Source organism: Pseudogymnoascus destructans (genome assembly GCF_001641265.1).
Source record: "Pseudogymnoascus destructans isolate 20631-21 unplaced genomic scaffold scaffold_24, whole genome shotgun sequence".
Classification (NCBI taxonomy): Eukaryota; Fungi; Ascomycota; class Leotiomycetes; order Thelebolales; family Thelebolaceae; genus Pseudogymnoascus; species Pseudogymnoascus destructans.
This window is the reverse complement of record NW_020167543.1, coordinates 359,451-496,106: the sequence shown is the minus strand read 5'-3', so window position 1 is coordinate 496,106 and position 136,656 is coordinate 359,451. Positions and strand designations below refer to the sequence as shown.

Sequence of the window (136,656 nt, the reverse complement as noted above, 5' to 3'; positions counted from 1 at the left end):
GCGGCTCAATTCTCCTAGCAGGGTAGTTCGACTTAATGGTTGCGGCATTGAGCGGTATGAAATTTTGCGTCATGCGCAACGTCCCAGAAGATTTCTGCACAAAGCGGCAACGTGCCGCCCACGGCGACTCACAAGGCTGTATTATGCCTGCTTCAAGGAGTTTCGGAAATTCTGATTTCTGCCAACGAATTTCAGCGTCTGAGTAGATTTTCAAATTTGCTTTCCTTGGCTGGATGTGAGCGTGTGTTGGGATGCGATGTACCACGAGTGTGGTTTTTGGCAAGTCGCGGACATCTGTCACAAATAAGTCACGCCAGGTATACAGCACCTGTCCAAGAAGCTGCTTGTCGGCTGGAGATGACACAAGATCCCCAAACAACTGTGTGTTTTGTTCAACCCATGCTAACAACTCAGCCGTCGACACTACGGCTAGTCTTCGATGGTACTGTGCCGGCCTTTCTGTAGTTGGAAAAGAGTACTTGTCTTCATGAGCGAATGCCGCTTGCTCTTTGGCTTCCGTGACAGGGATCTTTTGTGCTGCATGACACGATTGATCCTTGGAGTTTGAACTTCTTTCCTGATAACTGCTCGGCTTTTCCAAATTAAGAGGCTGGGAAATTCCACATTTCTGGTTCTGAGAACTATCGTGGGGATCCTCCTCTTGGACCTCTTTTTCAGGGGCCCAAGGTATCAACGCCGTGGCCTCACCCGCAAGGGCATGATACAAAATATGTTTCGCCACTTCAGCTCGCGGTCCCAACATTCCATGTCGCCGCTCAAGTAATGATACCTGGTGTGCATGCACAGGTACTCCTGCAGTATGTGCAATCGCTGGTCGCCACCTTGTTTTCTCAGGTTTGATTTGAGTTGCTGACGCTTTCCCCGCAGCGGAGACAGCATGCATGCTTTGATTCTTTTCTGCGTTGCTATAAAAATACCCGCCCTGTGTGTAAGGACACAGGACACCCAGCTCACAGTAATAGCATATGAGAGTGCGAGTCGGAGGCTAAACGGATGCTATCCTATAGGTCTACTACGAAGGATACAAAAAAGATGAAGGGGGAACCCCGTTGAGTCTGTTTCCTTAACTCCCGAAACGGGCCCGACTCGGTTATCCCAACCCTAGCCCTGAACCTTCCACCGCAACAGGTCTACATCGGCCCTTAACCCTATACACTTACCGTCCCCCACTATAGTGTAACTCGCTATATGATCCTCTACTGGTTCGAAACCCCACCGAGTCGGATTCCATGCTTGTAGTGACCGTAACAGTTCTGAGACAGGTTCTTCGAGTATCTAGGTACGGAGGCATACTTACTCTACCCCCCGTCGTAAGAGAGTGCTTTGTCCGCAAAGCACGCCGCCCGCCTATGGTCCGGAACCCATCTGGGTAGCATCAGTGACTTGGGCGTTCTTTGTCGCAGGGTTTGCGCGCATGGCCGCATTAGTGACAACCGCATTGGTCTGATGTGCTGGGAGATGGAAAAAAATAATCCTGGAGCAGTACTACCGTATCAGCTCCATCTGCTATGCGACTACTTTTTGTTTTCTTTGTTCAATCTCTAGCTTAGTGGTGATGGTCCGAATGAGCACTGGGAGGTATCCGCTACAGGTACGCGTTGAAAGTTCCCCATCGCGCAAGGAGGGTAGCTGCGCTAACCCGATTCGGGTGTCATTGTTGTAAGCCAAATCTGAGTTCAGAGCTTCGCCCACTTTCTCGTTTTTTATTGCTTCACAACAACAACGCCCACAAACTGACCTCCGAGACCAGTAAGTGGCCACTCCCCGTCCGTTTCTTGATCGTCTACTAACTGATTGTATAGGATATCCACAATCTGAACGAACGAGTAGGTGATGGGAGCGCGTTGGCGCGCTGGTGATAACTTGGGCTTGGCTAACGGAATCGCAGATTCCATTCAAATCCAAAGAATCGAAGATGCCGGTTCCGACCCCCTCCGGGGCCCTTACGGTTGCCTTCCGTGTGCTCTGTTTGCGCTGCCTTCAGGCCAAAGCCCGTGGGATCCAGTCCCACGACTGCATCTGGTCCTCGACCAGTTCGAAGTGTGGGTACTGCACCGCGCAGCACTCGCCTTGCGTCCCGGTAGGTTTTCTTCTGGGGTTCGGTGTTTGGTTTGGTTGGCCGTTGCTGACCTTGGTGGAAGCTGCCCTGGTTCCTCGGGGAAGAGTTTGCGACCCTCCTGGCCGCCGAAGAGGCCACCCCCCTCATCCCCGCCGAAGTCGTCGCCGCCGCCACCGAGGCCAATCGGGTGGCCCTCCTGGCCGCCCAGAGCGTGCCAAAGTTCCGCTCTGAGGCGGAGCGTGACCTCTACGAGGAGGCACGCACCACTCGGGCTGCCCTCGAGTTGGGGCTGGCCGTGAGTATCCCCCCTTCCCCTTGTGACTCAGTATGGTTTCGATGCTGACTCTGGGCAGCAAATTCAGTCGTCGCTGCGCCGTCTTCGGACGGAACAGGAGAGCGTTCCTGCTCTCTTGGGGGAGTTGGTGGCTGCTGTGAGCAAACTGCCCACCGCTGCCGCTCCCGTGGTCGCTCCGACTCGGGGTGATGGAAGGAGGGAGGGGGAGGATGGGGAAGTTGGGGCGGCCTACGGGGCCTAGGTGGGGGAAGACCTTGTGTCGGAGGGGACTCGGGCCTGGCCCTTCGCGTGGGGTCACTTCGACCCTTCGTCTCTCATGGTGGTAGCCGCTTGTTGCGACGCCGGTGAGACGTTTGGGAAGGGTGGCTCCCGCAAGGGTTACGGTGGTGAGTGCGCCCTGGCTCGGAGGGTATATTTAGTTAGAGTCGCAGACAGCAATGACTCTGTTTCTTCCGCTTTGTCTTTCCCTCCGTGATCGTAGTTTTGTTCCTTTCCCATCTCCCCTGCCGTAACACCTCCTAGTAGTTCGTGAGGTGGACCTAGTAAGTCTGGGTATTCCGTATGAAACTCTCTGAGTTTCTGGGGAGAGTTCATGAAGTTTGACGCTGGGTACCACTCCGGGTCCGGATCGTATCCGACCCAACTAACCCGGTATTGTAGTTGCTTCCAGTGGACCCTTACGGCGAGGATCTTTTCCACTTCCCATTCCTCTACGCCATCTATCACTTCGCTGCTAGGCTCAGGCGGATCCTGACCAGGTAGGGGATTGTTCGGATCCTTCATAAGTACGTCTGGTGAGAACACATTGTGTATTTGAGAACCGCTAGGTAGTTCCAATCGAAATGCGTGCCCAATCCGTTCCACCACCGTATATGGTCCGACCCATTGTTGGCCCAGCTTGCGGCTAGGACGAGAGTTTTTCAAATTTTTGGTCGATAGGTACACTCTATCTCCTACGTCCCAGTCGATGGCCCTTCAGCGTCGATTCGCGTGCTTAGACATTTCCTCTTGTGCCTTTGCCATGTTTTCCTTTGCGTGGACCCATGCGGTATGCATTCGGTCTGCCACCGCCTTGGCTTCCTCTCGGTTTAGGGTCTCCCAGGGGTTGGTGCTTTTCAGAGTGTTCCAATCCCAACTCGTACGCGGATCGGTTCCATACTTGAGTCGGTAGGGGGTCATGCCAATGGATGCGTGGGGGAGTGTCATTTGCACGCGGTCCATTATGGGGATGAGCTCACTCCAGTTATCCTGATAATAGGATACGAAGGGCCTCAGTCTCTGATCGATGTATCGGTTCATGATTTCCGTCTGCCCGTCGGTCTGTATGATAGGCCGTTGACAGCTTAACCTTAACGCCGATAATTCGACAGAACTCTTGCCAAAAGGATGATACGAATTGGGGTCCGCGGTCGCTTACAATCGACTCCGGAGTGTGTCCGAATCGGTATATCCATTCGATAAACAATTGCGCCATCTGGCGGGCAGTTATGGTCTTGTAGCAAGGTATTGTCACTGAACTCTTTCCGAGTCGGTCCATAAACACTAAGATGCTATCGTATCCATGCTTGTCCCTTGGGAACTCCTTGAAGTCCATGGTGAGGTGTTGCATAGGGTACTCGGGTACGGGTAGTGGGTGTAGAAATCCTTGTTGCTTAGTGACATTGGTGTGAGAAAGCCGGCATTTCACGCAGTTTCGTACATACCGCAAACAGTCCGCTTCCATCCCGACCCAATGATACTTTGGGGCGAGCAATTGGTAGGTTTTCCTGCCACTTGGGTGTGCTGACGACACTTGATCGTGCGCTTCCCGGATCAGTTTCGTACATAGGTCAGTGTGGCGATTCACACATAGGCGGCCTTTGTATAGGAGGAGCTGGTCGTTCATCGCGAATCCGTCCGGTAGGGGTTGTTTCGCGCGAGTCTCAGTGAATGACTTCCGATTGTCCGCACATAGCGCTTCTATTAAATTGAAGGGCACCTGGGGCTTGGCGGTGTCCATCGAATTAATGGATGCTATGTAGCTCTCGGCGAGTTCGGTGCTGATTCGGGGGTGTAGGCGGCTTGGACCTAACAATACCCTCGCCCTACTATCAAGTTTGACTTTCTGCTGCGTTACCAGGTCTTGGTCTCTTCGGCTCAGAATATCAGCCTTCTGATTATTCTTGCCTGCGGTGTACGTGATGCAGAAATTGAAGTCGGAGAGTAGCTCCATCCACCGAACCTGTTTCGCTGTGAGAATCTTGGTAGACATGAAATATTCCAACGAACGGTGATCAGTGTAGACGTCAACTCGGTGGCGTACCGAAGCCAACTCGGGCCTCCATTTTCCAAAGGCTTTCACGATTGCGAATAGTTCCTTGTCGTGGATCTCCCAGTTGATCTCATGTCCGGATAGGACATGACTGTAGAAGCTTACTGGGTACCATCACTTGTCAGGGTGTTCTTGAGACAGGACACCAGCTACCACTCCATCAGAGGAGTCGGTCTCCAGCTTCGTAGGCAATTCGGGGTTGAAGTGGTGAAGTGCCTGTACCGCTAAAAGTTGTTGTCGCAATTCCTCGAACGCATCCTCACATTCGTCTGTCCACCGGAACGGCTCCGAGGGACTAGTGATGGTGGTGAGGGGCTTTGCTATTTTGCTGAAATTACGAATGAATTGTCTATAGAAGCCACAGAATCCTAGGTAGGACTTCACACCCGTAACAGTGGTCGGTCGGATCCAGTTACGAAGGGGTTCGATTTTGTCAGGGTCCGCTTCGACACCGGAGGTAGTGAGAACATAACCCAAGTATTTTGTCCCGGTGACATTGAACTCGCATTTGTTCAAATCAGCTTGGAGTCCAGCTTCTCGGAGACGCTGTAGGACCTTATGCACATGGTCTATGTGTTCCGTAGGGTCCTCTGAATAGATTAGGATGTCGTCTAAGTACGCGGTACAGAAGTCGTCTAAGTATTGCATCAGGACGTCATTCATATACCGCTGATAGGTTGCGGGACCGTTCGTCAGTCCAAATGGCAGCACTTTGCACTTATAGGATCCATAGCGAGTCCGAAAGGTCGTGTACTCTTCTGAGTCGGGGTGCATCCGTATACGATGGAAGGCTTGTCTGATATCTAGCTTCGTGAAGATTTTTGCTTTTGACACCCGTCCTAGTAGTTCATCGATACGCGGGATGGGGTAGGGATTGTTCCGGGTGAGACCATTTAACTTCCGGTAATCAATGCAAAATCTTAATTTGCCATCCGATTTCTTTACGAATAGGATAGGGGATGCAAAGGGGCTGTTGCTGTTGACGATGAATCCCTTTTCCAGGTTTTCCAGCAGGTATTGCTTGGTAGCCTTAAGCTCTTCAGTGCCCTGTCGATATAACGGGGAGAAAGCATTTGGTAAAGGGGCTTCGAGCTGTAACTTGTGGTCATATATGCGGTGGGGGGGGATTCAATCCGATTCCAACTTCGAAAAGACATCGGTGTACCTCCGGTGCATATGCGGAAGCTTCTGCTGGATGAGGCGGAGCGTTTCTTCGTCCTCTACCAACTCCTTTTCATGAATGATCTGATCGATTTCATAGATGCTAGTTTGAAAAAACTCGGAGTCGTTTCGCATCATCTCGTGGTGGAAAGCATTTGCACTGATTTCGCATATATGCATGGGCGTAAACCTATGTATTAGGGTTTTCTGCAGTGGGGGAGAAACCTCCTGGTTTCGTGGTGGGTTCGATGGCGTATCGGTGATCTCTTCGTAGTCGGAAGTTATCACTTTCATTTCCATTGAACGTCCGCCTGCGCGGCGTCTGTCTTCGCGGTGGATTGCGAAATCCCGGCGATTCGCATCCGAGTGGTATGCAGGATGTTTAATGGACGTTTCGCGTGAGTGGTAGGGCAAGGTGATCTCCTTGCTCCAGCTAGGAGTCGGCGGGTACTCCTTTGGCCATACTAACCGGCTCTTTGCAGAGTCGAGTAGTATTCGGAAGCGGCTGAAAAGCTTCTTCCCAATTATCACATCTTGTGCTCCGAGGTCCAGGAGTACAAAGGGGCAGTTATATATTCAGCGTCCTTCGACTGTTAAGTGTAACCGAATATACTCCGATACATGGCCTTGGATTTTGCGCTGAAATCCACGTATGGGTACAGAGTAGGGTAGTTTCCGTATAGGGCTCTGAAGCGCTTTCGACAGTCATATTGCGAAAGGCTTGTTAATGACGAGGTAGCTGTTTGCTCCTGTGTCTGCTAGGGACTTTGTTTGCACACCGAGTCCATTCATACTCAGGGTCGTGTCGACTAAGAACTGGGTGCCTCCCAGGAGTTCTCGTAAGTCTAGTCCTCGCAGGTCACATTTGCGTAGACCTAGGAAGGAGCCTTCTCCTAGGCCTCGTCGTTTTCCTCGAGGGACGCATCCGATTGAAGTTCCACGGCTTCTTCCCATTGTTCTGCTGCCTCGGGGCCGTTACGGTCCATTTCCTTGATAGTAGCGTTAAGGGGGCATTTGTCCTGGAAATGGCCGGGTTTGCCACACTTGAAACAGTTTCCTGAGGGCGCAGGGACTGCAGTTCTCGGACGTTCCGGTATGGCTGGCTTGGGGAGGAACGCAGTTCGGGTGAACAGAGTGGATGTGGCTCGAGTCGGCTTCGACGCTGATGACGCCTTTGCCGTATCCGTGGTACGTGTGGACGTCCTTGCGAGAGCGGGTAGCGGATTCAATTCGTTGTTCCGGCGCCGTTCCTGGTCGAAGGCGGTAAGTTCTCGTACCATGGTCTGGTATTCTCCCTTCCATTGGTTTTTGATGATCGCAACGCGGCTGCGGAATTGAGGAGTCAACTTGTTCCACATGTACCGAAACCATTCCGACTCGGAGACTTGTCCTGTGATAGCTGCACTTTGGAAACGAGCCTTGAACTCTGGGAAGGTTTCGCTAGCATGCCCTTTCTCTCCCATTTGCAGGTCGTCGAAGAGGTTCCTGGCCTGTTCCGTCTCGTTGCCTGTGAGGTAGTATGAACCTAGTAGATCCATCATCTCGTCAGCACTGCGGAACCCATGCGTAGCGGACAGGTATTGGGGCTCTAGGTAGGTCTTCGCCAGGCCGGTCGTAGTTCCCCATATCAACGCTCTTCTCGAGACGTCAGTAAGATAGTGATCCTCATTAACTACGAGTCGGTCCCGAATCGAAGCGCTCCATTGTAAGAAGGTATGTTCTACCCCATCGCTGAGAGGAAGGATTTTTTCAGAGATGGTTGATTTCTTATAGCGATTCGGAGGGTTCTCGGTGTGCATTCGTGATGACCCTGGAATCGAGGGAGAACGAGTGTTCCGAAGAGGCGGCAATTGAACCGTCTCGGGTGTGTTTCGTGTACGAGGCGTTCGTTGCTCCGTAACTTCGACTGTGGGTATGGGGCCGTCCACCGGCGGTGTGGACGGGATTCTGGTCTGGGATGCCGACAGGATAACTAGTAGATCCTTGACCTCCTGTATCTGTGCTTCTAGGTGGGCCATTCGATTCGGGATGTCTTCGGATGGCACAGACGTCGTAGCTGCAGCGGTGGTTTGTCTGGTAGTCATTCTGGGCAGTTGACCGTCGTTGTCTTGGGGTATGTTTGATGTCGGCTTTCTTGACATATTGCCTCAGGTGTGTATCAGTACCATTACGAAAGAGCTTGACTTCCGGTAGCTCGTAGCTATCAACGCTCTTGTCCACAATTTCCTCTGTGCTATGAGGGGGTTCTTAAGGATCTCGTATCCTATTTGGCGCCAACGCGTCGGCGACTTTACCAGCTTGTTCTGAAGAATCAAACCCTGATCCACTGGCTGTCCGTGAGATCTCTGGAATCACGGCTATTTGAAGTCGTCAGGTCTCTACTCCGAAACATCACCGAGTCGCAGTCGATGGTGCAACAGTAGTTCTCCTGAGTCGTTCCGTTGTGGGATATTATTTAAGTACGGCCGTCCCCGGCAGGCGTGATCTTTTTTGTATAATGTAAGGACACAGGGCACCCAGCTCACAGTAATAGCATATGAGAGTGCGAGTCGGAGGCTAAACGGATGCTATCCTATAGGTCTACTACGAAGGATACAAAAAAGATGAAGGGGGAACCCCGTTGAGTCTGTTTCCTTAACTCCCGAAACGGGCCCGACTCAGTTATCCCAGCCCTAGCCCTGAACCTTCCACCGCAACAGGTCTACATCGGCCCTGAACCCTATACACTTACCGTCCCCCACTATAGTGTAACTCGCTATATGATCCTCTACTGGTTCGAAACCCCACCGAGTCGGATTCCATGCTTGTAGTGACCGTAACAGTTCTGAGACAGGTTCTTCGAGTATCTAGGTACGGAGGCATCCTTACACTGTGTATGAGGGTCCTGAAGCTGCTCTTCCTCTCGTTGGTAAGCCTGCAATGTCTGGCGATGAAAATGTTCTCCAGCACTCATACGAGCTTGCACTCACCGACGATGTAATTTCACGCCCTTCTTATCCACTGGCCATACCTCCGAAAATCCTTCCCCATCTTCACCCCTGATCTCCCCCACTTCCCCCGCTCGGTCCCGGCATCGCGACATGCGCGCACATCCATCACCATGGCCCATATTATGCCCATTCCGGATGTGTTTTAGATGGGAACCAGGTTCTCCGGGTACCTGTCCCCGTCCCCATTTCCCGACTGCTTGAGCGCAGCGAGAAATTGTGCAATGCGCGGATCTTCCTGTTCGTACTCAGGATGAGTGGATTCTAACAATGCAGTTTTCGCAAATCGTTCTGCGAGTTCTGTCATCCGTGCATCGTCGTCCTCATCATCACTGTCAAGTGAAGCAGGTTGTAGAAGGGTTGGCGCCGTGGTGAATGCTTCGAGAGGAATGGAAGCATCTAGTGGGTACTTGAGCGAGTGTTCAGGTTCTCCTCCCGAGTTTCGGTAATGACCCAAGTGTTGATCATCAAGGTGAACTCGAAGTGACACTGGCAGTTGAACGTCGACAACTTTAGGAACTTTGCGGGGGCGTTTGGCAGAGTCAAAAATGTAGTAGTCGTTGGTGGAATAGTCACCTATGGCTCCTACTTGGTGAAGCCAGCCTCTGCCGAGGAGCATGTTGTAACTCGTGGTGCCATAAACAATGAAGAATTTGAGAATCCATTCAATGCCAGCAACCTTAACAGGAAGTAAAACGTATTGCGTTAATGCATGTACAGCTCCATCTGCTGTTCGCATGCGCAAACCCGTGGTGTCCTGATGCCATGGTGAATCTAGCTGCTCTGCAACTTTGGCGTTGATAAGTTCAATGGAAGATCCGCCATCTAACAACACTTGTGAAATTTCGAAGTCTTCGTTGTCTTGTTCAATGGAACGGACTCGGCAGGCTGTATAAAAACATGGAGGAGGAGGTCCTTGATCAAATCGCAACCAGTTGGCATTCTGGCGAGGTTGATCGCGCGCCTTGATTTCACTCGCACTGTGCACAAGAACACCATCTTGGATGCGACGCGCACGCATCTTCGCGAGAGGTCTCTCGAGACCATCCACTTCATCAGACACAGTTGGAGGTGGTGGCCGACCGTCCCCTCGTTGTGTCTGTGACTGCTCTTCAACTGTTGCATGGTCGTGCCATATGCGATCTGAGCACGAATCGTTGAGGACACATTTATGAGCTGGGGGTATGATATATCGGGTTGTGGCCTGCGCTCGTGGAGATCCTTCCACACATTGTACGGTGGTTCTTCACCAATCGCCCGGATTGGTCGAGCACCTACAAGAGTTTCGATTCCTGTTCCTTTCTTAGATCGGGGCTTCCATTGAACGCCTGGCACAAGAGGAACTTGCGCAGATTCAGGACGTCGGGCATCATGAGGAGCGCGCGGGGCCTTGCGCTTTTCTGCCATAGCAACTTCGGCAGGGGCAGCATTCGCCTCATGTTGATTCTCTGATTCGCGAAACACATGCACACTTCCTGAAAACGACAGCTGTCCGGGCCCAGAGAAGTCACTTTCTTGGCCATACCAGCTTGGGTCATAATCACGATCATCCCACCGATTGCCCATGAGAGATACCCCGTTGACATTGCGGGTGTCATAATCCTCCCATGTAAGGGCGGATACTGGGGCGACGTTTCCAGCTGTTCGACCTCCGTATGGGGGAGCATCCATAGGTCTTGGCTGCATATTGTTTGCGCGGTATCCGTCAGAGCTGCCCGGAGTTGGAGCTGGGCGCGCGGTGGATGCTTGATCTCTTGCAGATTGCCGTTCCTCAAACGTGGCACGAGCATATGTACAATCAGTGGAATAATGGCCGTACCTAGCACAATTGAAACACTGAATTGAAGACTTGGTATTTGACTGTGGCTGTGACTGTGGTGCTCCTTGATATCCCCCTTGACGAGATCGCGGCCATTGCTCTGGGCCCTGCGGATGGTGCGAAGCATTCTGGTTCCGACCTGAGGAAGAGGCGCCTCTCGGTTGGTGATTTCCTCGAGCAGAATTATTCATTCCAGTGGACTGCCCTTGTGTTTCGTAGTGAACAACTTGAAACTGTGATTGAGACAATTGAGTGGGCGGAAACTCTGGCTGGGGCTGACGCACACGGCCATATGGTTGGTGCTCCTGATACTCGGTTTGGGGAGGCTGGTATCCACCACGCGGTGCGGACCTATTGCGACCTCCTCGGGAAGGGGATCTCTGAAACGGTTGGCCGTAGGAAGACTGTCCATAAGAGTTCGAAGACCCTGTGGCATTTCTTTCAACTGCACTCGCAAGGCTGCGTAGCAATCGGTTGGCATTGCGCGAGTCTTCAGCCGTATCCTCATGTGCTGGCTTTGTTTCGACATATCGAGGACCCTTCATATTGATAGCCATATCAATAACTTGGAGGAAATCCATCTCCTCCTGGGAGTACCAGCCACGGAGCATGTCAGCGAATCCTTCGTCAGCAAGGTTGTTAATGAAGTTATCGATGAGAATGGTTTCTTGCTCAGGAGTGACACGTAAATGCAAGTCTTTGGCGTATGCGATGTACTCGCCCAAACTCCGATTTCCTTGACGAAGGCCATTCAACTCATTTGCTACTCTGTGTCGCAAATTCTTCTTCTGACGAGCCTCATCTTTGCCGTACCGTGCCACCAACATGGTCGTGACTTTCTTGTAATTGATCTTGGCATCCTTCGTCAATGTTGCCCACCAGCGCGCAGGCTCACCGTCCAGCTTCTGGTATAGATACAACAGAAGCATCTCATCCAACTCGTTCTGGCTGTCTGTGTACATGTTGTCCCACTCAGCTCTGGTGATCCCATGCTTCCATGAGATGGAATCGACAAACGCCTGGATGTCTTGGGCGGGGGCATTTGTAAACTTTTCCACCGTTAGGTCTCGTCTGTTAATCCTTCGAGCTTCCTCAAGGAAAGCTTGACGATCGCCTGGTGCCCTTGTGGCAGGTCCTCCGCTTGGGTACGCGGACATGTTGAAGAATTCCGGAAACGCTTCTGGGAATGACAGTTGACTGATTTCCGGCTCAGGATTAAACTCTGAAACTGACTCCGGAGACGGGGATCTTTCTCGGTAATGTGTAAACTGATGGGTGTTTCTGGCACTGGGACTTGAGGTGCCGTTGGTTCACTGTCCATTAAGGTGCTTGTGTCGCTTTCGCCAGACTCCGAGAGAGCTCTAATGTCTGAGGCTGGTACAAACTCTCTTGTCTCTGGCCGCTTGCTACACTTGCACTGAATTACTTGCTGGCTCTGAAGACTAGCCACAAGCAGTTGAATTCCTCTCTCGACAACTTGCAGTACTCTCGGAATCATGCACTCAATGATTCTTTCGACTGCTTGATTGTGTTTTGTAACTTTTCTTCCTGAAGACTTGCCGTAACGTTTGGTTTGTTTGCCTATCTTCTGAAAGCTTGCATCTGACTCTGATGATGATCTTGTTAAGTCTTCTCGAGTAAACACGCTTCCTTTTTCCGTTGGCTGCTCCAACATCAGGTGGTGCCTTCTCAGTCTGGTTCTGCTGACAATTCTCAAGTCTCGATTGGCTCGCTTGTACCAACCACCAATCACCATTCTCCGAATTGGCTCACTCTGCCCTTTTCGGACGCCTTGAGGTAAGCGCTCCTGACTGCTTGGAGCACTTGCCATACTGGTTGGCACCTCGCAATCAATATGTGAATGATGGACAATTGGCGTGCATGAATGCATAGTCCGCAACGCTGCTCTGTCTCTGGCTCAATGTCTTTTCCCTTGCTGGTTCTTGCTTCCTGCACCGTTTTTGACTTGATCTTCTACCGCTCACTGCGATTGCTGACCCTGTGACTGCTGTTTCTCACTGCTTTCTGATGCACACTGCACCGTTCCTCACACTGCACTTCTCTGGCGCCGATTCTGCTCAACTCTTCTGCCTCGTAACTTTTGCGCCTGCCTTGGTCTCGGGCAAGACCCCCAAATTGTCACGATTATTGCAAGGGGCTGTTATTCATGAGGCGATTATGATGATATTGTGATTCTATGTGTCCCGAAGACCGGCCATAAGAATGGCCTCTCCTAGCACGTGATGTGCTGACTAATGCTAAGTATGAAATTGCCTCACAACGTTGTTGAGTAAATAAATGGCTATACGCGCGCACGGGTGTGGATTCACATTTTTAGTGTTGCGGTATAGTCCAGACTTGCGGCGGACCTCACAACGTTACTGCTTGGCTCGTGAGCTAACCAAGGAGCTAGACAATCTCCCGGAGAAAACCTGTCATCTTGGGCGTAAAAGCCCACCGTAATCCACAGGGATGTCCGTTTTCTCCAACACTAGCCCCGTAACCATGACGTCACGTTAGTAACACCAACCAACCTTCCACTTCGACCAACTGAACCACCTCGCACTCCTCAAAACTAAACTAATATTACTACTCTGGATCTCTCAATATTCCGAAGTTCTCCTCTAGATGGAACTGAAGTAAGGCTTGCAAATTCAGTATTTAATTTAAATATGGCAACCAGTGGCTCTCCTGCTTCACCAACTCGACGTTATGCCAAGAGAATGACTAGGCTGGTTGAAGGTCAGAATGCTGAACTTAGCATCCTTCGGAAGGAGGTGAAAGAGTACAAGGAGATACTTGAGACACGGAAGAAAAGAACTACTGGCAAGAGAATTAAGTTGTAAGGCAAATTTGTATTCAGTACTGAGGAAGTGTTGAAAATTGTCCGAGAGGCAGAGTTGAAGCCAACTGAGAAAAGACCACGTAGAAGGCCATGCAAACGACCAATTGAAGAAGTCGAAGAGGAAGTTGAAGAGGAAGAGGTAGAGAACGATTCAAGCGACTCAGAATTGGAATTGTAGGAGTGTGTGGCACGTAGAACTAGGTCAACTAGAGTAGAATAAACTTTTTGTCAACTACCCCATACAATAATTACGTTATACCTTTACTCGGATATTGGGGGTATTTTCTCAAGCCACTACCTTACCTGGGGAAGCACAAGCAGTCCAAGCCCCTAAAGCTCGCGTCCTCTACTGTGGGGCAATTAGTGACGGGAAACACCGCAGATCGACTGTGCATGATGAAGCTGAGCACCTTAATATTGGGGCAAAAGATCTATATACCCTACACCACCCCTGTAAAGATTCATATACCCTGAGCTTTAATAAAAGATTTATATACCCTGCTGCCGCCTTCGGTTTCCTCCGTGACTCCATTGACCCTGATGTCCCATTTGACACCGCTGCTCCACTGACCTTGCTCCCACCATACTCGTGAAAGCGCCCTACTCATGCAGGCACCAGCAGCTTCTCATATTGTGGCCCTGCTCCCCACAAGTAGAGCAGCGCCCAACACCAGAAGCTCCCTCTCCCCCCCAACTCTCCTCCGTGGGTCCTCCTTCTAGAACCTTTCCTTTTTTGGCCTCCGCTGTGGGACCTATAGGTGGGAAACATGGTTGGCTACAGTGAGGCATGGGGCCAGCGATGCTGACTAAATGCGGCAGAATCTATTGATAGTTAGCGTTGGATATATAGATCTTTCCAGGGGTGGTGCAGGGTATATAGATCTTTTGCCCTTATCATTGGCAATGGGCCGCGTTGAGACGCTTTTAAAATGAGCGATTGGCTCAAGTCTCACAAGCGGGAGATGAAGATCTAGGTGGGCCACCGCAAGAGACAGGCTGTTGTCTCACATTGGGCAACGAGGCAAGAGATGGGCACAGGACCTGTACATATAAAGCCCGCCCCGTGGGACATTTGTCGCGGAGCTCTTCTTGGGCAGTTGAAGATTTCCCTGTCTATTGCATACCACCGCCTTTATATCATCTCACCGTCTCACAATGGGGATTCTCAAAGTCGCTGCTGTTGCTCTTGCTCTGTGCTCGGCTGTTAGCCAGGCTTCGGTTTTGCCTCGTGCACCAGGCATTATCGAGACTGACTTCGATGTGTTGATTGTTGGCGGGGGGGCTTCGGGCCTGAGTGCTCTGAGTGGTGTCTCTCGTGTGCGGAGGACTGCGCTCCTCCTCGATGGAGGCGAATATAGAAACGGCGAGACTCGCCATATGCACGATATTATTGGCAACGATGGTATGTGCCCCTCATTGCCCTAGTGGAGTATCAAGTCTAATTTAATGCACAGGCACTGCTCCGGAACAATTCAGGGGGTTAGCCCGTGAGCAGATATCTAGATATGATACTGCCCATATTAAGTTCACGACCGCTATCTCAATCGTCTCCCAGAACAATGGCTCGTCCTTCCTCACTACCGACAACTTGGGGCAGACCTACACTAGCCGGAAAATCATCCTCGCAACTGGCCTCCGAGACATTCTCCCTGAAACCCCGGGCATTAAGGAGGCTTGGTCACGCGGCATTTTTTGGTGCCCCTGGTGCGATGGTAAGTGCTCTTCATTACCCCAATGGCATATCAAGTCTAATTTACTGTTTCCACTTACTAGGCTACGAACATCGAGACCAGCCCTTTGGTATCCTTGGATCTATCCTCGATGTGCTTGGAAGTGTCCTGGAAGTTGCGACATTAAACAGCGATTTAATTGCGTTCGTCAATGGCAGTTTTACGGAAGCAAACGTAAAGACGCTCGATGAGAGGCGCCCGGGATGGCAGCAACAGCTCAAGGGATACGGTGTCAAGCTCGACAACCGCACCATCACTAGCATTGAGAGGCTGCAGGATGGTGCTATTGTTCAGGATGTCTCAGAGCGTAAAGAGTACGATGAGTTCCGTGTCCATTTTGCGGACGGCTGCTCTCTCAACCGCTCCGCATTAATCACAAACTTCTCATACGTCCAGCGCTCTTACATTGGAAAACCGCTAGGCGTCAAGTACTACGGCGAGAAGGTTAACGTCAACGCCGGAAGCATGAGGACTGATGTCCCAGGGGTTTTCTGTGTCGGGGACGCCAATTCTGACAACGCCACAAACATCCCCCACGCCATGTTCTCGGGCAAGAAGGCCGCAGTTTATGTCCATGGTAAGTCAAAATTAGCCTTGTATGTGTGTGTGTAGTGACTATACTGACGCTTAGACAGTCGAGCTTGAGCGCGAGAAGGCTGCTACATTTGTCACAAAGCGTGATGAGGATGAGATTATGGATGTTATAGGCCGTGATGTGGAGAACTTATGGGCTGAGTTGACAGCCAGCAAGTAAAGGGGGTGAAGGTATATTTAATCGGATAAGGTTTGGAGTTTACTTGGTGGGTATTATAATCTACTGGGACTGAAGTTGGGAGAATAATATGAGAACAAAATAATTACACAAAAATAATTAGGGAAAATGAATTAAGTAACCCTGTTTTGAAAGTATATGAATAAAATGACCCTGCCCGCCCCACACCCTGTGACAACCAACCATCACCGCCACCACCCACACGTCACTGTCGCTAGTAATGTGTGTAATCCACCACACACTACCAATACCGGGCATCGCGAGGGGCTAGGATTGGGCAAGGGGAAATGGCCGTACGACGGCAACAGGTACATTGCAGCACCTGTCGTGAGCCTGGGCATTATAGCAGAAGCTGTCGGCGGGCTCACAATTGAAGCTCATCGCCTGAGTCGATGAGCTTTATCTACACATTTCACGGAAGGATGGGCGATCAGACGGGCGGGCGTCAGCAGGGTGGGGGTGTGGGGCGGGCAGGGTCATTTTATTCATATACTTTCAAAACAGGGTTACTTAATTCATTTTTCCAAATAATTAATATTATGAGAAGCATCAGTTTGAATAATGGTTTCCATGTAAATAGAGCAACCAATTCAACGAACGCCTAGTTAATCATAATCATGAATATTCATGATTATGAATAATCATGCTTACGTAATATTTGACTATTTGAATAGTCATGATTATTATGATTATTTGTGCTAACCCTGATTATCCTGAAGATCCGGATATAACCCGTATCTATCCGTCAGACCTTAGACGGATCATAATCTTACCCGTGAGGGCTCAGGATCAGATCTGGATACGATCCGCCGAACACTGGGATATACTCTAATTCTAATTAATTAACAAAACAAAGTATTTATTTATAGGGCAAAAGATCTAACATGGTTTATCAGTACGTCGGACATATCAGTACCTCGGACACTTTTCATTGGCATTCTACTTTGAATATCAATAAATCAACCATAACATATTAAATTAACTATAACTAAGCGGAATCAGATGAACTAGACATATCTATAGCTTCTTGACAAGTTCGCGCATTATGACCAGCTTTTCCACAGATCCCACAGCATCGCCTAGACGGTTGCCCCTCCTTGCGACTACCCCCAACTGCACGTACGTCGCGTCGTACCTGCTCATCCACATCCTTCTGTGCGATAATAGCCTGTGCATCCTCTACTATAAGTGCACCTCCTTCACGGACACGAGCCTTTTTAGCCCTGCGGCGTTTGCTAAGGGCTTCGTTGTCTGCTCGAAGGGTATTGTAACGCTGACTTCTTGCGTAAAGGTTTACTTATCAGAGGAGGCAGGGGATCAGACACAAAGGCTTCAAGTAACACGTTACTAGTATATAACAAATACTGTATTGAGTTGAGCACGAAGCTCCTATCTAAGGAAATACTATCTACTTATATAGTGGCGTCGTGCCTAGTGGACTCTTGGGAACTCACTCGAGTCCTCGGAGTCCTGGACTCTTAGGACTCTTCTCATCATCCTGCGAGTCCATCACGTGCCTAGTGGACTCCTGGGAACTCACTCGAGTCCTCGGAGTCCTGGACTCTTAGGACTCTTCTCATCATCCTGCGAGTCCGTCACGTGATACTTTCGGAACTACTATTCCCCGCTGCCCCTCCAGGTACCAGGGCCGGTCTCATGCGACCTCCCTCCTTCCTGTCCTGTAGTTGGCCAGCCTTCTTGTTCCGTCGTAACAGGTATGTACCTCAGCAGACAGAAGGGTGTTCTCATGTGCTAGTTGCTCCGTACCCTTTGCCAATGCAATAACTGTCCCGAAGAGTGGAGTTGGCGAGCTTCCTTGGTGACGGGCAATTCGATTTCGAACGAGGGTTGTTTGTGAAAGAGCTTCAGTTGGGTTGGAAGGGGTCTGGGAGACCCAAGGGTTGGTGTTGGCAGTAGAGGGTCTAGAGGGAGTTGGAGTCTGTAACCTCACGTCAAGCTTTGAAAGCACTACTTGCGGGTCGAAAGGCACTAAGCCAGCTCCGCGGAACCCGGACTGGGCGTTTTGGGCTGTCATGGATTCCAGATATGCTGCTCTAAAGGCGAGAAAGAACTCGACCTTGGTAATGTGGTTGATATGAGCCTTAATGAAGGTCTCAATCTGCCGACCATATGCCCGCTTCAACACACTAAAGCACCCGACATCAAGTGGCTGAGTTAAATGAGACGAGTGGGGAGGTAGTCCAAGAGTTATAATGTTGTGTGCCTTGCAGTACTCTTGGAACTCGGCCGATTCATGACTCTCGTGCCCGTCTAACACCAGCATTCGATATGGACCCCTTGCACGAACAGCAGTATGTTTGTCAAAGTGTTTCAACCATTCTAGACCCGTCTCATTGTTTGTCCATCCATTGCTTGTCGGTTTAACAACCCAGTTGTGTGGAAGGCCGCCGTATGTATACCAATTTGCAAGATGATTCTTGCCTTTAACTACCAAAAATGGAGGAATACTCCAGCCGTCACTGTTGATACAAGCAATCGCTGTAGCCCATTCCCGATTCCCTGGCTGAACTGCCTTACCTCTGCCAAGTCGATCTGCATGGGTAACAACCATTGCAGGGCAAATCACACCCATCATAAACCCAGTTTCGTCAAAGTTATAGAAGTCGCAGTCCAAAACACCATATTTTGCCCTCATATTTTCCACTAGTCGAAACCACGCGCCAATTAGTTCAGGATCTTCGCACAAGGCCCTTTGGAAGTCGTAAACGCGATTAAAACACGTCTTTAATTCTGGACGTCGTTGTACAAATCGGTGGGCCCAGAGCTTCCCGACGCGCCTCCCTCCACGCGATTCGAGTATAAAATTTGCCATATCTTCTACACCAGCAAGCCGGGGTGCAAATCCTCTTGAATCCATATCAAGTATATTCCGAATAACCACCTCCTCTTCTAGTATAGTTAATTTCATCATTGCAGGCCGGTGTTCGTAGACAGTAGTTCGGCCGTTCATTCTGTCGCAGAGTGTAGAATGAGGTACTTCATAGAGCTTAAGCAGCCTTCCGACGACTTAGATTTTTTGATGTTCGGATAGCCTCGATAGCTAGAATGATTTTTGCTTCTTGGGTAATCACTGACATAATAAAAGGTGGAAAAAACGCGTTGTGAAGTTAGAGGGTAGGAAATTCGGGAAAGGTGTCCGAGGTACTGATATGTCCGACGTACTGATAAACCACGTTATATACCCTGCAAAAGCCCTGTAAAGAATGATATACCAGACGCTAACTATTAATAGATTTCCTCCGCCAAGCCCGCTCACCGCCTCGACCTCGCTGTCGCACCTTATCCACGACCCCGTAAGAAGTCGATGCTCGACTTGCGGGGAGCCTGGCCACAACTCTCGGCGTTGCCGTCGTCCCCATCAATAGGGGCTACGGCAGTACGGGGTTTACGGGGGTTTACGGGGGTTGCGGGGGTTGCGGGTGAATAGGGGGTAGGATAGGGCGTTGGATAGGGGGTCGGTGGAGGAGTTGGTGACGGCGAGGTGGCGACGGCGAGGTCGCATCGGGGGGTTTGGGGGCTACGGGTATCACGGCAATAGGGTATATAGATCTTATTTTAATTTACAGGGTATATCAATCTTTACAGGGCTTTTGCAGGGTATATAGATCTTTTGCCCTTATTTATAACCTAACTATACATCATATCTACATATACTACTTCTAAGTAGATCGGGTATCATGCTTCTCGTCTCGAATCAAACTATCTAATGCGTCCCTCGTTATCGTCATAGGCAAATTCACGATTCCGCGTCGACATCCTCGTCGGCGCTCCCATTACCGCTCCCGAAGTAGGCCTGATCGACCTTGAAAATCCAGTCGACCTTCTCGCGTTCGCTCCTCGCTGCGAAGAGCCATGTGTTATCGGTGCCGTAGATCGCGAATACCATCTCCTTCCTGTCCCTCCCCTTGCCGTCCTGGCGTAGAAGCTTCGCGATTTGCGGCTGGTGGTCTACGCGACTGTTGCGCAAGTTCACGATGCCCATTTCCTCTCCCTCGGGTATGGAGTGGATGTGGAGATATGGCCTCCGCAGTTCCACAAAGCGTCGTACCCATTTGCTGCTGTCAAGCGATGGCACGAGTAGGTATCCCCCTTTGAGAATCTGAGCCGATCTCTGAATTAGAGCCACGCTCGCCGTCAAACGGATGGCACTGTCGGGATTTGGTTCAACAGGTCCATCAGTTGGAGGTTCGATGTTTGCGTTTCGCAATAGGTTCTCGATCGGTCCAGTCGAGATCGTCCAGAGACTCAAAACCTTGCGAATGAGCTCCTCGTTCGGCGGGGCTCCCTCCTCCTCGTCGGCCTTCTTCTCAACCTTCAACTCCTCAGCGCTATAAAACGCCTTTGCTGCTTCGATCTCAGCTGAGCGCTCTCGCCGTCTCTTCGAATTTATGAAGTCGTGGACAAGGGATACTCCTCTCGGTGTCCAGCCAGTGAGGTTCTCCTCGCCCTTGACATAGTCGTGCTGGGTGTTCATTCGCCACAGATCTCCAACCTTCTTAACCGGCATAGGCCGTATGCATATCGAGAAAATGGCAGATGTCGAATGGACAATGCGAGCGCACTGCCACAAGGCAGCAAACATGGACTGGTTGCGGACGTATGAGCGCGATAAAACTTGTGAGGCGACGTTCAACGAAAATGTCATCGGCTCCCCAAGGCTGTCGGACGTCACATCCCAAAGAATCTTCATCTGCACCTTGTATTTGTCGGCCGTCATTCGGTCAAGGAGTAGTGAGTTGTGCAGGCTCGAGTCCCATTGCCCAACCAGAGCGACGCTCATGGTTCCGTTGGAATTCGCCCTCATAATTGGATCCATGACAACTTTTAATTCAATCTCTGGCGTCGACGAGTTCATATCAATAACCTTTCCGAGGTGGTCGAGTAATTGGATGCCACCAATGCGAAGTCTGGAGCTGTCTTTCCATGGAAGAGACGATCCACAGCTGTGTGTTAAATTCACAACAATCCGTCGCTGTAGTCCCTGATGTAATTGAAACGTCCCCTTATCCATATCGTTAGCTTGTAAGACCTCGACCGGGAGATAGTCGCCATTTTCCGATAATTCGAGCAATTGAACCCGAGCAAACACGTCGTGTTTTTCTTCTGCATAAAAATGGCTTTCAGCAATCCGAGCCGTTCGCTGTTGCTGCTGGGTTGAAACGTGGTCTCGGAGATCATCCCAGCTGAGTAGCTTGTCAAGATGCATCGATGATACCTTTGAGAATATGGAAACGCTCAAGGATATAGTCTTGGGGCCGAACAGAGGAATGCCCATGCTGTGAACACTGTCAAACCTGACTGACCCCTCTTCGAAGCCATTAATCATCGCGGTGGTTGTGGCGCCACCCTCTTCGGATATTCCAGGGATAAACAACTGAGCATGTACTTCTGTGCCCTCGTCTTCCGGGAATCCAATCAATTCATGCATGACGACGTTGAACTTTAAAGCATTCGTAGGAACCCTGGCTGACGAGGGTTCAAGGGAAAGCTTGACCAGACCAATGGAGTCTGACGTATAAGGCGACCTGACGTCGAGGGTAAAGTCCTGGACGCGGCTTTCAAAGACTGCTGCCAACGGAACGCTAACGTCGCCGACAAGTGTGTATCGAGGCATGCAGGTCTCGACAAACGGGTTTTCGAGCTTGAAATGCTGCATATACTCTGGCCTGTCCATATATTGGTGGAGTTGTCGCATGACTTTGACTCTCTCCTTTAGCTTCTCCAGGCTCCAGTGGTGGGCGACGCCAGATTTATAATCGAGAACTCTCACCGCCACGCATGGCCTTTGTGCGTCCTCGAGGGCAGAATCATCACCTTCCCCAGGGATTCCGATCAGAACCATGTCGTACGATGAGCAGAGAGCATGGCCGGTATCCAGAATCACAAACTGAAAGACGACACTCTCGTCCATCTCCTGGCTCAGCGCCTGCGCCTCTTTCAAAATCGCAGCAGATTGAAGAATAAATTCGGCCATCCGGATATATCGTCGCTTTCGCCAGTGCTCCGTTGCCTTCCGAGCAATTTCAATCTCCTCCTCGTTCAGATCATCAAACGTATCCGCCTCTGGCAATGCCGGCGAAAGCTCTTGGATGCGTTGTTCAAACTCTTGTCTCTGGACTACAAGCTGCTTCATCATCTCCTCCTTAACCTCCCTGAGGCTTTCTTCCATCCTTTCCTTCTCCTTCTTTATCTCCTCGACCTCGACATTGTCAGCCTGGGCGGCCTTCAATTGCTCTTGGTAGTCTGCCTTTTGCTTTTCAAGCTGACCTTGCATCTCCTCGCGCAGGACTTGTAGTTTGTCTTCTACTTCGCCTTGTCTCGGGGTGGACGGCATGGTTATGGCAGTGTCGAGAGAGAAGTTATCGATGGTGCCATTGGACAGGTACTTTTCTCTAATTGGGTACGATGTTGTCGACTCCAGGTCGTCGTCGGCGTCGCGGTTCTGGCGCTCTGCGCGAGCACGCTGCACATCCTCAAACAAAACATTAAGCTCCTCGTCCGTCAAGCCTGCGATTTTCTGGTCGGGCCCAAGTATAGCTCCCGCAGCCTCCCTCCGCGCAAACGACCAGTCAGAATCTCGGCCCCACAGAGGCATGGGAGAATCAGGCCTGCTGCCATCCCAATCAAGGTCCGAGTCAGCCTTGCTATAATTCCGCTGGTGTTCGGGTCTTGGACTCGGAGATGACGAGAAGTTCTCAATGCCCTGAAGCTGGCTGACCGTTACAGAGTGTCTCAGCAAGCTCTTCTCTGTTCGCTCTGCCCTCTCCGCTCTCGCCTCCATGGGATGATTGAATCGGAAAATATGAAAGTCGCCAAGAATAATTCGATAACCACTTCTCAGCCTTTGTGGCTCGGTGATTCGCTTTCCGTTCACCATGACTGCCGCACCCTCTCTCGGCACGATTGTGACAATTCCGTCGACATTCTCGAACGCACAATGCTCATGCATGATTCTGCTTCCATTCAATCGGATTTCAGAAGTCGTTGGAGCATTTGTTGCCACATTTCCTACGGTAGTCATTCCCGGCTTGAGGTTATAAATTAGGCACTCTGTGAGTAGAGGGTCGTCCGAGAGATTAACGATATGAGGCATCTTCTTTGGTGTATGCAGCCCAACAAATCCTTTCTCGATGCTGATTCCCAATTCTTCGAGCGCAGCTTCTCTCTCTTTGTGGATCTCCTCTGTTTTCTGCAGTTTCTCTTCCCAAGTCTGGTTGAGGTCCGAGTAGAGCTTCTCGCTCTGGCTCAGCTGTTCAGTAATCTCCGCCTTTGAAACTCTCTTTATAGTACCATCTGGCTGTATGATGCTGACAATTTGTTTTTCCAATGGAGTTCCCTCGGCGTACTGGTCTTCACTGGGCACGCCCGATCCTCCACCAACAAGCTTGCCCCTTAGTGTAGCAAGCTCTTCTCTCAGTTCTCGGATCATCCTGGCATTCGCATCCTCGTTCACAACCGCGTGGTTCTTGATCCTCTTGGCGCTATCGGCATATCTCAGCGTACTGAGAGTCTCATCAAAATTGATATCTGCCGGACTGATCGCAGCAATCATGGCCGTCATGCTATTACCTCCCAGCGAGTCTTTTAACAGCCACGTCAAGACACTGTCTCTGTACGGAACTTGAGAGGAAGCCGGGCCCTTCTTCTTCTTGCCGCTGGACAAGTCTGCGAGAGCAGAGATAACTCTTCCCAGGGTGGAAAGGGACCTGTTGATCTCCGCACCTTCCTTCAGTCTCGCGCCTGTTGCTCCCGTGGAGTTTGCGCGCTCGGAGCCAGCTAGATCTACCAAGCTGATCTTGGCTGCCTTTTCCGTCGACATTTTCATCCCAACGTCATGTCGCTTTTGAGTGAGGGTCAACGTGAAAACAGCGTGACTTCGACTACTCGTCTCGTTCATGTTCGTCGCGGCGACGGTTCTGGCCTTATTGCCCTCGTCCATGAGATTCTCAATTTCGCTGAAGCTAGATACGACGAGCTTTGCCAAATCCTCCACGTACGGCCCAGTTGATGGATGCTCACGGACCTTGAGGTTTCCTTTCGTGGACGGGTTGAGCAGGTCGCGGACCCGTTCATTGTAGATTTCGAGGTACGAGACTTCGACTGTGCATTTCACATTTGGGTCGTTCTTCTGCACAACGTCTATCCGCTCAAACATGTCGGCGCAAATCTTGGGTATCACTCCAGCTTCCTTCCCATATCCCATCATGGAGTATGACTTTCCGGATCCAGTCTGGCCATAGGCGAAAATACAATTGTTGTAGCCCTGGAGAGCATTGTCGAGCAATGGTCGGCCAAGATCATCGTGAAGGTTATCCTGTCCCGCATAGTTCGAGTCCGACTTGTCGAATGACCAGTACGATTTATCGAAGGCAAACGTCTTCTGGTTCGCCTCTTTAGCCCCTTTCCCGGCCGCACGCTTGTCGTCAGCGTCAGGTTGAACAAGGATCGTCTGATTCCCTTTCATCTGCACGATACATCGTGCGTTCCTGTCGATTTCTATGCGCGGTGAAAGTCAGCAAAGGAACGTCCATGCCAATCCGACTGTTGAACCAGCAGCCACACCCCAGCGGGTTATGGCTTGGAGAAGATGAAAACTTACCTCTTCCATTGAAAGGCCTCACTCGAACCACGACTTTAATATTCCCGCCTCCACCTCCGCCTCCAGCAGTCGCCATCGTGAGGTTCGTTCTTCGCGCAGTAGACCGGTTGCTATGTGGCCGTTGCGGCTCTCTCTGCGTTTGACGTCACCAGGAACACCTGTATACTGGAGCGTTAGAATCGATATATGACACGAGTATCGCAGAATCATTTGATATGGTCCGTGCTCCAGAATACTGTGATTCAAGGCGACGTCGTCGTCTTGAGGGGCGGTGTTGGGATAAATGTCAGTTGTTTGCCCCACTGATGGAACATCAGATAACCACTCCGAAGAAGACGCGGCGAACGATTTCTGTTTGCAGAGTAACTCGGGGCGACGTCGAGCAATGGTTTTGAGGTTATGTTTTTGTTGATGGCAGCAAGGTGCGCCTTATTCTAATTTAGTCGCGTCCCGTGAATGATTAATGTCAGGATTTTAATATTATTCTAAACTGGAATTCATGCACGTAGAGGCCATGAGAACAAGGAGGGGAATCGAGTTGCCCCGTACCTTTCCAGGGTGCAGCAGAACGTAGGTGGCCCGACCTTTCCCCCAACCTCAGGTGACCCGCTCCACAACCGCCAAAACCTCGGCTGACCCCCCCACAAATAAATCTTCAACTTCCGACCTTCGACCTTCCGTCAACAACAGCACCAACTCCACCACCTCCGCCACCACGATGGCGCCCATCAAGCTTGACGATAATGCATTAGCAATGAATTACTACTGTTGTTGCTGAGCTAACCCCTGATGGTCTGCTCACCTGTGTACTCCATATTTCACAAGCGAGTCGCCATCCTAAGCGAGTCGCCAACTCTATTTTACACCTAAAATTATGAATTTTGTAACTAAATATCTCAACAACTGTTTATTAGTAAATTATAAAAATGTATATTTAGCCTTTTATAGGTATTTAAAGCATCTTGTCTAAGTTTTAAAGCAATTAATCTTGTAGTTATTAAGATACTAAGGTTTAGGGGAACACTAAAAATGTGAATCAATACCCGTGTGCGCATATGGCCCTTTATTTGTTCGACAGTGCCTAGAAAAATCATGCCATACTGATTTTTTTAGGTTAGAACTATCATTTTCAAGTTTAATACTTACTTGGAACTAGCCCCCCCCCTAACTCACTAAAATAGCGCTACCAAACGTTAAAATTATGGTCTCATTCTTGAATAGTGTATAAATAGTCTACCTGCATCCCTAGTAGTGCTTATGACCCCATGTTGTGGCTTCCGCGATTTTCTATGTTCCTACCACAAGTTTAGATGCTATTGCACCACAATTATCATTCTCTGACCTTTGCCTTTCACAGCATACATTTACGGTGTTATACTTCGAAATGGATATTATTCCTCGCATATTTGAGCGTCTTGGATGGCGTCTATCCAAAACGGAGCCAGCTGTCCCCATAGCTCGACCGAACGCACTGGGATCATCGCCTTTCCGGGAGCTCCCACTAGAACTCATTTGCCACATAGCAAGCTCTCTACCGCTCGAATCAGTAGGAAGTTTAAGTCTATCGTGTCTTCATCTTTATTCATGCCTTAAGATGAAGTATTTACAGCCTCTTAAAGAAGCTGAATACTCTGTTATGAACAGATTCCTCTGTTTACTAGAACGAGATTTACCAGCTTATATCGTCTGCCCGGAATGTAATAAGCTACATTATATGCCCTTTGCCGAACGTCACCTAGCGTCCGAATTATATTCGTCCCCTAGCGGGGATTCGTTGAAGTGTCGAATTGCGGATTCAAAAGGCCATTACGTTGGCGGAATTCCAGGCGGATTCTCTTCGACCATCTTCCGTATGGCTATGAAATCCCACAGACAAGGCAAAGACACTACCACTCTTCTACGCCTACTGTCCTATAGAAATATGGATAAATATCAGATAGGCTTTGTGGAACTCCATACGGCTGAAGCGCGGATTTGCGACGGCTCGATTTGCGACGGCTCGCTTTTCGTTCGTGAGCAGAAGGTGTTCATGATTCCACCTTCAGAGAAAACTCCTCTCCCATGGAGTGGTGGTTTTGGAATCTGTCGTCATATAGCCCTTACGGAGATGTCAGACCTATACTGGTGGGGGATTCGGGTCCCGCAAGCTGACGAAATTGACGGATATGAGAACAAGCAAGGTATCATATATTGCCAGCATTGTCACACCGAGTTTAGAGTTGATTTTAAGAGCTATGGGGAGGCAGGAAACGCGCTGTTTATCACGCAATGGATGGACTTAGGACAGGGACGAGATGCAAATGACTTTAAGCGGAGAATTCGACTCAATGGTTCTGAACGGCGGAAAAAAGTCACGTATCAGCGAGGTTCCATCTGTGCCGCCTTTGAGCAGAACACCGAATTTAAGTTTGATTCCCTCCTGACCGAGAAGGATAAGAAGGAGTTACGCATGCTGAGCCATTGGTCATGGCCCATTAATGTTACCGTATTAGGTAAAGAAGTTAAAATAGGTTATGTGGTTAGAAACGGCAGGCTCGTCCCTAAATTCTAAGTGAGGAAGCCACGATGCTATGAGTTATGCTTTCTACAACTAATGCACATTATCATCTCTCCATTGCTCTTTCCTAAAATGCTATGCCATCGTGCCATATATATCCCCGTTTTGTTTTGGATCTCCCTTTTCCCTTTTCCCTTCTCTTCTCCTCTTCGCGCACGTTAGTTTACAACACGCTCGCTTCTCATCCACACACCCTCGCTCGTAATGTGGCCCGTTCGGGACATAGTTGACACCACCACCGCCGCCGTCGCCCTGGTCCTCGGATTTTTTGCGACACCCCACGTTCTTTTCCAAACCTGGGCGCTCTTTCGGCCTAACGGTGAGACGGCCAAAGCACTTCGCCCTACGACAATCGTTCAGACAACTGTTACCCGTGATCCCTCCAAGCCCACCGCCAGGCAGGTAAAAAAGGACCGGACGCAACGGTTGATAGCGAAGGACCTCCACCGACTTGTTCTCCAGGGACGAGGCCGTGCCGAAGTGGATGATCGGATGGTCGAATTACTGGAGACACTCGTCATGGAACAGCGCGCCCGCGCTCCACGGAATTTCAGCGCCGCTGCAACCTTTAATTTCGACTATTAGAGAATGGGCTAATATTATTATAGGGGTCTTGGGGGCGGAATTTAAACGCCCCTGGCCTTGAGGACGGAATCTTCCCGAGAGGTCGGCCGGCAAAACCTGTCCGTGGTGCCGGCTACGAACCTTCAGCATTGTCTGGAGAGCCGACGGGAGTCGCACACGAACGGATGCTGCGCGGCGGCGTCCGTTTGAAAATACGCTCTTGAGGGATTCTGGTCCTCGGGAAAGATGGGCTGGGAAGATTGGTTCGGTAAACCGTATGGGTTTCTGACGTGCCTTACGGCGGACAAGAGCAAATTGGGTTAGCTAAGCAGCGCTATATATTGGTTGCGCCAATTTTATACACCTTCCCGAATATAACCCCAGAATCATTCACCACCACCCTCCCATCTCTCCTCCAAGGCCTTCCTCACCCCCTGAACCCCCACCTCACCCTTCCCCACTCCCCTACGAACCCACAACACATCCTCCACCGCCTTCCTCACCAACACCTTCTCCACCTCCCTCTCCTCCTGCCCAACCCCCAATAACCCTCCATAAACCCTCACAGCAACTTCCAACTTCCTCACACTCCCGCTCTTAAAATGCGCTCGCTGCGTCGCTAAAAACAATCCCCTCAATCCTCTATGCCCCCCCTCCAAAATCCCCGCATCAAATAGAAACGCAACAACAGACATCGTAGGTAGCAGCACCCTCTCGTCCCCAGCGTCATGGAGGCGCTTCACTGACCCGACTAGCGCGTTGCAGACTATTCACGGTTGGCGGGGGCAGTGAAGCAGAAGTCATTTAGGGCGGCACGGGAGGCGCGGATGAGGCCTTCTGCGCCAGAGTCGGCTGCACTGGCGTAGCCGTCGAAGAGGTGGGAGGTCCAGCGCTGGTGAGGGTGGAGGGGGCTGGTGGAGAGCCATGAGGTGGATGAGAGGAGTTGGAGGTCGAGGAGGTGACGGAAGTAGATGCGGGTTGCGTGCTGGGCGGAAGTGAAAGCGGCGTGTTGGCTATGAGGGGTTAGTTTCAAGTTTGCGGTTAAGAGGGGAACGGGGAAACATACATGGGGTCCTGGATTAGGATGACCAGCGCAGTTTGTGCTTCGCCACGGACTTTGTCAAGTTTCTCTGCTGCGAGGCGCAGCGTGCGACTGTAGAGGGGGCCGAAGAGGTCCTCATCGGCAAACCAGCCTTCATTGCCATCCAGTACCACAGTATCACACGGAATCGTAGCAAAAGCCTTACTCGTCGCCTTCAGCGCTTCAATGCGCGCAAGGGACCCGATATCCCCACGGGCATCGGTCGTATAGTCGTCCAGCCCCTCAGAAATCAATGGGATGAAGCGCGCAGTGTGGGAATCCAATATCTGCGCGCGGTTGAGGCACTGCAAGATGGAGACATGGTCCACGATGTTCGTTGCCTGTTGCCACTGACTCAGGATGAGAGCACAGATCGCGTCTTGCGACTGGGTGTGGGTGAAGACGCTGGCGAGAACAAAGAGGTAGCCTGGGTGGCGGGTACGACTTGAATGGTCTGTGACGGCGACGGCCCAGGAGTGGACGAGAGATTCGCTGGCGGTGGTGGGGATGATAAGAGTTAGGCTTGTTGCGGCGGCAACAGCGGCTTCGATAGTGTCACGGTCGGTGAGGCGGAGGGAGGCGTCAATGAGGGATCCCGAGGCTTCGACGATCTCTCGAACCTCGATTGAGTCGAACGAGTCGTCTGGGGTATATATTGGGGCGGCTTCGTTGCGTAGAATCTTCTCCAAGCTACTGTATCTATAGCAGCATCAGAGCGGCGCTTCATGGGGTCAAGCACCCTTTCCATTCTAATAATCGGGCACGCAGCCACAATCAGCCTGCATGTAGCCTCAAGGCCAAGTTCAGGTCTCCGAGATGTCGCTGCCATAGCACTCTTCAGTGTCGATAAAACCACTCGTAAAATCGCCTTTACCGCATCCAGTAAATCCTCCCAATCTTTCGCAGAATCGGCGCCCAAAAGCGCAGGAAGCGTCATAGCAGCTGAAGCCATCACCATCACCAACCCATGCTTCTCATCTATAGCCCTGGCCTTCAGATTCCCCAACTGTCTGTCGAAACCAACCCCCGAACTCTCCGCCACGGCTTCTCTTTCCCACTCCCACCGAACAACTTCACCAGTTCCCCTACACCCCCGGCCACCGTCCTTCTCGACTTTGCATCCCCACTCCCTACCCCGCGCCACCCAAACAACGCCCTCATAAGCGCCTGAGCATAACAATCCCCCAGCCGAGCCGCTGCAGGTGCAACCTCGAGGATAGCCCTCGACCGTAACGCAACAGCGTGGTAATCCACTACCTGTACGACCGCAATGCCCTCCGTGACAAGATCCGGGTGTCGTCCAATCAACTCCTGTAGTGCGGCTGATGCACCGCGAATCATAGGAGGCGGCGATGACAAGCTCGGTGGCCAGGATCTGGATTATTGATTTTTCTCCGGTGTGAGCTGTGGCAGCGCCAACCTCGGCGGTAACGACATCCTGTAGTTCGCGGGTAGTGTAGCGGCGCGCGAGGGCCCAGATGCCGAAGCAGGCTGCGTCACGGACGTTAGTGCCGACTGAGCTGCCAGAGGTGGAGCGACGCTCGAAGGTGAGACCGGTGAGGAGGGCGTGGAGGATGAGGGCGAGGGAGTCGGGGGGTGGGGATTTTCGGTAGAGAAGGTGGGAGAGGGTTAGGATGAGTCCCTGCCATTCCTGGGGGTTGACAGCGGTGAGGTCCTGGGTCTTTGTACCGTCGGGGAGGGTGGCCCAGAGAATGTTGGTAGTGAGTGAGTCGAGGACGGTGGCGACGACTTGGGAAGCCAAGTCAGGGGCGAGCTTGAGTGTTATGACTGAGAGGGCTTTACTGGCTGCCAGGCGAACCGGGGTGTCGTTGTCGGCCAGGGCGTCCAGGAGATAGCCAACTGTTGACTCGACGATCTCGTTCGTGATCACCTCGTTCCCCTTGGATGAGTATTCCCTCCTAAGTGCCAAGACGGCAATGGTTCGAAGAACCTTGATGACAGTCTTCCTCGAATTCGCAGATGCATGGACAGTCTTGAATGCAACATTCTCCTCATCCGAGATATTCTGCACCGTGCAGAAGACCTTAAGGAGGTATGAATCCATATCCGCCGTGCTGAGCGACGAGATCAAGATCCCGGCTAGATAAGAAAGCACTCCAATGTAGTAGTATGATGAGTTCGACGCCAACGTTGTTGATGACTTCAGACACGCCATCGCCCACTGTACAAGCGCATCTAATAGCCCTAGCGCTTGCATATCCCGCCTCATAGAAATTCGCACCAGTAGCGCCTTCGCCGCGTCCCTCTCTTTCCCTGCCGCTCCCAGATACTTGATCGCCAGCGGGATGGCCCGCTCTGCCACGCTTGGAAGCTTCTCCGGCCTCTTCACGTCCCCTGTGCCCGCTGACGAAATGGTTGATAAATCAAATGGCGCCAACAGTAGATGCGACAGCCACAGCAAGCAAATGTACCTTTCCTCCCACGTCCACTCTTTCTCTCTTTCTCTCCCTCCCCTGCATCCTTGGCCCCCTCAGCCTTCTCAACAGCATTAAGCAGCAACTCCAGATTCTTCGTCTCTGCCCCAATGAACCTTACCACGACCTTCTCTCCCCGGATCTTACAAAACGTATACAGCAGCCTGCAAATCGCCTGAGAAACGTCACGAGCTGTGGACGCTTCGCGCCCTTCTTCCGCAGCGGTGCGCGCAAGTATACCAGTAGTGCGTCCGCTAGCACGGGCAGGAAGCGGCCCAGGTGCAGGTCAAGCAGCTGGGGGAGCTCTTGGAAGGGCTCAAGCTAGATACAAGAGTCAGCTAGCTGGGGATAGCTTGGTGGGTGAAGGGGGGTTACCAGGCCGGCGAGGCGGTCAGCTTCGCGCGCGCGCACGTTGCGGCGGACCTTTGGGGTGCCATCTGCCGTGGTGCGGTAGAGAAAGGGGTGAAGAAAGAGTTCGAAGTCGGCGATGAAGGTGGAGCTTAGCTTTTGGAGCTTAATATCTCTGTCGTCCTCTGCGGCATCCATTTTTGGGAACTGGATGGGCTCCGGCGGATATAGCTAGGGGTTTCTTGAAGCTATCTTGTTGTCATAGTGCTGGGGAGTGTTGGTGGGGTCGAGGTTGGTGGGGTTGAGGTTGGAGGCCTTGTGCCAAACCTTAAATCGACGGGTCAATTAATTTAGATTTTAGTGGGGTAATCGTCGGGACCGACCCTATGCAATAGGGTCGGGGTAAGCAAAGAGCGTTCGCGGAAGCAAACGCCGTTCGCAACCACAAAAATTTGTAGGTACCATTACATAGTAATTTATATAAAAAGATAACTTACTTCAATTGAACAACTACTCGTAATTCTCATATCCATGCCACTCAAATTCGCTCCCACTCCCACTCCACTCCCACTCCCACTCTCACTTTCGCTCTCTGCCTCTGGATCCGGAATTGGGTCTTGGTTCTCTACAGGAATTGGCTTGCCAGCTTTTTGACAGGCTTTTACCCTCTTCTTCCGGAGGCGTTCTTGCTTCCGGGCTTCAACTCCTGCCCTATAGAGCTGCTTGCGGGCCTGGTTAGTAGCCTAACGGGCTATCCAGGCTTCTTTAGAAGCCTCTTTCTCCGCTGCTCGCTCTGCCTTTTTAGAATTGAGACGTTAAGCACTTGAAGTTGTCCGTGAGCTAATACTACTTCTGTGCGAACAACCTCGTGCATCCATATTTTTTATCACTTCTCTCGTCACTTCTGCGTCTGCCATCAATTCTCTGCAAAGCTGGATGGGATCATCGTGTACAAAGTACTGCCCAGTATACACCGCAGAGGACAGCCAGCACGAGTTATAGCCTACGAACACGGCGATACGGCTCATCGCGGTTTCATGGTTTGATGTGGTGCACACCTACAGGATAATCAGTGATAGTTGGCTCCACTGGTCAACTGCCCCCCTTTTGATTATCTCCCAAGCGCTTTTCATAAGTACATCATTCGCTCCTATGCGGCGCTCTTTCCCTATCTATAACTCCCTCTCACCCCCTCGGCTCCCTTCCCATATACACCTTTTAAATACTCCCTCCTCTCTTCCCCTCTACCCCCTATACAACCCCTTCCTCCCAATAACATCCTCCACCCCCTCCGTAACAACCCCGCCACCGTCTCCCCCGCCTTCACCCTCCTCCTAACCTCACTCGAACTTACCTCCCCCCCGCTAGCTTCCACCACCTCCATCCCCCCACCCATTCCCTCCTCCCCCCATTCCTCTCCATCTCCCCCACCTCCCAGACTCTCAATCCACCTCCTCTGCTCCCCCTCTTCCTCCTCCCCCCCAGCGCGCAAATGCACCCTCACGCCCCCCTCAAACAGTGGCCCTAACCCCGATAAACTAGGGGGATCGTAGTACCGCACCTCCAGCAGCCGTTTGAGCGTGTCGAAACCGAGGATGAAGACTTTCTTCGCACCCTCATACGTCGGTTCTTCTGCGATAAGGCGCGCTTTGTCAATGAAGAGGGCGTGGGGCGTGAGGGCGATGTTGACACCCTCCCCCTTCCTTTCCTCCCTCGCGCCCTGGTTCCCAACCACATCCCCAGCCAACACTCGCATCATCGTCACCCTATCCTCCCGCCCCGCTTCGACATTGGGTTTATCTGCGTTCGTCGTCGCTAGCAAGAGTAACTCGCGCCGTGGATGTGGGTACCTCCCCTCATCCTGTGAGAAATTGCTGAGCGCACGAGATGCAGGTGCGCAGTTGTTGGGGGGTTGAAAGAGGAGTCAAGGATGAAGAGGGTTTTTGGCTTTTTAGATGGTGGGGGAGGGGGTGTGAGGATTTGAAGCGGGGGAGGGAGAGGGGCATTGTTTGTTGTATATATATTGTATTGCAAAAAGCAGAGGGGGTAAGATATGAGGTGGTGAGAATGCGGGTGTGAAGACTGGGGAAGCTGCGCTGTGATACTCGAGACGCCATGTGCTCTAACCAGTGATGTTTCTCGCCCCATCAAGGCCAGAAATTGTTGTAAGCTCGGCCCCCACGAGCACGTGACGGCCAGAAACGCCGTGGCTGTTGGAGAAAGATGCCGGAGCCTGGGGAATACGGGCACTTTAGGCCCAGGAAATTGGGATTTTCCCAGGCTACCCGTCGGATTCTCCATTTGGGACTCGGGGTGGATTGGCATCGGGGTGATCGTAATACTATCCCCCCCCCTGAATGATTGTAACGACCCCCTATTTTGAAGTTTGTGGAAACCCACTTATAGCGATCGGTTTAGGTAAAAAGGCGTAAATAAGATGAGATCACTGGCAGAGGCCTTTTGACAAAATAGTAGATGGTGACAATCATTCAGGGGGGGGGATAGTAGAGCGCTTTAGCAGTAACCCTGTTTAGTGCTTACTGTAGTCCACTGTAAGGCCTAAATAGGCAATATAGAATGAGTTGGAATCGAGGCTTTGAAAAGTTGTGATCTTCGTGATTTTCGTGAGTTCACCTATGACATGACAAGGGAAATTACGAAACCAGGAGGTTTCTCCCCCACCGCAGAAAACCCTAGTACATAGGTTTACGCCCATGCATATATGCAAATCAGTGCAAATGCTTTCCACCACGAGATTATGCGAAGCGACTCCGAGTTTTTTCAGACTAGCATCTACGAAATCGATCAGATCATTCATGAAAAGGAATTGGATGAGGATGCAGAAACACTTCACCTCATCCAACAGAAACTCCCGCATATGCACCGAAGCTCTGCCGATGTCTTTTCAAAGTCGGAATCAGACCGGATCCCTCTGCACCGCATATATGACCATAAGATACAGCTCGAAGCTCCTTTACCAAACGCCTTCTCCCCGCTATACCGACAAGGCACCGAAGAGCTTAAGGCTACCAAGCAATACCTGCTGGAAAACCTGGAAAAGGGATTCATCGTCAACAGCAACAGCCCCTTCGCGTCCCCTATCTTATTCGTAAAGAAAGCGGATGGCAAATTAAGATTTTGCATCGATTACCGGAAGTTAAATGGCCTCACCCGGAATGATCCCTACCCCATCCCGTGTATCAACGAACTACTAGGACGGCTGTCGAAAGCCAAAATCTTCACGAAGCTAGATATTAGACAAGCCTTCCATCGTATACGGATGCACCCCGACTCAGAAGAGTACACTACCTTTCAGACTCGCTATGGAACTTACAAATGCAAAGTGTTGCCGTTTGGCCTGACGAATGGTCCCGCAACCTATCAGCGGTATATGAATGACGTCCTGATGCAATATTTAGATGATTTCTGTACCGCATACTTAGACGACATCCTAATCTATTCAGAGGACCCTACGGAACACATAGAGCATGTGCATAAGGTCCTACAGCGTCTACAAGAAGCTGGACTCCAGGCAGATATACAAAAATGCGAGTTTAACGTTACTAGGACCAAGTACTTAGGATACATCCTGACTACTTCCGGTGTCGAAGCAGACCCTGACAAAATTGAACCACTTCATAACTGGATCCGACCGACCACGGTTACGGGTGTGAAATCCTACCTAGGATTCTGTGGGTTCTACCGACAATTCATTCGGGATTTCAGCAAGATAGCCAATGTTACGATATCAAGTGCGCCTTGCAGCTCGAGTGGGGGTTCAGGGGTGTGGGGAGCTTTCCGGGGTTGGAGCGAAGTTTTCAGTTGTGGAGTGAATTCTCAGAACTGGTCTCGCTAAAGAGAATTCACTCCACAACAACATAGCTGTATATAGATCGAGCCACTGCTCGAGTGCTCCTCTTCTCTTTCCTTTCTTCTCTAGATTGAGTTTAATTCATAATACCCAACTGGCGCCCTATGCCTTGGTGAACCGTGACAGCCAAGCCCCTCACTACTATCACTAGTCCTTCGGAGCCGTTCCTGTGGACAGCTGAATGCGAGGCTGCTTTCAAAGAGTTGCGGTGATAACTCCTAACTGTACAGGCACTTCACCACTTCAACCCCGAATTGCCTACGAAGCTGGAAACAGACTCCTGCGATGGGGTCGTAGCCAGTGTCCTGTCCCAAGAACACCCTGACAAGTGATGGTACCCCGTAAGCTTCTACAGTCACGTCTATCCGGACATGAGATCAACTGGGAGATCCACGACAAGGAACTATTCGCAATTGTGAAGCCTTCGCAAAATGGAGGCCCGAGTTGGCCTCGGTACAACACCAAGTCGATGTCTACACTGATCACCGCTCGCTGGAATACTTCATGTCAACTAAAGTTCTCACCGTGAAGCAGGTTCAGTGGATGGAACTACTCTCCAACTTCAACTTCTGCATTACGTACACCGCGGGCAAGAATAACCAGAAGGCAGATATTCTAAGTGTCATACTGACATTCGTTGCACTCAGTTTGCTTCAAACTCAAGAGCAAACTTGGAAATCTCCTCCTCAAACCTACAAGTCACTATACATATTTTGGCTTATCACACCAACAACAAGAGCAATACTACTCAACGATTGCTACAACCATCTATGATTCATTACACGTCATCGCTCCTTAGTTACTGGGCCGATATTACCACATAGCATATCTCTACAACCCTCTATGATTCATTACATGACATCACTCATACTACCACATGACATATCTCTACCAACTAGAGGCCTAGGAGCATGAACGATAGCTACGAACCTCTATGATTCATTACATGTCATCGCTCTTTAGTTACCCACAAGATTGGTTAAGTTATGACATAATTTGTCTATGACATAATTTGTCTATGACATAATTTGTCTATGACATAATTTGTCTATAGGGGTACTCTGACCTTGGACCTCCTTTTACTTCCTATAGGCTACGAACCTAAGAGATGGTTCTATGGGATTCTCTTACGTCGACTACAGTTACAAAGCCTGGTAAGTCATGGAAAGTCTTGGAATATGAGAGAACTACACTCCTTTAGCATAAATAGGATTGCCCTTTCCTTAAGAAAGGGCAAGCAGACAATACAGTAAATCGACTATCACATACTTCCATGTCTTTTCCAAGCTTCCAAGCATTCATCTTGTTACTCCTTGTTTCTGAAAAGTCAGTGAGGTGTTAACCTCTGACTTACCCCTGAGTTCCCAGACTCAACATTTGTTGCAACTTGTCTGAACCACTTCACTACATCACACACCTGATTGCTGCGTTGTGGAATAGTCTAAGCTACGACCCTTTGGCTCTGTTTTCTAAGACAGTGTGTTGTCTTAGTAAATTCATGCCTTCCTTGGGTGGCTAGATTCTCACATCTGGTGCACCCACCATTACACTAAGCTGAAGAGACCAAGACTTGGTAACGCAGCAGAAAGTCAAGCTTGATGTAGGGTGAGGGTATTGTTAGGTCCAAGCCGTCTGCACCCCCACATAAGCACCGAACTTGCTGAGAGCTACATAGCATCCATTAATTCGATGGCACCTCCAAGCCCCAGATGCCTTTCAATTTAATAGAGGTGCTATGTGCAGACAATCAAAAGTCGTTTACCGAGACTCGTGCGAAACAACCCCTACCGGATGGATTCACGATGAACGACCAGCTCCTCCTGTACAAAGGCCGCCTATGTGTGAATCGCCACACTGACCTATTTACGAAACTGATCCGAGAAGCGCATGACCAAGTGTCGTCAGCACATCCAAGTGGAAGGAAAACCTAACAATTGCTCGCTCCAAAGTATCATTGGGTCGGGATGGAAGCGGACTGTTTACGGTATGTATGAAACTGTGTAACATGCCGGCTTTCTCACACCAATGTCACTAAGCAACAAGGATTCCTACACCCGCTGCCCGTACCCGAATATCCTATGCAACACCTCACCATGGACTTCAAGGAGTTCCCAAGGGACAAGCATGGATACGACAGCATCTTGGTGTTTATGGACCGACTCGGAAAGAGTTTGGTAACCATACCTTGCTACAAAATCACAACTGCCCGGAAAATGGCACAATTGTTCATCGAATGGATATACCGATTCGGACACACTCCGGAGTCAATTGTAAGTGACCGCGGACCCAAATTTGTATCATCCTTTTGGCAGGCCAAAGAAAAAGCCAAGATGGCTGACCGAAACCCAGAAGACTATGAGTCTATAAATGAGAAAACAACCTTGGCAGATGAGTCTGAGAAGAGAGATGAACTTCAAGATGACTTCCTCGAAGCCCAAGAAGATTTCAAGAGGATGGGCAAAACAGCTCAAGAAAGACACCAGTCTATACTATCAAATGGCCACCAGATGAGGAATTGGAATGTCAACACCTACACTGAATTCCAAAAGCTGTCACCTAGCAGCCAAGAGTACGCCTGGTCAATGTTGAAAGCCATTATGAAGGACTACCTCATCATCGGTCAAGCTTCTGATGCTACTATTGCAGAGCGAAATGATGCTATTCTACAGCTCCAAGAAGAAATCAAGACAAGGATGAAAAGATTACTGAACTGCAAGGCATTCAAAAATATCTTGAGAATACAGCTCCTATTCGCAATGCAGCACCTCGCCAGTCTGCTCGCATTCCGGATCCTCCTATTCTTACGGATGGGATTGAACCAGCTTTTGAAGACTGGGTTGTGAAGATCCGACTCAAGCTGGAAGCCAACATCGACCACTTCCCAAATGACAAGATGCAGATGAGTTATCTCCAAAGCAGACTAGTAGGACTCGCAGTTCATCATGTGAACCCAAGGCTTCGCATTACCTCACCAAACATGCTTCAGTCAGCAGAAGAAATCCTCCAACTCCTCGAGAAAGTGTTTAGCGACCCCGATAGGAGACACACTGCACAAACTGAGTAATACCAAGGCAAGAATACCTTCACAACATTCTGGGCTGAATTCCAGAGACTCACTGCAGAGCTGGACTACTTAGAAGAGACCTTGCTTGACGATCTCTGATTTAAAATCAACCAAGGCATGCAGAAAGCCCTTGTTGCAGAAGTGGGAGCTACCACCCTAGATGAATTCGCGAAGAAATGCATGCTTGTGGACCAAAACCTATAGAGAATTCAAGAAAAGGAGAAGAGAATGAAGCCACAGCCGTTCGCCTACCAGAAGCAGAGTGGCCAGAGCCCTACTGCTAGTACTGCTGTTGAAATAGTGGCACCACAGAAGAAGATCTACCGCTCTCCCCACCAAGATCCTGAGAAAGAATCACTCATGAAGCTTGGCAAATGCTTCCATTGCCACGAAAGCGGCCATCATGCTCATGACTGCCCTCAGAGACAGAAAGGCAGACTCAATGAGATCTCTGATACTGAGGATCCTACCCAGTATGAGCCGGGAAAAGAATAGCCTCTAGAAAAGACGTCGCTAGAGGTTCTACAGCAAGAATTGCCTCCTCTGCCTCGTCATTATCCCATTTCGACTATGACACTCCATTCTTAGCTACCTGCAGAATAGTAAGGAATCAAATTGTCATGCAAGCCTTAATGGATAGCGGTGCAACAGGTGGAAGCTTTGTGAATGCTGTTGACGCAAAACGAATTTGTGAAATTGAGAACATCTCTCCTATCCAACTTATAAAACCAAAGAACATCGAAGGATTTAATGCAGTTGCAGCACCTACAGTTATGCATGCTATATACCCTCGACTACAAATTGGAGATCACGTTGAAACTCTATGCCCTCTATTCATTACTACTCTTGGGAAACATTCTATCATTCTTGGGAAAGCTTGGATGAAGCAGCATGGAGTCATACTCAATATGGTAAATGACCAAGTCATCTTTACAAAGGGTCACTGCCAGCACACTACACCAACAGACACTTTAAGAAAACTACAAGTCCCCAAGTTGAGAAGGAAATGCAAGATAAAGAAGCTCCGAAGCCAGCCCTCCAACCTCATTATAAGAACAAGAACAAATGCACTGTTACAATGATTGGAGCTGCACCATTCAATATGCTTCGGAAGCAGAAAGAAGCTAAGGTTTTTGCAGTATCATTTAAAGATATACTCGCTGAACAAGCAAAGGAGGAATCGAAAGAAATCGACCCAAAACTGATCCTACCAAAGGAGTTCCATAAATATCTCGATGTGTTCTCAAAACAGGCTGCAGACAAGCTCCCGCCTTACAGATATGCAGACCATCACATTGTGTTAGAAGGGACCTCGAAACTAGGGCATGCACCACTCTATAACATGTCTCGATAAGAGCTTGATCTTGTGAAGAAATACATGGAGGACAATCTTACCAAAGGATTCATCGAAGCTAGCAAAGCACCATTTGCCTCACCTGTGTTATTTGTACGCAAACCAGGAGGTGGACTTCGATTTTGCATAGACTACCGTAAACTAAATGCGATCACAAGGAAAGACTCATACCCACTTCCCCTCATTGATGAAACATTGGCTCAAATCACGGGTGCCAAATATCTTACAAAGATTGATATTAGACATGCCTTTATTCCAACGATATATGAATGAAACATTAATGGAATACATAAACAAATTCGTCACTGCATACATGGATGATCTTCTTGTCTATAGCACAAGTAAGGAGGAACATGTTAAGCATGTCAAAATGGTTCTACAAAAGCTTCGAGAAGCAGGACTACAAGCAGATATAGCAAAATGCGAATTCTTCGTTCAAGAGACAAAATTCTTAGGACTCATCATTGGAGTTAATGGAATTCGCATGGATCCTGGAAAGGTGAACACTATACTCGATTGGAAAGCACCAAAAACATTACGGACACGCAAGCTTTTATCGGATTCTGTTGTAATAGTCACATGATCTCACGTGATCTCCGTACGGATTATCGGTAAAGCCAAGTATAGGTTACATAGTCAGGAATACATACATTTATTACTCAACAGTTATGAGCCCGGAGCACATCGAGGTCGCATTTTGAACGTCTTCGAACATCGTACAGCCCTCAAACCCCTCCTAGGAGTCGATCACCATCATAATGGCAACCCTACAGAAGGTGGGGGTGGTCCTCACCAACCAAAAAGACTGGGATGAGTGGCTAGAGACGATTAAGACAGCTTCAATGAAGACAGGAGTGTGGGGTTATATTAATCCAGAATTAGATGACCCCCCTATCCTTGTACCACCTGTTAGGCCAGTTCCTAACTTTCGTACAGACTGCAGCTCAGGCCGGTAGTGGTGTGGTCCCTCAGACTACTCCACGGGTGTCAACAAGAGCAACATCAAGTCAGACAGCCCAACCATCAATCAAAGCCTCTCAACCAATCGTACCAATTACGTACGGATATCTCACAGACGACCAGAAGGAAGAGCTTCGAAACCTACAAGCGGACTTCCAATATGATCGAAAAATATGGGAGAAACAGGAGGAAGCAATTCAGGGGCTACGGTCTAAGATCCAAGAAACTATTAGACGGGACTTCCTACCATACACATACAATTGGTGATACTCCATACGAAATGCTAGTAAGGCTTAAGGAGCGGTTTGCACCAACTACACGAGCTAGGCTTGAGGAATGGAGGAGTGAGTGGGCAAAAGCATCCAAAATACAAAGAGGAGTAGGCCTTGAAGAGTGGCTCCTAAAATGGGAGACCCTCTACACACAAGGCAGTACGCTCCAAGCACCAGAGGTTATTGACCCTCACGATGCGATATATTACTTCCTCAAAGCAATAGGACCCTGCGAATTTTGAGGCCCATGGACATTCAAACTCAACAAAGGGACAAAGGAATATGAGTTTGAGGAGGTCGTATGGACTTATCGAATCAACCAGAGACAGGTAAAATATGACCAGAAGTCTCGGGGGGAACATGGAGTTTTCGCAACACAAGAAGGCAATAATGAGACATCTGCTACCCTTCAGAACCGTATGAACAACCTACAACAAGGACAACAGGGTTGGAATAACGGGAAGAAGAACAAGGAGCCCCGAACAGATTGCCCTTGTGGCTCTATCCATAAGTGGAGGGACTGCTTATATGTCATGAAGTCGAAGCGTACGAAGTCATGGAAGCCAAACCGAGACATTGAAGCTAAAGTTGATGCCTACATAAGTGAAAAGCCAGGCTTTCAATACTGCATTCAAAGGGCAATAGACCAGGACAAGGTGAACGGAGGACAAACCCGTATGAACCAGGATCTACCTGTTTCCTTTGCAACAGCCTTCCAAGTCACTCAAGGTCTTACCCTCTCAACCTATGAGCTTGCAAGGAGCACAATCCTTGATTCTGGAGCTACAATTCATGTCTGTAATGACCGTACGAGGTTCTACAACCTAAAGGAATGTGAGGATGGAAACTACCTCTTAGCTGGAGACCAGAGAGTAAGGATTGAAGGGTTCAGGTCCGTGGACATCAAAGTCCAGGTTGGAAAGGACACAAAGTCTGTACGAACCATAACACTCCAAGAAACAGCCCTCGTTTCCTCATTCCACACCTCTGTTGCATCCTTAAAATGATTCATCCAAAAGGGAGTCCATTGGAATACAGCTACAGAAGGACTCACGTACGAAGGAAAGCCATTCTGCAACACTCCAGTTATCCATGGACAATGGGTCCTTGAATATATTAAGAATGACAATACAAAAGTCCTTCAAAACACAGCCCTATCAACGACTCAAGTGCACCAAGATGCTATTCTATCCTTGTACAGACCTCACAAAGACCTAACAGGCACTGCAAAGGAGTGGCATAATCGAATGGGCCACCTTAATCAAAACGCAATAAGGAAGCTCCAAGAGAAGACCCAAGGGGTTATTATCACAGACATGGATTCATATGACACTAACTGCAAAGTCTGCCGCCTTACCCATGCTACAAAAAGGATCTCCCGAAGATCTACACCACGGTCACAGATCCCTTATGAGAAGGTGCACCTAGACCTTATCAAAGATAAGGCAGGGAAGACTGTCCGCAAGCGAGTTCCTATTGCATTGAACTGGACCACGGAGCATGCGCTCATCTTCAAGGCGTTGAAAGATGCTGTGTGTCAGACATGTGTGATCGCTGGTAATGAAGATCTCCAATATCATTTGGCGACTGATGCCAGTAAGACCGGTTTAGGCGGGGTGCTCTATCAAATTGTCGACTCCAAGGAGTGTGTAGTAATGTTTCTCTCATACCAACTCACTGAGGCCCAGTCACGCTGGCACACAACAGAACGCGAGGGTTTCGCGGTATTCAAATGCGTTGAGGAAGCGAGCTGGCTTTTGCAAGGTTCCAAATTCCCGATCCGTGTTTACACTGATCATTCCGCGCTCCTAACTGTCTTGAAATCTGATGATCCGCACGGGAGAATTGCGCGGTGGCAGTTCTTTCTGTCGAGGTTCGACATTGAATATGTCCATGTTCCCGGTCGCGAGATGGCAGTGGCCGATGGCCTGAGCAGATACAACAAAGTCGCCATGTCCCCCAGGGAATCTGTCAACAGTCGCTTATCATTCTTTGATGTTGAATATGGGTCTGACGAGGAAGTTGATCTCCCTGTACTGGCTGCGGAAGTCCGACCACAACCGAAGTGGCTGCCCCAATATGCCCCCCTTGATCCCACCACGTTGGGCGCTCAGGACATTCTTAAAGGCTGGGAAGCCTGGGTTGATGATCCTTGGTATGGAGATGTGGTGAAGTACAAGGCTTTGAATGCATTCCCTCTTTATTGCGAGCTGAATCCATCTCAGCGGCGCCACCTCCGAAGACTTGCCATAAGGTTCATCCTTTGGGACTCTCCCGAGGGACCTCGCCTCATCTATGTTGAGAAGAATGGCGCGAAGTCCAGGTGCATTCAAGAGAACGGCATAGAAACTGAACTCCGAGTTCTCCACAACGTACATGGGCATTTTGCTTCTGGTATCCTTCGCAAAGAAGTTGTCGGCAAAGCCTACTGGCCGACCCGCATGCACGACATTGAACAATATTGTTGCTCTTGTCCAATGTGTCAAATGGTGGGCCCTCTGAGGCCGTCTGAGGGAATTACCCCGATCTTCGAGCTTATGCCGTGGGATATGCTCGGTATGGACTACATTGGTCCCATTTTCCCAGTCTCTAGGAATGGTAACCGGTACATAATCATTGGTGTGGACTATCAGTCCAGGTACGCGCTGGGAGACCCGACCGCAGCAGCTGACTCCGCGTCCACCATACGTTTTCTTGACCGACGCATTGTGACCCCGTTTGGTTCTCCACTTACACTCTACACGGATAATGGATCCCATTTTACGTCGCCCGCTGTGCGCCAGTACTGTGACAGCGAGGGCATTCGGATGGTGCATGCCCCTCGGTCCCATCCCGCATCAGTAGGACTCTCGGAGCAATTTGTTCAGTTAATCTTGTCCGTGTTCCGGAAAATTTTACAGACTCAACCAAGCCTACTCGAGCAATGGGACGAGCTGTTACCGCACGTCTTTAACGTCCTAAATACCAAGCAAGTGTCTGTTCATGGATTTTCTCCCGCAGAATTGCTCTTTGGTTTCCAGCCTCGCTTCACGCCAGAAGACATTGCTGTTGATCAAGCTATCCAGAGAGAGGTCATTTCTCGACCTGATTTTGTCCCTCGTTTCGATGAAACTCCAAATGTGTCTGCCGTTGCTATCCGTTTAGCCAAGATTGATGAGATGCGAGACACTGCCAATGCTATTCGATTGCGCCGTCAACTGCAACAAGGGGAGGCTTCGAAATCCGAACTTGAGCGCAAGCTCAAAATGAAGAAGGGCGATCTCGTCCTTCTCCGCCGCCTTGCTCAGGACAACAATCACTCTCACAAGATCGAACCAAGATGGCTCGGACCTTTCAGGATCTCCAAGCTGACACCCGAAAATAAGTCGGCATTTATTCAGGAAATACATTCTGGAATAATCAAGGGGAAATTCCATGTGAATGACTTGAAACCGTTTGTTATTCGCGAACAACATGGGACCCGGGATGAGCCTTGGCAAGACATAATGGCACGGAATGAGGACAATCGGCTCCGAGTCCAACGCAAACAGAAATTAGCAGATCAGGAGATTCGTCGACGTGCTGCCATCCAACGGGAAATGGGAATTCCATTCCACGACCCTGTTGAGGCCCCAGAGGAATACCAGCCACAGCATGATCCACCGTGGTGGGGAGAGTTCGTCCATTATCCTGCCGACACTGCTATGGAGGATGATCCCAACTACTGGCAGGGCCGGCAGTTGGACTTGAAACATTTGTGAGCACCACATGGTGCAGTGTGCCCTGGGATTCGGTGAGGAATCATGGGAATGTATAGGAGAAGTGTCGGGTGAGGAAATGTCGAAGGAGTAGCTGCAGTGCAGTTTGTGGGGAATGATGTGTATGTGAGCAGGTCTCAAATGTGTATATTATTATCACCTGTATTTAACAAAAGAAGCGTGTGCCATGTGCGCAAGTGCGGAAGACGAGCCATAGGGCGTTTAGGCAGTGAAGGCACTTCGGTGCCTCATTGGTGTATGTATTTCTTTCTTTTCTTTTTGTCGCAGAGTATTGTTGTCAAAGATATGATAGCGGATGATATCCGCTGGTTTGGTGGGAGTGTCGGGTGAGTGGTGTATGTAGAAGAATCAGAGTAACATCCATCGTGATGTTGAGAATAGTGAGAAGGACGAGAGGGTGATGGAGGAGTGTCAGTCGGGTGATAGCAGACAAGTGTCAGAGAAGAAAGGAAAAGATGAAGGAATCAGTAATCTTGAGAAGTGTGCAACGGATGTGAGGGAATCGAAATTGTCGAGTCTCAGATCAAGTTGAAGCGCACCAGACAACCCCAATCCACCACCAACAACAACAAACACAGGCTCACGACACAACCTCAGTGCTGCAGTTCCAGCGACTGGTAAAGTGACCATTGTTCGATGCAGTTTGCGTTTTGACCTGCCAATCACCTACATCATCAAAGTTTCAACGGATTCACAACAACACGGATTGGAACACTCGGATCTGCTGGTTACAACCTCGGTTGAAGCCAGGGTTTCTTACACGGTGCACAACCTCATCCTTGCAACTGTTCTCTTGCAACAACCTCGCTCGCATTTTGCTCGCAACCTCGCTGGTACGACTTCACACGGAGAGTCTTCCACCGACTGTTTCATTTCGACAACGTCACTGCTACAGTCACGATGGATGCTGCCGATCTCAGCCAGGAACACGAGTCTACAGTGACAACCAACGATCCCACCACGCGGTCCAAAATTAAGCACCACGCGAAAAGAATGCTCATGGTGCTAAACAACCTGTCGTCCACATGGGCGAAGATCACTACAATGACCTGCGCCGAGAGAAAGGCATTCACTTCAATTAGCATCGAAGCTGAAACTCCGGGCACATCTACGATGGATTCCTTTGTGCAGCAGTGTCAAATCATGAGGGTTTGGATGGGAATACTCGAGAATCGGTTGCAATTAGCCGCCCATCTTCAGGGAAATCTTTCACAGGAAATGCATTCTGATGACCAGGAAGATGCCGACTACGTGCAAGAACTTCAACACCATTGGAAGAATGGTCTCCAACAAGAGAGGTTTAAGGAGATCTTTGGCCGCTGCGACATGACACCACAGGTGCGCTCATTGGCAGCACTCAGGGAGAAAGTTTGGAAGACCATGGTCAAGGCATCTGGGCGATCACTAGAAGTGGAACATGGCGATGCAGCGCAGTCTACCCAGTGTTACGGCTAGTAACATGATGTCATGGTTACAGGGCCAGGGCCTAGTAACGTGACGTGTGAGTCACATAACGTGACGTGTGAGTCACAGTGGGAAGCGGGGTAGGCTGCCATGTGACGGGGCTAATGGATAGTTGCAGAAACTAGTGGATATTGGATAGTTGAGCTATCCACGAACTATCCTGAATATCTAGCTATCCGCCAACTATCCAGATTACCCATGAGGCACGATGCCACTATATAAGTAGATAGTATTTCCTTAGATAGGAGCTTCGTGCTCAACTCAATACAGTATTTGTTATATACTAGTAACGTGTTACTTGGAAAGCCTTTGTGTCTAATCCCCTGCCTCCTCTGTCAAGTCAACCTTACGCAAGAAACCTCTGTGTCTTCTATCATTTAGAAGTCAGCGTTACACCAGCTGGGAGCGGTCGGCGTGAGCACAGAGAACCAGGAGATCGGTCCAGGTTCAGGGGAAAGTAGGGGTGAAGTCAGCACAGCACCGAAGTCACTCAGCATGGCGAACAAGTCACTTTCATCAACTCTAGCCGAGAGGACGTGGACATTTCAGAAAACATTGGAGACTGACGCGGGACCGGTATCAGTGCGGGCACGCATGGGAAAACGGAAATGGCCTGATATCGTCGAGGTTGACAAACCTGCCCAAGACATCAGAGCAGTAAAAAAACAGATGACGCGACCAGTTGTGCCGGACAATCAAGGAAAATCCCACGTTGCTGCTCTAGACGATGAAAATTCAAATTTTATCGCTGCAGGACCAAAGAAACCGAAGGACCAAAGGAAGAATCTGCACAAACCTGCACCATCGCAAGCAGAGAAAGAACTCATATTTCCTGCAATCGACCCGTCTATAATTCCGGAGAACGAGAGACTTGATGTCTTGGAAGTACTCCAACTCGGGAACAAGTTCATGCGAGCACCACCAAAGCAGAAAGGTGTAGTTCACGGAGTGACTGCGGGATACCTGCGCCACCAAGCAGCTCCGTACGCATACAGTTATCGAGGAAAGCTCAAAGCCGCATACTGGCCCTACCGGAAGGCGTGCAACAAGGATGGACAACAGATCTTGTCAGACGCCAGGATTCGACAGCTATGCTCAGGTCTCAATAAAGACCACGAACTACTCCCATCACGTATAACTCAAAAGGACGTGTCTACCAACGGGCACAGAAGGAGTACCTGGAGTCCCGGGATGCAGCATCAGGCAAATTCACAGTGAGAAAGACGACAGACGCTCCGGTTTTAAACCAATTTTCACAAGTGCAAGGACTAGCGGCCGCGATTCTCGACGAAAGAAACGAGTTTGCCCTCAAGAAGTTGACCGGAAAAGAAATTGGGACAATGAAGCTGAGCGCCGCAAGAAAAAATGTGGTGGCTCGAGAAGCACAAGCTCTTGAGGAACAAGCGCGCGGAATGCGAGCTCAGCAGCAAGTAACAGCCCTAGTGCGAAAGAATTTGAAACGCGAAGTTGCCCACGCGACGGAGAGGAAGGATCAACGGATTGAGGAATTGGAGTCAAGTCTCCAAGAAGTGGTTCACCATGCGCAGCAAGAGATCTCTGACGAAGTCATCAAGCGCGAGGCCGCCATGACTGAATTGGCTGAAGAAAATGCACTTTTACGATTGATGCTCGGCATGGGGGAATGACGGGCTGGAGTTATGGCTAGTGTTCCGAAGGATGGGGACAGAGTGATACAGGAGGGATGAGAGCATGGTTATTCAGCATGGATTTCGGTGATAGACAGTTTGAGAGGCATTGATTGTGGTCAGTTGAAGCTATTCGGAAGATTCAGATGGTGATTCGGGACCCAGTGGGGGTGAGTGTGAGGCAATTTCATACTTAGCATTAGTCAGCACATCACGTGCTAGGAGAGGCCATTCTTATGGCCGGTCTTCGGGACACATAGAATCACAATATCATCATAATCGCCTCATGAATAACAGCCCCTTGCAATAATCGTGACAACGTAAGTCGTGGCGTACTGGCGGTGTAAAAGGTTTAGCTTAGTCAGCAGAATTAGCTCGGGAGAATGGCCTCATTACGGCTGGTGCTCGGAAGTAGAACTTAGAAATATTATCACCATCAGCCCACAAATACAACAGCCCCTACCTAGTATCGTGACAATCTTGGGGTCTTGCCCGAGACTATGATAGGTAGGGGCTTTCGGGTGATGGATCACGATCTACTTGAAGCGATTCCGGAGTTAACCAGCAAGAATTAAAGCTTTTCAGAGGCCCTAGTAAGGGCAGAACACTGGCCGCAGCAGCAAGCACGTTACGGGAAGCAGTGAACACCAGTATTCGGGCGGAGCAGAATGCTGAGCCTGCGAATACGGACCACAAGGAAGCCGGGAGTATCGGAGATGTCAGAATTGTGAAACGGCAGAATCTTTGGGAAAATCAATCGAAAATCGGGGGCACAAAATCAGTTTGTGTGTGTTTGTCACAGAAATCCATTTCAAAGCTTCAATTGTTAGAAGGAGCGACACGAGATGGACTGCTGGATCGGGAGGCGGTGTAGACAGGAGTCTCTGTCTCGAACCAATCACGAGTGGCGAATGGTCAGGCGACCACAGTTGGGAAGGCACTATTTAGCGAAGCGAAGTGCTCAAAGGTCGAGTGTCGCGCACTTTTCTTCTTCATCTTCATCATCATCAGAATCAGAGAGAAGTTTTCGGAGTTTTCAGCATTACGGCCAGTGTTCACATCAGAGAAGCTGCAGAAGGCTCACTGAAGATCGAAGGTTCAAAAGTGTCATACTGACATTCGTTGCACTCAGTTTGCTATCAAACTCAAGAGCAAACTTAGAAATCTCCTCCTCAAACCTACAAGTCACTATACATATTTTGGCTTATCACACCAACAACAAGAGCAATACTACTCAACGATTGCTACAAGCCTCTATGATTCATTACACGTCATCGCTCCTTAGTTACCCACAAGATTGGTTAAGTTATGACATAATCTGTCTATGGGGGTACTCTGACCTTGGACCTCCTTTCACTTCCTATAGGCTAGGAACCTAGGAGATGGTTCTATGGGATTCTCTTACATCGACTACAGTTACCAAGCCTGGTTAGTCATGGAAAGTCTTGGAAAATGAGAGAACTACACTCCTTTAGCATAAATAGGATTGCCCTTTCCTTAAGAAAGGGCAAGCAGATAATACAGTAAATCGACTACCACATACTTCCACGTCTTTTCCAAGCTTCCAAGCATTGATCTTGTTACTCCTTGTTTCTGAAAAGTCAGTGAGGTGCTAACCTCTGACTTATCCCTGAGTTCTCGGACTCAACATTTGTACAACTTGTCTAAACCACTCCACTACATCATACACTTGATTGCTGCGTTGTGGAATAGTCTAAGCTACAACCCACCATTACAAAAAGGAAGAGAGTGAGAAGTTGATTCAGAGTGGGATCACTGCCAACCAGTTGGTTGTAGTGATTGAAGAATTGTTAGATTTGGTGAGAGTTGTGAGACAGAGTCTTGAAGGACATCAGAAAGTGCACAGCAGGTGTTCAACAGCAACATCAGGAGGTGCACAGTGTGCGGCAGAAGGAGAAGTTCATGGAAAAGGATTCAGCAAGCCAAGCAGCTTGTTGGGATTCTACTGGGTACCGTGAGCACGAGAGGTCGTTTACGTCTGATTCACATAAGGAACGAGAATGTTACGGCTAAGTGCTAGTGCTATGGCTAGCGCTTACGGCTGCAACCTCACGTGATGGATAACATTGGATATCATGGATATTATGTTATCCATGTTATCCATGGGGATTCACGGAAAGTCATGTGATGGATATCATGGATATTATGTTATCCATGTTATCCATGGGGATTCACGGAATGTCATGTGATGGATAACATTGGATATCTTGGATATTATGTTATTCATGTTATCCACGGGGATCCACAGAATATCAGGTGATGGATAACATTGGATATCATGGATATTATATAAGTAGATAGTATTTCCTTAGATAGGAGCTTCGTGCTCAACTCAATATAGTATTCTTTACAATACTGTAACGTGTTACTTGGAAAGCCTTTGTGTCTAATCCCCTGCCTCCTCTGTCAAGTCAACCTTACGCAAGAAACATCTGTGTCTTCTATCGTTTAGAAGTCAGCGTTACAGAGAACTTGAAGATCTGAGTTGTTTGTCTCTAGATCAGATCAATATGGCTGGAATCAGTGGAACACCAGCGGCTGTGTTCCCAGCAGGTGATGCCCAGGCATTTATTGCAGAGGCGAAATGCATCAATTGAGCTGATCTGAAGGTCCTAAGTTTGCGAATGGCCCAGCTCAAGATGTTCAAGCCTTCGTGGAGGCAGTCTCGTGGAAACACAGGATTACTCGAGCACAATTTGAGAAGATGTCGGTTGATGAAAAAACGGAGTTGGATGAGTTCCTTGTCTTGTACCTATTCAGCAAGCTAGATGGAGAACCCGCCCAGTGGTGGGCAAATTTGTCCAAGGACCAGAAGGTTAATTTCAAGAAGGTTTCAGAGTTATTGCTCGCTCGATATGGATGGGACGAAGTCTGTCAGAAGAGATCCCAATGGCAAGGAGTGGCAGCTGAGCTGAACAACCTGCACCAACGTGGTCAAAATTTGGCGGATTATGTGGCCGAGCCAAGGACATCCATACCAGGATTACGACCGACCAGAAGCAGACATTGAGTGATAATTTCGTTAATAATTTGACAGATCCCGGATTTGCGAATGTGTTACGGGCTCTTATGTCTCGCGAGGACATGAGCTTTCTACAGATCTTAGATACTGTAATCGACATGCAGGGACCGACTTATGTTGAGAAGAAACCTGATCATGAGGAGACGGTGGAGGAATCCAAAAGTGTCAGCAAACTCATGAAAACCATGGCATATGCAATGGAAAGGTCCCAAGGTTTCCAGAGTCGTGGGAACTCTCGCAACAATTCGCGCCTGCAGGATCAAGGAAGCTTCTTGCCTCCTCATATGTCTCAACCTCAGCGTCAAGAGCTGGAATACCAGCCATACTCAGGAAGACCTCAGGGACAGGGTTCCTTAAGTCAATTCCAGGTCCAGCATTATGAACAATGTGAGACGTCTGAAAAGGCTTTGCAACAGTCTTATGCTCCCCCTCCACAGTACCAAGCATTGCATCAGGTTCAGCAGCAACGTCAGGCACAATGGGGCTCATCTGCACCACAATTCCAAGGACGTACCAGGGCACAGGATGGACAGGGATACCGTGGTGGAAATGCAAAGACCCAACTGCAGTGCTTCAAGTGTGCCCAGTTTGGGCATTACGCCCTGGACTGTATGAATGCACCTGCATCAGAGAGTGCGCAACAAGCTGCTCATGACCTTGCAAATCAAAGATGTGAGGCCCTTGATTTTCACCAAATCGAGGGCGAGCATCCATTCTCCCTTGCGAGGGTCGTGATTGAAAGTGAAGAGACTAGCACGTTGTAACGTCTACTAGCCCATTATGTTAAGAGCCCTTAGCATTTAATATCATATATGAACCCAATGCGATGTAATGTCAGTGGCAGCCGCCATCACCATCCAACTCCTGCGTCACATCAGCCAAAGCGTGCCGGGAAGCTGGATTCTGCACATTTGTAGGCACATCAATCGCTGGATTACAAGAAAAGAAATCCGCTGGCTTCAACAGGAGGCGTATCTTCTCCGTCGGCATGACAGGAAATTCTTCCACTCGAGGAATATGCGTCATCCCCATAGTCACCCAGACTACCAGATCCTCATTCCCGCACGCCCTCACCCCTCGTCACATAGCTAGAGACCCCATCAGTCTCCTCATACGAATTCGTAGTCCATTTCCCTCCAGCCCAGAGATCGCCATCGCGGTACTTGGAGACCCAGAGGTGGTGCTGAGCAAACTTGGCCCTCTTCGCCGCCACGGACGATGGATGGGTGAGAAGCAGCTGCGGAGGGGGCGCGACTACCTTATATCCCACGGGATTCCCAGATATTCCGTTGATTTTGCCCTCATTTACGATTTTGAACGTCCGGTTTCGCAGAGGATCTGCGTCTTCGAACCCAGACTTCTCTACATGCCTTTTCCGCACCGCCCATGCGTTTCCGTAGGTGTTGACTTCATCGTCAAGGGGTAATAGAACCGCCTCCTCCACCTGCATATAGTTCTGGTGCCCGTCGATAGCTGGATCGACTCGCACGCACATCATATGCTGGTGATTCTGGGCCAGGACTCGAGGGGAGACAACAGTGCCCCATCGCGATGATGACCCAGGATCCATGAGACTAGTGGACAGGATTCCTGTTGCACTGATCTCATATGTTAGCCCGGCAGCCTGATCGAATCTTCAAGCCATGATATAATCGTAGTTTCCCAGACTCATAGTAGTCTGTATAACTAAGACGCGGGATCGAGCAGCCACGACGGCCCCGGTCATACCCTTTGTATGCTTCCACAAGACCCCGCCGTCCTCTTCGTGGAGACATGGCATTGGGCATCGTAATTGCCTTCCCCTCCATATTATTAACAATCCCATCGAAATAGTAGATGCGTGTTTTTGCGTAAGGAAAAGGGGGAGGAAGTCCAACTTAAATGAACAATATCTCAACCATACACTCCTAGTTAATGGACCAAAAAAATGCACACTATCATCAGCATTAAATAATATTTACCGACGGACCAGTAGTACAGCCAACGCTACACAGTCTCATGTAGGTAGTGCAAGTAGGTTCAGAGGCGAGCTGAATATGCATATCTTTGCCTCTCCCCTAGCGCGTCCCGCCCTTCTTTTCCAGTCCAATGAAGGACGACGGCATAAGTGGAAGTTATCTGTTCTCGTTAGTTTCGTGTATCCCAAACTAGACCTCGGATCAGCATCGTAGCTACCACCGGATGTAACAGTAGGACTACGGCCCTAGCACGCACATCAACTTTGAGTATACTGAAGGCCATTCTCGCCATGATATCGTCTCATGAGGCTGGTGTTAATATGAGAAGATAGGGGGTATCAAGGGCGGAGATCTCTTCAGTTCACTTGAAGGAAGCCATAGGCGGCCAGTGGCAAAGTCTCAGATAATGGCAACGTTCGGGTTATGTTGATAAAATTCAAATTTAAATTCAAATCAATATTAACACTGAAGCTGTAACATGAACTGGGAAGATAGTTGAAATATAGTTCGCACTTGCTGGTGAGTTCGAGGTGAACTCAGTACAAGCAAGTTACCAAAGGTAGTTAGTCTGCCAATCTATATCAACGTCACGTGCCGAGCTCCACTCGAGCTCCAGTGACGCGCCGCCCATTAAGAGCTGGTCGCGACGAAATGCACGGCGTCATCCATTGCCCCCACCACCAACCTCCAAACTGGACCTCTTGACCACTTCCAACAACGCAATCCACCATTCAATCGACCCCAGCGCGCACCTCACCGCGATCTACAAGACCAAAACAACACACCACCAAACCAATTGACCACAATAACCGCACACACCTCACCTGACAAGCAACCGCGCGCACCACCCCACAACCGCCACCATGCCATCCACCGGCATCAGCACACCCGCCTCTGAAGGCGGCACCCCGCACTACAACGAGACCGAAGCGCACAACACCACTCTCGTGACCCTTGCGGACCTCAGCGCCAAAGGCACAAGCCACTACGCGCAGCGCCAGTACGGCGAGGCCGCAGACCTATTCGCGCGCGCCGCAGAGCTGCAGGCCGAGCTGAATGGCGAGATGGACCCAGCGAACGCGGAGGTGCTGTTCCTGTACGGACGCAGCTTGTTCAGGGTCGGGCAGAGCAAGAGCGATGTGCTTGGCGGCAGGGCGGGGGGAGAGAAGAAGAAGAAGGATGTGAAGCCGAAGAAGCAGGAGGGCGGTGCGGGGTTGGCGGTTATTGCTGAGGGAGCGGAGAAGGCGGAGGAGAAAGCGGAGGAGGGGGTGGACAACAAACCGCTGTTCCAGTTTACAGGTGATGAGAACTTTGAGGACTCGGATGAGGATGAGGATGCTGAGGCGGAGGAGGAGGAGGAAGAGGATGACGAGCTCGCTACTGCGTTTGAGGTTCTCGATCTGGCGCGCGTGCTGTTTACGCGTCGTCTTGAGGAACTTGCTGCTGCCCCTGCCGAAGACGCGGGGAAGGGCAAGGAAGCAGATACGGGCGATAACTCGCTTACGCGACACGTCAAGGAGCGCATCGCTGATACGCACGATCTGCTCGCTGAGATCGCGCTGGAGAGCGAGCGCTTCCCGAGCGCCGTGGCGGACTTTAAGGCTGCGCTGGGTTTGAAGAAGGAGCTGTATGAGAAGGCATCCGAGGTGATCGCTGAGGCGCATTATAAGCTCAGTTTGGCGCTGGAGTTTGCTAGTATGACGACTACTGGGGAGGAGGGAGAGGAGGCTGCGGATGCGGCTAAGGAGGGAGTGGTGGATGAAGAGATGAGGGGAGAGGCCGCCGATGAGATGCAGAGCGCGATTGAGAGCACGAAACTCAAGCTGGCAGCGAGAGAGTCCGAGGAGGAGCAGACGGATGAGACAGCGAGACAGATCAAGGATGTCAAGGAGATCGTGGCGGAGATGGAGCAGAGGGTATGTTTTCCCGTTTCCTAGTACAGCTATCTAGACACCAGCTAACCCCCGCAGCTTACGGACCTCCGCGCACCCCCCATCGACATCAGCGCCGCCCTCAACGGCCCCCCCGGCGCCGGCTCCTCTGGCCTAATCGGTTCGATGCTCGGCGAGACGGCGGCACAAACTGCGCAGCGCGTTGAGGAGGCCAAGAAGGGCGCGACCGATCTGTCGGGGATGGTGAGGAGGAAAGAGAAGAAGGAGGTGAACGGGAATGGGAAGAGGAGCGCTGAGGAGGCGGGTGAGGGAAACGAGGAGGGTGGGAAGAAGACTAAGGTTGCGTAAATTGGCGACCTGGGTAGGGGAAGTAGGAGTATTGTTAGAATATGGGCGTTTGATGGGGGGGATATTTTCGATTTTCATGGGATATCAATGCAATGAGATGAGGGAGACGAAAAGTCAAGGCTGCGAATGGGCCATATCGACGTTGCTAGCTACTCCATCTAGCTATCTACCACGACACAATGCGAACTGTGAGTTAAGTCAAACAGTTCGCCTCTCCTATCGGCGAGCTGGATTTATCAGCGTGCTCTGCCTCGGCGTGGCTCGTGATGCAGCTTTCAGACACACACCACCACGGTCTGGAGAATTCAGCCTTGCCAATCGTCCAGCTTATCTCGTGCATTGGGCCAATCCCCAATTCACGGCACTGCGTTGTATCACCCGTGGTCCTAGGCGGCAGTCGGTAGTGAGCCCCCGGTCTGACCGGTGCAGGCCGTGCCGTTTCCAGCTGGCCGGTCGATGGGTGTGAATGGTCCTATATTGGACGAGCGGTAGGAGGAGATATTTCGGTATAGTGTATAGTGTAATATAATATATTATATTACGTGAACTTATACGATAGATGGGGTTTGTTGGGATGCACAGTACGGTAAAGTATGAGGGCGACCAGAAGCGGTGAGAAAGGTGGTTGTGTGCTGTACTATCGTGCACACCTACTCCCAGAAATGAAGTTAACCGCGCCATCCCACAACCCACCATCTCACCATCTCACCATCTTACCATCTCACCATCTCACCATCTCACCATCTCACCATCTCACCCATGAGGCTCTTTCAATACGCCCTCATCATCGCCGAAACATACGTGGATGTGATTTATCGTACTGGGTATATACATTCATGCAGATGAAAGGCAGTCATACACACAGAAGATAGACAGACATGCACAGAGGCAGCCAGACGTATACACATATATACACATACATACATGCGTTCATGCATACTCGAACTGGGTTCTTGACGCACAATACTCGACTCTCGAGTCGATTCTTCACACCTGAGACTTGACCGACCCTCAATACACCACGCGCAAGGCTGCGTCAAGGCCAAGCTAGAACTGCCAGTGCTACCCATTGATCGCTGATCGTTGATTCTCCACACCGGATCGCCACAGACAGGTGCGTCATCAGCCCTGCGACAGAAAGACTCTACAGTACTACTAAGTTAACTATGCAGACCGGGTGGCTGGTGATAGGCCGATTGGGTGATTGGGTGAGTTGAGGTTTCCTTGAGTGGATAGAGGAGAACTGACCAAGAGCGCCCAGGCATCGAGTACGACCAGTACATGGGCTCTTCCCGGTTCCCTGGAGGGGCCAGCTGATGACTTGCACCGCATCGGCTGTGGATGTGGACTCTCCATTGTTTGGATGGATTGATTATTCACCCGAGCACACTGCGCAGGGCAGTGGAGTACTACTACTGGTGCTGACGGCGGCGTTTTGTTTCGTCGTCCATACTCTCCCTCTGTCATTCATACATATCTTCATCTTCACCTCCAGCTCCAGCTCGTCTTCACCATCCGCATTGCTGTGAACGAAGACGGCGGTGCCGTTGTGCCTTACGTTGCTTCACCCACTGCCTTGCTGACATCTTCTTCGGTCTACTATCTCACTGCATCACTGTTCCAGCCCTCTCCGAATCAAGTCTCACAGCTCCTCGCCAAATCGCCACATCCTTGTCTATCTCTCACTACACCCCGCCATTCCTTCCCACACCAAAAGAAAGGCGAGGACAGAGGACCAAGGACGGACAGACAGAGACCCAGCCAAGTCTATCCGACCAGGTAAAATCCTTCCTTTTCTCGGCCTCCCTCCTCCTCCCCGAATAAATAAATATACACACATCTGTCAGCAAAGCCCCGCTATCTTTGCCTCTTTTCCTTCTTCCACGGTTCCAGAATCCCCACACAGGGGCTGAGCAGGCATTCCAGGCTCCACTTAAATATCCTTGCGGGAATTCCACCCCACCATCATCACCGTCATCTCTCATTCCCTCCTCTTCACATTCTCACGTCTTCATCTCCTCATCTTCTCACAACACCGACATCTCACACTCACACCCACCACAGCCATGCCTGAGATTGTGCGCACGCGCTCGCGCTACCGCGACGACGACTACTCCGACGACGAGCGCTCCTACAAGACAACCGTGCATCGCTATCGCGTCGCACGCTCTCCCTCCCCGCAATCCGACTACGAGCGCCCGCGCATCGAAGTCACCCACGACACGCGCGTCGAGCGCTTCGAGTACGCACCGCGCTCCCATGACTACGAGCGCGAGCGCGAATCCAACCACGGGCGGAACGAGCCGGCGCGTAGCCGGACACTGGTGTATGAGCGCGAGCGGGAGCGGGAACGTGAACAGCCCCTCCGACTGTGGGAGCGCGAACAGACCTGGGAGAGAGAGGAGGATGTGCGCATCATTGAGCGCAGCGGTGGGCCGGGCTACGATCTCGTCACCCGCGAAACCGAGTACTACGGACGACCCGATCCTGTGGCAGCTCCACTGGTGATTAGACACAAGCGGCCCGAGGCCCCTCCCGCACCGCAGCCAGTCGTGGTCCACCGCGAGCGCGAGCGCGAACCGCGCAGAGAGGAAGACGTCTACTATCGCCGGCACGAGGTCCGTGACACCGGCCGTCCAGAAGAAGACTACGTCTCCGAGCGCAAGGTGATCCGCCGCCGCGGCTCCGACAGCTCCGGCGAGTGGAGCAACGAAGAGAAAGTCGTCCGCCGCACCACCCGCCGCTCCCGCTCCCGTTCCCACAGCCCGCACCATAAGCTGCGCCTCGCTGAGGGCGCCGCTGCTGGCGCCGCTGCCGCAGCACTCATCTCGCGCCGGCGATCCAAATCCGGCGTCCGCCAGAACAAAGGCGCGAACCTCGCTTCCGGCGCTGCCCTCGGCGCTATCGGTGCCCAGCTCGCAACACGCGCGTACAGCCACTACGGACACCGCCGGCAGTCGCGCTCATACTCGCGCCATCGCCGCTCGCCCAGCCCAGAGCACTCGAAACTTAAAATGGGCCTCGGTGCCGCAGCGCTAAGCGTCGCTGCCCTCGCGGCAGGTAAATACCTCAAAGACCGCCACGATACCACGCGCGCAGAGGAAGGCCGCGGCCGCAGCCGCACGCGCAGCCGCAGCCGCGCAGGCCGCGCAGCGAGCGAGGGCCGTCACTCCGATCCGAAGAATCGGCGGCAGAGCATTGCGAAGGCCGGAGCGGCGGGGGCAGCAGCGCTAGCGATCGTGCAGGCTGTGCGCGCGCGCTCTAAATCCCGCAAGGGCGAGCGGACGAGGAGTAAATCCCGGGTCCGGACGGGAGCGGAGCTCGCGGCTGCGGGACTGGCGACAGCAGCAGCCGCGGGGTTGTATGAGCGCCGCAAGGCGAAGCAGGAGGGCGAGAGAGGCGTATCGAGCCTGAGCCGTAGTAAGAGTCGTAGCCGCAGCCGCGGCGGTAGGAGGTATGATGATGATTACGAGCGCCCCGGGTTGGTGGAGTACGGCGCGCAGCCGCTGCACAGCCGCGGGCTAGAGAGAGGGTACGCGGATCCCGGTCTCCTTACTGGTCGTCGTGAAGAAGAATATCATCCCAGTCCCGTTCTCGGGATTGCCGCGCCCGTGCCAAGGGTGCGGGGGAGGGATTTTGGGAGAAGATCTGAGTTTGATGCTAATACCCGTAGCAGGGGTTTGAGTCGAAGCCTGAGCCGAAGCAGGAGTCGAAGCAGGAGTAAGAGTCGCACGAGGGATGTCTTGGGTGGGGCGGCGGCGGCGACGGCTGCGGCGGTGGGGGTGAGGAAGTATAAGGCGAGGAGGAAGAGGAGGGAGGAGGAGGCTGCGAGGGAGAGACGTGCGTATACCCCTGACATAACACATTCTTTTATTCATCTACCTACCCCGCCTAACTCCCCGTCTACCCCTTTCATCCACGCACACCAACTAACACCCCCTAGGTTACTCATCGGGCTCCTACCCCTCCTCCCACCGCTCAGCCGACTACTCCCCCTCCCCCCCCCACGCCTCCGGCGGCGCCTACTACCCCAACCACTCCACCCAACCTCCCTCCCACCCCTACCCCGACGCGCACCCATACCCAGACGCAAACCACGGCGCACACCCCGACCCCAACGCCCCAACCGCCTTCCCACCACCTCCTGTCCCGCCATCGGGCGCGTACCATGCCCCGCCGATGGGGGGGTATGAGGCGCATTCAGCGCATTCAGGGCCGGCGCCGGGGGGGCCGGCGGGGCCGGGTCATGTGAATCCGGATTATTATGGGGAGACGGCGGGGGATGCGGGGGAGAGGGTTGAGAGGGTTTAAGATTTTATGATCTGAAATACCTTTAAGGGGAGAAGAAGGGGGGTTGCAATGGACGCTTTTTTCTTTTTGATTGGAGGTGTTTACGTGGGGGTTTCGTATTTATGGGAGGTTTTTCTGATTTTCTGATGATGATTATATGGATATGCATAATAGACTTATTATTCCCGATGCACATGAGTGTATATCGGTGCGTACGCAGCACACATACCCGTCATCTCACGTTACCAGTTCGCCGCCCCCCTCCCACCCCCCGCTACACACAGCCATCCAAACCTAAAACCACCCTCTTATCCAACCAGGCCGTCCTCACTAACCAACCCCTAGTGCGCTCCAAAAAAAAGACGGACAAAGATGAACACAAGTGAGCTGAATATATCTAAACCCGATGGTTTTCTAATTAGTAACAGGGGATCGATGGAATTAGAGTACGTACGTGCTGTCTTTTTCCGCCATGAACTCCGTAAGCCCCTCGAAGACTTTAACCCCTAGAGACATTGGTGTCTTTCCAAAAACAGCTGGCTCAACTTGTCATATTTCTCATCACTCTTAAGTTTCGCCTTACGGAGCTCGTCGCGTTCTTCATATGCTCTATCTCGTTGCTTGCGAGCATTACCTCGTTCCCCTAGAGCTCGATCTCGTTCCAATTCAGTACAAAGTGATCTGTATTAATACTGTCTCGTTGCCTCCAATATTTATCGCGTTCGTCCCAATACTTTTTTCGATCGTTGAGTGCCCTGTCCCGTTCCTTGCGAAGTTTTAAAGATATGTCTCGCTGTTCGTCATGCTTAAGCTTCAGCTCCGTCACATAAGATACCCCCCCTGAATACCCGAAGCACGCTCTCCACTGTGCTTTACTATGTGCCAGAATAAATTGGCTAGGATTCCTGTCAAAGGTGATAATAATTGCGTCCCTTGTGCCATTGTCCATGGACAGTACTGTAAAGGCTGCGTATAGTTCGACCGTCCTGTCCACCTTTTCTTAATTTCGTATGGCTCTTTATTGTGGTTTCGGATACTAGATAATAAAGATGGTGTGTTGAAAACTAAAGCATATAACGCAGTGCCCGGCGAATCACCTCCCGAATACAATTCGGCGATTCGGTGATTCATTCATATTTTTGAGGTATTCGCCGAATCATGACTCATCTAATTCGAGTCATGATTCGAATCTTTGAGAATATTGAAAAATATGGAAATATTTAACTATTAACCTATATCTTCACTTGCATCTTCGACATCCTCATCGTCGACAATTATCCCCCAATCCCGTAGACATAGTAAATATCTAATTGTTGAAGGCAATAGTCTATTCCTTTTCTTTGTGACAATGTCAGCTCCTTGAAGACCCGTTCTGATGCTGCTGATGTTGCTGGAATAGCTAAATAGTCTCGAGCTATTTGTGCATTATTGGATACTGATACTGCTTTGCTTGCTAATATTTAAGGATATTAGTCTCAGGCTTATCAACTCCTGGCTCATTAAGCCACCGTCTCCATTCAACCTCTTGAAGTATACGCTTTCGATGCTTAAACATCTCATCCTCAGAGTCCACTTCTTGAGGTATATCCTCATCCTCGTTATCAAGCATAGCATCCATTTCCTCTGCTCGAATATCATTGTCCCGTGCTTTATACTTGTTATAACAAGCTGCAAACTGTGCTCTTGCTCGTTCTTTGCTTGTGTTATAAAAGCTTTCAGGCAAATAGAAGTCAAATATACTAAAATTAAACCGAGGATCACATACTGTTGCAACTGTTGAATGGCTTGACCGTTGGCTTGTTGCAAGTGAGAAATAGTCGTCTAATTTGTTGAATGCAGCAGTACAAGCTTCGTTGATACATGTATGCCTAACAGTCTTCTTGATCATTTTATCTATTAGTCGTAGATAATATGGAACACAGTAGTTAAGTGTTGGATACCCATCTGCTTGCATCTTTTCTGAGATACGCTTAAAAATCTCAAAGAACTCTGGAAGAGCATGAAGTAATTCCCATTCTTTCGAAGAAATCTAGATATCACGCATGCTTATATCAAGAGTCTGTGATGCACAAAGCGCTGTGATTGTTGGTGTTATGACATCAAGTGCGCCTTGCAGCTTGAGTAGGGGTTCAGGGGTGTGGGGAGCTTTCCGGGGTTGGAGCGAAGTTTTCAGTTGTGGAGTGAATTCTCAGAACTGGTCTCGCTAAAGAGAATTCACTCCACAACAACATAGCTGTATATAGATTGAGCCACTGCTCGAGTGCTCCTCTTCTCTTTCCTTCCTTCTCTAGATACCCAACTGGCGCCCTATGCCTTGGTGAACCGTGACAATTGGTGCCTCCATTGACAATGCATTTTGAAGCATATGATATGTTAAGTTCCATCGTACTGGCATATCAATTGTAAGAGTAACAGGCTTGATTCCAGCAGCTATAGCGTGAGAATGAAGACTATCCTTCACCCTCGACGATTCCTAAACACATAGATGTGCTTGCGGAGCTTTGTTAAAGCATCAACAACTTCTTCTTTTTTGGAATAGATAGCATTAATCCGAGTATAAGCTAAACCCTCTTGAACTCGAGTAAGAGCTGCTTGAACAGCTAGATTTATAATATGTGCCATACATCGTACATCGCCATCTTTAACAGTAAAGCTCCATGGCTGATTTGTTGTTGTTAGAACATCTGCTGCTCTTGATTCATATTGGTTTAGCACTGCTGTATTATTTGATGCATTGTCTCTTGTGATAGTAAAGACTCCATGTGTAATTTTGAAATCATCTGTAACTGAGAGTAATTGCTAAGCTAGGTATTCACCAGAATGAATAGTTCAAGATTTATTGTTACGATATCAAGTGCGCCTTGCAGCTTGAGTGAGGGTTCAGGGGTGTGGGGAGCTTTCCGGAGTTGGAGTGAAGTTTTCAGTTGTGGAGTGAATTCTCAGAACTGGTCTCGCTAAAGAGAATTCACTCCACAACAACATAACTGTATATAGATCGAGCCACTGCTCGAGTGCTCCTCTTGTCTTTCCTTTCTTCTTTAGATTGAGTTTAATTCATAATACCCAACTGGCGCCCTATGCCTTGGTGAATCGTGACATTTATCACATCTAGGATTCTTGAATGTTAGACCCAATCTTTTGATATCCAGTGTACGGTAACAGCAGCATGATCTGTTTTATAGCAGTCTAAGCATTAGTCGTAAGTGATAATCACCCACCTGCTGTAATATGATTCTGCAGTTCCAGTTGTAATTGTAAGGATGCTTGTCCCTCAGTGACAGAAAAGAGTTAAGGCAGGTTAGCCGAGTCGGACCCGTTTTGGGTACTTAAGGGGATTGACCCAACGGGGTCCCTCTCCCTCAATGACGAAAGGTATCTGAGTCAGACAAGTTACGGTCACGTGGTGAGAGTGAAGGCAGGTTAGCTGAGTCGGACCCGTTTCGGGTACTTAAGGAGATTGACCCAACGGGGGTTCCTCTCTTTATCTTTTTTGTATCCTTCATAGTAGACCTATAGGATAGCATCCATTTAGCCTCTGACTCGCACTCTCATATGCTATTACTGTGAGCTGGGTGCCCTGTGTCCTTACAGTAATTGCCCTCAATGATAACAAAATTGCCTATGTAGGTCCCTTTCAAAGACGTTGAAGAAATACTCAAGACTGAAGGATTGAGGTAATGTACTAGCTGCTAGAATGAGAATTTATCTACTAATCTCATAGGTAGATTATTTATAATGATGAATGCAAGTAACAATTCTCAGAATTTGGTGCCTGACACTAGAGTTGTACCATGAGGATTTGGCTTGAAGAGTCTAGACAAAGATGCATGGTTCTAAGGGCGGATATTGTCTTTATTCTGAAGTTTTCGAGTAGATTTTGAAGATTCTTCAAAGATAGTTGGATGCTTTAGCTCAATATGTCTCTATAAATTGCTTGTTGTATTTTGCGATACTGGTTTAGCTTTAGGCATATATGAACAGCCTTCTTATGTACAAGCATATTGCATCTTATTAGGAGAGCCTCTTAGTACGAGAATATAGATTCTTTGTAAAAAGAGCAGAATGAGTGACTGGTAGCTGTTTGCGGTACTGGTTTGTGGTAATGATAGCGAGGCGATGAGAATACACCATCATTACTGTTATCTTCATAAATAACATGATCATCAAGATCCTCAGGGGCATTAGAGAACTCAGAATCACTCATAATGATGATAATTTAATGATTGAATGTATTAAATGTCAATCTAAAAAGCTATATATTAAGGACGACAGTAAGTCCTTACTGCTAGATGCTTGGACATCCTAGACATCTTGGCAAGTATTCGGATCATTCGAATACTTGCTGAATCATGATTCAAACCATCAAGAAATAGCTCAAATCAGATCATGAATCGAATCTGATTTGGGGTGAATCATGCTGAATCACGATTTGCTACACACTGATATAACATATACAGTTGAAGTGATCACCTAGGGCGAAGTGATCACTGAACTTCCCACCTAAAATTGAGAAATTTACAAGATAATAACTCAACAACAACTTCATAATATATATTAAAAATGTATTTCTAGCATTTCCTATTTAGTTGAATTTGTACCGAATCATTTAGGAATAATCTATTTAGTAGTCCTTAAGATATTAGTTTAGCACTGAAATTTAGACTAGGTCTTTATATTTCAATATCTACTAACGTACATGTATAGCGAAAGCGCCAAACAAGCGAAAGCGCCAAAATTATCTACCCTCACGACAAACATTGCGATAAATCTACCACAACATTAGAAATCAATTGAAACTACTCGGAGTCCTCTTCCTCAGAGGTGTCTATTACAATCTGACACGTGCGCGCATTGTGCCCAGTCTCACCACACTTGCCACAGCGACGGGCACGGGTTTCTTCCCTTGGCTTCCGACCACGGCTTGCCCTTATTTCCTGCTCTACCTGCTGCACAACATCCCTCTCATCCTGTAGCTCTTGCGCCCCTTGTTGACTAAGTGATCCTCCTTGCTGTAGTCGTGTTTTCCTAGCTCTCCGGCGCTTGCTTAGTACTTCATTTGCCTGTCGTAGGTTTTGGTTCTCTCCCTTTAGCAGTGCTAATTGATGCATTATTTGCGATGCACCCTTTGTAAACTGGTCAACAGCTGCATAGATTGAGGTTGGAGAGCTATTTTGATGGCGTGAAATCCGAGTTTTAATAAATGTAGACTGTGACATAGCTTCAATTGGGTTGTTTGGTGTCTGAGAAACCCAAGGTTGAGCAGTACCTGGGCGGGAGCTTGGAGGCGTTGGTGTCCTTAACTTAAGATCAAGTGTAGATATCACTCTCTCAGGGTCAAATGGAAGAAGCCCTGCCCCTCGGAACCCGCCTCAAATGTTACTTTCCGTCATTGTAGTGTTAAATGCAGCGTGGAAGGCAGGAAAGAAGTCATCCTTTGTAATATGAGAAATATGAGCCTGCATCATATCTTCAATTTGCCGACCATAGGCCTGCTTTAACGGGCCGAAACAGCCAACATCAAGTGGCTGGAGTAGATGAGAAGAGTGAGCAGGCATACAAAGCGTAATAATGTTGTGTTCCTTGCAGTACTCCTCAAACTCATCTGAGTGGTGGCTCTCATGACCATCAAGGACTAACAAGCGATAACCACCAACACTCCGGGCCTTTGTATGCTTCTCAAAGTGCTGAATCCAATCCATGCCTCTCTCGTTTGTAGTCCAGCCATTTTCAGTAACAGAAATCACCCAATCGCTTGAAAATCCACTATTCTCATACCAAGATGTAAGGTGGTTTTTGCCTGCAACAATGATAAATGGTGGTACTGCCCAACCTTGAGAACTAACGCCTTGGATTACTGTAACCCATTCCCGATTACCAGGCTGTACCTTCTTTGCTTTTGCCCGCCCGTCTGAGCTTGTTACAACCATAGCAGTTGAGATAACGCCCATCATAAACCCAGTCTCATCAAAGTTGTAGATATCTGCTTCATCGATACCATATTTCGCAATTGTGTTACGCACAAGCTCAAACCAGCCATTAATAACTTCTGGATCTTCGCACTTAGCCCTCTGGTAGTCGTATTTGCGCTGAAAGCGTGTCTGGAGCTCTACACGCCGCTTAACAAAGTTTGAAGCCCAACGCGACCCAACGCGTGACGCGTCGCGTGTTGCAAGTAGTCGACTTGCCATATCTTCAACAACAGACAGCCGAGGAGGAAACCCTTTGGCAGCTAGGTCGAGTATATACTGAACAAGGACGGACTCCTCTAGGTTAGTTAATTTCCGTGAGTTGGCTTGGATATCGCGTCGTGAAGGTACACCTTCTAGACGACGACCTAGCTTGCGGTGGTCCACAGAATAGATCCTAGCAGCAACTCGAAGGCGTAACTTTGGGTCGCTTTGCATAGCCTGGATAGCTAGCACTAATTGGCTTTCATCGTTTTTATGGGGCATGTTTTGTTGTTGAGGAATTTAACATTTAGTTGGGGGGTTTGGTCACCGCATCATTTTGGCGCTTTCGCTTGTTTGGCGCTTTCGCTATACATGTACGTTATGTTAGCTAATTACTATAAATATTACTATAATGCTGCTCACCAATAATCTAGTTCTTGTAATGCAAGAACAGAGCATTCTAATTGGCTAGTTTCGGATACATAGTGTGCGATTATGCCTAGAATTACAAGGGCTTTTGAGAGAGCTGATTGTACATTACGTTTGATTTGTTTCTTTTGAGCCTCGTATGTATGTAACATCCAGGTCTGTATTGTTAGAATAGAGTTTAGTAGCTAGTTATCAATCTCTAGATTAAGGTAGTAGAGTAATGCCCTAAATTCTAATAGTGTTGCTATATAGAAAGGGACTCTACAAGTTGTAATCCATCGTACATATAGCTGCTTAACAACAGTAGGGTCTAGTTGTAATAGTAGAGAGACAGTAGCGTTTATAATTCGCATCCTTAGCTTTATCAAAAGCATTAGCGATGCTGCTTTAAATTAAGGTAGTTCGAGCTTCCTAAGTAGAGGATATATCGATGTCATGTTCTTTTACGTGCCTTGTAATAATCTTCGTTCCGCTAGACTCAAGATACTCCTTTAGACAGTATCTACAACGCCATATTAATCTGCCCTAGTGGTTACGAATGATATGCAGCGGCTAACAGTGTGTATTTAGCGTCTTGTCTGTCAATGGGCGCGAGAAGAGAAGTTATGGCGGGTAGGGAGTGAGTAAGGGCGTATGTGGAGGGCACGTGGTTAATACGGCCCGTATACGGCCAGTATACGGGCTCCGTATCGTATTAACCAGTGCTAGTGCGTCGTATCGTATACTCACTGGTTACAAAAAAGTATAATACTATCTAATACACTGTCTGTTAAAGATTGCCCCATAAGAATATAGAGAGTCTATTCGTACAACTTAACTTAAAACTATCTTTTGACTGCTATGTATCCTCTGCATCTCCCTTTGCGTACGAACTCTTTTCCCTAAGCTTCGCACCATATCGCCAGAAAATAAGTGGTGCGGGGGCCAATATCACCGCGATACAACCTAGGAAAGTCAATGTCCAATGCACGCCAATCCCTTCATACATGGGACGTGCTGCTATGACCATACCACCTGCAATCAAGTAGCGCACCATAGTAATGCTCGCAAGAGCTATCGCTGAATGGTTGCCATAGCTATCAATAATGTACTCATAGGTACTGACATAGATTGCTATGATCACCACGCCAAATACGAAGCAAGCCGCGAGACCACACCAGATCGATATGGTCGGGTTACTGGCCCAGCCGAGCCAAAAAAGAGAAATGGGAAGCAACGGCGCGGTCAAGATCGCGGGCCACAGTCTAAACTCGGGTTTTATGGAGGATCTGTGGACATATTCCGTCTTCCTACGCGCCCAGCTATATAACCCAGGTGCGCAGAGTGTAAAAGCTGTTGAGCCAGCTGCAATGGCGGCAAAGCATGCACCGGTGAGACTCGTAGACAATTGATAGGTTTGTTTAAAGATGTAGTCGAAACCCGAAAGAAAAGTGAACAGGAGGGTGTAAAGAAGAACAAGGTATCCTCCAAATACGGCAACAACTGGTTCCGTCCTAAAGAATGTAACAGGAAGTCTGATGATGTGTTTCATTCTATTGACATACGAGGCTGACTCAGAGTGCTCCGAAACGTATCGTGAATCTCCAGTCACACGGCGAAGGTGCTTTGCTTTCCAGTCGAGAAGAATTGGAAGATAGGTTTCCGGTAAAAACAAGAGCGCAATAAGGAACGCTCCGCTGGAGATGATTAATGTTACCCACTCGGTCCAACGCCAACCCAGCTGGTTGTTTGATAATATCCAGCCACCTACGATAGGTGATATAACAGGAGCTATAGCCAGAACAAATGTTAGTGAAGCCAAAGAAAAAGCGCGACAGATGACCAGTACCTGCAACGTTAGCCCAGGCAATAACCGGGAATACGAAGGCTCTTTTAACAGGACGAAACTGATCTCTTACGCTCGAGCCATTGATGGCCAATGTTGCGCTAGAGAAGAGACCAACACAATAGCGGCAGAAGACTTGCCCACCAAATGTGGGAGTCAAGGCCGACCCAAGGACAAACAAGAGGTATACAAATGTTGCCACAAGATACGTTGGATTTCTTCCAACCGTTTCTGCCAGGGGGCCCACAAAGAGCGAGCCAGAGCCGATACCAAAAAGATACATGGCAGTTGATAGGTTCTCTGCGACTTTTCCAACATGGAACTCCTGGCTGGCTGCTGTATTCGCTATAGACCCGGCAGCGCCAGCCCATGCCTGGACAAAGATCAAGAGGGACAAGATGGCAATGTTCTTGCATCTTGACAGTAGTGACCAATTGCGCGGGTCAAGAGGGTCGTCTTCTCCAGAGATGCGCACCGTGATCTTGTTGCTTGACTTTTTCCTTCTATCGTGCTGTTCTCGATTGGCCGAGGACCTACCGCCCTCTAACGGCAATGCAGAAAGGCCACCGGATAACGGTGCCCTCCCTCTTGCGACGGCCAAAAGGTCTTCCACGGCGTGACTACTGTGGTCGCTAGCCATGCGAGACGTCTTCCTTATTTCCTCCGTGGCATGTTTCCCAATCCTTCGATATTGAACGTACGACCACATAGTGGCACCCACAGCGCAAGATGTCGATGAAACTGGGACAACTCTGCGAGACAAAGACTACAACTTTGGACGAAGCCATATAGGACAGAGCTTTTAGAACAGATAAGGGAAGAAACGGAACCCTGAATGATGATGAATGAGCTTGCAGTGTAGTGTCCAACTGGTCGCGTGGCTGTATACAAGATCCAGGATCTGTTTGTCCTGACATCATAACTGTAGCTGGACTAGCGTCTTGTGCAATATTTAGGCTGTAGTTTTGGTTGGTAGGTATTTTATTTGTATTGGGAATAGGTAAAGCAACCCGCCTGGCTCCATTGTAAGGCTCTCACCCCTGACCGATGGTATCGATGACCTCTCCCCACCAAGTGGTCCGATGAAACCTTTACCAGATATCACTGGGCCAACATTTCAGTCAGGTTTGATTGCAGAAACCCTCCGACTACTACGATCGACCATCAGATAAGAGACTGTACCGTAGAAGCACGGTACCGTAGTAGGCACGGCAACGTAGAAGGCACGGTAGGTGTCAGGATATGGCTCATAATAGAGAGGATGATAGATGATAGCTATAGTTGAGGAAAGTGAGAACTGGCGATGTGGACGGAATTAAGATGATCAGCCCGAGCATCGCGCCACTCACTCACTACTAGGTAGTAGGTACTAGGTACTTTATCTAAAAATTGTGGACCGCCTATCATCTAGGAGGGATAATCGGGAACAGCCGATGGACCATCATCCCTCTAGGTAATCGTCGGTGTTCGCACCGACCACCCTACAGGTGGTCGGCGAAAGCGAGTTGAAGCCTGAAAGCGAGTTGAAGCCTGAAAGCGAGTTGAAGCCTGAAAGCGAGTTGAAGCCTGAAAGCGAGTTGAAGCCTGAAAGCGAGTTGAAGCCTGAAAGCGAGTTGAAGCCTGAAAGCGAGTTGAAGCCTGAAAGCGAGTTGAAGCCTGAAAGCGAGTTGAAGCCTGAAAGCGAGTTGAAGCCTACCAGATATCATAACTATGTAGAATCTAATACAACCACTATCTAAACAACTATACCAGCAATTGAGTGATTGAATCATATGATAAAATTAAAGCTATTCCCAAATTTAAAACAACCCTGGGTCTAAATTTTCGTCCTCCCTGTCCGCAAATAGGTCTGTATCCAATCCACTGAATCTTATAAATCCCGTCTCGTCGTCGTCGTCAGCCTGTGATTCGTACCCCATCGTTGAAATTAATTGAGTATTGGCTTCTTCTTGAAGCTCTGATTCCTGCGCAATTTTTTCTGGATCTGGAATTGGAATAAGTAAATCAGAAGGCACCTCCTCCTTCGCCTTTAACATCTGGCTAACTTGCCGCTTTCTTGAAAGCTCTGCTCTACGGGCCTCAACTCCACAAATATGAAGCTCCTTTTTGACTTTATTAAGCACTACTCGTGCTTTGTATTTCGCCCTTCGCTCTTGAATTTCCTTGTCTTTTCTAGCCTTGTCATTAATCTTTTTCTATGCATCCTTAGCAGTTAATGGACCAGTATTTGCTTGAGCGACAGAGCGGCTTTTGAGCTTCGCCTTCTGTTGATTAGCTACTTTTGTAGATAATAAATCATACTGTAGAATAGCCAGTTCTCCTTGAACAAGTACATTTTCTGTACCACGTGCCCAAGAATCCCATTCTCGTGCTGAAGGACTAGACAAAAGACATGGTATTTTACTTTGCCAGTGCCGTAATTTGAGCTCAGAATGCACAAATTTTGTTGGAGTCTGTGGAATTTGTGGAGGATCAAGAGTGCGCTCACAAATCGTATAAACTTTCATTTTCTTGAGAGCTTCTTTAGAATTGATTGGCCACATTCCAGCTTCACGAAAGGACCTAATGATTGTTCCTTTCTTGAACGTCTGCTGGCGGATTTCGTTCAAATCCTGAAAGAATGAAGCTATATTATAATCAATATCAAGATTACGCATAGCATATTGAATTGCCTTCTTGTGCCAGTGTTTATAAGGTTGAAAAGCACCAACATCAAGTGGCTGCATAATGTGCGTAAGATGCGAAGGAAGCGGATATGGATGGATATTCATTGAAGTTGCCCGTATATCCAACTCTGGTGTTGTATAACTGATATGGCTGTCCATAAGGAGGACCTTTAGAGGTTTATCAGGCCCAGCTCCTGTATGAATAATAAAATGCTCCAAATATAGCATTGCGAGCTCGCTATTGGTATATCCTGAGTCTGAAAGTAATACAAGCTCATCGCCAGTCAATTTCTCATTATACCAAGATGCCATATGTTGTCGTCCTTGTACAATGATAATTGGTGGAAGCACTTGTCCAACAGCACAGATTGACTCAATCACGGTAATAGATTTGCGGTTTTCGGCCATTGGAACATACATCTTTAATAGTGTCAGTTTAATTGTATTAAGTTACAAGTACTGAATTATACATACTTCTGTAATAGATACAGGAACTATTACATCCTCCCCTGGTGCTACTCCAACACGAAAACCAGTCTCGTCAAAGTTATAAATATCCTGTGGCTGGATATTGTGTTGAGTACACCATGCCAAATACACTCCAAACCAGTCTTGTACCGCAGAAATATCATGGGTCGTAACTCGGACTCGTGCAATTGGCTTCGTTTTGACAACTCGAAAGAGGATCGAAGAGCTCTTTATAAATCTCTGAAACCAGCGCCATGAAGGTGCTGGTTTAGGCGGTATTTCCGCTGCCCGCAAGTGGCCAATTGCTGTAAAAACCATCGCTTTTGACGGCCCATAGCCCGCAAAATATGAATCCTCTACATTATTGTATATAGCCTTGATTTGTGCCTCTGAAAGTATCTTATTCTGGCCTCCGTAAATAGGGTTTGGTGCCTGGGCTTTGAGTTTCGCTCGTCGGAGGTTCGTATTGAGGGTCTTCACATTTATATTGAATATTCGTGCAGCAGTTATAGGCTTTTCTGAAGGGTTGTCATGGAGGAATTGGAGGGCATCATCCATTGTATTAGATTTCAAGTACGACGACGAAGCAGTTTTGTCACAAGTGTATAGATGAAAGGGAGAAACGTATATAATTTGTGTGTAAATCTCTTCTTCGGCTATGTACAAGACCCCTGGCGGGCTTCATCTCGCTTTCGGGCTTCAACTCGCTTTCGCCGACCACCGACGATTAGGCTGCGCACTACTCGCTCAATACTATCTACTTATATAGGTTGTAGCTTAGACTATTCCACAACGTAGCAATCAGGTGTATGATGTAGTGAAGTGGTCTAGACAAGTTGTAACAAATGTTGAGCCTGAGAACTCAGGGGTAAGTCTGTAAGGATGCCTCCTTACCTAGATACTCGAAGAACCTGCCTCAGAGCTGTTACGGTCACTACAAGCATGAAATCCGACTCGGTGTGGTTTCGAACCAGTAGAGGAGCACATAGCGAGTTACACTATAGTGGGGGACGGTAAGGGTGTAGGGTTCAGGGTTGATGCAGACCTGCTGCGTTGGAAGGTTCAGGGCTAGGGTTGGGATAACCGAGTCGGGCCCGTTTCGGGTATTTAAGGAAACAGACTCAACGGGGTTCCCCCTTCATCTTTTTTGTATCCTTCATAGTAGACCTATAGGATAGCATCCGTTTAGCCTCCGACTCGCACTCTCAGATGCTATTACTGTGAGCTGGGTGCCCTCTGTCCTTACATTGACTTGAGTTGCTCTGCTCGCAGAAGCATATGGCATGTCAAATCCCATCAAGTTGATACATCTTGAATAAGTCAAAGAAGTCTCTGAGATGGTTGACCCTGGTTCATGTTTGCCTTTTGCAAAGTCATAAACCTATTCCTTTAATTGAATTAACAAAGATAGTGAGCTTCTAGAGCTATGAGATATTAGAAAAAGCTACTAGAAGATTACTAGAACTAACAAGAGAATATATACCTTTCCAAGTTTAAATCTGATACCCTTGTCTTTTTGTAACTTTGCAAGGCCATCCATCTAGTTCTCTTCTTCCTAGTTCATTAAGATCTCTTGATTTGTTGGCGTAATCCAAATTCAGCCAAGGAGAGCACTAAGGGCAAGTTGAATAACGTGAGCTAGGCAGGGTATGTGTTGTACCTTTCCTCTAATAAAATGCTTGTTGTCCGCAATACTATCAAGCATTATTTCCACATCTCTCATCATCGAAGTGTTGTTTGACACATTATCAGTCGTAATAATTCGTCCTTCTAAATGCTGCCTTGTGATAACTTTTTCAAGTATTCCACATAACTCAGCACCAGTATGCTCTGTATATATAGGTTCAAAGCCAATCAAGACCTCTTGTATTTTCTAATGACGGTCGATAAACGATGCAATAACACCCATAAACGAAAGTCGAGTAACACTTGACCAACAGTCGAGCGATAATGCAATCTTTGAACCAGGAACAACATGTTACGGCTACAGTAACATGACATCATGGTTACAGGGCCAGGGCCTAGTAACGTGACGTGTGAGTCACAGGGGGCAAGCAGGGTAGGCTGCCATGTGACGGGGCTAATGGATAGTTGCAGAAACTAGTGGATATTGTATATTGAGCTATCCACGAACTATCCTGAATATCTAGCTACCCGCCAACTATCCAGATTATCCATGAGGCACGACGCCACTATATAAGTAGATAGTATTTCCTTAGATAGGAGCTTCGTGCTCAACTCAATATAGTATTCTTTACAATACTGTAACGTGTTACTTGGAAAGCCTTTGTGTCTAATCCCCTGCCTCCTCTGTCAAGTCAACCTTACGCAAGAAACCTCTGTGTCTTCTATCGTTTAGAAGTCAGCGTTACACAACATCTTGTAGCATCTCTTCTTAGATTTGTGTGAGCTTTGTTGTTAAGAGGTTTCGAATAGTTGTTGCTGAGGGTAGTGGATAGTGAGGATTCTGTAAGATAGCAAGCCTTTTCCATTCAGGATCCTTGACTGAGCGGAACGAGCTATGAGTCGAGATAACTGTGTATAGAACTTGTTCATAAAATGTCTCTTGTGTGAGAATATGATCATACCTACATGATTCTGGTAATAATCTTGTAATCCTTACTTGTTGAGGTCGCATTTGTAAACAACCAAGAGTTAGATAATGACGTAGTAGGGCTACCACCAAGTCAAAGCGATGGTGATTATCAATTACCTTCACTTACAAGGCCTTCTTCTATTGCAAAGAGGCCACAGAACAATAATGGGGCTTAAATTCTTTAAAAAGAAGTAGTCCTATTAATTGAATCAAGCTAATTCCATAACACATCATGGTTAGGTCGCGAAATTCGGGAGTTATGGCGTAATGTAACGTGGTTTACCACCAAACGGAACATCCCACCAAATGAAACACTTTCCGATAGCATCGCAACCTCAAACCCAATTACTCCACCACACCACAACAAAAAGATGCCTCAGAAAGCTAATGAAGGCCAAGTTTTACTAGCCATTCAAGCTACCAAATCACCCCACAAACTGTCCATCCGACGTGCTGCGCAGCTATATGAGGTCCCACATGTAACACTTACCCGTCGCATACACGGAAGCCAACCACGAGCTGGTAGACGCGACAAACAACGTCCATTGACCCCAATTGAGGAAGAGGAGCTCATACGATACGTACTTGACCTAGATTCGCGAGGATTTCCACCTCGAATTGAGGATGTACGAGATATAGCGAATCTCCTCCGTGCGACGCGTCGCGAACCCCCAGTTGGAAAAAACTGGCCCTACCGCTTTGTACACAATGAACCAAAGCTTAAGACGCGTCTCTCTCGTGCGTACGACCTCCAGCGAGCCCTCTGCGAAGATCCTGATTGTATAAGAAAGTGGTTTGAGCTGGTAAAGAACATGCAGGCGAAGTACAGCATCCAGGATGCTGACTTCTACAACTTTGATGAGACGGGCTTTATGATGGGTGTTATCTGTGGGAATATGGTTGTTACGAGCTCAGATCGAAAAGGCCGAGCAAAGCAGCTTCAGTCTGGTAATCGGGAATGGGCAACAGCGATTGAATGTGTGAGTGCAGACGGCTTTGTAGTGCCTGCATACTTGATTGTACAAGGCAAGCATCACCTTGCGCCTTGGTACACAGAGTGCGGCCTTCCACCTACTTGGGCCATCAAGACCTCACCAAATGGCTGGACCGACAATGATACAGGTCTAGACTGGATAAAACACTTTAACCAGCATACACGTGTACGAACACAAGGGGTCTGGCGGATGATTGTCCTAGATGGCCATGAGAGCCACCTATCTGCCCAGTTTGATATGTACTGCAAGGAGAACAACATTATTACGCTCTGTCTCCCTGCGCACTCCTCACATCTTACCCAGCCTCTTGATGTTGGGTGTTTTAGTGTACTAAAGCGAATGTATGGTCGAGAACTTGAGGTCTTCATTAAGGCCTCTATTACCCATATCACTAAGATTGAGTTCTTTATTGCATTCAAGGCTGCCCACGACCATACAATGACAACTGAAAATATCCTAGCTGGCTTTCGAGGTACTGGCCTAGTCCCGTACAACCCAGAAGCAGTTCTCTCAAAGCTTGATATCAAGTTACGGATGCCAACACCAACTGGATCCCCCCTACTAGAGGCTGACCCTTGGGTCCCTCAAACGCCACAAACCCCAGCTGATGCAATTTTGCAGTCTAAGTTTGTACAGAATAGAATTGGAATTCATCAAGGAAGCTCCCCAACAACAATTTTTTCAGCTGTAAAGCAGCTGGTGAAGGGTACAGACCGCATTGCGCACCAAATGACCCTTATACAAGAGGAGGTCCGTACCCTTCGAAAGGCCAACACAGCACTTTCAAAGCGTCGGAAAGCCAAGCGTACACGTGTCCAAGATGGAGGGTCACTTACTATAGAAGATGCTCAAAAACTGATCGCTGAAAAAGGGGATAAAGGGTTGAAACGACAGAAAAGGTCAAATGAGGAGGGTGCTGTAGAGGCTGGTCCATCGACTTCGCGTCGCTGTGGGAGGTGCGGCAAGACTGGGCATAATGTACGAACCTGTCAAGAGGTTGAAGAGATATTAGGAGAAGAGAATTCAATTGAGTGTAGTTAATTTTAATGTGTTAGGGTGGAGTAATTGGGTTTGAGGTTGCGATGCTATCGGAAAGTGTTTCATTTGGTGGGATGTTCCGTTTGGTGGTAAACCACGTTAGATATAGTAACAATTATAGTAATTTGCCAACTACCAACTTATCTGTCTAAATTACTTGTAAAATATCCACTTAAAATGTCAAGGCGCAAATACCCCCACACGTGATTTATAGGCATGCTAAACCCCGTGACCGGGTCTGCCAAGAAACCGGTGGGGGACCGTAGGGTTGGAGGCTTCAGACCAGACCAGACCGCGGTCTGAGAATTTGGGACCAGATGGTCCGGTCTGATCTAGGGGAACCGGTGGTCTAGGTTCCCCATGACGCACCCTACGGAGAGTCATGATCGGTTTGCCAAGTCGGAGTTTGTACCAGCTAGCTGCTTCCCGTCCAATTTCCTGCGATCCCGTCGGAACCACAGATAGTGGGATGCCATGTCTTAGTCGGCCCCCTACCCCGTACATCACACAGGCACCCGTTGGTATCGGGAATCTTCTGTGCCATCCCACTCCTACTCCCATCGCGGGTAGTAGTAAGGTGTCTACCATCCTGCTTTTCATTGTGCATTTTGGGTTCCAGCCGTACCGTGGTATGCTTAACCCCTTACCAGCAAGCAGGTAAAGGAGTTTCACGCGAAGCAGGTGTGCGGTGGGAGAATCCCGAGACAGGGCGGTGCGGTGGTGGAAGGGAAGCCTGGTGGTAGGGGGGGATATAAGAGGTGTGTACTCCCCAAGTTCTGGGGGGAGTTTAAAGGTCGTTGGGGGGCTGTGTAACGGGCTTCATATGCAGCGGGTGATTTGGCTAATTTAATATCTGGGCACCTACACCGTACGAAAGCATCGCAGAATCATTGCTCCATACTTCTCAATGGCGTCGTCTGATTCTTCTTCTGATCCCTCCTCGGGCCCGTCCTCGGCTTCGTCGTCAAGTCTATTCTCAACTCTTGCCTCTGTTCCGTCGTGGGGACCTGCTTCGTTTCTCTCCTCAGCTGTACCATTTGGCCGCTCGTCTGGTTCTTCGACGCTTTACCCTACTCCCACCTCAAAGACAAATCCAGACGCCTCGTCAGTTCCTTCTTCGGCTTCTCCCTCAACTCCTACCTCAGATCCCACCGCGGACTGCCTCTCTGAACCCCCCACAGCTCCTTCCTCGGCTTCCCCCTCAGCTCTCCTCTCAAATACCACCACAGACTGCTCCCCCTCTAGGCCCTCAGCGCCCTCCATTGCTCCCGCTGCCCTCGCCACTCCTGCTCCTTTGGATCCCTCCTCAGCCCCAACTACATCCCCAGACCCTCCCACCGACCTCCCCCTCACCCGTGCCAACGCCCACCTCTTCGACGCCCTCGAATCCCACACCTCCCAACAACTCCTCCTAACCGCCGTGCAAGTCCTCTGCAGCGACGCCGCAGTGCTAGTACGCACCAGTCCCGCGCGTGGAGAACAGTACCTCGCCATCGCAACGGAGCTCGTGACTGCCTTTTTCGCGGCGGAGGGGGAGGAAATCAGCGAGCCGCATGAGGCGGCGAATAAGATTTTGAAGCTGGCGAGGAGGGAGATGGATAGGGTGGTTGTGGAAATGGGGAGGACGGAGGAGGAGAGGAAAGCTGAGAGGGCGGCGGAAGAAGAGAGGAGAGAGGAGGAGAGGAAAGTGGAGAAGGAGAGGAAGAAGGAGGAGAGGAGGATGTATGAGGTTGCTATGAGGGAGTTTAGGGAGGAGAAGAGGGTGGAGGAGAAGAGGGTGGAGGAGAAGAGGGTGGAGGAGAAGAGGGTGGAGGAGAAGAGGGTGGAGGAGAAGAGGGTGGATGGAGACAATAGGATGGAGGAGGAAAAGAAGATGGCACTTAGGGAGGCAAGGCTTGCGTATGTGACAGACACGCAGAAGAGGAAGATGGCGAAGAAGAAGGCGGAGAAGGAGAAGAGGGAGAAGGAGGAGGAGAGGAGGATGAGGCTCCTGGAGGGGACGGGTGGGTGAGTGGGTACGTTAGTTCCCATTATCAGGATAACTGGAGCGAACTCATCCCCATAATGGACCGCGTGCAAATGACACTCCCCCCACGCATCCATTGGCATGACCCCCTACCGACTCAAGTACGGAACCGATCCGCGTACGAGTTGGGATTGGAACACTCCGAAAGGCACCAACCCCCGGGAGACCCTAAACCGAGAGGAAGCCAAGGCGGTGGCAAATGGAAATATAATGACCTTCTTAAGGCCGCGTATGTAGAAATAGTAATCACAAACAATGAGAAACAAAAGCAACGCCAAGCCAAGCCAGCGTGTCAAGTTACTCTACTCCGATCAGCGACCTCGCCGTTTCGACGACGCGACGGTGTTTATCACCAAATGACATCGCGACGGTAGCAATACACTGTTGGAACACGGCGTGGCATTCGTGATCCTGCCCTCTGTAACGTAATCTAACTACTTATGTGCTGTGTTTATATAGAGTTCACCATTTCCGCTGCCGTTTTGTGATTTTATTCTCTTTTGTTGCAGAGCCTGCCTGCTTGATTGATTAATTGCTTGCTTGCTTGCTTGCTTGCTTGGTATCGATTGCCAATTCTCGCCGGCGGTGACAACGGATTAATCGCAAGCGGCAGTGACTGACCGAACTCGACGACATGGCACATCATCATGAGTCTCAACAGGAGAATGAGCCTCTCCTCCCTGGAACTAGGCAGCTAAAGCCACCTATATCTCACTTGCCAACGCTACACGACCATCGCCTCATCATTGCCCCTCCTCACGGGTGTGATGTTTCTCATCAACTTCGGCGCCTACATGATGACTATGCCTCAATCTCGCATCTATGAGGACATCATCTGCCACCACTACTACGACGGCCTCGAGGGCACATCCCATCCCTCCCTCGACACCCCGATCGATGAGTCGCTCTGCAAAGTTGGCCCTATCCATTTTTGGTGGTTATTCCTCACCTCCTCCATTCCCAGCCTCCTAGTCTCCATTCCGTATGGCATCCTCGCGGACCGCATCGGCCGCAAACCGTCTTCATCCTTTCCGTGATAGAGCTCGGTGAGCTCTTAAACCTCGCCATCTGTTGGTGGTGGCGCGTGTTTCCCCTTCGCCTCGTCTGGGCCATGCCCCTTTGCAGGTCATCGGCGCTGCCGCCGCCGTGACTTCCGCTATGCTCTTCGCTACCGTCGCCGGCGTTGCTCCTGCAGAGAGCCGCACCCAGACTTTTCTAATAGTAATGAGTGGTAGCCTGGCAGCTCAGATCTTCGGACCCATACTCTCAGGCAAACTCATGAGCTGGTCGCCGTATCCACCAATGCTTCTAGGCATAGTCATAATAGCCGTGGGCGCCCTCATCCACCTCTCCACCTCGCCAGCCAGATAGCCTCCTCGCCTCCATCAAGGAGCACCTCCGCACAACCATAGACTCAACATCAATGTTCAACTCCACCCCCGCCGTGCTCATCCTCTCCAGTTTTTTCCTCGTCGTCCCGTTCAGATGGTCCAGATCGCCCTCCGCGACGTCTCAGCCCGCTTCCACTGGTCCCTCGCCCAGGGAGGCTACCTTAGCCTTCTTTCCAAGATTGACATCGTTGGTAACTTCGTGAGGGGCATACGTACGATAAACAGGACTATAAGCATTATAATATCTAACCCCTACCTGCGCATATTAGCATATTTTCATTTATTTAACAAATTTTGCCCTTAAATCGAGTAAAGGAGAATTGGACAGTGTTGTCCAGAGTTACCGTATCAGGCTAGTTGCCGATGCGGGCATTGCCGTCGACATTTTGGGTTATCCATGGCCGCGATAGCTGCAAAACTACTTTTCCATCAGCTGCTCAATTGCGACGACAACAATGGTTCCGTGGGTTATACCCGTCTTACTATCATTACCTGGATCATACTGATCCATGTAGCCTTTTTCCCACTTGTACCATATAATCTCCCCTCAAAATGCGCTCGCACCTAACGCGCACCGTCTTCCGGCGCCTCCTGCGCAACGAAGGCTTCAACTTCCGCTGCCCCCATCGCCCAGCCCTGCGGAGCCTACGATGCGGCGTGGTATCTGCCTTGCAACCATCCGCCCGACGTTATGTCTCCGTCCTTGGCTTCTCACCTAAGCCCGAACGCGGCATCAAAGATCCGGACATGGACCCTGGCTTCTCGACGCTACTCGACTTGGGCCTGATGGACACGTTGCGCGCGCGCTCGCCCCCCGCCGACGACCTCGCGAAGGCGTTCCGACAGTTTGCGGCGCACAAGGCGGGGCTGAAGGAGCCGATCAATACACTACAGGCGTCGTATGTGCTGCGAACGTTCCAGCATCTGCGGGACACAAATAGTGCGGAGCCGGAGTTCGGGCTGAAGACGTTCGATTTGAAGCGCGCTAGGGATGCGATGAAGATTCTGCCTGCGAAGCCGTCGAGCGAGCATGTGGATTTTGCGAGGGAGGTGTTTGAAGAGCTGAGGCGGAGGGTGGGGCAGGAGAATCCAGGGGCGCTGCTGGTAGAGGCGAGGGATTTTGTGAAGGTGCTTACGGCGACGGGGAATACACTGGAGGCGAGGGACTACCTTGTTCAATATCTGTCGGAAGGAAAGGAGCTGAATGACCATGGGAGCAAGCAGGTCAAGACGATGTGGTTATACGTGATGGATGGGTTTTCTACAGAAGGCAAAGAGGCAGAGCTGGCTGAGACTTTCAACATGGCTTCTGCGAGCGGCTTGCAGTATGATGCCGCAGTGCAGGATATCATGACGAGCTTCTACGCGTCCAGGAACAATGTGGCCAATGCCAAGGAGTGGTTCACCAAGCCGATTGCGCCAAAGGCCAATGAGGAAATTGCATATCCGCGAGCGTCGACACTGTTGTCCATATTACACTTTGCCCTGAGGAACAATGAGCTGGAATGGCTGAATCCAATATTCCGATCAATCGTCCAGTCGAATCCGGATAAAGCAAACTGGGATGTTATTTTACTTTGGGCTGCGGAAGGACTTGAGAAGGGGCCTGAGGAGGTAGAGCGCATGATGGATGTTATGGCAAAGCACAACGACGAGAGTTATAGGCAGCCGGATATGGATACCTTTAACAAACTGGTAGAGTCCGCCATATCGAGAAAGAATCATTACTTGGCCGAGAGGTATGTTGCGCTCGCTGAGAGACGTGGCATCCGGCCAAATGCCAAAACATATATTATGCAAATGGACTACCGTATCGATGCCCAGGATCTTTCCGGTGCGCAGGGCGCATACGGTGCACTGAGGGCCGAGGATATTTCGGAAAGACAAGATATCCCCGTTGCCAACAAATACATTCGAGCTTTGTGTTCTACATCCTCTCCAAACTACGACAAAATTATGTCGGTCGTGACCGACCTTGAAGAGCGGAACGCACGCCTAGAGGCCGACACATTATCCTCCCTCGTCATACTCCACCTCAAGCGCGGCGACATGACCGAAGTAGTCAACGCGCTCCAGCGCAATGTCTTCCACCACGACCTCGAAGACCGCGACCGCACCCGCGACGCTATATTCGACTACTGCCTCTACCGCGGCAACAGCACCGCGCAGGTCTGGGACGCCTACACGGTGTTGCGCAGCGTGTATCCCGAGACCGGAAGGGATCTGCGCACGCGCCTCATGACGGAGTTCTTCGACCGCCGTCGCTCCGATATGGCCTGCCACGCTTTCGGACATATGCGACAGCACGATATCCCCGGGATCCGGCCGAATATCGACACGTACGTGGCCTGCTTTTTGGGAATCGGGAAGTGCGCGGACGATGAGAGTCTGGATATGGTGCACAACATGATGAAGATGGACTCAACGGTGGAGCCATCGACGAAGCTGTACAACTCGCTAATGGCTGCGTTCACGGCGGTAGGCGATGCGGACCGCGCACTAGATTTCTGGATTGATGTCACGAACAGTCGGGAAGGACCGAGCTATGCGAGTCTGGAGATGGTGTTCCGGGCTTGTGAGAAGAACGATTTTGGCGAGAAACCTGCCAAGGAGATCTGGGGCACGATGAAGAGGATGGAGATTGAGATTACTCCCGAGGTGTTTAATGCGTACGTGGGTGCGTTGGCGGGACAGGGTCTAGCTGAGGAGGTTAAGAAGCTGATTGAAGGGATGGAGGAAGATATGGATTTCGGACCGGATATTAATACGTGAGTAATATCCACACATATCTTACAGGGTGCATGGCTAACTCAAACTCTAAGGTTGGGCATATTCTATAATGTCGTGCCAGGGCAGATTAAGAAGGATGCGGTTATGACTTGGGGTCAACTAACATACCCAGAACTCTGGGCTGAACTAGAGAAGATTGGCAAAGTGCCGGATGCGGACGACGATTACGAAGTGTTCAATATTGTACGAGAGTGGAAAGCATGAGATGTATATATAAGCCATGTTTATTGTAGATAATAGACTAGCATCATCGAATATATGGGATATTTAAAATAGATACCTGTTCGCCCATCTTTTCGCATACTCATTGTGTAATACTTCTTCTTCTTCTTGTCCAATTTATTTCCTCTTCTCCTTTTACCTCTTCTTCTTCTTCTTCTTCTTCCTCCTCTTCTTCTTCCTCTTCTTCTTCCTCTTCTTCTTTCTCTTCTTCTTCTTCTTTCTTCTTCCTCTTCCTCTTGTTCTTGTCTATTTTTTCTCCTCTTTTTCCTCCTCTTCTTCTTCTGTTAACTTACTTATCTAATTCTTCTTCTGCTTCTTCTCTAGCTCCTCTTTCTTCCACCTCATCATGCAGCTAGGGCACTTCTCAGTGAGCAAATGCCTCGGCGAGCCCTCGCACCGATGGCACAGCTTCTGGTGCCTGGCACAGTAACGGCCGCCAGGGACAATCGGATGGGCTTTGATGCGGCAGCTTCTTATGCCACTGTCTCTGCTGTCACGGCCACGGCAGAGGACTTGACTGTTCGAGCGGAAGTTTTGCTGCAGGGGCTGCTCCGGAGTCTCTTTTGGAGTCTTCTTAGAAGATCTCTTGGATTTCTTCTTGCTGCGCTTTGGGGACGTCATTTTTGATGTGTTGATGCCGCGAACCTGCGCGGGATGTTGTGTATGGGTGTGGTTGTGGCAATGAGAAGTTGATGATTAGAGATCTGGGGAAGAAGTCTGGGTATGATTGTGCAATGAGAAACTGATGATGAGAGAACTGGAGAGGAAATATCGAGAGGTTTTGGAGAGTATTTATACTATTTCCCTCTCCTCTGATTTGTTGTCTAGATTCGAAAGAGGGCAAGAGCTAGCCCTTAACGACGAACAGGTCTCAGGAGGTGCTAACTGTTCATGAACAGCCATCTTTGATCCTCGAGGCTCGAAACTGAACAGTAGCCCTGTTCTCAAAAATCTACTGTTCTTCGTAGTCATATTATGAGACTTTTTCGGCGAAAAGTGCTTGGGAATAGACTCGGGGACGGCGGCTCTTTGTCCTCGGCCACTTTGTGTCAGAGTAGTCAGAGGGCCTTTACTACGGGAGACATCGGGGTGGCGGTGCAGATATCTCTTTTAGAATGAGGGTCCAACGATGATAGCTGTTCGTTTCAGAGATAGAATGTTACTGTCTGTTCAGTAGTGTCGTGGGCTTTCATACTATCAAACTTCTATTGAGCAGTTTTTGGTCTGTAGCTGTGCATCTAACACCGTTAGATGGGCTTCAATTGCGCAGCATCTTCGAGAAGCTGCCATAGGTCTCACTTTATCAAGAGGAAATGTTGGATGTATGTCAGATGGTAAATCTGGAAGGTTGGTGATCAAAGAACTGCGTCTCGGATTTTCAGTTTTGCCCACCAGACCCAATGCAAAGCAGAGAGCATTTGTCCCCAACTGAGTGTGGTGTATCGAGTACCTTTATGGATAGGTTTAGGATATATTGTATAGAATTGATAAATACAACATAAGAGAGAGTGTTCTTAAAAGATATATATTGTACAATGGACATCCCTGTGTTTTCATTGACCTTCTAAATGCTTCTCCCCTCAAGCCACGTACCATGTACACAACTGAATATACATGTGCCATTCTCAACTCCATCAAATCAATCCTCTCAAGCCTTCGTCTCACGGCTAAGCGGCTCGTTCCTCCTTGTGCTCTCCTTCATCAGGATCTCCGGGTGACGATGCACCGACGGCATGAATCCCATCCCAACTGCACGGCGAATAGCCTTAGCAATCTTTCTCTGGTTCCTACTACGCAATCCCGTATCATTCGAGTGCATAATCCGTCCCATAGGCGTCATATACTCCGAAAGCATCGCGAAATTCTATCTCCAATCATCAGCCTCCCTTCCATACCATCACCTCAAACCAACCACCCCCGGATTAAGGGACAAGGGGAAAACACTCACGCGATACTCCACCAACGGATCCAACTCCAACACATCAAAAACATCCACCGCCGGCTTCCCCCTCTGCTTCCACTTCTTCATCTCCACCTCGCTCAAATCATGCGGCGCGTACACATCCCCCGTCTTCCAGCGCCGCGAGATCTGCTTCGTGACCTTCGTCGCCGTCTTATGGCGCGCGAGATCCTCAGCTGAGTTCCCGCCCGCGTAGGCGGCAGTACGCTGCGTGCGCTGACGCTCCTTGCGTTGCGCGGTGCGGTCGATCAGCGAGAGGAGGTTTTGGGAGGCGCGCTCGTTGCCGGGGGAGAGGGTGCGCGGGCGGGGGCTAAAGTTGGCGCGGGGGGCGGGGGAGGTGGTGCTTGCACGGGAAGGGGAGGAGGAGGAGTCTGGGGGAGGAGGAGAGTTAGTGGTCTGGCTTGCTTTGATGGGTGGCGAGGAAGATGGGGGGAGCGTACCAGCGAATGACCCGGTGCCGGTGGTGAAAGCTGCACGAGCGCAGACACCTAATTGACGTGCCGCTACGGCGGGCTTAAAGCATTGTAACCTCAGCGGCAACATAATTGCGTTGTCGTCGAGATTTACGTTCCTCTCCTTGTGTCGTCGTCCCAAACAGCCATACTAACTGGGACTCCAAAATCTAGCAACCGCGGAACATCAATTTTCCGAGCACCCTAAAAAGTTTCTCCGAACGGAAGGAACGACTCCCAAAAAATAATCTCAGCCTTCTTATCAGCCTCCTCACGAAAATCTTCAACCAAACCTAGCTACCAGTCCTCCCAACAGCACAAACCTAGACCTCAGACAAGATGGTCCGCAAACTCAAGCACCACGAGTCCAAGCTCCTCCGCAAGGTCGACTTCACCACCTACGCCTCGGACAACAACCACCGCGACGCGGCCGTCCTCCGCCGCTACGCCATCCAAAACCCCTCCGACTACCAAAAATACAACCGCATCTGCGGTTCCCTGCGTCAACTCGCACACAAGCTCGCCGCTCTCCCGCCCGACGACCCAGTGCGCCAGAAGCACGAGGCTCTACTTCTCAATAAGCTGCATGATATGGGGATCCTTGCTACGACATCTAAACTGTCGGCGGTCGAGAATAGTGTCACCGTATCGGCGTTTGCGAGGAGGAGGTTGCCGGTTGTGATGACGCGGTTGAGGATGGCGGAGACGGTGCAGGCGGCGACGAAGATTGTGGAGCAGGGGCATGTGAGGGTTGGGACGGAGGCGGTGACGGATCCGGCGTATTTGGTGGGGAAGAGTATGGAGGACTTTGTGACTTGGGTGGATGGGAGTAAGATTCGGAGGAATATCCTTAAGTATAGGGAGAAGTTGGATGATTTTGATTTGTTGTGAGGAGGGCTGGGTGTGGGATATGAGGTGGTGGGGATGTTGGGAGGTCTGACGAGAGTACTGGGCGCATGGAGAACTTCTTTACAGTTGACGGACAGGTGAAAGATCTAAGGAAAGCTACAGAGGGGAAATGGGTACAGATAAACTCAGAGAGGACTTTGAAATGCATAGCGTCGGCGTTAGGGATACGAATCAATTCCAAAATATACCAATCACACCTAAAGTTCCAATCACAAAGTGCCACCCTCAGCATACTCAAATCTACATCCACATAGCCATTAACATTCACATCAAACACACAAGCGGCGATTATACTTCTTGGATCACCAACTTCCTATTACCACCAAGCCCCAAAAAGGAGCTCAGCTCAGCCCCTCTGACCTAGGAATCTAGCTAAAGCAAAGCAAGCACACCACAGCAAAAAGCAGACAGACCCCCTCATGACCAACAGCCCGAAAGACCATCGATCGCTCAAGAGTCCACGCAAAAATGCCACAGGTACTGCTCTCCGAAAAAACTAGCCGCAATCCCTCCTTTTCATCCATACATCCATCCCTCAGTCCATCCTCCAGTCTCCTACCCCCCCTTCCATTCCATTCCCAACTCTCAAACCCACCTCCCATCCCTAATCCGTTCTTTCCATACATGCACACAATACTCTAACAAAGTCATCATTTCCAGATGTCCCGTAAATGAACCCCCATTCTCGCAAAACAAGAAGCAGGAGCAAAATATACTCCAAAACACAACCAGCAAAAATGTACCACATTTTCCCCCCCCCATGGGTGCCGTAAAAAACAAATCCCGCGGGAGATCTCACTATATTCCCTCCTTTTGCATCAAGAACTCCTCTCTCCCACTCCCCTCTCTCTCCCGAAGAAAGAGAGAAAGTCGTGTTGCGAAAGAAGAGCCCGGCATAAAACATTCCGCGTAAACCGCGAGATGATAAAAACCCCAATTCCAGGGGCCTCCCACAGGAAACAGCATGAACAATAACCTCGCTCTTTTTCGAAAAACAATAAATCAAAGCCCAAGCACAAATCGCTGTCGTAAAATAACGGGGCAGGGGCACTCCAAACAAGGAACGCTATTTCGTATCCGGGATATCTCATCCCTTCTAAAGGTCTTGCGGTGCCAGTAAAAATCTCAAATCTCAAATCGTCATAAAGGGTGGTCGAAGGCGTAAAAACTATCATGTCGTAAACACATACTCAAATTAGGGGTCGTCGTAGTAGGGCGTCGGCGGCGTAGAAGGGTAAACAAGCATAGAATCATAAAGGGCGCGTATCCAGTGAGGCGGTGGTCGGATGTCCAATCCCCAATCTTCCTCGTCTCAAATCTCCTATCCAGTCGAGGAGCTGAGCAAAGAAGCTGCGTGGCGTAAGCCAAAATTGAAGGGTATACGGGGATTAAACATCGATCATCTCGGCGTCGTCGGCGAGCACGTCGTCGCCAGGACCCCAGTTGCCTTCAAAGACAGTGGCGCCTGCACGACGACGGGCTTCGACCCAACGAGCACCTTCGGACTCCAGAACCTCGTGGATTGTAGGTCTCTCCTCAGGCCGAGGGGTGATCATCCATTTGACGAGTCCATCTAGGGCGCCGCGGTGGTATTGGTCCTTCATGAACGCTGGGGCATTGTTCAATTCGCCGCGCCTAAGAGATCCGAAGAGATTCGCTGGGTCGTGCGAAGTCGAGCGCTTGGGAGGATTGTAGTTACGCCTCCTGCCTTGGATGCGTTGGGACTTCATGTCGCGCTCAATCTCGTCGTCGCTAAGATACGAGTCCATGCTGGTGTCGCTGTCGTCTACAATGCCAGTCGCATCTCGAGACACGGCGCTGGCATTACTCCAAGTCAAACTCGGAACATCGCTCATGTCGCCTGACCGAAGTCGCTGCCACGTCGGTCCGTTATCGGGTAACAAAACGTTTCCTCCGATTTCGAGCATAATGAGACCAAACGCGAAGATATCCGACGGCTTGTCGTATTGCCCCAGAAGAATCTCCGGCCCGATATACTCGCGATCTCCTTCGCCTTCGATTCCTTGCTGTGCTGGGTAAGATGTTGCCATTCCGAAGTCGCCAATCTTAATTACACCTTCAAACGTGATGAAGATGTTCGCCGGCTTCAAGTCCAAGTGGAGATATCCAGCATCGTGGATATAACGCAAACCTTGTCCGAGCTCAAGCATGATCTTCCAGATTCTAAAGTCGTCCAATCTACCCTTCATACCAACATTCCTCAAGAACAGTTGTAGAGTGCCCTCTTCGCAGAACTCTGTCTGGATATAGAGATGGTCGTTCGTCTCCCAGCTGTCGAAAAGCTGAATGATATGGTCTGAACGCCCAAGCGCCTTAAGCACATTGACCTCTTGCAGCTTGCGCTGTCGATCCTTGTTTCCCGTATACGGAGCGCGAGACTTCTTAACTGCAAAGGCACGGTCCGGTACTGGAGAAGGTGGTGATCCGCCTTCAAGTGGAAAGTCTGATGTGCCCAAGTAGAACGACTGCTCCTTGGCCTGAGTGACCTGACGCTGTGTGACGCGATAGACGTCCGAGAACTCGCCTCCTCCAATCTTCTCAACCGTTTCGAACAGGGACGTGAGGACCTCGTCCACTTCAACAGGCACAGATCCGTTAACAGGAGTAACACCTCCGTTAGTCTGAAGATCCTTGCCAGTCGTTGGTGTTGCCGGTGGAGGCATAGTTCCGCTTGTCGCACTACCTTGCTTTGCGAGCTGGCGAGACCTCCGAGCCGAAATCGAGAAACGGCCCGCGTCGTGCGGCAGCGCATCTGCATTTGGCGTGTGCGGAGCGCGCTTCTCAATGAAATCTATGCGGTCCAGGGGAGAGGCTGGAGCCACGTGACTAAATTTAGCATTGTCCGGTTTCGAGATAGGACTGACGAAGGGAGAAGCGAGAGACTTGGTAGAATAGGACTCCGGAAATTCCAGCTTGGGCCCCTTGGAGACTTGGGAGCATCCGAGGGACGGCATCGAAAGAGAAGGACTGGGAGAGAAATTGTACACAGGAATAGAAGGAGAATCCGGGTCGAGAAAGTCCTCGCCGCTGTCCTCGGGGTCACAGAAGGTAGTGAGCAGGTTCAACTTACTGCTTGTTCTTGGTCTTGAGGAGACCTTTGACATCTCATTGCCAAATGCCGAAAGTTGGAGAGATCGGAGCGCATGTGGGCTGCCGCGGTTGGTGTTGTTACTGGTAAGTGCTTGCTTGGTCGGGGTTGGTGGCAGATCGTGATCGCTGGCCGACTGGCTGTCGTTCTGGTTGTCTTCATCGCCATCGATGCTGATAAAGCTACCGCGTCGAACAAGACCTCTATTCCCGAAGGAGCTGCCAAATACGGCTTGGATTCCGTTCGCGTTGAATGGAGTGGATGGGGCGCCAAAAGAGTGCCTAATGTGCCTAGCCTTCGCGATGGCACTGCCTGCAACAGATGGAGCAGGCATTGTGTTGAACCCATTGAGTGGCTTCTTACACGGAGTATCGGGCATATTCGATTTGACGTTTCCGCGGGGCATAATTTCCGGGTGATGGTTGACCTTTGAGATAAGCCCAGTAGACATGAATGCAAGTGGGTTCGGCTTCGCCGATTTGTAGTTCTCGGGTGTCAAGAACGTATTCGAGCCAAACTCTTCGCGGGCAATGGTCTGCAAGGCAATGGGGCGCAGAGCACCCACAGGCAGAGACTTTGAGAAGTCCAGCTTTGGCCTCGGGTTCTCGCCGAAATTGACGGGAACGTGGGTTGGAGACTCATCAGGCATGCTGGAGCTTGACGAAGATGTTGTCAACGTCCTGGAGAGTGGGTGTTGTTTCTGTGTGGGTTGGAGGTTAAACATGTGCATCGACGGGTTTGGGAGGGCGCGCTGTGATGAGAATGGGCTATCCCGAGACATAGGCGGCATGAACTGATCCAGGGAAAGCCGTGGCCTATTCTTCGGTGGTGTTGGCGTGGAGTACTCATTCGACAGCGATGATAACTCGTATACTGCCTGTCTCTTTCCCCACGAAGCGCTCTTCTCCTGGCGCTGCTGTAAAGTCGACTTGCGCAGAGATGATGAGCGCTTTGGCATGCTAGAGAATGAACTCCCTCCCGTAACAGACTGTGCAGAGAACTCAAACTCTGGTATATTTGTATCATCGTGGATATCAAATTTCGGTGATAACATCGGTCCGTGATCAAAGACATTGAAGTCAGTGCCGAACGTCCCAGACCCGTGCAAGCTTCTACGCTTTGCAACTGGGCTTCCCAGACTCGCCTGGTCCAGGTTCATAATCGCATCACTGCGCTTCAATGGGCTGGATGTCGAAGTTGGCGTGGTGGCGCCCTCGTGTTTCCCCTCCAATCTTGCCAGCGCTTGGTTGATTGGAGCGCTCTTCTCAGGGTTGAGCGTATTCGTCTCGCGGTTCTGTGCCGCCATATTCTTGGGTTCGGTAGGTCTTGTGTTGTCGCACTTCTTCATCTCGTATTCTTCTCGGAGTGTCACGCCGAGTGGGAATTGCGAGTTAAGGCGATTGTTGGACTCGCTAGTCGAGACACGTTTTAGTGGACTCCTCGGGGAAGTGCGCACTCTAGATGTAGTGGGTGAATTCTTTGCGCGGTTCGCTGATCGGAGCGACAACTTCACACTTGGTGGGAAGGGCTTCGCCAGCGGGGAAGGCGCATGTGTTGGTGTGCCAAAGAAGTTTTGGTGTGTCTGGCCAAGTCCCGAGGGCGACCCTGGGGATAAAGGCGATGGCGATAAAGGTGTCTTTGGCGACTGTGCGGGGGTTCTCTGCGTCTTGAGGTTAAATTCGGATGGTGATCGCGACAGCGAGCGTCGCAAAGATCTTACTGCTGAGGTGACATCAACATGGCGAACATGTGTTGGCGATGGTAGGGTAAGCGTGCCGCCACCGCTATTCGAGTATGACATTGTATGGTGAAGCAGTAGATGTATGGGTGGTGTGGCTGGTAGGAGGTATGAAAGAACGAGCGGTTTCGATCTTGCACGTTCAGATTATGGCTCTCAGCTCATCGAAAATAGTGAGAGGGGGATATGGTCTGATAGATGAGGGGTGAACATCCAAAGTAGATGTCAAAAAGCTTTGTTGGTTTTGTAGGTTTGTCGTCGGTTGGTTTGTGGGAGTCGTCGGTATAGATCGAGATCAAGGCAACAGTGGGAGTAGTAGTCTCTTGAGCGGCAACAGACTCTCTTGCTGCAAGATGTTGGTATGGTAGATCAGGATGGTCGAATGTGAACGAGAGCAAAAAGCGGCTTGGAGTCAACGTTTCAACGTGGCGAAGTGGTGACATGCATGTATAGTCTCTTCTGCCAACACACAAGCAGAGATGTTTATTGAACCAACAGACGACTGACTTGAATGCCTCATGCACCCCACATACACACACACACAACAACGACAACAAGAACAACTTCTTCTTCAACCCCCTCGACTCTCTTGAATCCTTAAGCGCGTAGTCGTATGCGCGCGCGAAGCAACATTCATGTGTATCGAAAAAATGAAGTTATCGAGAATTGAGTGGCGGGTGGGTGGTGCGTTTGGTGTTAAAGATCGAAATAGGAAGGGACAAGGCCGGGAACGCGACTTCCCCTAGGCGGATTGGCGCTAGTGAGGCAGGGACGGGGGCACGGGGAAGTCGCGACCTGGGATTGTTTACTATTGCACTAATTAGGACTAGTGGGTGTTTAGATTCTGTCTAGATTCTGTCTACAACGTCGATGGGTCAAGGCACGACGCGTTTATCTACAGCACTATGGTACAATAAAACCCAAAATTCAAAACAATGCCGCGACAGACATGTTTCTGGGGATTGTTGAAGATTCCGAGCATTCCGGGCATTCTTGAGCATTCTTGAGCATTCTTGGAGGTTCTACATATAATACTACCGTAAACAAACCAACACAACCAACATACGGAGACAAACAAACCCTCACGCATGATCAACATCATCTAAGCCCTCATAAACGATCATCTATCATCATCTATCATCATCTAAACATCATTGTTTTGATCTCCCTCCCCCCCTCCCAGCCAATAAGACGCGTCAAACACCCTCGCCCCCTCGCCCCCTCCACCCCATCCCCATCTCATCTCGACCAACACTTCTGCCGAGACACTTCCGTCTATTTCAGGCATCACAATCCAGGGGCCCTGACCGTCGGGTAGACGGACCCTAGGGGGCTATGTACATGCTCCCAAGTAGAAGTAAAAACAACGGAAAAACCGGAAAAACCGGACACCACGATCGACCCTCGTCCTCCCTGTACCCTTGCCCTCCTTCCCCCTCTCCTGAAATGAAAAAAGGAAAATGGAAGGAAGAGAGAGCCGTGGGTGGGTTGTGGGCGAACAGTGCGCGGTGTGGCGGTGAATAGGACACACGCCGGTCACGCTCATCACCCACGGTCCGCCCTTTCCCGTCCCTTCCCATCCCCAGTTCCCACCGCTCGTGCGCGCGCGTCCCCGCCGCTGGTGGTCGATCTCCACCACCTGGTCAGGAGCCAGCCACCAGCCAGGTCCTCACGGTTCAGGAGTCGCGTGTGAGACAACAATGAGATGCATGCGGCGGCGGCGGGAAGCAATCGATACACTCCCGATATCTCAGCGCTCACATTTTCTTCCCCTCTCGCTATCCGGCTGCAGGAGATAGGTCGATTGAGAGTGAGGTGATAGGGAGTGAACTACGACCTCGGTGAAACACCAAGGGCAAGACAAACAGACAAACTATCAGTCCCCAAGAATCAATACTTAGTAGCACACCTCGTACCGTAACTGTTACAGAACAGTACATACCGTATATCGCCCCCCAATCTCCCCTGCCCCCTCCCAAACAAGGTACAAACCCAACCCACCAGAAGCAGAAGAGGAGAAAAAACATGGGGCACAAACACGCGAAATTGTGCAGAGACGTATTTCTTTTCCACAATTTCCTTTCGAGGAATGGATGGAGTGGATAGATAAGTGGGGTATTCCGTGGCGGGGGGAGCAGCAAGGAGTTCCAATATACGGACACTGGTGTCCGTATGCTATGCGAACGACATCGCGCACACCCCTAGATTTGTAAGCGATTACGTAAGCAAACCCTAGCAAACCACTCTAGCAACCCTAGAATCATAAAACGGGTCAAATTGATAAAGTCTATACTATACTACATTATAAAAGGCCAAGACCGATTGATTGGCTATCATTTGTCGAAATTTGGGATTGGTTACGTTATGTTCTAGCCCCACTTCCTACTTCTATAGGCTTAGCGCATAGAGTTTTCCTGTAAACAATTTTTTGTCCACTTATGCTTTGCTATGACTATTAATAAGTCTCAAGACCAGTCGTTTAAGCATCTAGGTGTTGATCTACGGGCAGCTATGTTTAGTCATGGGCAGTTTTACGTTGCAATGTCACGGATGTCCTCCGTAGCTGGACTACAGGTCCTACTCCCTTGTAATGGTGGGTGCACCAGATATGAGAATCTAGCCACCCAAGGAAGGGATGAATTTACTAAGACAACACACTGTCTTAGGAAACAGAGCCAAAGGGTTGTAGCTTAGACTATTCCACAACGCAGCAATCAGGTGTATGATGTGGTGAAGTGGTTTAGACAAGTTGCAACAAATGTTGAGTCTGAGAACTCAGGGGTAAGTCAGAGGTTAGCACCTCACTGACTTTTCAAAAACAGAGAATAACAAGATCAATGCTTGGAAGCTTGGAAAAGACGTAGAAGTATGTGATAGTCGATTTACTGTATTGTCTGCTTGCCCTTTCTTAAGGAAAGGGCAATCCTATTTATGCTAAAGGAATGTAGTTCTCTCATTTTCCAAGACTTTCCATGACTAACCAGGCTTGGTAACTGTAGTCGACGTAAGAGAATCCCATAGAACCATCTCTTAGGTTCCTAGCCTATAGGAAGTGAAAAGGAGGTCCAAGGTCAGAGTACCTATAGACAAATTATGTCATAACTTAACCAATCTTGTGGGTAACTAAGGAGCGATGACATGTAATGAATCATAGAGGGTTGTAGAAGCTTCTAGAGCTATCGTTCATGTTCCTAGGCCTCTAGTTGGTAGAGATATGCCATGTGGTAGTATTGGCCCACCTTAAGGAGGAGATTTTCTTAATAACTTGTTCAATGAGTTTTATTGCCAACCCTAGTAGGGCGGACAAAATATCCTTATTGGCAAAGTATCCTTATATCACATGATCCTTATATTAGGGTTTTACTGTATAACCAAAAATATAAAAAAATACCCAATCCTTCCTTTACTACGGCATTTAATTTAAAATAAAACCCTACATCCCATCCATCCATCTAACCACAAAAACCCATCCCTCTCCTCATCCGCCTACCAAAAAAATAATATAACCAAAAAATGTCAAAAAAGCAAAAACATCATTGAACAGAGTGGGACTCGAACCCACGCCACTTTCGTGACCAGGAAACTATATGACGAATCACATGTATTAAGGTACAACCTTAACCTGGCGCCATAACCATCTCGGCCATCTGTCCGGGTTGCTGTTGTTGTTTTGGGCGCTTATTACGTCTTTTGTAGGCGATCGATTTTCTGTGTGCGTGTGTGGGACGCCGGGGTGGTGGGAAAAATAAAGGTTTGGGTCAGGTGACTGAGAGGCCGCAACCAAACTTTCAATTAGAGTATATTTCACAGGCGAAGCGGATAGGATACACATACATTTTTAGAATATATTATGAAGTTGTTGTTGAGTTATTATTTTGTAAATTTCTCAATTTTAGGTGGGAAGTTCAGTTGATCGCTTCGCCTAGCTGATCGCTTCGCCTGTGAAATACGTTACTTAAATAAACATTAGCTTATTTCTTCTTAATGGGAAGGAGCGACACAGCAGGCAGTAAAATTAAAAGAAAGCAATATATTCAATAAGGTAATGTAGGCCTCACAAGCAAAATGTTATATATGATATTAAATACCATATAAAAAAAAGACAAAAAACAATGAACAGAGTGGGACTCGAACCCACGCCACTTTCGTGACCAGGAAACACAAGGTGAAGAATCACATGATATTAAGGTATAACCTTAACCTGGCGCCATAACCAGCTCGGCCATCTGTCCGATGATTGATGTTGGCTTATGGATAGGTGGATATATATACCATAGCGAAACTGGGAAAGGACAAAAAAAAATAACTCAATCCCCGCCGCCATGAATGGTCAGTGAGAATGGGGATGGATTGCTTCAGTATGACTACTCAATTGGGGGTTTATACGAGCTGGGTTTCTACGAGCTTCACTTTACAAACCTCTTCTCCATACCCCTCCAACCCATCTTCATTTCCCATCCCACTTCCCTTCTCGGAACTCCCATCCATCCATCCGTCATCTCTCGGCCCCATCTCCCCCGATCCCCGACCGGCGAGCTGTCCAGACTGTTAGCTAGCACGGACTTACTTGCGGATTTCTGGGATTCCGAAAACGGCGATTTTTTGGGAGGGAGAGTCGCAGAGGCGGGGGTCTCCGGTTTTTCCTTCTCACTCCCACCCCGCCCTGCCCCTCCCCTTCCCGCGCCACCACGCCCCCAAAAGCTACCACAAACGCGCGCCTACGAAACACAACCACCAAAAATCACAGCACGGCATATCATGAAGTAGGTAGGTGTATGCAATAATCCGTTTCTCTACCTAACCTACATAACCCTCACCCCCCCCGCGGGAACCTACATCAGATCCCCTCCCCACCCCTCCCCATCCCCCTAGATGACCCTTATCCGCACGCAATGCCTACACACCCCTCCCTTCCACCAGCCCGCAGAATTACACCACAAACGCCCGCGACTGACAGAAGAATGAAAGAAAATCCCAGTTTCTATCCCATTCATGCCCATGTCCATGCCCGTGTCCTGCCCCGTGTCCATCCATGCCCAGCTCGTGAAATGTAGCTTTGTAGTTTTGTAGATTTTGACGTTTAAAAGGTTGGTCGGTACACAGATCCCGGCATCCGTGTTCGATCCAGTATCCAGCATCGGATGGGGATTCATCTACCCCCCCAGTTCAATCAAGGCCCCCCGCACAGAAAACGATCCAAAAACGCCTGCAACCGGGTATCCAACCAACCAACTAAACAACCAGACCCCCAGACCCCCAGACCCCATCCCCCCAAACCTTTACGACAAAGCGAAAAGTACAATCACCCCCCTTCCACCACCACTACCTCCCATTCCACTCCGGCTTCCTCGCCATATTAACCACCGGCGGCGGTCCATCATCCAACGGATACGGCGGCCCCAGCGTCGACACCGGGCTCGGCCCCCTTCTATGCTCTCTAACCCCCATAATCGGCGTCTTCGGCGGCAGTGGCGGGGGCTCCATGCGTCCATTCCCTTGCTGTTCATCCTCTGCCACAATCGCGATCTTATCCTGTCCCCCCGCCGTCCAATACTGCGCCGGCGTCGGAGCATGGGAGGTTAGTCGATCGCCCCCCCCGCCGCCAGTCGTGGAGTTCGTAGGCGCGGTGGAGAGGGCGGAGACGGGGCGGCCGTCGTCGCTTGTCCGAGGGCTGCCGCGGATGGGGGAGGGGACACCGAGGGATTCAGCGCCGAGATCGTAGCTCCGTCTTTTACTTGGGCGTGCCGCGGGCGCTGCTGCGGACTCAGCTGGTACTTCAGCGGGTAGCTCGGCTGCGAAAGAGGGGTATGGCGCTTCGGGGACGTTTTGGAGGGTCATTCGCCTTGGGTCGCGGGGAGGGGGAACGAGTGGTGGGGGCGCGGCTGGGTCGCGGCTGCGGAGGCGGGTGAGGTAGATGCGCGCTAAGCGTGTTGCGGCGTTGAGGGACATAGCTTGGACGTCTGGGCGGGCAAGGTATCGGCGGGTGGAAGTCGAGATGTCAGCTAGACGGCCCCATTCATTCATCCCGAAATCCCCCACTCCAACCTCGACATTAAGCCTGATATACGCGTCAATCTCCACATTCCTCGCCGCGAGGAGCGCAGGCATAGAAAGATGCGTCGTCTCACACCCCTCAATCTTAGCAATCAACCTCCTCCTCGCCTCCGCAAAGTCCCCCAAAAAATCATCATACCACAAATGACCCTGCGCATCCGTATTCGCCGGTCTCTTCCCCGTGCCAATCGAAACAAACGTCCCCACCGGTCTCCCAGGGTACTCATTAACCGTCACCTCATCCAGCGCTATGGGGGCGGGGTTGAAGCGCCCGTGCACTTCGTCGATGAACACGCTCTGCCCGATTTGGATTGGTTTGAAGGCTAGGCCTGTCGCGGAGGTGGCGCGGCCGGCTTGCCAGATCGTGCAGTTGAATTCGGGGGCGGGTTCTTTGCGGGAGTCGTAGGAGCGGAGGAGGGCGGGGGGGGCGCCTTTGGGGGTGTTTTGGTAGACTGCTGTTACGGCGCTGAGGCTGGGGTTAGTGAGATTGATCTTTGGAGCATGGAAGTAGAGGGCGGAACTTACGTCTTCGTGCGATTCTCCCTACTATCATAGAGCAGCGCATTCGCATCCCCATACCTCGCCTCACTACCCCACTTCCTCTCCCCATACGTGCTCCTCGGCCCCCTCGCCGAAAAGCTCAACATACTCGCATTACTATGATGCCTCCTGACCCCCTCGCTCCTCCCACTATCCCCCCTCCCCAACGGATACGCCACCGGGCTCTGCACATCCTCAAACGCCTCGCCATCATTCCCCTCGCTCTGAAACACCGTATGCTCGCCCACGCACTCCCTTATCGCCTCCTCCAGCTTACTCGCCTTGAACAGCGTGCTGCGGTACGGGATCCCCGCGATCGTCTTGTCGGTCTCGAAGACTTTGCGCGTCATCCGCACGTAGACTTCTTTGCATGTCTCGAGGTCGAGGCGCAGACGGCCCAGCATGATGGCGATCAGTCCGCCGGTACCGGTGCCGACGATCAGGTCGAAGTGGTCGCATGGTTTGGGGATCTCGGAGCGCTTGGGGGCGCGGCCTTCGATCTCGACGAAGGTTCGGTGCATGAGCTCTTGGAGGATGATGAAGACGCTGTAGCCGCGCACGCCGCCGCCGTCTAGGAGGGAGAAAAGTTAGCTTGGAGCGAGCGGGGAGAGGCGCGGGGGGGGGAAGGGAGGAATGGCTAGTTACCTAGAGAGAGGATGCGCAGAGGTGCGCCTTTCGTGGTGTCCTTCCGTCGTAATCCTGTGCTGGTCTCCATGGTGGCCTCGGTGGGGGAAGACCCTTTGTTGTCGCCTGGAGATGCCAGCAGTGTCGGGTACCGGTGTCTGTAGCTCCCGCCGCGGCGTTGCTTGTTGGGATTTGTAGGTTCTGTGTGTGTGTGATGGTTGTGATGGTTGTGATGGTTGTGATGATCCTGGCTGCGATTTAGCTGGGGGGTGGGTTGTTGGCGGGGGTCGTCCTTGTACGCTCTGTACGGTAACAATACGGTGGAGTTAGTGTAGCCGTAACGGGCACTACGAAGTGGTGTCAGTGGTGTACTTGACCGTAACATGGACACGCCGGTGGGGGACGGTACGAGGTACATACAATAGTCTAGAATATGTGGAGGGCTAACGGGACGGTCGGAAGTATCAAATGAGACTATATTGATCTCTATATTTCTCTATATTTCTCTATATTTCTCTATATTTCTCTATGTTTCTCTATATTGCTTCTATTATACTCTCACCGCCATCACCGCCATCGCCGCCATTCCCCCTTACCATCTTACCATCTTAATTTTTAATCTTCTCGTACACATTCCCATAATAAGGTGAGTATATCAATTGTTGATCGATCGGGCGCGGGAGGTCATGCACAGCCACAGGGGGGCGTCGTCATGGGGTGGGTATGTTAGTGTGGAGTGTGGAGTTGGTTTGGGGGGGGCAAGTGGTGGTTTAATCATGGGCCTCATGTTCTATGTACAGTAAAAAATACGATAAGTCGATGCCTCGGATCCACAAAAATATATCGACTTAATCGAGTAAATGTATTACACGTGATTAAATTAAAAATTGAAGCTATTTACATAAACCATGAGTCTAATGTCCCCTGCCTTTGTGAATTGGCTTCAAGGAGCCTTAACTGTCTCTCAAAACGTTCAAAAGAACGTAAGAACGTTGGTGCTTCTGAGGTGTCACTATTCCCAGATTCCGTAAACTCAATCAGAACTTGAATGGCGTTAATCGCAGCTTGTGTAGTTGGCACAGGCTGTGAAGAAGGCTCATCCTCTTCCTCATCATCTTGAGTGGTATCTGGGACGTATTGTGACATGATATCCTCAAGAATAGCATCCCCCCCCTGAAAATCCTCCCACCCCTCTAACTCTTGTATATCCTCATCGACTGGATTTAAAAAGCTTGAAAGATCCATAGTGTCATGTACATTCTCAGCTTGTTGTACTTGTTGATAGAGATTGGTAATATCAGGAAGAGGTTGTGAGGGTAGTTGAACTGGCTTTTGAACAATCGTACTCTTTCGAAAACAGTTATAGATTGTCGAGTTTGTAAGGTCGTGATTCCAGGATCGAAGAAGCCATCGAATAGCAAGTCGTATATTCATCGTTTGGACAGGATCTTCATTCCTTTCAAAAGCATCAAGGATGTAAAGGAGCCATTGTCGATGGTAATGAGCTTTGACAGAGGCAATGATACCTTGATCTAGGGCTAGAAATCGACTTGTTGCATTTGGAGGAAGCCAGATAACTCAGATATTCGCAGGGGGTGGTGTCGATTTGAGGGCCTTGATATGTGCTGAAAAGTTGTCCATGGTGAGAAGAACCTCCGTGTTGTACCAATACGAGCATAAAAAGCCCTTAACCATTCTGCCATAATAAACTGATTCATCCAAGCCTTCTTATTCCACCTCCAAACCCCTCCCATTGCTATGACGTCGATGTTTCGTAAAGCTCGAGGCGTTTTCGCCTTGCCAATAAACCAAGGAGGACATCGATCAGTACCAGCAGCATTGCAACAGAATACAACAGACATCCTTGCCTTGTCCATCTTCCTTCGTACTCGAGCCTCCATTGTAGAAAGCCCACGAGATGGCATCATCTTCCAGTATAAACCCGTCTCGTCCATGTTATAAATGTTGTCCTCTAAATACTCCCCAGCCACTGTCTGAATAGCCCTCATCTCGTCCTCTGCTGTCTCACTGACTGATGCCCCTTCTCCTTGCCTCTTTCTATTCCGGATAAAATTTCTGTATCCAAGCAATGCTAAACTCTGGCGAAGGCTTCCCTTGATATTGTGGTAGTTGTGACCAAATTCGCTTTGCCTTCTCTTGTAAGATCTCCGCAGTTGTAAAACCTCCTTTTGAATCGATTCGTTCTTGCCACTCAAAAAGAATAGCCTCAATATCTGGCCAAGCCACTTCCTGTCGACGTATATTCGTATCGTTCCTCTTTCCTATTGTTGGTGTATTAATCGGATCATCAAGGTTGATAAATCAGCTGCTAAGGGATTCCGAGACTGTAGATTGACTAATTCGAATGTTGTACTTCTCAAAAAACCAGGCGATACAATCTTTTTGGGAAGGTCGAGGTGTTTTGTTGACGGTCCATTGTCGAAGAGCACGACGCTGTTCAATTGTCATCGAATTGAGCTTTCTTGAAGGCATTCTATAAGATTCAAAAGATTAGCATAAGTCGATATTCAAGGAGGATCTCACGATATCGGATGTATTGTGTTTTGTATGTAAAAAGCTTCCGTACAGAAAAAGATATTGAGATAACGTAAATATCGGCTAAAAGCATATCGACTTATCATATTTTTACTGTATTATTTACGTTGTTGCAACACTAAGAAGTCTTGGAAATAATGGTAAAGTTGAGATATATGTAGCCCCCCCACCATGGAACGGGTTCTATATCCAAAGATATCACAAGAAAATCTTGAACTAACCTCTATCTCCTCTCATACATCGTGTAAGGACACAGGGCACCCAGCTCACAGTAATAGCATATGAGAGTGTGAGTCGGAGGCTAAACGGATGCTATCCTATAGGTCTACTATGAAGGATACAAAAAAGATGAAGGGGGAACCCTGTTGAGTCTGTTTCCTTAAGTACCCGAAATGGGCCCGACTCGGTTATCCCAACCCTAGCCCTGAACCTTCCACTACAACAGGTCTGCATCGACCCTGAACCCTACACACTTACCGTCCCCCACTATAGTGTAACTCGCTATGTGCTCTACTGGTTTGAAACCACACCGAGTCGGATCTCATGCTTGTAGTGACCGTAACAGCTCTGAGGCAGGTTCTTCGAGTATCTAGGTAAGGAGGCATTCTTACACATTGGGCAGTTGGAGATGGCAATCATTGTTTGGTCGAAGATGGTGAAACCCTCACCTGATAATGGAGATGGTTCTCTCTCAGACTCATCTTCCGGCACGCCAACTGATAAGAAGGCAAACGTCTCCATTTAGACTTCTCCACTTGCTAAAACAGTCGCGGCCCAGAAATACTGGTGGTCAAAAAAGGCAAAGCTCGACCCCAATCAGTGTTGCCAATAGTATATTGGTCTTGGCAGTATATTGCAATATATATTGCAATATGGGCCTTGGCAATACAATATGGCCTTATGCCATATGACTGTAATACAATACGGCAATATCATATGTCATACTGACATTCGTTGCACTCAGTTTGCTATCAAACTCAAGAGCAAACTTAGAAATCTCCTCCTCAAACATACAAGTCACTATACATATTTTGGCTTGTCACAAGAGCAATACTACTCAACGATTGCTACAACCCTCTATGATTCATTACACGTCATTGCTCCTTAGTTACTGGGCCGATATGACCACATAGCATATCTCTACAACCCTCTATGATTCATTACATGACATCACTTCTTAGTTACTGGGCTAATACTACACATGATATATCTCTATCAACTAGAGGCCTAGGAACATGAACGATAGCTCCAAAAGCTTCTACAACCCTCTATGATTCATTACACATCATCGCTCCTTAGTTACCCACAAGATTGGTTAAGTTATGACATAATTTGTCTATAGGGGTACTGTAACGACACAGGGCACCCAGCTCACAGTAATAGCATATGAGAGTGCGAGTCGGAGGCTAAACGGATGCTATCCTATAGGTCTACTACGAAGGATACAAAAAAGATGATGAGGAACCCCGTTGGGTCAATCCCCTTAAGTACCCGAAACGGGTCCGACTCGGCTAACCTGCCCTAACTCTCCCCACGTGACCATAACCTGCCTGACTCCGATGCTTTCCATCACTGAGGGCTTTGGCATCCTTACAGGTACTCTGACCTTGAACCTCCTTTCACTTCCTATAGGCTAGAAACCTAGGAGATGGTTCTATGGGATTCTCTTACGTCGACTACAGTTACCAAGCCTGGTTAGTCATGGAAAGTCTTGGAAAATGAGAGAACTACACTCCTTTAGCATAAATAGGATTGCCTTTTCCTTAAGAAAGAGCAAGCAGGCAATACAGTAAATCGACTATCACATACTTCCACGTCTTTTCCAAGCTTCCAAGCATTGATCTTGTTACTCCTTGTTTCTGAAAAGTCAATGAGGTGCTAACCTCTGACTTATCCCTGAGTTCTCAGACTCAACATTTGTACAACTTGTCTAAACCACTCACTACATCATACACTTGGTTGCTGCGTTGTGGAATAGTCTAAGCTACAACCCTTTGGCTCTGTTTCCTAAGACAGTGTGTTGTCTTAGTAAATATCATCCCCTTCCTTGGGTGGCTAGATTCTCACATCTGGTGCACCCACCATTACATCATATGGCAATATATGGCAATATATTGCCAAGACCTATATGACTAATTATTACACAAAGGGGATTGACCCAATGGGGTTCCTCATCATCTTTTTTGTATCCTTCGTAGTAGACCTATAGGATAGCATCCGTTTAGCCTCCGACTCGCACTCTCATATGCTATTACTGTGAGCTGAGTGCCCTGTGTCCTTGCACCTTAAGTACCCGAAACGGGTCCGACTCGGTGAACCTGCCCTAACTCTCCCCACGTGACCGTAACCTGCCCGACTCCGATCCCTTCCGTCACTGAGGGTGGAGGCATCCTTACAGAGTTCAGCTATGACCTGACAAGGGAAATTACTAGTAAATAGTAAATAGTATATAATTCTCCCCTTCTGGCCATACCCCCTACGGCATTCCCTTTGTAACCCCCTATGTGACTAGAGCCCTTTGTTCCCTCTGTAGAATACTGGCCTTTGATAAATTTTTCTACTTCAGTAAGTGCTTTGGAACTGGGCGGGTGGGGAGAGGTGGTGGTGGCCAGAAAAAAGATAGATCATGGTACTTCTATTGCCATACAAATATATATGCAAGCAGAAGTACCTATATGTACCATTTTGCGCCCGCCACCACCTTCGCGCCCATTTCTTGCCAAAATGGCCAAGTCTAGCTAGCATAGCAGAATGGGAACGATTCAAGCAGGTCCGAAGATAAGTATGTCACCTATAATATAGGGGTATTTGAAAACTCTGCTTTAATAGTACTATGAACAATTCAACGTCAATGCCTTTAACAAATGCAGAGTTGAGCGCCTTATCACTCATTGATAGCGATGTTTTTCAAGACGATACTGAATTGTCACTCTCCTCACAACTAGATTCTAATAGTACTATAGTACTGTCAGTTACATCAAAATCAGGGCGTCATAAACGAACTTCATGGATTTGGCAACATGATAGGAATCCTTCAGCAACATACCAACAAAATGGGCACTTAATGTGGCAATGTTCATATTGTACAAAGCAGTATAGAGAATCAGGTGGTACTGCGGCACCAGCGAAACACTTGATGGATTTACACCAGGTGACAGATACTCAGAAACAGTCACAAGTCAAGAACATGCAAATGAGTATCTCTAATGCTCTGCAAAATGGACTTCATAATCCTTATAAACGGCAACAAGATGCTGACTTTGATACTCCTACATTTGAACAACTACTTGTCCGGGTCATTGCTAGGTGCTCATTACCATTTTCGATTGTCCAATGCCCTGAATTCCGAGAGTTAATACATTTCTTAAATGTTAATGCTGAAGAGAGTTTGCCTCGAAGCCATAGTACTATGTGGGACTGGACAATACGATCAAGAGAAGATTAAGATTCAACAAGCAATACAATCATCACAATCAAAGATTCATTTCACAGTCGACTTATGGACATCTCCAAATACAAAATCGTTAATGGGCTTAATTGCACACTATATCACAGAGAATGGAGGGCTTCAACAGTCAGTACTATCATTACGAGAGCTGAAAGGGAAACATACTGGTGATAATCAAGCTGGTTTGATTTATACAGTGCTTGAAGAATATGGCATATTGTCAAAGATTGGGTATTTTATGATGGACAATGCAACAAACAACGATACTATGATAGCAAGCTTTTTAAAATGTTAGTACTATAATTCAATAGTACTATAACGTACATGTATAGCGAAAGCGCCAAACAAGCGAAAGCGCCAAAATGATGCGGTGACCAAACCCCCCAACTAAATGTTAAATTCCTCAACAACAAAACATGCCCCATAAAAACGATGAAAGCCAATTAGTGCTAGCTATCCAGGCTATGCAAAGCGATCCAAAGTTACGCCTTCGAGTTGCTGCTAGGATCTATTCTGTGGACCACCGCAAGCTAGGTCGTCGTCTAGAAGGTGTACCTTCACGACGCGATATCCAAGCCAACTCACGGAAATTAACTAACCTAGAGGAGTCCGTCCTTGTTCAGTATATACTCGACCTAGCTGCCAAAGGGTTTCCTCCTCGGCTGTCTGTTGTTGAAGATATGGCAAGTCGACTACTTGCAACACGCGACGCGTCACGCGTTGGGTCGCGTTGGGCTTCAAACTTTGTTAAGCGGCGTGTAGAGCTCCAGACACGCTTTCAGCGCAAATACGACTACCAGAGGGCTAAGTGCGAAGATCCAGAAGTTATTAATGGCTGGTTTGAGCTTGTGCGTAACACAATTGCGAAATATGGTATCGATGAAGCAGATATCTACAACTTTGATGAGACTGGGTTTATGATGGGCGTTATCTCAACTGCTATGGTTGTAACAAGCTCAGACGGGCGGGCAAAAGCAAAGAAGGTACAGCCTGGTAATCGGGAATGGGTTACAGTAATCCAAGGCGTTAGTTCTCAAGGTTGGGCAGTACCACCATTTATCATTGTTGCAGGCAAAAACCACCTTACATCTTGGTATGAGAATAGTGGATTTTCAAGCGATTGGGTGATTTCTGTTACTGAAAATGGCTGGACTACAAACGAGAGAGGCATGGATTGGATTCAGCACTTTGAGAAGCATACAAAGGCCCGGAGTGTTGGTGGTTATCGCTTGTTAGTCCTTGATGGTCATGAGAGCCACCACTCAGATGAGTTTGAGGAGTACTGCAAGGAACACAACATTATTACGCTTTGTATGCCTGCTCACTCTTCTCATCTACTCCAGCCACTTGATGTTGGCTGTTTCGGCCCGTTAAAGCAGGCCTATGGTCGGCAAATTGAAGATATGATGCAGGCTCATATTTCTCATATTACAAAGGATGACTTCTTTCCTGCCTTCCATGCTGCATTTAACACTACAATGACGGAAAGTAACATTTGAGGCGTGTTCCGAGGGGCAGGGCTTCTTCCATTTGACCCTGAGAGAGTGATATCTACACTTGATCTTAAGTTAAGGACACCAACGCCTCCAAGCTCCCGCCCAGGTACTGCTCAACCTTGGGTTTCTCAGACACCAAACAACCCAATTGAAGCTATGTCACAGTCTACATTTATTAAAACTCAGATTTCACGCCATCAAAATAGCTCTCCAACCTCAATCTATGCAGCTGTTGACCAGTTTACAAAGGGTGCATCGCAAATAATGCATCAATTAGCACTGCTAAAGGGAGAGAACCAAAACCTACGACAGGCAAATGAAGTACTAAGCAAGCGCCGGAGAGCTAGGAAAACACGACTACAGCAAGGAGGATCACTTAGTCAACAAGGGGCGCAAGAGCTACAGGATGAGAGGGATGTTGTGCAGCAGGTAGAGCAGGAAATAAGGGCAAGCCGTGGTCGGAAGCCAAGGGAAGAAACCCGTGCCCGTCACTGTGGCAAGTGTGGTGAGACTGGGCACAATGCGCGCACGTGTCAGATTGTAATAGACACCTCTGAGGAAGAGGACTCCGAGTAGTTTCAATTGATTTCTAATGTTGTGGTAGATTTATCGCAATGTTTGTCATGAGGGTAGATAATTTTGGCGCTTTCGCTTGTTTGGCGCTTTCGCTATACATGTACGTTAATTTATATTGTTTTTCTTCAATATATGACTGCAATATATTATATTGCCAAGCTTTATTAGCGTTATATGATTGTAATACAATATGGGAATTTCATTCCAATATATTGCCAAGACACACTATTGGCAACACTGACCCCAATCAATTGCAACGCAGCCATCTGTCTATGACGACCCGGCCGTTGCAAAAATACTACCAGCCAAGAGATGACTATGAGAACTTACATCGTTTTGAGAAAGTGCAAGATGGATTTGGAAAGAAGAATGGGTTTGGAAAGCTGTCTACCTATGTTGTAAGCATGCTGAAGTGCGTAGGCTGTGGTTCGAGAAGTCGACATCAAAATTTTGATTTTTGCTTGTGTTGCGTTCATGGCCCTGGAGTTGGATCGTGCGAATCTTTCACAAGCTCTGACCGACAATTTCTTGAAGGAGTTGCATATGAATACAAATGGTTGGCTACCTCCCTCTGGCGTCCCATTGTGCCAGACAAAAGTTATGCGGTTGACGTGCCTTAGACTACAATCTGGGTAATACAGCGTTCAAACTGTCTTTCCTTTGCGCCGAACTGCCTTCTCAGTTGGCTGGTCAATATTTCATTTCGATCAGCAGCTTGGTGACCGCGCTAATGGATTGAAGGATTGGCCCTGATCGTTGGATTCCTATGCAGATGATTCTCTCGAGTATCGTAGCCGTAGCTCAATATGGTCGTGCCGGTCGAACCAGTTTTCTAACTTACAGAGCACTGCTGGCTATCCTGCAAGGAGGTTTCATTCCAGATGTTTGTTTTCGCCAATGAAATTTCATATGACCCCGACTAACAGCTATGTCCTCCAGATGATACTCTGCCTATCTTACTTCTACACCAGTCGCGAGCTACCCATCCGCCTTTATCTGGTGGCATTTTATGTCCGTTGCTGATATCCTGGCGCCCTTCATTGTCGGCATTCTGCATATGCGTGGCGTCAACGGCAAAAACGGATGGAGATGGCTCTTCCTCATCGAGGGCATCTTCACAGGTGTTCTAGACGTTGTCGCATTCTTCTTGATGCCACCGACACAGACAGCATCCAAGTTGCTTGGCAAAAAAGGTTGGTTCACAGCAGGAGAAGAAACCATAATTGTCATCCGAGCTCTACGCGATGACCCTTCCAAAGGTTCTATGCACAACCGCCAGCCAATAACTCCAAAGCTGTTATATAAGTCATTGTCAGACTACCACCTTTGGCCAATGTAGTTGGTAGGATTGACGTTCCAGCTTCCAATGAGTAAGTATTTTACCTGTACTACAACCCTATAATACAAACTAACCCAACCATTCAGATCCTCCACACAACTACCTCGCCCCATCCCTTCGCAGCCTCGGCTTTGACATGTTCCAAACCATCCTTGTCATCCCTTCCCAAGTCGGTCACATCATCACCATGCTCGGAATTACCCTTCTCTTGGATTACATCGGAAAGCTTTCTCTCACAGGTGTGATTGGGCAGATATGGGCACTGCCATTCCTCATCAGCCTCTACATCATCGACAGCACCACAGCGAGTAAGTGGACTATATGGGCAATCACGAATCTCCTCCTTTCCTATCCCAATATGCATGCTGTCCAGGGCGGCTGGATCTCGCGGAATTCCAATACCGTTAGATCGAGAACGGTCAGTGCCGCGATGTATAATATGTTTGTCCAAGCGCAAGGCATTATAGGCACAAATATGTATTGAGAGGATGATAAGCCGAGATACCGAAGGGGTAATAGAGCTCTGGTGGCGCTGAGTAGTGCTAATATTGTGATCTACATTGGGGTGAGCGTTTACTATAAGTGGGTGAATAAGAGAAGGGATGATATCTGGAATTCGTGGACGGACGAAGAAAAGAAGCGTATGTGCTCACGACGAAGGATGAAGGAAACAAAAGGTTAGATTTTCGATTTGTTTACTAAACAAATAAGATGGTGAGCATCCAGTACCCGGCTACTACGCCCCCTATTCTTATTCCTGTCATTAATAATTATTACCAGTCGCCGCGCCCCAAATATAAGCAACCCAACTCCCAACCGACAGAGCGCACAGCGCTCCAAAACAACACAAACTGATTTTCCTGTTCTTCGCCCCATTTTCCCCGAGAAACCTCTCCTTTCTTTCAACAATCAAATGTCCGTTCCTCAGTCTCTGCTTCCGGGTCCATTGCAGACGTCTTAGATCAATAGATATCGAAGACAGAACAATCAAGCCGATCGAGACAACTACCGAACCCGCCGCAAGAGCCACATAGACGATGACGACTCGGTCGTAACTGTCGTTATCTGCGTCTTGGATACGGCCGGTGATAAGGTTGATGATGATGTTCATCCTGTTGTTTCGTTAGCATGACTTGAGGGAAAGAGAGGGGAGACTTACGAATTATTCATCATTATTTTCATGGAGTACGCTGATCCAAACACCTCCTGGTGCCACATTGAGGTTCGGATGCTGTCGATGATCACAGTAGGGCCGAACGAATAAGCAAATGCGTAGATTCCGAAGGCTGCTGCTGTCCCCTTTGTGGAGTTTGCCCAATTTACCAGAGCCATAGAAATGAAGACTCCGATCCCACAGAACGCCACTGAGAAATGAGGGTCAGCAAATTGCCACTTAACGAACTATCGTCAATAAAACTTACTGAGCGAGATTCGGTTTCCAAAAAGATCAATAAATATCCCGATTAGAGGCACGACGAAGAACCCCGCATATTGTAAGACGGAGGTGTACCATCCTGCAGTAATGCTGTCGGTATTGAACCGATGTTCTGCGAGCTCAGTGGCATTCTGCGTGAAAACAAGCGCTGTACTCGTCTCCAACAGCGAGAATGCGAGAACAGACCAGTAAACCCATGGCAGCTCTAGTACTTTCTTGACTTCAAACTTCTTGTTCTTCTCTGTCAGTTCTTCGCCGGTGGATGGGTCTCTGATATTAGTGAAGCGTTTGTTGGCGTATTTCGTGAAGAAGAAGAATGCCAAGGTTATAAGATTCGTAAAGATGTTCATGAATAAAGAAATCCAAAAAACCCATGAGAAATCACCAAGATTCTGGTTTGAATTAGTAAAATCGAATGATTTGCTTGGCATGCTTAGTGTATATACCTCTGAGATGATGTTCGCAGTTGACTTCCCAACAAACCCGCCAATCTTCCCAATAGCCAATTCAAATCCGAGCGTACTAGCAAATCCATTGTTCGGAGGGAACCAGCTGGAAAAGATCTTGTACTGTGCAGTCTGGGTGGCCACATCACCAAATGCAAGAACCACTCTTCCAAATATCATGAGCCTATAGTTCCGGACAGTAGTTGCTGCCGCAACAAATATCGATCCGATAGTGTAGATAACGTTGCCGTATAGGATTGCGCTTGCGCCACCAATCCTATCAGTAATCATTCCGGATACGAGAATGAGAAGTACTTTTATGAAATCCTCACTCGATTCCAGAAGTGCGAATTGAGTGTTGTTGATTTTGAGTTCCTGTGGGAAAAGTCAGTTAAGGCGGCCATTTGTTTTGCGGGGTGTTGTACGTATTTTTTAATGTTGACTTTATGGCTCCTGTCACCCCACTGCTCCAGCTTGATCCAAATCCAATTCCAGCCACGAGAGCAACTGATATAATCTTAAAACTGAATGGCACTTGATCACGGGTAGACGCTGGGCGTGGACTCTCCACATCAGTGAGTGAGACAACTTCCTTCGTGTCCGGAGTTCCGGGTGTTTGATCTACCGTGGCCGCATCCGCGGGTATTAGCTTCACCATGATGTTAAGGCCGAATAGATACCCAATGGAGCGGGAATGGAGGGTTAGGTGAAGCAGAGATGGAGGGGTAGGTAATGAAGATCAATACGAGAAGATCTAATCAGATCTAAATACATACTCCCTAGGAAAGACGGACGATATCGGAACGTTTGGATCTAAATTTTCTGGTCTATTCTTCGGCAATTATGTCAAATCTATGTTTTATCTACCTTCGAAATGGATCCCCCCATTGATTTATGTCATGAATGTGGGAAGTGAGAAATGCCGACACCGTTAAAACCCATAAAATTCATCTGGTAAGATTAACCCCGCTTTTAGGTGCTTGGCAACCAATAATGATCATTATCTAAGCATCTGATAAGATTTGCCGTACCCTTAGCTCCTTGGTAGCCACAACGTGCTCACTAGGGATCTGATAAGATATCGTTTTTAAATTCGGCCACATTTGTCGAGAGAGGCAGGTGGGGGTAAGCGTCGTATCCTCTGATCAGACGCCAAGCCGGCCGAGATTACATGGCTTATGACTCCTAATATGGAGATCAGGTTTGGCACAGCTACATCCCGCACGTCCCCTCTCGGCAGATATCACTGTGGAAGCACGAAGCGGGCGTTTTATACCCCGCTTTTCCATGCTTCCTCCTGCCTAGTGTTCCATAACATTCTTAAGAACATGTCTTGACTGTTCACTAACGCGGAATCGAGCAATAACAGACAAATCAGCTCATGAGATGACCCTCAGCACTCACCCCTTCCTCTCGGAAACCCACATCGGGATCCCATCCCTCCCCTTCGCAGCCGTAAACAAAACCTGATAAGCCCTTTCTCAGGGGACAACGGAGACAACCGAATTAAGTCAAGTCCGTAACAAGTCACGGTCTGGTCAAGAAATTCTAGAGTCGTGGCGTAATACAGACATATAGTAATAATTATAGTAATTGCCAATCTATCTAAACCATGTGAAAAATGTTCAAGTAGTCCTGTGAAAACTGTTCTAGTCCCGTGTGTTGAGCACAAATTTGGAGTTTGACGACTTAATTGAGTAAACTACGGGTGCAAAGCCATATATATACCGCCTAGCGGTATACAGACTACACTGTGACTTCTAGGAACGTAGTTCTAACACGCCCCTTATGCTGTACAGTGTTACTATGGCGAATGCTCACTCTAAGCGCCCCTATTGCCCCTGCCCTTATAGTACCTAATAACCCAAGTCTCTGCCTACCCCTCTTCCCTAGCCATCCTATCTACAGTATGAATTACGAAGCTGAATAAGCGAAATAATGTGCCTCTCATTCTTCTTGGACGAGAATCTCCCTGCATTCGGCTGTGCCCTCTTTCTCGTGCACTTGAATACTAAAACAACGAATCGGTCTCTAGCCATTCCAACATGGTTACGGAGTTCTCATTTGCCAGCGATTAGCTTGCCTCGGCTTCATAGGGCTATGGGATGTTGCCATGGGCACTGCGCTACGGAACAAATATCAGGGTCTTGCTCGTGCACGTGCAGCAGGTACAATCATTTTAAGATAGGTATGGTTGGCTCTAGACGACGCGAGGGAGTCAAAGGTATAATAACACTAGGATTGTTCCTGGCTATATCCTTAATCATCAACGTAAAGTCATAAGTAACAGGATATCTCTGTTAATGTAAACCAAACTTTTCTTTCCAAAACCGAATCTAAAACGTTGTAGGTCTAGCCCGCCATGCAAACCGAGATATGAGATAACGCAAGAAAATATCGAATGTCTATGCAAATATGCACCAAACGAATGGAGACATATATTTTTATATGAACTGGGCTCCTCAATCTCCTAAATCACAGTCTTCTCCACATCCGCTGTTCTCTTGAGTGCCTTGTGAGCAGCAACGCGGTCTTTGCGCTCTATTTGCCACCGCTGGCCATTCCGCCACTGGAGGACAAGAAGGGGCGTTAGCGCAGCAGTAACGCCAGACCAGATGGCAAAAGTCGGACCAGAGGCGATTGCGTCTATCATGAGTTGCACGACGGCAACGCCGCCTGCGCCCATGAGACAGCGCACGAGGTTATTGACTGCGGTGGCGCTAGCTGAGACGTGGGGAAAAAGGTCAACAACAAGTGTAGAGTTTAGGGCAAAGATGGAGTTCGCGGTGTACGAGATCATGAACTGAAGTATGAGGGAGACCGCCATGAGGTTTAAGTTGAGCGAGAAGCCGTAAAGCGCGGTGGAAACAATGAATATTAATATCATCCACCAAATAGAACGCATGCGTGCTTGGGCGAAAGGAAAGTCGACGAGCTCCTTCTTATTGAGGGGCTGATCATCAGGGATGTTCTTGGTCTCTCGGTATTGCGCTTCCATCACAGCCCAATCGTGCTTAGAAAGTTTTCCAGTAAGATAGGATCCCAGTATGGATGCGATTCCGTTGGGGAGGAAGACTAGGCCAACCTGCAAGTCTGAGAGGTTGAAGCGGTCTTGGAAGAGCGCGGTGGTGCTTGAGGTTACCATGCTCCACACCGTATAGACCATGGCGCCAAATACAATAACGCTCAACATGTCCTTTTCGAGGAGGAGCTTGAAGGGCCCGAAGGTCATCGACAGCGTCAATTTCTTCTTCGGGGGAAGTTCTCGCTCAATGAGATGCTCCTCCGACTGTGTGAACGTATAGTATATAGGTCGATGGATGCCCTTTAAGCAAGAGGTGCCATTGCCGGCGATGGACCGGAGGGTCTCGGGCAAGAAGACAGCGAGAATACTAACTGCGAAGAGCCCCCCTCCGAAGAGGACCCAGAAGATGGCGTGGTACCCAAGGTACTGCGCAATAATACCTCCCAATACTGGACCGATTGCCTGCCCAAACATACGGACTGTTTTAGTTAGCACAGATTAGGCTAGATCATAAAGGGTTACTCACTCCCTTGGTTGGTTCCTGTAAATGATCCGCGTTCCTTGGGGGTGGCAATGTCGGCAATTAGTCCCTGGCCTATCGATGTCAGTACATATCACGAAACAGGAGAGGATAACCCTGCTACCAATTGATATAGTGGCAGAACTGCCAGTTGCTTGCATAGCACGAAGCACCATGAGGGGCACAAAGCCAGTACTGAGAGCAAGGCCTAGGTTGGCGAAAATATATACACCAAATGTGCCTGGTTTAAATTAATAAAGCCCCTTATGGCTTGCCGGTATCCTACTCACCAATAAATGTAATTCGCCTTCCTCGGGTATCTGATAGCGGTCCCCAAAAGGATGGTGCAAAGGCTTGCGCAACCATATACACAGTAATGGTAAGACTTAGTAATGGCAGACCGACTTTAATATCCTATCCAGTGTATGTCAGCACTTGTGCATTAAAGAGTATTGGCATAGGTTTGGACATACTCTTGATATCTGACCCAGGGCAGGGAAGTATATGTTGGCAGAAAGCGATGAAAACATGCCAGCACTGGCGGCAAGATACATAAGCATCTTCTTCTTCTTGTGTGAGAAGACATGGTATGGTGGTTCGGCGTGTAGTTCCTCCTGTATTTGCTGTCCTAGGCTTCCGATGCTATTCTTGCCACTACATATCGGATTGCATACCGGAGTTGTTACCCCTGAGTCAAGATATAGAGGAGTCTCATTCCCATTCAGGCATCGAGGTATGAGATTGATGCAAGTCCCCTTTGAGCTTTGCAGGTTGGAAATGTCAGGAAAGGATTCGATGGTTTGAGCATTAAAGTTGTTACTAAGCGTTGAGCAGTGTGATAGGTTGTTACTGCTTGTGCTCCGAGAGGTATCTGTCGACAGGTTGCAGTGAAGGCGTATGGAAGATACAGGTGATGGAGGTTCTGCTGCGATGGGGTGCTGAGATACAGATCTTTTGTCTCCTGTATCGGCCGGCATAGTGGTAATTTCCGGCGTATGGCCTGCGTATTATGCCCGCGGTATTGACAACGACCACCAGATATAGTAGAGTTATTTCATAAATAGTATTCTAAAATATTTAGAACATTCCGATGCAGTACCTCTATATATGTCTACCTATTTATTTTCCCACCATATGATGGTTCTGTCTTTAGATACGAATGATAAAACAAGGCAGCTAGAAAGAAAAAATGTTTCACAAATGAGAACCTTATAACGAATAACGTGGATGGTTTGGATACTTCCAGCACTTTCTGGCCCTTTTCTGTGGCCCTTGTTGTGGGTTTGTCGTCGATCGTATCATTATCAGTCATTTATACTGCTCCTGATCCAACATTTTGATAGAAGCAGTGGCAGCCCAAGCCAATTCCCAGAGTCTAAGGCCCACTAAGATCCAGCAGGGTGTTAAACAAGGTTGATCAGCACGGGCAGAAATTCTTTGATGGTCACTACTACGGCACGCAATCAGGGACTCCCACTGTTTAAGACCCACTGCGATCCAGCAGGGTGTTAGAACAAGGTTGATCAGCATGGGCAGCAATCCTTTGATGGCCACTACTGCAGCACTCGGGAGTTTTGTGGATGGGTCGATTTCTAACCGATCTGCTGTATACTATGAGAGTACCCAGTATGTAGGGTATGGCGCCGTAAGTTCCCGTACGGGTCTGTGCTTTTTCCATACAAACTCAAAACGTAAGTCGTCCCCTGGGCACCTGGTCAGGCACTGGAAGCTTATAGGCTATGTTCTACGCGAGAAGGCAGCCACAGTATTACACCTTCCGCCTATGGTCTGTCTTCCGGCATGCGCTACTACAGTCCTTATATCCCCTGTGAATAAAACAGAGTCGGGACGACGCCCGTCATCCATAAGATGAGACAACGAAATTTGTCCCGAATGAGCTAGGCTTCTATTTAACAGAGTATACTAGGGCGCAGTTTTCAGCGTTCTGGACGGCCTCGGTTTAGGGAATGGTTGGTGTATTATTTGTGGTTGATTCGGCCATTTTGGGAGTGTATCGAGATAATGGACAACCAATTCCATTGATTTTAAAAACGTTTGTATGGGGGACGGGCCTAATAGAAGACGAGGATAGCATGGACGACAAGAAGCCCAGAGGCCAGCCCGGGAGTGGTTCCGACCACAAGAGCCAAGCGTCAGGCGAGGACGGGAGGTTGAGACGACCCCGGCAAGCATGAACGTCGGGGAGGTTATCCAACGTGGGTCTGTCGAGTGGATAGGGCTAAAGTTCAACATCAGCGTGTGGGGGGCCGTGGTGATTGCCATTGGCCGGAAGTTTTTACATGATGGCAGCACGCCAGACCAGAAGGAGACAGTTGCGTTGGGGTATTGAAAACTCCTGACTTGCACGTCACCCTGACTCGTCCAAATCAGGGGTTTAACAAACACTAGCTGTGTTTATAAGGGTAGAAACAGGGGTAACTGGGAGGAATATTAGGTGTTCCGACGCTGGTTCGGCGACATGCGTGCGAGGATAAGTTACAGGTCAGGGGGAACGCTAGGATAAACTCAAGATGAATTGCCAAGGCTCGCTTAAACGGCATACCACCCACACCCATAAGAGCTTATCGACCAGCTCATTTAAAGGATTGTGGCGAAGGTGAATTGCCAAGGCACGCTTAGTGTAAAAAGTGGGGTGATCGGTGATTACCTAACCCTTGCATTCAGCCCGACCGACTACCTGCATGCGGTATCGGTCGGTGGAGTGCGCTTATACGGTAACCAGAAGACCAGTACGGGAGCCACGCGTCACTCGCTTGTGTGCCGACCAGACCAGCAACATCCTCTCTAACCACCATCGCAATCCATCCCGCCAGCCCTCCTCTGCCGTCTCTAGCATTCACCTTCGGCAACGCCGTTAATTATATGTCGAAGCCTGTGCGGAAGACGGATTTGGAGGTGACGTTGCCGAGATGCCTTGAACGGTGAAGCACGAATGGGGAGCCGACACTAAAGAAAACTGGCAATTATTAGAGGCTAGGAATTATACTGAGATCGATGACTGTACAGCATTAGAGTGAGCCTACGTCTAAGGTCGTCTACTGAGCGTCATTTCGTTCCGTTGCTATACGACATACAGCAATCGTCGGGACCGCCTGTTCGCTTCGCTCACAGTCGGAGGAAGCGAGCCTCCCCTCTCAAAATTCACCACATACCAACCACCAACCACCTACCACCCACCACTCCACTACGAATAATGTCTAATTAGAAAGCTGCTCTACGTGAGGCAAAAGAATGACTCCTTCAAAACCCAAATGAAACAACTTCAGTTACAGCTATGATCTTCAAAGTGCATCCTAATACCTTACGACGATCAATTACTCGGAAAAGCACAATTCATTATAGTAGATCGAACAAGCTCCTATCAATTTCACAATGGATTCTTCAACTTCAAGTATGAAAAGGTATGTTTACTCCATTGTAGCCCGTTAAAACAGCAATTTCATACTTCATTGCAAGAGATAGAGGGAGTATTAGCAGATGCTCAAATATGAGAATTTGATTATTCTATGCTATAAGGACAAGTTCAAGGTCGTAAACTTCAATTTAGGGGTGCTTTAACTACAGCTCATGCATATGCTAGGATTCATCAAAAGGCACAAAAGGAGGTTAACAAGCAAGAGGAGCAAGTTGCTAAAATAGCAAAGCAGAAGAAGCATCATAAGCAAAGAAGACTTTACATCAAGCTGGGATTAAAGGACAGAAGAGAGAGCGAGAGCAAAAGAAGGAGGTTGCACAGCTTCTTAGAGTAAAAGAGTTTATACCAATTGAGCTCTTGACTCCCAAAGGCACAAGCAACGGTAGAAGCAGAAGGGGTAGTTGGGCAAATAGAGGTAGTAGATATGGTAGGAGATGATGGTTCTGATGAAAGTGATGAGGAGAGTGTAGTTTTCACGTTGTAGAACAAATGAGAAGAAGTACCTTTCTATATAATTTTCTATGTGAAGATACCTACTTATTTTGCCCTGAGAGGGGACACTTGCTTACTAGGGGACACTCGCTTACTCTGACTATGAGCGAAGCAAACAGGCAGTCCTAACGATTAATTACTGCCTATAGCAGACTCAGCTGTAGCAGAAACCTCCTAATACTAGACCCCTTCCTACAATCATGCGAATTTTGTATGGTAATAAAGGCAAATGAAGCCCTTAGCAAATGCCATAGGGCTAAAAAGTCTCAGGTGCATTAAGGAGGCGCCCTTACTATAGAGGATGTGCATGATATTTTAGCTTAGAAGGAGGTAGAGGAGCAGATTTAATGTAACAAGCGCTCTAGAAGGGTCGGTTAAAATAAGGGGCATTTGACTACACAACACTATGGCACTTACGAAAAGACTGGCCATTATGCACCAACTTGTCCCAAAGGTGTAAATATGTCTAGTTCATCAGATTCTAAGTAGTTTTAATAAATATTATATGTTATGGTGGTTTAATTGTATTTCAACGTTGTTGGGTAGTAGAGAAGTGATTGACTTGGTGATATGATTGACTTGGTGATAAACCACGTTAACCTCTGCTATAATAAAGATGGGGGTGATAAACTTCCAATTTGGTTTATTAGAACTTCTAAACAACTAAGGTGTTTTACTCAAATCATATCTTGAATCCCAAAAACCTGTAAGGACACAGGGCACCCAGCTCACAGTAATAGCATATGAGAGTGCGAGTCTGTAAAGCGTAAGCCTAAGGTCTCACGGGAGTCCAGGGAACCAGGTCAGGAGGCAGGAAGGTATCGTATTCTGTAAGCACAATAGGTCTACGTAGATACATCGACTATTGACTGGAGGCCTTCTTCTGAGGCCTCCAACCCCTTTTATCTATGCACCTTGTGCCCTATTTTACCGAGCCCTATGGGCCGCTTATAAAAGGGACCTCACGTGGTGGCACGTGATGGCCTTCCTTACAATTACCTCCCCTCTTAGAGGGATTGCCCTCAATTCCAAGGTTTCGCAGCTAGGGCTTACTTGCCCTCCTGGCTTGTTTAGACTTTTTGTTTTGACCCGGGTGGTGGACATGTTTGGGTGTGTGCTTGGTGTGCTGGTCCCGTGACCCCCCTTGGTTGTGGGTTGCCGCGGCCACCCCCTTTGTTATGGGTCTCACGCCAAACTCCTACTTCCTTCCAAACTTCCTATCGAACTTCCTGCCACCTTCATCCTCAACATCACCTTACTTCGCCTTTCGCCCTCGATCTTAGTCCCAACCTTTGGGGCCTACACAGTTGCTTGTTTCTTTAAGGTAATCACTTCCTTTCCACCTGGATTGCAGGAGCTTATCGTTACGGATAGATCTGACATCATCCAACCCTCATCATGGCTCCCAAGCCGAAGGGGAAGGCTCCAGTTACTACACCTCGCAAGCGACCAGTGGCCCAGATGTCCAGCTCTCCCGAGTCGCAGGCGCCCGCCACGCCTGTTCCATCTGTTGTCACCTCCTCCACATCACGTTCTCGCACTATCCGTCCGTATCGTTCGCCTGAAGTTGAGGACGAAGCTGAGGATCTCGAAGGCTCCGTCGTTCCTGAGTCTGAGGCTCCAAAGGATGAGCGCACTGTGCTTGGGTGGAAGGTCGCTGCCCGCTGTGAGGTTCCTGATTCTGCAGGACGCCTTCGCGCTGGCTCCTGCCCGTGCTGCATGAAGTGTGCGCACACGTATTACAACTTCCCAGGCCAGATGTGCTGGGTCCCTTCCGGCATGGCCAAGTGTGCAGACTGCCTTCGGGGCAACCACGCGTGCGTTCCAGTAAGGGACTCCCTCCTCATTGTTTGTTTGTACTAATGGTTGGGTAGGCTGCTGCCCAGCTTGGCGCCGAGTTGGAGGCCCTCCAGCTTGCGGCCGACGCTCTCCTGAACTGTTGGGCCGACGACGAAGATGCTGGCCTTGCTGCTGATTCTGAGGCTACTGTCCAGGCCATCAGCGCCCTTCACGCTGCCCAGCGCGTATACAGCAATGCCACCAAGGCCAATACCATTACGTTGTCCCATCCTTGCTTCCTTGTGCTTGCTTCCTGTGATATGCCTCGATTAACGATAGCCCTACATCATGTTTTGGCACCCATTGGTCGTCTGCGGCTGTATAACCAGCCCATCTAATAAGGTACTCCTCTCTCTGGCCCCTGCCTCGTTTGATTATCCTGTGGTCTAGGACCGCTTCTACTTGGTATTCTTCCTCACCGTCCACAATTTCTTGGCTAGGTGGAGGGTTGGGTTCCTCTGTGTTTTTCCAATACCTTTCTAGTAAGGACACGTGGAACACGTTGTGGATCGCCTTATACCTTGGCGGTAGCTTCAACTGGTAAGCCTGCTTACCGATGCGCTGGGTGATCTCATACGGGCCAAGCCAGCGGTGCCCAAGCTTCCTACTTGGCTGGGTGGTTCTGATATTCTTGGCCGAAAGCCATACTTTCTCTCCTACCACGTACTGCATTGGCTTGTGCAGCTTGTTGTAGCCTCGTATTTGGGCTTCCTTCGTCTGTTTCCACACCTCTTCGAGCTCCTGTCGCAATTCTAGGATCAGGTTGATGCGATCTTTCGCGACTGGCACTTCCCTTCTGGTGGGGTCGTCCTCGATCCCTTGTCTTAGGTCTATATTGATGCCGTATCGGGCCTGGTTTGGCGACATCTGGATGGAATCGTGGAAGGCGTTATTGTAGGTCAATTCCGCGAAGTGGAGGAGTTCCACCCAGTTGTCTTGGTGTTGATTACAGTGAATCCGCAAGTAGGCTTCGATATTCTGATTCTGCCTCTCGGTCTGGCCGTCGGATTGAGGGTGGAAAGCGGTCGATAGGTTACGCCTTACTTTGAGGTGAAAACAGAACGCTGACCAGAAGTGACAGGTGAACACACTCCCTCGATCCGTGATTATTTCGGCTGGGATTCCAAAGTCCTTTACCCAGAACGCAAGGAAGAGGCGCGACAGCTCTGGGGCCGTGATGGTTTTCCTACAGGGTATATATTTGGACACCTTAGTATAACGATCAACAATCACAAGGATGGAGTCTGAAGCCTTGCCTTGATCCGCCCCTACGCTTGGGGGCAGATCCGTGATAAAGTCCATACTTATGGATTCAAATGGTTTCGAGGGCATTCTTAAGGCCTGCATTTCACCATATGGCCTATGCTGCACGGGCTTGATGCGCTGGCATCTATCGCAGCCCCGTACGTACTCCCTGGTTTCCTCGCTGAGGCCAGGCCAGTAGTATTTGCGTTGGATCAACTCTTGGGTTTTCTTATATCCAAAATGCCCGGCTAGTGGGTCGTCATGGCAAATCTTGAAAATTTCCATCCGCACTGCCTGGTTGGGAGGTACATATACCGCTCCCTTGAAGCGTAGGATGCCTGCATCGTCTACTCTCCAATCTGAAGAGCCCTTTGCTCGCGCCAACCCAATATCCTTGGCCCTTTTAACAGCTAACTCGTCAGTCGCCTGGAGGGTTTTGATCAAGTCTATTAGGGGTTCAGATGCAGCACTATAGGCGCTCTCTCCCTTGGCTACAGCAGCTACTGCAACCCGAGGGACAACAAGACCTGGACTCTTGGTGTCCTTACTATGGTCATCGCCCAGTCTTACGCTGCTAGCGTTTGCCTTCCTACGCTGTAGGTTAGGTTCTCCTATCTGAAAGCCTTCTTGGCTTGTTATCGTCCGACTTATCTGCGGGATACCTCCTGCCTGCATGGCTTCTCGGAGCTTGTTCTTAAGGGTCGGTAGCATCACATTCTGGCTACCCTTTTCACCCTCATAGTCTGGTCTCCTAGATGGACCGTCTGCTGGGTTTGTTTTTCCCGCTCGATAGGAGATGTGGAAATCATAGGCTGATAACGCCTGCACCCACCGCGATTGCCTCCTTGTGAGGGCGGTGGTTTCCATAAAATACTTCAGATTGTTGTGATCTGTTAGGACCTCAATTGGGTACTGGCTTCCTTCGAGGTAGTGTCTCCACTGCTCGAAGGACTTCACGATCACCAGGAGTTCCTGGTCGTGGACTTCATAGTTCAGCTCTGCTGGATCTAGCTTTTTGCTGAAAAAGGCAACTGGGTGCCATTCGCCCTTCTCTTCTGGCTTAGTTCCTTCCACTAATTGAGACAGGTTTGCAGTGAGCGCAAAGCCTGACGAGTCCGTCTCGAGCCTGATTCTACGGCATGGGTCGAAATGGACCAGTGTGGGGGCTGTAGTGAAGGCCTTCTTCAACTGGCCGAAGGCGCTTTGCTGTTCCTCCCCCCACACGAACGGGCCTGTCTGCTTGCCTGCCTTTGCCCCTTTCATAAGGCCTGTCATTGGGGCCACCACGGAGGAGTATTGCTTTACAAAGCGCCGGTAAAAGTTGGCAAAGCCGAGGAACACCTGGACCTCTCGATGGGTCCTAGGTATTGGCCAATCGGCGATTGCAGCAACCCGGTCGCTTTCCATAGCCACCCCTTCCGTTGTGACAATATACCCAAGGAAGCTTACCTTCTTGGCATTGAACTCGCACTTTGAGAGCTTCACGTATAGGTTCGCCTCGCGTAGGCGTCCTAGGACCTCTCGTACGTGGTCAGCATGTTCCTCCTCCTTCTGGGAGTAGATGAGGATATCATCAAGGTATACGACACATATGGTGTCAACCAACCCTTGTAGGGTCTCATTCATGTACGCTTGGAACGTTGCAGGTGCGTTAGCCAATCCAAAAGGCATCACCCTGTACTCGAAGTGTCCGTATCGAGTACGGAACGCTGTCTTCCACTCGTCGCCTGGGCGAATACGGATGCGGTGGTAGGCGTTCCTAATATCAAGCTTTGTGAAGCACCTCGACCCTTGGAGCCGATCCAAGGTCTCCGTGATCAGTGGCAGCGGGTGTCGATTCTTCACGGTAATCTTATTCAAGCCTCTGTAGTCTATGCAGAGCCGTAGGCTTCCGTCCTTCTTCTGAACGAATAGGATGGGTGCGCCTGCAGGGCTTACACTCCTTCGGATCCAACCCTTCTTCTCGCTCTCGTCGAGGTATTTACGGAGCGTGGCCAGCTCCGTTTCTGATAGGTTATATACTGGCCCATACGGTGGTTCCTGGGGCCCAGTATCGATGGCATGGGTTTTCCTTCCCAGCTCTGGCAGTTCTTCTGCCTTTTCCTCCGAGAAGACGTCGATATAGTCCTCGTATTCCTTCGGGCATTGGGTAGGCGCGCTATCATCTGTGTTTAAGGCCAAGACGAAGGCAGTATCACCTTCCTCCCATTCTTCAATATCCGCCACCTCGGCTCTCGCAATATCGAAGGGCTGGCGCCAGGTCTGTTTGCGCCAGTCGATCTGGGGGTTGACCTGCGTCATCCAATCCATCCCAAGGATGACGTCTACTCCTGGGGTGTCCATGGAAAGGAGGGTCTGGGCGACCACGCATTCCCTTTGAAAGTGGTCCCTAGCTCGGACCTGGGTGGTGGCCGCTCCATATATCACAACCTCTTTTCCATCGACTGCCCTTGCCCGTGGCGGTGCCCTATCCCGGCACTCCAAACCCTTCTCTTTGGCAAACAGAGGGTGGATGGTGGACGCGTCAGATCCTGAGTCGAGGAGGGCTCTTGCCTTGTGCCATCCGGGCCCTACCTGCACCTCTACCTCGATCTCCATTCGACGCTGCGCCGTAGGCTTCTGGGATTCTGCTGGGAGTCACTCCCTCTTGGGGGTGTAGGCGTCCAATTTCCTCACCCCTGGGCCTGTGTGTTGGCGTGGGCCTCGACATTCCTTCGCGAGGTGGCCCGCCTTGCCACAGTTATAACAATTGATTCCGCTAGGGATTGGCCTAGCGTCCCTACTGTGGGTAGGGGCCTGTCCTCTCGCCGGCCGCTGGTCTTGTGGGCGGTGTCTATTCCAGAAGGGTGTTCTTTCTCCTTGGGCCGAGGGCTGGGGAGCCCTGTGGCTGCCAGAGTTGCCCTTTAGGAATGGAAAGCTGCCCTGGGAGGTATTCCTTCCTTCCCTTGAGTTGGACTTGTCAACAGTAGGAGTTCTCTCTGTTACCCACTGGTTTGTCATTTCTAACATCGCCAGGATATTAACGATAGCGTCCCTGTGGGTAGAGGAACGCTCTGCGTACCCTCCTTCAAGGAGCCGCTGCCTCATCTCTGGGTGAATCTTCGTCAGAAGGTGGACAGTCTTCTGCGATTCAGTATACGGTTCCATCTCGCGTTTGAGGTCCTCAAGGTAGGCCACGAACTTGCGGATGCTCTGCCCTTTCCGTTGTAGGGCGACGTTATACTTCAAGGCTGCGATGCGTTGTCGGTTGGCTGGGTCGACATGGAGGTCCCGAAGAAACTCTTCGAACCCAGCGATATCCAAGGGATCTATGTATCCTTCTCCTTGGGTTGCGCACCGGTTATCCCATTCCTTCATAGGGTGTCCTTCCAAGTATTGGGCAGCGAAGGCCACCTTAGATTGCTCAGTTGGAAAAACCCTTGGTTGGTATCGGAAGATAGCGCGGATCGAGGCCATGAACTCGTTGAGCTCTCGGATGGATTCGCCCTTATATACCTTAGGTTCCTTGACCCTTCCTATTGGCCTCTGGGCTGGTGTGACCTCCATTGATACGGTAGAGGCAGTCTCTGCCTCCTCCTCTTGTTGGGGTCCTTCCCACTCGTCCTCAATATCTTGGTGTCGCCTTTTCCGACGGTTCTCTTCCTGAATCCGGGCTTGCTTCTTCGCGAAGTCCCGTACCGCCTCAGGGTAGGCGTTGTAGTCGTCGCCGTGCGTTCTTCGGAAAAGCTCTAGGGCTTCCTCCATCGTGTTGATGTAGGCCCTCTCTTCGTCCATCCGCTTCCGAAGGTCTGCCAGCTTCGAGGCCATGCTCTCGTCCTGGCCTGCCGTCCAATGGCTAGCTTCTACGGATGTAGTTCTTGGAGCTGGCTCAGTGGCGTCAGTTGCTGGCGTTGCTCCTCCAGAAGTCGCACGCATAATCCTTCTTTCCATACTCGCCATCCTGACCCAGTAGGCTGGATATGGGTGCAGTCAATAGAATTGTAAAGCGTAAGCCTAAGGTCTCACGGGAGTCCAGGGAACCAGGTCAGGAGGCAGGAAGGTATCGTATTCTGTAAGCACAATAGGTCTACGTAGATACATCGACTATTGACTGGAGGCCTTCTTCTGAGGCCTCCAACCCCTTTTATCTATGCACCTTGTGCCCTATTTTACCGAGCCCTATGGGCCGCTTATGAAAGGGACCTCACGTGGTGGCACGTGATGGCCTTCCTTACAGAGTCGGAGGCTAAACGGATGCTATCATATAGGTCTACTACGAAGGATACAAAAAAGATAAAGGGGGAACCCTGTGAGTCGATTCCCTCAAGTACCCGAAAACCATCCGACTCAGTTCCGACTCGGTTAGCCCACCCAAATGTTCACATGTGACCAGGGGGAACCCCGTGAGTCAATTCCTCAAGTACCCGAAACCCGTCCGACTCGGTTAGCCCACCCAAATGATCACACGTGACCCCGCAGCTACCCAGAGTCTACTCCTTAGAATGAGAGATGAGAAGGCATCCTTACAAAACCTTAGAATACATTAGCGATGAAATTTAACAGCATGGTGTAATGCTGCTTCCTATCTAATAGGATGTATAGAGGTTTCTTACATAAGGTTTAAGTTAACAGAGGAGGCAGGTGATTAGACACAAAGACTTTTCAAGTAACACGTTATAGTATTGTAAAGAATACTATATTGAGTTGAGCATCTCCTATCTAAGAAAATACTATCTACTTATATAGTAGCATCATGCCTTATAGATCCTGTCTAGTCTATAGACCATGTAGGATTAGTCATGTCCTGTGACCTCCTTATGACTCATAGATCTTGTCTAGTCTATAGACCATGTAGGATCAGTTATGTGGTCCTAGTCTCATGACTGCTTCATAACTCATGCGCGACTCATGACCATAGCATTCTAATGGGTTAGGCCACGTGGCACTTGCCCCTGTGACCTTCCTATGACTTATACATTCCTTGTTAACGCTACTAGTAGAGTGGGCTGTAACACATGGATGAATCATTTCATTATGATTAAATGGTTACAATGGTTTAATAGTAGAGCACAATGCCCTGTTCTACTATTATGGATAATTTTGGTGCTTATGAAGTTGTAATGGAATGTCTTATAGATAATGGAACTCTGTTAAAATGGACACGAGTTATGTGGTTTCCTCTAAACACAACGTAATTTATCAACCACTCGATTAAGGGATTATTTATAATTAGAAGTGCTACGTACAAAAGCAATTGATTCTATTCTTTCAAAAGGAGTTTGATGTAAACTTCTCTATGCGATTCGATAGGGGATTTCTACATAGGAAACAATTCAACCATTAACAATTATCAACTGTTAGAAAAAAAGGGTTTACTATTTCTACAGAACATGGTTTATATAACCTATAGGAAGCATCTTATGAAGTTTTACAATGGATTTAAACAAGTATGAGTGCTTTAGCTTAAGAGCAAAGGATTCATAGGCTTATGAACATTAAAAACTTCATTAATCCATTAAATGAGGTTATTAAATAATTGCCCAAAGAGCTTTAAGCAGATTGTAGTACAATATGATATTAAACAAGAGGAAAGGATAATGATAAAGAGGAGGAGGAATTCCTTAAGTTTCAATATCTAAAGCAATTGCAGCTTTGAAAACCTTAAAGCTATATCAAGAACAGCAAGCAAATCAATCAAGTTAAGGCTTCTTTGCTCACTTGAAAAGACAGCTTTGGGAAATGGAGGTTGTATAGGTACAGTCATAGACAGGGGTAGGAAATTAATTATAATCATGATTATTAGGTTGTAACGTGTGGCACAAGCGAATGGTGCACACAAGCGAATGGTGCACACAAGCGAATGGTGCACCCTAGCAATAAAATCAAATCTTTTACCTTATACTTATATTTTCTCCACAACCAGATATGGAAACTGCGTCAAAAGAAAGCCTTATGATCCTTGCCCTCCAGGCTCTGAAAAACAACTCTAAACTTAGCATACGAAAAGCTGCTCAGATATATAGAATCTCTCCAACAACCTTGACGCGTCGCCAGAAAGGAAAACCCTCTCAAGCGAAACTTTCAAATCTAGAAGAGAAGACTATTGTTCAGAGGTTACTTAAGCTAGATTCCCAAGGATTTCCTGTACGAATACGTGGTGTTGAGGATATGGCAAATTTACTTCGTCACGAACGTGACATGTCACCAGTTGGAAAGAATTGGGCTGAAAACTTCATTCGTTGACAACCAGAGCTCCAGACACAAAAAACGCATTCGTACAATAATCAGAGGGCATTATGTGAGGATCCAGAAAAGATTCAGGATTGGTTTAGGCTTGTGGCCAACTTCATAGCCAAATTTGGGATATGTGTTGAGGATATATACAACTTTGACAAGACAGGGTTTTTGATGGGCATTCTTGGGACTACTACTGTTGTAACAAGCTCAGATCATACAACTAAACCTAAACTGATCCAGCCTGGCAATCGAGAGTGGGTGACAGTGATTCAGGGCATCAATTCACGGGGCTGAGCTGTCCCACCATTCATTGTTTTTAAGGGCAAATGGCATCTCGCTTCCTGGTACGAAAAAGAGTATTTTCCAGACGATTGGAGGATTGCTATCTCTGAAAATGGCTGGACAACAAATGAAGTCACTCTAGAATGGCTTAAGTACTTTGAGAAGTTTACTCATCCAAAGACAGTAGGTACTTACTGCCTCCTGGTCCTAGACGGTCATGAAAGTCACCACTTAGCTGCCTTTGAAGAATACGGTCATATGAACAACATTCTTACACTCTGTATGCCAGCCCATTCATCTCACCTACTACAACCTTTAGATGTTGGGTGTTTTGGGCTTTAAAGAAAGCATACAGTCGACAAATTGAGAATCTTGTCCGGACCCGAATTACCTATGTTAGCAAGGAATCCTTTATACTGCATTTGTAGAAGCATTTAAAGCTACTATGACCAAGGAAAACATTCAAGGAGGTTTCAGAGGTGCTGGGCTTGTACCGTACGACCCAGAGGTAGTGATATCTCAGCTGGATATCAAGTTATTTACTCCGACACCTGAAAGTTCCTGTCCAGCGACCTCTCATTCATGGGTATCTAGAACCCCACAAACTACAAAACATGCAAGTTCACAGACAACTCTAAGATCGTACGACATCATAGTAGCACCCCAACTCCTATTTTGGAGGCCATGAACCTGTTTGCGAAGGGTACAGCCAAGGTTATTCTATATAGATATATTTATAAGAATTTATAAGCATCTCAAATTCTCTAGAAACATTTCATTTTCTTATCTTATTGCTTATCTAAAACCCATACCTAAATAGATAATAACTAAGCCTAATAAGGTATATTATAATCATGATTATGATTATGTGCTTTGTAAATAACGTACATGTATAGCGAAAGCGCCAAACAAGCGAAAGCGCCAAAATTATCTACCCTCACGACAAACATTGCGATAAATCTACCACAACATTAGAAATCAATTGAAACTACTCGGAGTCCTCTTCCTCAGAGGTGTCTATTACAATCTGACACGTGCGCGCATTGTGCCCAGTCTCACCACACTTGCCACAGCGACGGGCACGGGTTTCTTCCCTTGGCTTCCGACCACGGCTTGCCCTTATTTCCTGCTCTACCTGCTGCACAACATCCCTCTCATCCTGTAGCTCTTGCGCCCCTTGTTGACTAAGTGATCCTCCTTGCTGTAGTCGTGTTTTCCTAGCTCTCCGGCGCTTGCTTAGTACTTCATTTGCCTGTCGTAGGTTTTGGTTCTCTCCCTTTAGCAGTGCTAATTGATGCATTATTTGCGATGCACCCTTTGTAAACTGGTCAACAGCTGCATAGATTGAGGTTGGAGAGCTATTTTGATGGCGTGAAATCTGAGTTTTAATAAATGTAGACTGTGACATAGCTTCAATTGGGTTGTTTGGTGTCTGAGAAACCCAAGGTTGAGCAGTACCTGGGCGGGAGCTTGGAGGCGTTGGTGTCCTTAACTTAAGATCAAGTGTAGATATCACTCTCTCAGGGTCAAATGGAAGAAGCCCTGCCCCTCGGAACCCGCCTCGAATGTTACTTTCCGTCATTGTAGTGTTAAATGCAGCGTGGAAGGCAGGAAAGAAGTCATCCTTTGTAATATGAGAAATATGAGCCTGCATCATATCTTCAATTTGCCGACCATAGGCCTGCTTTAACGGGCCGAAACAGCCAACATCAAGTGGCTGGAGTAGATGAGAAGAGTGAGCAGGCATACAAAGCGTAATAATGTTGTGTTCCTTGCAGTACTCCTCAAACTCATCTGAGTGGTGGCTCTCATGACCATCAAGGACTAACAAGCGATAACCACCAACACTCCAGGCCTTTGTATGCTTCTCAAAGTGCTGAATCCAATCCATGCCTCTCTCGTTTGTAGTCCAGCCATTTTCAGTAACAGAAATCACCCAATCGCTTGAAAATCCACTATTCTCATACCAAGATGTAAGGTGGTTTTTGCCTGCAACAATGATAAATGGTGGTACTGCCCAACCTTGAGAACTAACGCCTTGGATTACTGTAACCCATTCCCGATTACCAGGCTGTACCTTCTTTGCTTTTGCCCGCCCGTCTGAGCTTGTTACAACCATAGCAGTTGAGATAACGCCCATCATAAACCCAGTCTCATCAAAGTTGTAGATATCTGCTTCATCGATACCATATTTCGCAATTGTGTTACGCACAAGCTCAAACCAGCCATTAATAACTTCTGGATCTTCGCACTTAGCCCTCTGGTAGTCGTATTTGCGCTGAAAGCGTGTCTGGAGCTCTACACGCCGCTTAACAAAGTTTGAAGCCCAACGCGACCCAACGCGTGACGCGTCGCGTGTTGCAAGTAGTCGACTTGCCATATCTTCAACAACAGACAGCCGAGGAGGAAACCCTTTGGCAGCTAGGTCGAGTATATACTGAACAAGGACGGACTCCTCTAGGTTAGTTAATTTCCGTGAGTTGGCTTGGATATCGCGTCGTGAAGGTACACCTTCTAGACGACGACCTAGCTTGCGGTGGTCCACAGAATAGATCCTAGCAGCAACTCGAAGGCGTAACTTTGGGTCGCTTTGCATAGCCTGGATAGCTAGCACTAATTGGCTTTCATCGTTTTTATGGGGCATGTTTTGTTGTTGAGGAATTTAACATTTAGTTGGGGGGTTTGGTCACCGCATCATTTTGGCGCTTTCGCTTGTTTGGCGCTTTCGCTATACATGTACGTTAATCACTGACATAATAAAAGGTGGAAAAAACGCGTTGTGAAGTTAGAGGGTAGGAAATTCGGGAAAAGTGTCCGAGGTACTGATATGTCCGAGGTACTGATAAACCACGTTAATCATAATCATGATTATAATCTATACCTTATTAGGCTTAGTTATTACCTACTTAGGTATGGGTTTTAGATAAGCGATAAGATAAGATAAGATAAGATAAGAAAATGAAATGTTTCTAGAGAATTCTACAAACTTCTAGAGAATTTGAGATGCTTATAAATGCTTATAAATATAGGGCAAAAGAATTCAATACCATGCATCACCCCTGTAAAGAACTTGATACCTAGTAGATAGCTAAAAGAATACAATACCCTGCAAATGCCACCAAATTGGTGACGTTCTCCCTGACTCCCAACTCCTGCCTCCAGAAGGCTTTCCATGACCAGCTGCAGCACCCCTAATGCCCCCGTAGCCCCTGTAGCCCCCTTCCTCATCCATGAGGTCGCTGACACGACCTCATGTTGTGTCCTGGCTCCCCACAGGTGCTACAACGAGAGGGTACCAGATCTGGTACTCTTGCCACAACAGCACCAAGAGGGAGCAACCCTCCATGATCCCGCTCTCGTCGCTAGCGAGTTAGCAGGCGACAGCGAGGTTGGTGACGGTGAGGTGGCGGCAGCGAGGATGGCTCTATTCGAATGATCACCATCGAAAGCACCTCAAAGGGGAAGGTCAGGAATGCTTGGCGTAGACAGCTATACTCACTTATCTATATTTAGATCAAGCCTGGCACTGAGTTCTTTACTGGGGTGATGCATGGTATTGAATTCTTTTGCCCATAAATATATCTATATAGAATAGTCTAGAATTTATAATCTAGGTATATATAGAGCCTTTAACTCCCTCCTTAACTAACTTTTTATTTAAAACATAAAAAATAATAACAACACTTTATACTAACATGTGTGCATAACGAATGATACAACATAGCAAATGATATCCAATGTGCTCACTTAACAAATACTATGATAATTCCACTACAACGCTATAAATCAATTAAAGCTATGTAGAATACTCATCCTTAGATACCTCTATTACCATCTAACAGGTGCGTGCATTGTGTTTTGTGCCACTACAGTTAGCATAGCGCCTTGCGCATGTTTCTTCCCTTGGCTTCTGACCACTCCCTGCCTGTGTTTCTTGCTTTACTTGTTGCACAAGGTCCCTCTCATTTTGTAACTCAAATAATCATAATAATCATGACTAACGTGCATGTATAACGAAAGTGCCAAACAAGCGAAAGTGCCAAAATATCGCGACTACCCCATAAGAATTGCGATAAATCCACCACAACAATATAAATTAATTAAAACTACTCAGAGTCCTCTTCCTCAGACCTGTCTATTACAATCTGACAAGTGCGCGCATTGTGTCCAGTCTCACCACACTTGCCACAGCGACGTGCATGGGTTTCTTCCCTTGGCTTCCGACCACTACTTGCCCTTATTTCTTGCTCTACTTGCTGCACAACGTCCCTCTCGTCCTGTAGCTCCTGTGCTATCTGTTGACTAAGTGATCCTCCTTGCTGTAGTCGTGTTTTTTTAGCTCTCCGGCGCTTGCTTAGCACTTCATTTGCCTGTCGCAGGTTTTGGTTCTCTGCTTTTAACAATGCTAATTGATGCATTATTTGCGATGCACCCTTTGTAAACTGGTCAACAGCTGCATAGATTGAGGTTGGAGAGCTATTTTGATGATGCGCAATTCGATTTTTAATGAAAGTAGACTGTGATACAGCTTATTTGGTGTCTGAGAAACCCATGGTTGAGCGGTGTTTGGGCGAGAGGTTGGAGGTGTTGGCGTCTTAAACCTAAGGTCAAGTGTAGATATTACACTCTCAGGGCTAAATGGAAGAAGCCCAGCACCTCGGAACCCTCCCTGAATATTGCTTTCTGTCATTGCAATGTTAAATGCAGCGTGGAAGGCAGGAAAGAATTCATCCTTAGTAATGTGAATAATATGAGCCCGCATCATACCTTCAATTTGCCGACCGTAAGCTCTCTTTAATGGGCCAAAACAGCCAACATCAAGTGGTTGGAGTATATGGGAAGAGTGAGCAGGCATACAAAGCGTAATAATGTTGTGTTCTTTGCAGTACTCCTCAAACTTGTCTGAGTGGTGGCTCTCATGACCATCAAGGACTAACAAGCGATAACCACCAACACTCCGGGGCTTTGTGTGCTTCTCAAAATGCTGAATCCAATCCATACCTCTCTCGTTTGTAGTCCAGCCATTTTCAGTAACAGCGATTACCGAATCTGCTGGAAATCCGCTATTCTCATACCAAGATGCAAGGTGGTTTTTACCTGCCACAATGACAAATGGCGGCACTGCCCAACCTTGAGAACTAACGCCTTGGATTACTGTAACCCATTCCCAATTGCCAGGCTGCACCTTTTTTGCCTTTGCCCACCCATCTGAGCTCGTTACTACCGTTGCGCTTGAGATGACGCCCATCATAAACCCAGTCTCATCAAAGTTGTAGATATCTGCATTGTTGATGCCATACTTTAGAATTGTGTTCCATACAAGCTCAAACCAGCCACGAATGACTTCTGGATCTTTGCACTTAGCCCTCTGGTAGTCGTATTTTCGCTGGAAGCATGTCCGGAGCTCTACTATACTGAACAAGAACTGATTCCTCTAGGTTACTTAATTTCCGTAAGTTGGCTTGGATATCGCGTCGTGAAGGTACGCCTTGTAAACGGTGACGTAGCTTGCAGTGGTCTACGGAATAGATCCTAGCTGCAACTCAAAGGCGCAAATTTGGGTCGCTTTGCATAGCTTGGATAGCTAGCACTAATTTGCTTTGATCATTTTTATGGCGCATGTTTTGTTGTGGAGAAATTTAACATTTAGTTGGGGGGGGTTGGTCACCGCATGATTTTGGCACTTTCGCTTGTTTGGCACTTTCGTTATACATGCACGTTATTCAAATAGTCAAATATTATAAAAGCATGACTAACGTACATGTATAGCGAAAGCGCCAAACAAGCGAAAGCGCCAAAATGATGCGGTGACCAAACCCCCCAACTAAATGTTAAATTCCTCAACAACAAAACATGCCCCATAAAAACGATGAAAGCCAATTAGTGCTAGCTATCCAGGCTATGCAAAGCGACCCAAAGTTACGCCTTCGAGTTGCTGCTAGGATCTATTCTGTGGACCACCGCAAGCTAGGTCGTCGTCTAGAAGGTGTACCTTCACGACGCGATATCCAAGCCAACTCACGGAAATTAACTAACCTAGAGGAGTCCGTCCTTGTTCAGTATATACTCGACCTAGCTGCCAAAGGGTTTCCTCCTCGGCTGTCTGTTGTTGAAGATATGGCAAGTCGACTACTTGCAACACGCGACGCGTCACGCGTTGGGTCGCGTTGGGCTTCAAACTTTGTTAAGCGGCGTGTAGAGCTCCAGACACGCTTTCAGCGCAAATACGACTACCAGAGGGCTAAGTGCGAAGATCCAGAAGTTATTAATGGCTGGTTTGAGCTTGTGCGTAACACAATTGCGAAATATGGTATCGATGAAGCAGATATCTACAACTTTGATGAGACTGGGTTTATGATGGGCGTTATCTCAACTGCTATGGTTGTAACAAGCTCAGACGGGCGGGCAAAAGCAAAGAAGGTACAGCCTGGTAATCGGGAATGGGTTACAGTAATCCAAGGCGTTAGTTCTCAAGGTTGGGCAGTACCACCATTTATCATTGTTGCAGGCAAAAACCACCTTACATCTTGGTATGAGAATAGTGGATTTTCAAGCGATTGGGTGATTTCTGTTACTGAAAATGGCTGGACTACAAACGAGAGAGGCATGGATTGGATTCAGCACTTTGAGAAGCATACAAAGGCCCGGAGTGTTGGTGGTTATCGCTTGTTAGTCCTTGATGGTCATGAGAGCCACCACTCAGATGAGTTTGAGGAGTACTGCAAGGAACACAACATTATTACGCTTTGTATGCCTGCTCACTCTTCTCATCTACTCCAGCCACTTGATGTTGGCTGTTTCGGCCCGTTAAAGCAGGCCTATGGTCGGCAAATTGAAGATATGATGCAGGCTCATATTTCTCATATTACAAAGGATGACTTCTTTCCTGCCTTCCACGCTGCATTTAACACTACAATGACGGAAAGTAACATTCGAGGCGGGTTCCGAGGGGCAGGGCTTCTTCCATTTGACCCTGAGAGAGTGATATCTACACTTGATCTTAAGTTAAGGACACCAACGCCTCCAAGCTCCCGCCCAGGTACTGCTCAACCTTGGGTTTCTCAGACACCAAACAACCCAATTGAAGCTATGTCACAGTCTACATTTATTAAAACTCAGATTTCACGCCATCAAAATAGCTCTCCAACCTCAATCTATGCAGCTGTTGACCAGTTTACAAAGGGTGCATCGCAAATAATGCATCAATTAGCACTGCTAAAGGGAGAGAACCAAAACCTACGACAGGCAAATGAAGTACTAAGCAAGCGCCGGAGAGCTAGGAAAACACGACTACAGCAAGGAGGATCACTTAGTCAACAAGGGGCGCAAGAGCTACAGGATGAGAGGGATGTTGTGCAGCAGGTAGAGCAGGAAATAAGGGCAAGCCGTGGTCGGAAGCCAAGGGAAGAAACCCGTGCCCGTCGCTGTGGCAAGTGTGGTGAGACTGGGCACAATGCGCGCACGTGTCAGATTGTAATAGACACCTCTGAGGAAGAGGACTCCGAGTAGTTTCAATTGATTTCTAATGTTGTGGTAGATTTATCGCAATGTTTGTCGTGAGGGTAGATAATTTTGGCGCTTTCGCTTGTTTGGCGCTTTCGCTATACATGTACGTTATCTAAATACTACTTAAAGTATTAATTTAGCTATAAATTCCCCTTGTAGATCCTTTTCTTCCTTTATAAAATCCCAACTCTTTAACAAGCTATTACTCTAAAAATGTCTTTTAAAAGCCTATTTCTAGTCTTTGTAATAAGGCTATCTATACTAAAAGTGCTCTCTATAGGAGCACTAGTAGCAGGGATTTGTAAATAGCATCTAGCGATAGTAGCTAGAATAGGAAATCGAGATTGATTTATTTTCCAATAGTAAAGGATTAATCTATATAATATTAGCAAGTTAATTATTAAATAGGGTTAATAGCTTACCTTATAATGAGAAATAGGTTCTTGGAAATAGATATAAGTTTCTGTTTTGAAGTCATCTGATATATTTTGAGAATATAATAATCTTTCAAAATCATCTAATAAATTATCTTCTTCATTCTCTTGCTGTTGTTGTAGTTGTTATTGTGTTAAAGGTAATTCATTATTAAATTCTTCCCTTAATCTATTAACATATTAGTGAAGGCCAAAGGTTGGCAAATTGAGGATAAGATACAGGCAGGTGTAGCCCACATCTGGAAGGAGGACTTCTTCCTAGCATTTGCCACTACACTCTAAGAGGCAATGACTGTTGATAATGTCCAAGGAGGTTTTTGAGGTGCAGGACTTATTTCACATAACCTAGAAGCAGTCCTGTCGAAGCTAGATATTAAGTTATAGACGCCAACACCTCTAGGGACCTCTAATGGAGTCATAGAAAGTTGGACTTCTAAGACGCCTACTAGCGCTAATGAGGCTGCTTCCCAATCTCAATTACTTAAGGACCAAATCTCACGTCACTAAGGAAGCTCTCTAACATCAATCTATAAAGGGATTGATAGTCTAGTGAAGGGAGCACATGTCTTTATGCATAGGAGGCCCTTCTAGAGGCAGAGGTTAAGACACTTCCAGAGACAAACCACCTACTAAGCTGGCGTTGCAGGACAAAAAAACAATGTCTTAGACAAGGAGGAACTCTAACAGTAGCTATGGGACAGGATCAGATGGCGCAAAACAAGGTTGATGTCTAGATGAAGTGGGAAATGCAGCAGGGTAGTAGTCGCACAACGAGGTCTAAGCCGAAGAAGTGGTGCTGTGGTGTCTGTGGAAACACTAGCTATAATGCAAGAACTTGTCAAGTAGTTATCTCATCGTCTAAGGAAGGCAATGAGGAGTGATTTCAATTGATTCATGGTGTTAGGGTTGAGTTTTAGGCTAGAATGTTTGTTGAGTTGTGATGAGGTGGCTAGCTTAGGGGTGTGGCCAGCTCGGTAGTGAAGTACATTATACTAACTTTAATAGATTTATCTAATTTATCACTATGGCTTAAAATGAGGAAGATTATTAATATCCTTAAATATAATCAAGAGAATATAAGGCTATTAGCAAACATGCTAAAGATATAGAAGGGCCTAAAACAATACAACTAGGTAAGCTAATATCTATAACGTGGTTTATTATGACCCTAGACACTTTTCGTGACGCTACTGCTGCCAAATATAATTAAACAGCCATATAATTAAATTGAATCCGACTAGTCAGATTCTAATGAACTAGGCATATCTACATCTACTTGACAAGTTCTTGCATTATAACTAGGCTTACCGTAAGTGCCACAATGTCATGCTCTTAGTTGCCCTCCCTTTTGACCCCTGCCCTCCATATGCAAATCATGTTGCACCTGCTCATCCACATCATGTGAATCCTTTACAGTAAATGCGCCCCCTTGGCGGATACGGCTCTTTTTAGCCTAACAGCATTTGCTAAGGGCTTCATTTGCTACACGAAGTGTGTAATAGAGAAAAGGGTCACTTCATGAGCTAACAGTTCTGTACCCTTTGCTATCGTAGCAACTGTTTAAAAAATTGGTGTTAGAGAGCTACCTTGATGGCATGTAATATGACTCTTAACAAGAGTTGTTTGCAAAATAGCAGTGGTGGGGTTGCGAGGGGTTTGCTAAACCTAAGGATCTGCATCACAAGAGAGCAGTTGAGGCGTTGGTGTTTGCAACCTGACATCTAGCTTTAAGATAACTGCTTGAGGATTAAAGGCACTAATCTAGCTCCATAGAATCCAGCCTTTGCATTTTGGGTTGTAAAGGTCTCTAAATATGCTTCTTTAAAGGCTATGAAGAACTTGACCTTGGTGGTATGGTTGATGTGAGCCTTAACATATGTCTCGATCTGCCGACTATATGCGTGCTTTAAGACACTAAAACACTACATTAAGTGGTTGAGTTAAGTGCGAAGAGTAAGCAAGTAATCTAAGAGTTATAATGTTGTGGGCTTTGCAATACTCTTGGAATTTAGCAGATTCATGACTTTTGTGCCTATTAAGTACTAACATGCGATATCTCCCTTTTGTTCGACTAGCAGTATGCTTGTTAAAGTGTTGAATCTAGTCAAGACTAGTCTCATTATCCGTCCATCCATTATTAGTAGGTTTAATTACCTAGCTGTCTAGAAGGTCACTTCCTGTGTACTAACTTGTAAGGTGGCATTTCCCTTAAATGACTGAAAATGGAGGGAGATTCCAACCCTCACTATTAATGCACTTAATAGCCATAGTCCATTCTCAATTTCCTAGTTGGACAGCTTTGCCTCTACCATGCCAGTCCGTATGCATAACAATCATTACTAGGCAAATTATACCCATCATAAAGCCCGTTTTATCAAAGTTGTAGAAATCGCAGTCTTAGATGCAATATTTCGCCTTCATATTCTCCACTAGTTGAAACCACGTGCTAATTAGCTTAGGATCTTAGCACAATGTCCTTTGGAAATCATAAACGACGTCTTAAGTTCTGGTTGTCGTTTGACAAATCAATGAGCCTAGAGCTGTCTAACGCGTCTTCCTCCCTGTGATGTTAGAATAAGATTTGCCATATCTTCCATACCAGCTATCCGAGGCGCAAACCCCCTCGCATCTAAATCAAGTATATATCAAACAATGACTTCCTCTTCTGTTTTAGTCAGTGGATAATAGAATGACCATTCATTCTGTCACTAAGCATAGAATGTGGCACATTGTAAAGTTTTGCAGCAGTGCGAAGAGTAATTTTTTTAGGTGATTAAATAGCTTCCATAGCTAAAATGATTCGTGCTTCTTGGGTTTGTACTAACATTATCAAATGTG

At 48.6% G+C, this 136,656-nt stretch overlaps 28 protein-coding genes and 2 non-coding genes across 30 annotated transcripts; 14 read left to right on the top strand and 16 right to left on the bottom strand.

Moving 5' to 3' along the window:
- Positions 1-8,889: 8,889 nt before the first annotated feature.
- On the bottom strand, positions 8,890-12,926 carry VC83_08379 (uncharacterized protein). Its single transcript, XM_024471931.1, has one exon. The coding sequence runs from the start codon at positions 11,808-11,810 to the stop codon at positions 9,660-9,662; it is 2,151 nt and encodes a 716-aa protein (XP_024320724.1). The 5' UTR covers positions 11,811-12,926; the 3' UTR covers positions 8,890-9,659.
- A 1,218-nt stretch (positions 12,927-14,144) lies between these two features.
- VC83_08378 (uncharacterized protein) lies at positions 14,145-16,106 on the top strand. The gene is made up of 5 exons (XM_024471930.1): positions 14,145-14,201; positions 14,318-14,900; positions 14,953-15,210; positions 15,272-15,805; positions 15,864-16,106. The coding sequence occupies exons 2-5, from the start codon at positions 14,654-14,656 to the stop codon at positions 15,980-15,982; spliced, it is 1,158 nt and encodes a 385-aa protein (XP_024320667.1). The 5' UTR covers positions 14,145-14,201; positions 14,318-14,653; the 3' UTR covers positions 15,983-16,106.
- A 3,499-nt stretch (positions 16,107-19,605) lies between these two features.
- On the bottom strand, positions 19,606-25,099 carry KLP8 (kinesin-like protein Klp8). Its single transcript, XM_024471929.1, has 2 exons — positions 24,621-25,099; positions 19,606-24,517 (listed from the first exon to the last, which is right to left on the bottom strand). The coding sequence occupies exons 1-2, from the start codon at positions 24,694-24,696 to the stop codon at positions 19,758-19,760; spliced, it is 4,836 nt and encodes a 1,611-aa protein (XP_024320784.1). The 5' UTR covers positions 24,697-25,099; the 3' UTR covers positions 19,606-19,757.
- Positions 25,100-25,824: 725 nt separating this feature from the next.
- Positions 25,825-27,171, top strand: VC83_08376 (uncharacterized protein; the record flags this gene model as incomplete). The annotated part of the gene is made up of 1 exon (XM_024471928.1): positions 25,825-27,171. The coding sequence occupies exon 1, from the start codon at positions 26,005-26,007 to the stop codon at positions 27,169-27,171; it is 1,167 nt and encodes a 388-aa protein (XP_024320785.1). The 5' UTR covers positions 25,825-26,004.
- Positions 27,172-27,381: 210 nt separating this feature from the next.
- Positions 27,382-27,762, top strand: VC83_08375 (uncharacterized protein; the record flags this gene model as incomplete). Its single annotated transcript, XM_024471927.1, has 1 exon — positions 27,382-27,762. One exon carries the CDS (start codon positions 27,382-27,384, stop codon positions 27,760-27,762), a length of 381 nt encoding a protein of 126 aa, XP_024320786.1.
- Positions 27,763-28,127: 365 nt separating this feature from the next.
- Positions 28,128-28,436, bottom strand: VC83_08374 (uncharacterized protein; the record flags this gene model as incomplete). Its single annotated transcript, XM_024471926.1, has 1 exon — positions 28,128-28,436. One exon carries the CDS (start codon positions 28,434-28,436, stop codon positions 28,128-28,130), a length of 309 nt encoding a protein of 102 aa, XP_024320787.1.
- Positions 28,437-29,339: 903 nt separating this feature from the next.
- VC83_08373 (uncharacterized protein) lies at positions 29,340-31,052 on the bottom strand (the record flags this gene model as incomplete). Its single annotated transcript, XM_024471925.1, has 1 exon — positions 29,340-31,052. One exon carries the CDS (start codon positions 31,050-31,052, stop codon positions 29,340-29,342), a length of 1,713 nt encoding a protein of 570 aa, XP_024320788.1.
- Positions 31,053-31,374: 322 nt separating this feature from the next.
- Positions 31,375-31,906, bottom strand: VC83_08372 (uncharacterized protein; the record flags this gene model as incomplete). Its single annotated transcript, XM_024471924.1, has 2 exons — positions 31,633-31,906; positions 31,375-31,578 (listed from the first exon to the last, which is right to left on the bottom strand). The coding sequence occupies exons 1-2, from the start codon at positions 31,801-31,803 to the stop codon at positions 31,375-31,377; spliced, it is 375 nt and encodes a 124-aa protein (XP_024320789.1). The 5' UTR covers positions 31,804-31,906.
- An 867-nt stretch (positions 31,907-32,773) lies between these two features.
- Positions 32,774-33,364, bottom strand: VC83_08371 (uncharacterized protein; the record flags this gene model as incomplete). The annotated part of the gene is made up of 1 exon (XM_024471923.1): positions 32,774-33,364. One exon carries the CDS (start codon positions 33,362-33,364, stop codon positions 32,774-32,776), a length of 591 nt encoding a protein of 196 aa, XP_024320790.1.
- Positions 33,365-45,784: 12,420 nt separating this feature from the next.
- On the top strand, positions 45,785-46,339 carry VC83_08370 (uncharacterized protein; the record flags this gene model as incomplete). Its single annotated transcript, XM_024471922.1, has 1 exon — positions 45,785-46,339. One exon carries the CDS (start codon positions 45,785-45,787, stop codon positions 46,337-46,339), a length of 555 nt encoding a protein of 184 aa, XP_024320791.1.
- A 269-nt stretch (positions 46,340-46,608) lies between these two features.
- VC83_08369 (uncharacterized protein) lies at positions 46,609-47,994 on the top strand (the record flags this gene model as incomplete). The annotated part of the gene is made up of 2 exons (XM_024471921.1): positions 46,609-47,447; positions 47,495-47,994. The coding sequence occupies exons 1-2, from the start codon at positions 46,844-46,846 to the stop codon at positions 47,992-47,994; spliced, it is 1,104 nt and encodes a 367-aa protein (XP_024320770.1). The 5' UTR covers positions 46,609-46,843.
- A 2,531-nt stretch (positions 47,995-50,525) lies between these two features.
- Positions 50,526-51,801, top strand: VC83_08368 (uncharacterized protein; the record flags this gene model as incomplete). The annotated part of the gene is made up of 3 exons (XM_024471920.1): positions 50,526-50,568; positions 50,625-50,945; positions 51,053-51,801. 3 exons carry the CDS (start codon positions 50,526-50,528, stop codon positions 51,799-51,801), a joined length of 1,113 nt encoding a protein of 370 aa, XP_024320769.1.
- A 290-nt stretch (positions 51,802-52,091) lies between these two features.
- On the bottom strand, positions 52,092-52,824 carry VC83_08367 (uncharacterized protein; the record flags this gene model as incomplete). The annotated part of the gene is made up of 2 exons (XM_024471919.1): positions 52,092-52,635; positions 52,766-52,824. The coding sequence occupies 2 exons, from the start codon at positions 52,822-52,824 to the stop codon at positions 52,092-52,094; spliced, it is 603 nt and encodes a 200-aa protein (XP_024320768.1).
- An 828-nt stretch (positions 52,825-53,652) lies between these two features.
- On the top strand, positions 53,653-55,756 carry VC83_08366 (uncharacterized protein). Its single transcript, XM_024471918.1, has 2 exons — positions 53,653-54,911; positions 54,966-55,756. The coding sequence occupies exons 1-2, from the start codon at positions 53,859-53,861 to the stop codon at positions 55,233-55,235; spliced, it is 1,323 nt and encodes a 440-aa protein (XP_024320723.1). The 5' UTR covers positions 53,653-53,858; the 3' UTR covers positions 55,236-55,756.
- A 213-nt stretch (positions 55,757-55,969) lies between these two features.
- On the top strand, positions 55,970-59,546 carry VC83_08365 (uncharacterized protein; the record flags this gene model as incomplete). The annotated part of the gene is made up of 4 exons (XM_024471917.1): positions 55,970-57,014; positions 57,300-58,767; positions 58,912-59,075; positions 59,179-59,546. The coding sequence occupies exons 2-4, from the start codon at positions 57,302-57,304 to the stop codon at positions 59,544-59,546; spliced, it is 1,998 nt and encodes a 665-aa protein (XP_024320767.1). The 5' UTR covers positions 55,970-57,014; positions 57,300-57,301.
- Positions 59,547-66,959: 7,413 nt separating this feature from the next.
- VC83_08364 (uncharacterized protein) lies at positions 66,960-68,814 on the bottom strand. Its single transcript, XM_024471916.1, has 2 exons — positions 67,953-68,814; positions 66,960-67,894 (listed from the first exon to the last, which is right to left on the bottom strand). Exons 1-2 carry the CDS (start codon positions 68,656-68,658, stop codon positions 66,963-66,965), a joined length of 1,638 nt encoding a protein of 545 aa, XP_024320722.1. The 5' UTR covers positions 68,659-68,814; the 3' UTR covers positions 66,960-66,962.
- Positions 68,815-75,880: 7,066 nt separating this feature from the next.
- VC83_08363 (uncharacterized protein) lies at positions 75,881-77,723 on the top strand (the record flags this gene model as incomplete). The annotated part of the gene is made up of 1 exon (XM_024471915.1): positions 75,881-77,723. Exon 1 carries the CDS (start codon positions 76,620-76,622, stop codon positions 77,721-77,723), a length of 1,104 nt encoding a protein of 367 aa, XP_024320721.1. The 5' UTR covers positions 75,881-76,619.
- A 53-nt stretch (positions 77,724-77,776) lies between these two features.
- VC83_08362 (uncharacterized protein) lies at positions 77,777-78,775 on the top strand (the record flags this gene model as incomplete). The annotated part of the gene is made up of 2 exons (XM_024471914.1): positions 77,777-77,967; positions 78,439-78,775. The coding sequence occupies 2 exons, from the start codon at positions 77,777-77,779 to the stop codon at positions 78,773-78,775; spliced, it is 528 nt and encodes a 175-aa protein (XP_024320766.1).
- Positions 78,776-79,067: 292 nt separating this feature from the next.
- Positions 79,068-82,186, top strand: VC83_08361 (uncharacterized protein). Its single transcript, XM_024471913.1, has 2 exons — positions 79,068-81,897; positions 81,952-82,186. The coding sequence occupies exons 1-2, from the start codon at positions 79,682-79,684 to the stop codon at positions 82,121-82,123; spliced, it is 2,388 nt and encodes a 795-aa protein (XP_024320765.1). The 5' UTR covers positions 79,068-79,681; the 3' UTR covers positions 82,124-82,186.
- Positions 82,135-82,930, bottom strand: VC83_08360 (uncharacterized protein). Its single transcript, XM_024471912.1, has one exon. It carries the CDS (start codon positions 82,760-82,762, stop codon positions 82,439-82,441), a length of 324 nt encoding a protein of 107 aa, XP_024320764.1. The 5' UTR covers positions 82,763-82,930; the 3' UTR covers positions 82,135-82,438.
- A 412-nt stretch (positions 82,931-83,342) lies between these two features.
- Positions 83,343-84,680, bottom strand: VC83_08359 (uncharacterized protein). The gene is made up of 3 exons (XM_024471911.1): positions 84,542-84,680; positions 84,090-84,472; positions 83,343-84,005 (listed from the first exon to the last, which is right to left on the bottom strand). Exons 1-3 carry the CDS (start codon positions 84,642-84,644, stop codon positions 83,790-83,792), a joined length of 702 nt encoding a protein of 233 aa, XP_024320740.1. The 5' UTR covers positions 84,645-84,680; the 3' UTR covers positions 83,343-83,789.
- Positions 84,681-84,892: 212 nt separating this feature from the next.
- IMP3 (Small subunit (SSU) processome component) lies at positions 84,893-85,444 on the top strand (the record flags this gene model as incomplete). The annotated part of the gene is made up of 1 exon (XM_024471910.1): positions 84,893-85,444. The coding sequence occupies one exon, from the start codon at positions 84,893-84,895 to the stop codon at positions 85,442-85,444; it is 552 nt and encodes a 183-aa protein (XP_024320668.1).
- A 321-nt stretch (positions 85,445-85,765) lies between these two features.
- Positions 85,766-91,211, bottom strand: VC83_08357 (uncharacterized protein). The gene has a single exon (XM_024471909.1). The coding sequence runs from the start codon at positions 90,370-90,372 to the stop codon at positions 86,851-86,853; it is 3,522 nt and encodes a 1,173-aa protein (XP_024320741.1). The 5' UTR covers positions 90,373-91,211; the 3' UTR covers positions 85,766-86,850.
- Positions 91,212-93,846: 2,635 nt separating this feature from the next.
- On the bottom strand, positions 93,847-93,963 carry VC83_08356 (the record flags this gene model as incomplete). The annotated part of the gene is made up of 1 exon: positions 93,847-93,963. It is a non-coding gene; the product is annotated as a tRNA-Leu (tRNA).
- A 459-nt stretch (positions 93,964-94,422) lies between these two features.
- Positions 94,423-94,542, bottom strand: VC83_08355 (the record flags this gene model as incomplete). Its single annotated transcript has 1 exon — positions 94,423-94,542. It is a non-coding gene; the product is annotated as a tRNA-Leu (tRNA).
- Positions 94,543-95,597: 1,055 nt separating this feature from the next.
- Positions 95,598-98,001, bottom strand: VC83_08354 (uncharacterized protein). Its single transcript, XM_024471908.1, has 3 exons — positions 97,549-98,001; positions 96,889-97,474; positions 95,598-96,829 (listed from the first exon to the last, which is right to left on the bottom strand). Exons 1-3 carry the CDS (start codon positions 97,943-97,945, stop codon positions 95,632-95,634), a joined length of 2,181 nt encoding a protein of 726 aa, XP_024320669.1. The 5' UTR covers positions 97,946-98,001; the 3' UTR covers positions 95,598-95,631.
- Positions 98,002-106,612: 8,611 nt separating this feature from the next.
- On the top strand, positions 106,613-107,426 carry VC83_08353 (uncharacterized protein; the record flags this gene model as incomplete). The annotated part of the gene is made up of 2 exons (XM_024471907.1): positions 106,613-106,862; positions 107,029-107,426. 2 exons carry the CDS (start codon positions 106,613-106,615, stop codon positions 107,424-107,426), a joined length of 648 nt encoding a protein of 215 aa, XP_024320744.1.
- VC83_08352 (uncharacterized protein) lies at positions 107,375-109,934 on the bottom strand. Its single transcript, XM_024471906.1, has 5 exons — positions 109,253-109,934; positions 108,824-109,200; positions 108,364-108,769; positions 108,102-108,306; positions 107,375-108,054 (listed from the first exon to the last, which is right to left on the bottom strand). The coding sequence occupies exons 1-5, from the start codon at positions 109,479-109,481 to the stop codon at positions 107,706-107,708; spliced, it is 1,566 nt and encodes a 521-aa protein (XP_024320745.1). The 5' UTR covers positions 109,482-109,934; the 3' UTR covers positions 107,375-107,705.
- Positions 109,935-110,848: 914 nt separating this feature from the next.
- VC83_08351 (uncharacterized protein) lies at positions 110,849-113,543 on the bottom strand. Its single transcript, XM_024471905.1, has 5 exons — positions 112,842-113,543; positions 112,659-112,782; positions 112,493-112,609; positions 112,375-112,443; positions 110,849-112,327 (listed from the first exon to the last, which is right to left on the bottom strand). The coding sequence occupies exons 1-5, from the start codon at positions 113,343-113,345 to the stop codon at positions 111,294-111,296; spliced, it is 1,848 nt and encodes a 615-aa protein (XP_024320742.1). The 5' UTR covers positions 113,346-113,543; the 3' UTR covers positions 110,849-111,293.
- A 4,151-nt stretch (positions 113,544-117,694) lies between these two features.
- VC83_08350 (uncharacterized protein) lies at positions 117,695-118,473 on the top strand (the record flags this gene model as incomplete). Its single annotated transcript, XM_024471904.1, has 2 exons — positions 117,695-118,123; positions 118,171-118,473. 2 exons carry the CDS (start codon positions 117,695-117,697, stop codon positions 118,471-118,473), a joined length of 732 nt encoding a protein of 243 aa, XP_024320743.1.
- Between the last annotated feature and the right edge of the window lie 18,183 nt (positions 118,474-136,656).

What these genes read in the sequence shown, in the direction of transcription:
- KLP8 (XM_024471929.1), bottom strand. Translation starts at nt 24,696, where the DNA reads ATGGCGACTGCTGGAGGCGGAGGTGGAGGCGGGAATATTAAAGTCGTG. An exon ending in GAGGCCTTTCAATGGAAGAG is followed by an intron (nt 24,518 to 24,620) that starts GTAAGTTTTCAT and finishes CACCGCGCATAG; the next exon opens with AAATCGACAGGAACGCACGA.
- VC83_08354 (XM_024471908.1), bottom strand. Translation starts at nt 97,945, where the DNA reads ATGTACCTCGTACCGTCCCCCACCGGCGTGTCCATGTTACGGTCAAGT. An exon ending in TCTGCGCATCCTCTCTCTAG is followed by an intron (nt 97,475 to 97,548) that starts GTAACTAGCCAT and finishes TCTCCCTCCTAG; the next exon opens with ACGGCGGCGGCGTGCGCGGC. An exon ending in AGGGAGAATCGCACGAAGAC is followed by an intron (nt 96,830 to 96,888) that starts GTAAGTTCCGCC and finishes CCCCAGCCTCAG; the next exon opens with CGCCGTAACAGCAGTCTACC.
- VC83_08357 (XM_024471909.1), bottom strand. Translation starts at nt 90,372, where the DNA reads ATGTCATACTCGAATAGCGGTGGCGGCACGCTTACCCTACCATCGCCA.
- VC83_08360 (XM_024471912.1), bottom strand. Translation starts at nt 82,762, where the DNA reads ATGACGTCCCCAAAGCGCAGCAAGAAGAAATCCAAGAGATCTTCTAAG.
- VC83_08352 (XM_024471906.1), bottom strand. Translation starts at nt 109,481, where the DNA reads ATGGTGAAGCTAATACCCGCGGATGCGGCCACGGTAGATCAAACACCC. An exon ending in TGGAAACCGAATCTCGCTCA is followed by an intron (nt 108,307 to 108,363) that starts GTAAGTTTTATT and finishes CTCATTTCTCAG; the next exon opens with TGGCGTTCTGTGGGATCGGA. An exon ending in AAAATAATGATGAATAATTC is followed by an intron (nt 108,055 to 108,101) that starts GTAAGTCTCCCC and finishes ACGAAACAACAG; the next exon opens with GATGAACATCATCATCAACC.
- VC83_08361 (XM_024471913.1), top strand. Translation starts at nt 79,682, where the DNA reads ATGCGCTCGCACCTAACGCGCACCGTCTTCCGGCGCCTCCTGCGCAAC. An exon ending in TTCGGACCGGATATTAATAC is followed by an intron (nt 81,898 to 81,951) that starts GTGAGTAATATC and finishes TCAAACTCTAAG; the next exon opens with GTTGGGCATATTCTATAATG.
- VC83_08364 (XM_024471916.1), bottom strand. Translation starts at nt 68,658, where the DNA reads ATGTGGTCGTACGTTCAATATCGAAGGATTGGGAAACATGCCACGGAG. An exon ending in TGCCTGGGCTAACGTTGCAG is followed by an intron (nt 67,895 to 67,952) that starts GTACTGGTCATC and finishes TTCTGGCTATAG; the next exon opens with CTCCTGTTATATCACCTATC.
- VC83_08378 (XM_024471930.1), top strand. Translation starts at nt 14,654, where the DNA reads ATGGGGATTCTCAAAGTCGCTGCTGTTGCTCTTGCTCTGTGCTCGGCT. An exon ending in TTGGTGCCCCTGGTGCGATG is followed by an intron (nt 15,211 to 15,271) that starts GTAAGTGCTCTT and finishes TCCACTTACTAG; the next exon opens with GCTACGAACATCGAGACCAG. An exon ending in GGCCGCAGTTTATGTCCATG is followed by an intron (nt 15,806 to 15,863) that starts GTAAGTCAAAAT and finishes ACGCTTAGACAG; the next exon opens with TCGAGCTTGAGCGCGAGAAG.
- VC83_08351 (XM_024471905.1), bottom strand. Translation starts at nt 113,345, where the DNA reads ATGCCGGCCGATACAGGAGACAAAAGATCTGTATCTCAGCACCCCATC. An exon ending in AAGGCGAATTACATTTATTG is followed by an intron (nt 112,610 to 112,658) that starts GTGAGTAGGATA and finishes AATTTAAACCAG; the next exon opens with GCACATTTGGTGTATATATT. An exon ending in TTCTGCCACTATATCAATTG is followed by an intron (nt 112,444 to 112,492) that starts GTAGCAGGGTTA and finishes TGACATCGATAG; the next exon opens with GCCAGGGACTAATTGCCGAC.
- VC83_08366 (XM_024471918.1), top strand. Translation starts at nt 53,859, where the DNA reads ATGCCATCCACCGGCATCAGCACACCCGCCTCTGAAGGCGGCACCCCG. An exon ending in TGGCGGAGATGGAGCAGAGG is followed by an intron (nt 54,912 to 54,965) that starts GTATGTTTTCCC and finishes TAACCCCCGCAG; the next exon opens with CTTACGGACCTCCGCGCACC.
- VC83_08359 (XM_024471911.1), bottom strand. Translation starts at nt 84,644, where the DNA reads ATGTTGCCGCTGAGGTTACAATGCTTTAAGCCCGCCGTAGCGGCACGT. An exon ending in CGGCACCGGGTCATTCGCTG is followed by an intron (nt 84,473 to 84,541) that starts GTACGCTCCCCC and finishes CTCCTCCCCCAG; the next exon opens with ACTCCTCCTCCTCCCCTTCC. An exon ending in ATCCGTTGGTGGAGTATCGC is followed by an intron (nt 84,006 to 84,089) that starts GTGAGTGTTTTC and finishes GATTGGAGATAG; the next exon opens with AATTTCGCGATGCTTTCGGA.
- VC83_08379 (XM_024471931.1), bottom strand. Translation starts at nt 11,810, where the DNA reads ATGTCCGCGTACCCAAGCGGAGGACCTGCCACAAGGGCACCAGGCGAT.